This window comes from Pristis pectinata, chromosome 1, assembly GCF_009764475.1.
Source record: "Pristis pectinata isolate sPriPec2 chromosome 1, sPriPec2.1.pri, whole genome shotgun sequence".
NCBI lineage: Eukaryota > Metazoa > Chordata > Chondrichthyes > Rhinopristiformes > Pristidae > Pristis > Pristis pectinata.
This window is the reverse complement of record NC_067405.1, coordinates 55,607,139-55,751,317: the sequence shown is the minus strand read 5'-3', so window position 1 is coordinate 55,751,317 and position 144,179 is coordinate 55,607,139. Positions and strand designations below refer to the sequence as shown.

General features: G+C 41.0%; 2 protein-coding genes across 2 annotated transcripts; both read left to right on the top strand.

Annotated features, from left to right (window-relative positions):
* The first annotated feature begins 62,268 nt into the window (after positions 1 to 62,268).
* tmeff2a (transmembrane protein with EGF-like and two follistatin-like domains 2a) lies at positions 62,269 to 127,036 on the top strand. The gene is made up of 9 exons (XM_052030301.1): positions 62,269 to 62,344; positions 62,517 to 62,648; positions 63,128 to 63,154; positions 107,343 to 107,439; positions 118,298 to 118,446; positions 122,064 to 122,123; positions 124,375 to 124,501; positions 124,591 to 124,749; positions 125,972 to 127,036. The coding sequence occupies exons 1-9, from the start codon at positions 62,269 to 62,271 to the stop codon at positions 126,066 to 126,068; spliced, it is 924 nt and encodes a 307-aa protein (XP_051886261.1). The 3' UTR covers positions 126,069 to 127,036.
* Positions 127,037 to 134,355: 7,319 nt separating this feature from the next.
* Positions 134,356 to 138,703, top strand: LOC127571089 (caveolae-associated protein 2-like). Its single transcript, XM_052017148.1, has 2 exons — positions 134,356 to 135,334; positions 137,123 to 138,703. Exons 1-2 carry the CDS (start codon positions 134,852 to 134,854, stop codon positions 137,921 to 137,923), a joined length of 1,284 nt encoding a protein of 427 aa, XP_051873108.1. The 5' UTR covers positions 134,356 to 134,851; the 3' UTR covers positions 137,924 to 138,703.
* The last annotated feature ends 5,476 nt before the right edge of the window (positions 138,704 to 144,179 follow it).

The window sequence follows — 144,179 nt, the reverse complement described above, 5'->3', positions numbered from 1 at the left end:
AGGTGCAAGGGAGGGGAGGAGGAAAAAGGGTGGGGAGGAGGAAAGAGGATTGAGGGGGAAGGAGGGGAGGGGACCAAGGGAGGATGATGAGAGAGGAACAAGGGAGAGGGAGGAGGAAAGAGGAGCGACGGAGGGGAGGAAGAGAGAGGAGTGAGGGGGAGGAGGAGAGAGGAGCAAGGAAGGGGAGGAGCAAGGGAGGGGGAGGAGGAAAGAGGAGCAAAGGAGGAGAGAGGGGAAAGAACAACAGAGGTCAGGATTGAACCAGGCCACTGGAGATGTGGGGTAGCAGCTCTTCTGTCTTCACCACTGTGCTGTTCCTGTTCTATCACCAACAGCAATTCAGACCCTTGCACAGTTATAATTTCAGAGAATCAATGTGGCACAGAAGGAAACCATGCAGCACCTCAAGATATGTGGGCTTTTATAAGAGCAACCAGTCTGTGCTATCATCCAGGTCTTTCTCCACAGCCTTGCAACCGTTTTTTCCTCCCAGTACTTTTCTAACATCATTTTGAAAACAACATTTGAATCTGTTTCTACCACAAGTTCAGGCAGTGGATTCCAGAACAATGAAACTTTTCATCTCGGCAGCTTTGGTTCTTTTGCCCAATCCATGCCCCCTGGTTCTTGCTACTTCTACCATGGGAGTTTGGATCGGGGTGTACCATTTCAAAGATCTCCTTCAAATATCCTCTTTGTTCATTTGTCCAGACAAAGTGAACACTTTCGTCAAAGTGTTCCCTATCCACACATCACCCCGTCATCTCCATTCCCGCCTCACCCATCACCCGATCTCCATTCATTCCACTTCCCTCATCCCTGTGGCAATTCCAGTGAATCCTTCCTGCACGTTCTCTGAGGCCATAATATCCTTCCTGAAGCGTGGATCTCGGATACGGGTATAACCCAGATGCAGCTAAACCAGTGGGGTTTTCTGTGGAGATTCAGCAGGGCTTTCTTGCTTTTGTACTCAGTGCCTCTATTTATAAAGCCGCTGAGTACATCCTGAATGTGTGTTTAAAAACAACACATTTTCAACTTACTCTGCCACCAACAAAATTTTTATGCACATGTATGGCCAGGTCTCAATTCCTGCCCACTTTCTCCTCCTCCCTCTTTCCATTTCCATCCCTTTTCTCCTCTTCACCTCGTTTCATTCTTCCTACCAAAATGTATCACTTTGCACTGCTCTGTGTTAAATTGCACCTCCTACATGTTCACCTATTCCACTTGTCAATCACTATCCTCCTCAATGTCTCACAGCTTCCAAGTTTTATGTAACCTGCAAGTTTGGAAATGGTACATCCAGATCCAAGCACCAACCCCTGGGGAACATCACTCTCTACCTCTCTCTAGCCTGAGAGAAAACATTCACCTCCAGTCTCTGTTTTCACAGTCATGTTGTTGCTGCCCCTTTTAATCTATGGGTTTAAACTTTATGTCGAGTATATTGTTGGCAGGTGATCAAATATCCTTTAAAAGTCTGTATGTCCAATGCCAACCCAGTACATTCACCACCCCACAATAAAAGAATCATTCACTAGTTCGGATGATTTGCCTTTAACAAATTGGTAGTGGTTTGCATTTGTTAATCCACACTTGTTTCAATGAAGTGTAGAAGGATGGCGTGAAGCACTGTGAGGTTAATGGTGAATGGGAGAGCATGGAGTCAAGGTGGAAACTGGTGTTAAGGGGATGAAGAGGGTTGTTGACCAAAACGAAAACATAAAGCAACCACTGAATGAAATTTCCTATATGATAGGATATGGGGATGTTCCTGTGGAAATGCATTACTTCAGCTTTCATCCAGATGTGGATTGGCCAGATGCTCCCACAGCTGGATCTCTTCAGCAGGGTACATAATGCCACAAAACTATTGCTCTCAGACAGGAGGTTCAGAAAATTAGATTCATTCAGTTCAACTACGTTTTATCAAAATTTTTTTACTACATTTTCTATGCCGTGACATTTCAGAAGTTCCATTCAGAAGTGCCACTGACTGTGCAGGTGATAATAGAGTAGAGATTAGCAATAGATGTTTCAAAGGGGATATGGAATAAAGGTGACATAAGTTTTAAGTTCAAGTGGCAAGGGAGTATCCCGTGAGTTGAGACTCCACAAAGAATAAAGAAAAGAACTTACAATTGGCCTGCTTAACAGAAGATGAAACGAAAACTTGTAACCAAAATTACCTGGAATAAACAAAATGAGCATTGGTCAGAGAGGGATTCTGCAGAGTTTACAGGCTGGACGCAAAGTCTTCCAGATTTACATGGGCAAACGGCATTGGCCCAGATTTTGCAGTCATTATTGAAGCAATGGCTGACCCGGAAGAAAACCTCCCATAGATATCTCTTGTGGTGTGAGGTTCCCCTGTTCTTGACGTCAGTTACTGCTCAGTGAGTGCCTTTGTTGCCTGTAGCTATCTTTGTTATTAGGATGGCTGAGCAGCCAATCATATTCAAGAATTCCCTCATATACCAAACAAGGAAAAAAGCCTTAGTTGTTAAATGATATTTTACATTGCTCCAAATAAACATTGGAATATATGTGTATAATTAAGGTAGGTGCTAAATTATAAATAAATTTAACTTTTAATTTAAAAGTCTATATACTTTGAAATATTTACAAGAAGATTACAATCCACATGCATACATTTAGTCTTTTTTGGAGCGTAGGATGGTAATTGGTAATTAGTTTATTATTGTTACATGCATTGAGATACAGTGAAAAGCTCTGTTTTGCAAGCCATGGAGACGGATAATTCCAAACGTAAGTACATCAAGGTAGTACAAAATGAAAAACAATAACAGAATGCAAAATATAGCGCTACAGTTACAGAGAAAGTGTAGAGCAAGTAGACAGTTAAGGTTCAAGGACCATGACAAGGTAGATTGAGAGATGAAGAGTTCATCTTTTTCATACAAGAGGTCCATTCAAGAATCTTTCTGTACAGTAATGATGGCTTGATATGTCATTTAAAATGCACTTGGACCATATGCAAATGAGTAATTGGTCATTGGTTTCTTATTGTACAGTGAAAAACTTTGTTTTGCATGCCATCTATACAGATCATTTCACAACATTAGTACATCGAGGTAGTACAAGGGAAAAACAAAAACAGAATGCAGAATATAGTGTTACAGTTACAGAGAAAGTGCAGTGCAGGCAGACAATAAGGTGCAAGGCCACGACGAGGTAGATTGCAAAGTCAAGAGTCCATCTTATCGTACAAGGGGTCCGTTTATAGTCTTATAACAGCAGGATAGAAGCTGTCCTTGAGCCTGGTGGTATGTGCTCTCAGGCTTTTGTATCGTCTACCCGATAGGATGGGGGAGAAGAGAGAATGTCCGGGATGGGTGGGGTCTTTGATGATGTTGGCTGTTTTTCAGAGGCAACAAGAAATATAGACATGGAGTCCATGGAGGTCGGGTGGGGGGGGGGGGGGGGTGGGGGGTAGTAAACGGGAACTGGTTTTCATGATGTGCTGAGCAGTTTCTTGCGGTCACGGGCAGATCAGTTGCCATACCAAACCATGATGCATCCGGATAAGATGCTTTCTATGGTCCATCTGTAAAAATTGGTGAGAGTCAACAGGAACATGCTAAATTCTTTTAGCCTCCAAAGGACATGCTGAATTTCCTTAGCCTCCTGAATAGTATTATTTTGTATACCTTACACTGTCATAAGTATCTGAAGATTTTATCAATTCACTGATTTTCCTTGATTTTGGGACAGAAGACTGTGAAACAGCACAGCTTGTGGAAGAGGACTGAATCACTGACAGCAGCTTCAGAACTTCCATGTTAAACAATGCACACTTGGCAATCCTGCAATCGTAGCCAGTTTCATATTCTAATGACAGCAAATGCCAATACTTTCTCTGTCATTATAGCCACAGAATCCGGGCTATAATAAAAATGGACTTGAAAAATGGAGTAAAATAAATCAAAAATGTGACAGTCGGAAGTTGAGTGGTGCCAAGAGTAAATATAGCAGAAGAAAGATCCTTAATAATGTAACAGATATTGATGATTAATATAGCCCATATCAGTTCAGTCCTGTCCTCCAATTTCCACAATACCAAAGAAGAAGGATGAGGAGAAGTCTCATTGAAACTTACAAAATTCTTGAAGAGTTTGACACGATAGAAACAGGGAGAATATTTCCCCTGACTGAGGAGTCAAGGAGCAGGGTACACAGTTTGACTGCAACAGGTAGGCTGTTGAGGACTGAGATGTGGAGAAATTTCTTCACTCACTGGGAATTCTTTACCCCAGATGGCTGTGGTAGCTGAGTCATTATTTTCTTTCAAAACAAAGATCAATAGATTTCTGGTCATTAAGGGGATTGAGGGATATGGAGGATAGTGCTGGAAAATGGCACCATGAAAGTTCACCCGTAACCTTGATAAATGGTGGAGCAGGCTAACAGGGCCCTTATCCTAATCCTTCTCCTTTTTCTTATGCTGTTATAATATTATTTAAAGGATCCACTTCACCATTCATTCTCCTATTGGTTGCTCACAATGGAGGAACAGTTTCTGACATATATTACACCACCTTTTCCATGTTGTGCTTCATTGTCAACTACAAAATTTGCCTTTAAACTTAATAGTGAGAATTGAGGCAAGGCGATTTCACCCCTGGCAATTCTTTCCTGCAGTGCATTCCCTTTTTCAACAAGTAATTTCTATAACCTTCACTTCTATGAATGGTATTTTTAATATCCCAGCATATCCCAACAATAATATGATTAAATGATTAAAAATATTTTCCTTTGTGTCTACTTTTACCGCACTGTTACCCCAACTTATCCAAGTGGCATTTATGTCTTTGAGGATGTTGTCTATTGGCACCATGTCCACCCATTCAGTAAGAAAGAAGCACTTGCCATTTCAGTTTGCATTTGTGCAGCTGTTACCTTAAATCAGCCTGTTTATGAGTGCTAGTGATCTGCAGGAAGTGTTTAACGCATGGGAAGTAGTTTAGAGAGGGTTTATTAGATTAATACCTGGAAATGGGTGGGCTGTTTTATGAGGAAAGGTTGGATGGGCCAGGCTTGTATAAACTGGAATTTAAAAGAGCAAAAGAGGATTTGATTGAAACATTCAAGATTCTGAGGGGTCTTAACAGGGTGGATATGGAGAGGATATTTCCTTTCATGGGAGAATCTAGAATAGGATTAACTGCTTAAAAATAAGGTGTTGCCCATTTAAGAGAGGGACAATTTTGTTTTCTCTCAGGGTCATGTGCCCTTAGATCTCTCTGCCTCAATGGATGGTGAAAGCAGAGCCGCTGAACATTCTTAAAGGCAGAAAGATAGATTCTTGATAAGCCAGGGGTGAAATATTACTGCAGGTAAGTGGGAAATGTGGAGTTGAGTCTACAATCAAATCAGCTGTGGTCTCATTAAATCATGAAGCAAGCTTGAAGGGCCAAGTGGCCGACTCCTGCTCCTGATCCAAATGTGTTTATTGTTCTCAAACACATTTCAGCCACTTGCCTCTAGAAATTCAACATTTGTGCTGGATGAGCAGCTCTTCAGCTGCCTGTCCTTACAGGTGCACTCCAGTTAGCCACAGCTATTTACTTTGCTGTAAACAGTATTGCACTCTCAGGAATTGAACAATTGAAAAAACAGGCTCACCCCTGATTTTGAAAGACCTCCAATTCGGACAAAGTACAGAGAACCACAATATCCTGCAGATTTCTCTATGCTAGCAAATACAATCTGGAAATGACATGGAGTAAGAATGTTATGGGCAAAACAATGACCAAAGTTACACAATAGGAAAATACTGTGGATGGTGGGAATCTGAAATACATTACGAAAATTCTTGGCAATGTTCTTCTCCTGAAATTGTTGAACTCGATGTGGAGCCCAGAAGGCTGTACTGTGCTTTGGCAGAAGATGAGGTGATAATCCTCCAGCCAAGGCTGAGTGTTGATGGGACAGGTGTAGGAGGCAGAGGACAAAGAGGTCAGAGTGGGCAAGAGAAGGACAATCAAAGTGACAGGGTGACCGGACTCTCTAGGGCACACTTACAAATTGCAAGGGGACTAATATCCAATCTATGTTTGGTCTCCCTAGTGTCCACTAGACTCTATTGTGAGCAACAAATGCAGTATATTAAATTCGAAGTAAATCACTCTTTCACCTGAAAAGAATGTTTGGGTCCCAGGATGCTGGAATAGAGGTACTATCTGTCCAGGGGAAGAGATCTATTTGAAGTAATTATAAAGGATTTAATACAGTAGATAAAGGAATCAGACATATGCAGGCATAATTTTAAAATGTGAGCTTGACTATTGGAAGCAAATTCAGCAAGCATTGTTCCATCGGCCATTTAATTTTGTTAAATGATACCAGGGATATATATACATATTTGTGTCTCAGATACACATTTGATCAGTTTGAATGACAATATAAGATGGAATGGGGAGGAATAGCTTTCTAATATTTCTAATGTCCCAGTAACAGAGATTATATTGCAAGAATAATTAATCAAGTGCAAAATATCAGGACAACAAGGGGGGTCCGGTAAGACTCTGTAGGGTTGAACTTGAGGGCTCTCTACCTTTTCTAAGTGGGGCAGCAGCAGTTTTAAAATAGCATTGGTTCACCCAACACTTCATTTAAGCTGGCATGGTGGCCACTGTCATCTTGAGGAGGATCCTTTGATGAAAAGCCAAAGCCCCTCAGATGATTGGAATTCCCTGGTTTCATGTGGGGCCCTGAAAATGCATCTTCATTTGCATTTATCTTTCAATCAAGATCTCTAAGAAATTGATTCTCTGGATATTCTCTCATTGCTCCCTGTGGGAGGTTGCCATGTTCACAGCATTACAGCACCCCAAAGGTTTCCATTGGCTACAAAGCCCTTTTGAGATGTCCTGAGGTTATGAAGGATATACATGCAAATTTTTCTTTGGTTTCGCTTGATGATAATTTGGAGATGTGGAGGTACAAACAAGCAGAGCACATTCTCTTGATTCATTCCAGGCACAGAGCAGCCTAACCAAGTCTTAAAGATACTGCTCAGCAAACAAGAAACAGCAGGAATTTAAAATTCTTATTGTTGCTGGGCCAGGAGAAGTTCTTTTGGGACCTAAAGTATCTCCGGTCCACTGTTGCCCTGTGTGAAGACTTTCCCTCCCCCCCACTGTTTGCCTTCACCCCTCTTGTTTCTCCATCTATCCCTCTCTTAACACAACCAAAAAGCCACAAGTCTGCACCAATTTGGCTCCCACAACTCACCTTTGGTATGTCAATAGGACCCCAGGCTCAAAGCAATTCAAGCCTCAAGGCTGTAATAGTAGAAGTGTGTTGCTCGGACTCTGCTCACTGCCCGTCCATTGCGCATCCCAACTTTATTTTTCCCCACTACCAGAAACAATTTGGTGAAGTATTGAATAGTCGAAGTGCCTGCAATGTTCATTTTCTGGGTTGCCAAAGTCCTTGAAAATGCAGCAAGAAAACTGCTGCTGATGGAAAGATTAGTCAACATAAACTTACAGATGGGCGTGATGTTAAACCACAATAAGGTGACAACTTTGCTTGCAGAAACGAATTATGCAAGTCTCTCCGTCTGGCAAGATGCCTTGTTCCCGAGAAACTCACAACAGAAGCTCAAGCAAATACTGCTGACAATTTCCAATTTGCACTGCTGGCCAGCAAGGAAATGCAATGACTATGAAAACTCGCCCAATTACCCCTTGTATCTTTGTACACTGATAGATATATAAGTGAATGAGTATAGCAGAAAACACCAGAAAAAAAGAAAGGTTTGCGTCCTTCAAATCCTCAGTGCTCAACTGTCTGTGCACTTCACAGCTGCTGAGCTCCAGCAGCTCAACTTCAATACTGACCTCAGGTGCTGTCAGTGTGGAGTTTGCACATTCTCCCTGTGAATTCATGCATTTGTCCCAGGTGTTCTGGTTTCCTCCCAGGTCCCAGAGATGTATGGGTTGGTAGGTTCATTGGTCACTGTAAATTGCCCCTTAGGTGTAGGTGTGTGGTAGAATCTGGGGGGAATTGACGGGAACGTGGGAAGAATAACAATGGGATTCTTAATAAATGGATGCTTACTGGTCGGTGCATACCCAGTGGGCTGATGGGTCTGTTTTTGTGCCGTATGACCCTATGGTTCTACCAACGTAATATCTTCAGGACATTGATTCCATGATGACACTGATAAAAAGCCCTCCTGCTCTTCCCCAAAATAACCCCAAAGGAGTTTTCATATACACCCAAGAGAGTAGACAGGACCTCTTTTTAACATTTCATCTCAAAACCAACACCTTCAGCACTCCACCACTGGACCATCAGCCTAGATTTTGAGCCCAACCTCCAGCCTCATGATTTTGAGATGAATACTTCCAGCCGAGCTTTGGCTGAGAATTACCATGATGCTATTTTTCGTACCTGTTTCTTTGACCTTTTCAAAATGAGATTGCAAAGTCTGATGGACAGTGAAAATGTATGTAAAATGGAAGTAGGTATGCATTATGCAATCTTCGATCATTACCAGAGAGCTCATGGAAAAAGTTGACTTAAAAGATGAATCTGCGTTCTCTGACTTTTCTTCTTTTAAAATGTAACTTGATTTATTGGGGTTAGAGGTCAGAAATTAATTTATTGATTTAAATGCAAGGACAACTTTTTATGATTAATGATCAAAAATTTCCTTTTAGAACTCCCGTTCACATTGAGAATATTCATTGATGTAGCTGCAATCTTTGAAGGCCCTGTCAAGAATATGCCTCATTTTCCTTCAAACTCAAAAAAAGCTTAGCGCGCAATGAAAAATGATAGATAATGTAGAGCCCCTCTAAAGAATCAGCAACGCCAGCTTTCTTGGAGCTTGCCATTACTGAAATGTGCCTGCCAAATTCGATCACAGCAGACAAAATCTGCCCTGAGCCAACATGTCAATTATCTCACAAGAGAAACATCCCTTTAAACAGGAGTTAACTCTGATGCTCACAGATGTAAGCTCAGAGACTGACAGCCTAAACTGTATCATCTCTAAGGCAGCAGCAGATGTCTGGGTGGAGGAAAAAAGGAGTACAATATTGTTGACCGTTTACCAGGCATCTTACCAAGGCAATATACCTCTTGTATGGAGACTAGCAAATTACTGAATGTGTTGATCTAAATAAAGATGACTAGAGGAAAATATTTTGGGATTTTGCAAGCTATCATTCAAACAAAGCATAAATCAAATCAACAGAATTCTCCAAAAAATCATTGTGTCATTTATTTAACAGTTAGATGAAGGGGACTGACCTTAAATTTTAAATAAAGTGTTGAGATTGGCATATGGTTGCAGGTTAAAAAAATAAAGATTCAATTACTCAGCACTGGAATGAGAAAAGATGTGATGATTGCTGATGATGGTTCATCAGAGAATTAAACAGTAAATCACTAAGGTGCTGGAAACATTAACTTCAGTTCATTTGGTTCTCCAAGAAAAACTGTTTCCTTTGAAACTAAAATAATGATAGGGGAAAAAAGGTTCTGCAAAAAAAATTCTGAGGGATTAATATCTGGTACGGATTATAAAGTTACTGGCATTGGAACACATTTATTAGTCTTTTACGTTTGGTTGGGATCTATAACTTCAAATTTCTAGAAGATGCATTTTCACTTTTCACAGTCTTAAAATGAGCCATGTCTGTGTTGAAGCAGATTATTTATAAAAGTAACTAAAGAACATATACTTTAGTAGCTTGAATTATATATAAACTTAATGTACTTACCTTCTCTCAGGCAGTCACTTGGGATCAGGGATGACTTGCTTCCATTCCATTTCTATGGCTTCTGTGATGACTGATGAGGCCAATGTGGAATTGACAGACTCTGCCACAGTTGTAGCAGGACTTGCTCGATAGGGAAGTTGGGTGAATAGTATTGGAGGTGGTATGCTCCTTCTGCCCTTTTATCTTGGTTTCCACAACCTCCCAGTGAAGAAACCCAAGTCCCTCTGTGCCTTCCCAGATGCTCCTTCTCCATTTTGTTCATTCACAGGATGGCTATTCCCAAGAGTTGGTGAAATCGATTTGCATTCTGAAGGAGGTTTCTCCTCTGTTTCTCCTGGTAATCACTTGCCACAAGAGAGCTCAGAGTAGAGATTTGTTGTGGTGTCAGGGATGTAGACCTTGTGCCAACCTAATGAGTGTAATTAGAGCTTCAATACAGGGAATGTTGGCCTGGGAAAGTATGCAGAGATCAGTTTAATGGATTTGGATGTGGTTGCAGATTATTATCTATTATACATGACAACATTCATTGACACATTTTGTTGAAAGCACATTGCAGGTGAAGTGCAATATGTATAACCGAAGTAGGTACTACAAGGATAAGTATGTCCAAAGTTAACTGTACCATATTGTGTGATGTACAGGCACCATTATTTTATAGTGGAAGCTTGAATTTATCTATGCAGCCAGCAGGTTTCCATAATTCACACAAACTGCTTTCTAGAAAGAAATTGAAGCACCAGTTTCCTATCAGTAACTGAAATTTCCAAATTCAAAATATAACTTTAAATAAAATATAAATGCACATTCCACAATAACCTTTCCAGTTGGCTATTGACTTTACCTTTTTCATCTGTGAATGCTTCCATTGCATTTACCAGTTGAAGAATAAGGGAGTGGAGGAGCACAAGTGATCAATGGATGGAATGGAGACTGGGATCCACATTACGTTACTGCAGATGTAGTTTCCTTCCATTAGAAGTCCATTTCAATGCCAGACCACCTAGCCCAAAGAAGGAAAATAAATCAGAGAGAAAAGCAAAAGGAAAACCAATAGCAGAGATGACTCAGAGAGAAGCAGAAACACCAGGAGTGACAGCAAGAAGGAACACTACAAAGGAATCAGAGACAAGTGCCACGGGCAATGTGGAAGACTGACTAATAACCATAAATCTTCAGAACTGTTCTTTTACAAATATTTTCATCTTGAAGTGATATCATTGTACTGATAAAATTTATGCTATGAAGCATCAGTATTTAGCTATGTCTGAAAGCTTTCCATATGCTGCTTAATTATTACCAATGTAAGGAAGAGGATAAAAGGCAATACATTATAAATCAAATGCAATTGATAAATGAATGGGTTGTCTTTCATTTCTGTCTTTCAGATGGTATGATTTTGAAACCCAGCTTTTCAGCATTAATTTCACAAAAAGAAAAAAGACGTGCATTTAAAAAGCAACTTTCATGTTCCTTTCAGGTGTCCCAAAGCTTCTTCGGCAAATTAAGCATCTTGGAAGTGCAGCTACTGTGGTAATATATTAATTTTTAGTCGTTTCATAAAAGGGGTGATATCAGATCAGTTGCCCGTCTGATATTCCTTTCCATTGACTTAATGCCTCAAATTCATAAGCATTTCAGTAGCCCAACATCACAATTATGCTAAAAACCATGAACAAATCCATGTGAGACCTGCAGCATTGTTAATAGTTTTCAATCTCATAAGCAATCTCATGTCAAGACATCAAACAAAAGGCAGCCTGGTTTCTTATGATTTGGAACTGGGAATTTCTAAGCAGCTGCCAATTTACAAGTATCCCTCACCAACAGCAATTAACCTCTCATAGACCTCAGGATATCAGGAGGCCTTAAAAGGGCCTTAAAAACAACAAGTCAAATTAAATACAGCTGTGCCTTAGCAACAGAATAATGCATTTTGTGTTCTGTGGTGCTGTTCTCCTGTTATAAAGCAGCACATCATCAACTTACAATGAGCAATATTAAAGAAGAAAAACCAATGTTGTTACACTTTCAGACAGTTGTCTAACAGAGTTGAGTGGTTAAAAAAATTGAAAGAAACTTATTTTGCAGCTGAAACTATTAAATTTAGAGAGCAAATAAAACACAGTGAAGGAAAAGGATCATTGACTTTGCTGCTGGAGGTTTAGAGGGAACACCATATACAACTGAGTCAGACAGAAGAAACATTTTGTGAATAAAAAAAATTTTTTAAAAAAGAATTTTTATGTGTATTAACAAGAGAAAATGCTTAATAAGGTGACTTACTTCAACCAAATACTAAATTTTATATGGTACTATTTTAAGTAGCTATGACCAGTAGCTATATGTCTCTTGTGTATCAACCTTAGTAGACCAGTCAATTTACTCTGCAAACTCTCATCCTTATATCTATTAACAATTCCATAGTAAATGACTTTACTACCTCTATTTGCAAAAATAATGCTGTGATCTTACATTTATTTATATCTCTGATAAACATTCTAGTCTGTTATAATTAAGTATGAAAAAGCCAGAAATGTTCTTTTAAAATTAAAAATCAAAGTATTGATGCTAAGTCAGGAATTTTTCCAAAATACTTATATTTATCAATAACCTATTGAACTTCTAAATGTCTATATTCATAAAAGGAAGCAATGATGGGTTTGAACATCTTTAAAAAAACTCACACAGTGCTGTGGATTCATGTTACTTATGTGTGAAAAGTGTTGTAAAAGTTAAAAGCATTTATCTTCTTATGCATGTTTGTGCATATTTCTCCTTTTTTCCTCAAACGTCCTATCTCTTTTAAAAACTTTTCACAGTTGAATTGTTGAATGCCTTAATGGAGAAATACATCAATTTTACTCGAGAAAGTGGAAGTGAGAGTAGTCATTGTTACTTGTTTGCCAGTTTGGGTATAAATTCAGGGGTAAGTACCAAATCATTAGATGGCTAGTTTTGCACATTTGCCTTTTTTGTCATGTGTAGAGGTCACTAAGAGCTTGGACCTTGAGCTAGCATTATATACTTTTGAGATCAAAGACAGTGATTACTTAATCCATGGAAAGTGTTGCACACAATACAACAGATTGATTACTGTGAAGGGAATTCTAAACAGGAAGGAGATTTTGTTTATAGCTTCTTCCTTGAGACTCACAAAGTAACCAAGTACGTGAGAGTTTGCATTCCTCCGGGTGCTCCGGTTTCCTCCCACATTCCAAAGACATACGGGTTAGGAAGTTGTGTGCATGCGCACCGGAAGTGTGGTGACACTTGCGGGCTGCCCCCAAAACACTCTACGCAAAAGATGTATTTCACTGTGTGTTTCGATGTACATGTGACTATTAAAGAAATCTTAGAAATCTTATATTGGAGTACACAAGCTTAACTAACAATACAGGAGCACGTTTGTGTTATAATGATCACCGAATAACTTAGTGACAATAGAAATGCAGGTCAGGCAGAAATGTAAAAAGAAAAAGAAGTTAAAATTTCAGGCCAAGTCTTTCACCAGGACTCACTGAGTCCTGATGAAAGGGTTAGCCTGAAATTTTAACTTCTGATGCCCTTCATGAATAGTTAAAACTTATATTGTTTTATGCCATCATCATAATTGTGATTTTATACATATGAAATTTAGTGTTTATAAATTATTGGAATAGATGTAGTTTGAATTGACATTATTTAAAGTGTATTTTAGTAAATACTTTGCCTTGATTATTTTTTTCTCAGCAGGGCATCAACTTAATCTAGCATTAAATCCAAACATTTTTTTCCCCATCAGGTTGCCATGTGTGAGCTAATAACATCACAGTGACAGAATTTGGTCTTCTGGTACTTGATGGAGCAGGTTGAAGAACTGAAATTAGTAAAGTAGAAGCATAAGTTAGGGAGAGTGAAATTAATTTAAGATTAAGGACAGTAAGAGAAATAAGGAAATGATTCGATTGAGAGAAAGTAAAGAGGGCGAGGAATTATTTTCTGGCATTTTTAAAGCCTTTAGCAACATCTAAGACTAGGGAATGAGACACTGCTCGGAATAAGTAATTGTCAATAACTACAACACATCATTCAAATGTTACTTAGACTGGAATGGATGTGACTTGCAGTTGAGGGTTTAGCTTGAAACCATCTTAAGAATAGAGCAACTTAATACCATTTGTGCTTTGTGACAATGAGGCAAGATGGCAAGATGAAGTTTTCATGAAACTCAAAAAGAACCTCATAAACTGCCCCATTTTCAGGATATTTTACAAGACTAGTTAATAAATAACTTAATGAAAATACCAAAACTGATATCAGTTTCATGGTGTAATAAAGTGCATTTCTGAGCCTTGGGAATTGCTAATGCGAGTGCTCAGAGGTTAGTGGAAAAGAAAGAGAGGAAAAGATACAGACATCATGGTTGAAGAGGCAAAAGGAACAAGAAATGGGTGCAGTGCAGGAAGGTACGTTTTCTCCTGCCAACTGCGGCATCTTTGATCCAAAATAAAATTCAGACTTTGATATCAGAATAAAGACTTTTGATAGCAGAATAAAGAACTTTGAGATTTGACCACCACCTTGTCTTTAATTCATTTTTTAAAAATTGCTGAAATGTAAATTAAAACATCTCAGCAGTACAGATGACAGTGGAATTAAAGCACCATGTGACATTATGAATAACTTATAGTTTATTTGGATACAAATCTAGGCCACAGCATCAACAGCCAAAGTTTAAAAAAATAAGGAATGCACACAAACAACTTATTAACTAAAGCTAATTATGCTTTTGTGACATGGATGGGTATGTGTGTTGGGGGAAGAAATTTAGTGTTTGGCAGCCACCATAAATATATGGGAGATCATTATGCTTATCTCTCATATTTGGCTTCACTTCGGTGGAAGTGATCCTGCAGAAGTAAGTACAACCACTGAACAATTTGCTCAAACATGTTTGGTGTTAGAAACTAATGACACAATTCTTCCGCAAGTAAATTTGGCATTGCTTTTACAATTTAGAGGTTAGTGGCAAAAGGAAATTCTACCAATAGTGGCCAGGTTGTTCACTGAAAAGTTTGCATACATGGTGGTGCTATAGGCTTTTAACCAAAAAAATTGACATAAAAATATTGCAACAATATGACAAGTGCAAATCAGATCAGAACATGCTAAACCACGAACTCAACAAGTCAACAACTCAACAAAACGAGACAGCAGAAGTGACGCAACAACATTTCAAGTGTTGCCCTTTATCAGGATCAAATAACATTACAAATGAAGAGCTGACAAAGAAGGAACTGAGTGGGGAAAAGCAGAATTGGGAAACTTTGACAGAAGAAGATAGTTGGAGAAGAGGGGATGGTAAGCTGGCAGGAATAGTGAGACTAAAGGGGAAAAGATTGGAGGAACTGGAGTGATAAAAACTGGGGTGCCAGGTGTGCCTCAATTAGTGGTACGCTTGCCCCTGAATCAAAAGGTCAAGGAATGAATGTACAGCCCAGAGACCTAAGAACAAAAATCCAAGATGATCCAGAGCAGAACTGAGAGAGTGTTGAACTGTTGGGGTGCGGTTTTTTTGGATGAGACATTAAACTGAGCTTCAACTATTCTCCCAAGTGGACATAAAAGATCACATGGGTACTGTTTTGAAAGAGGACAGGGCAGTTATCTCCAACATACTGGCCAATATTTCTCCCACAGTCACTAAAAAATTAGATTATTTAATCATTATCACATTGATATTTGTAGGAGTTTGTTGCGCACAGGTCGGCTGCAGCACTTTCCACATTGAAACAATAACTACTTCATTGCTGTAAGCTACATCAGGACAGTGTGAACGGCGCTACACAAATTTAAGTCTTTCCTTTTTATATGAGATCTAGAGACAGTGTGAATGGTTAAGGCAGGTTTGTTAAACTGCAGAGAGAAAGAGAACAGAGGAACTGCCAGTGGTAGGGTCAGCAAAGTCTGATGCAACAGCAGGGATGTATACAGTGCACTATCAGAGGACCAATGGTGAGTGACCACCACAAGCACCCACCTGTGGCCTCCTCCATTCCTGAGGATGATGCTCTAGCAATTCCATTATATCTGATGCCAGAGGAGAAGCTAGTGCATCGACATCAAAGCCAGAGAGTTGCAAAGATAGAAAGACAAGGTCCTTGTCCTTGCATTCATTGAAACAGAGTACCGCAGTGGCAAGGAGCAGAGGACTCTGTTTGACTGAATGGAAATTTTCAGCAAAGCAATTGCCTGGCCTGTTTTTCATTTCCCCTATTTAAAGGTTAAATTGGGAGGACCAACCACAATAAAAATGATGTACATCACAGATGTAGGGAAAGAGTAACAAAAAAAACAGAACACTGGAAAAACTCAGAGGGTCAAGCAGCAACTGTGGAGGCAAAGGTGTAAGTTTCGGGCCAAGACTCTGCATCAGGACTGGGAGGGAAGAGGAAAGATTGCCAGTTTATAGCAGTACTGGGGAGGTGGGATGGACGCTGGTAGGCGATAGGTGGAACCAGAGGGGAAGGGGACGATGTGAAAATGGGGACCAGGTGGGGGAGGGGGGGAAGGGAGAGGTGAACAAAGGGAGAAGAAAACTAGGTGGACAGGTGAGTGTGTGTGGGAGGAGTACACGGGGATATGTGGGTTACCTGAAACTGGAAAATTCTATATTGAAATCACTGGGTTGTAAGCTACCCAAGTGGAATATAAGCTGTTGTTCTTCCAAATTGTGTTTGGCCTCACTGTAGCAATGGGAAAGGCCACGGGCAGACAGGTCAGTGTGGGAGTAGGAAAGAGAGTTAAAATGATGTGCAATCAGAAATGCAAGATGGCCATCACAGATAACATGTTTTGCAAAACGAGAGAAACAAAGGACTGCAAATGCTGGAATCTAGATGAAAAAAACAACAAGATGCTGGAGGAACTCAGCAGGTCAGGCAAGGTTCAGAGGCTGTCCCACGAGGAAAGCAAGCAGGGAGAGTGGCAACCAGGCTCCTCAGTGGCACATCTGGAGTCCTTGCCCCCAGTGCCATCCTGAAGGCTTTGATAGCTCATGGTATCAAAGAGCTGTTTCACATTTTATAAATGGTTCTGATTATCGGGGACATTTAAAATAGCTGAAATTAATTTTTTTGAACTATTTAAAACATAATTAAAAATAAACATTAAACTGTTAATTAGAAACATAATTATACGATGAAACAGAGATAAATAAACAAAAAAGGTTGATCTTACTTTTTTAACGAGGTCAGCAACCCCATCAAAAGAATGGGAGGCTGCTAGATATGCTACACCTTGGCACCTCAGTAGCTGAAGTCATGGCCACCAATGGTGGTATGACTGAAACAAGGGATACATGAGAGGCCAGAATCGGAGGAGTACAGAGATCTCTGACGGTTTTAAGATCAGAGGAGGTTATAGAAATAAGGAGGGGCTAAGTCATTGAACTCGTGGTTGGTGTAGGTCAATGAGCACAGGGATGATGGATGAAAAGGAATTTGGTGTGAATTTGACAATGAGTGCAGCTTTCAATAGCCTAAGTTTTATGGAGGGTAGAAGAACAGCCAGCCAGCAGTGTGATCAGATGGTCATGTCCCAAGATGAGAACATCATTTTCTGAGGGTGACAGCAACAGAAGGGAGGAAGTTAGGCAATGTTATGAAGGTGATACTAGAATTTCTTAGTACAAGCACCACTTAATGTTCCAAAGCTCATCTCAGAGACAAACATAATACTAAGACTGTGAACAGACTCGTTCCTGCTTAGAAAGTAACAGCTGGGACACGGATTTTATGAGTGGCCTAAAGAGACTAGCTTCATAATATTTAGTCGGAGGAAATTTCTGCTCATTCATTGGAAACATCTGACAAGCAGTACACAAATTTAGAAACAGCAGAGCGGTGGGGAACAGAAGAGAGAAATGACCATTCTGGTGGCAAGGAAAAGTCTCCCAAGCAGATTGCACTAGCTGTTTGCTTTGTGTCAAGGACTGACCTGGAAATATATTTTTAATGTTTAAACTTCTAAACATTCCTGGTATTTGAGTGGTCTTGTAATGTAATCGTGAGGTTTATTCGCCTGACACAGTGTGTGAGCAGAAAACAAATAAGTTGACCAAGAAAGAGATCATGTCATCCTCAACCAGGCAGTATTCTAATGGTTAAAATAATAAAATATGAAAGGTTTTGGCAAAAGGTAGCCAAAAGTATGTTTCCAGAATGGAGTCGGTTGCAAAAATATTACAATCTAAGTCCCATGGTTTTTTATAAAGAATTTTTTACACCACACCATCATTCTAAGAGCTCATAAAGTGCAACCTCCTGTATAATAGACAAACAAGTTGCACTTATTTTCCTCGTAAATCTTTTCAATTGCTTTCAAAAGCTTTCAGTATTGGCTTCCTATAGAGAAGCAGTATTTGCAGAATGTGTCACGAAGGCAGCAATCAGCAGCTCCTGTTAACATAATGGAAAGTTACTTTATATGTGTTTAGAAACACTACACAGGGGTACAATTAAAGCTTTTAGTCAGTACTGCATCAAAATTGCACTTTGTAATATTATTAATGAAGGTGTCTGAAATTTCTTTGTCTGCTGTTTTAATTAAGCTGTTAACTCAATGGATTCAACATTAAGTGTGACATTCTTGCCTCTGAGTCAGTAGATCATAATTTAAGTCTGGTTCCAGGGACTTAGACACTGTAGTCCAGAATTTTCTGTCAAAATGCGATGAGACTCTTGCCATTCATGGATATTTCTGCATGGATAGTACACAAATTCAGGGGCAGATGGACAATTAAAGCTAAGATATGCTGTGTTAGTAGTGCTACTCCACTGTTAAGTTCACAAGAACAGGACCTCACAGACCATGACACCATTAAAAGCATTGAAAGACACAAGGGTCCTGCATTGGCATAATATAAACTAAAATTGTCACAATAGATTAAGAGGTCTTCATTCAAGTCTAATTATCCTTTTAATAACATGACAAGATTAATACCTGCCAATCTTTTCACCTTCTAAAAATCTGAATGACGTGTCAGCAACCTTAAAGAAGAAACTTTTTTTTTCCCCTCCATGGATGTTGACTGACCTTCTGACTATCTTAAGCACTTTGCGCTTTGTCTGATCCATCGTGAAGTGATGGTACAGTGGGCATGCTGCACTATGTGAGATAACATCGTTTGCCTGAAATAATAAACTCCCTTCTCAGGCAAACAAAGAGCCCAAGCTGAGATGTAAAGAAGAGCATGGGATCTCCTGAAAATATGAAGTTTAAATATTGGTCAGGGTATCAATGAAATCTTATAATTTATAACAATGCTATGTGTGAAAATTCACCATGTGCAAATCGGTTGCAACTTTTGCCTATTTTACACCCCTAACTATACTTTTAAAGTACTTTGTTCTGTTAGGACATCCTAAGGAGCTGAAAATTGTTATACAAGTATAGTTCTCACTTTCTTAAACATTCCAACAATAGGCTGAAGAATTTCAAGTGAACATTTTAGTGAGTTTGCTTCTAGTATTGTACAATGTGATTTTTGATATGTCTCTCACAATATTGCGTGCATGTTTGATATTTAATACACCTCCACACTTATAGCTGTCAGCTGTAGCTCACTGGAAGAATCCCCCCCTCTGAATCTGGAGAGTTTGGCTTCAAGTTCTGCTCCAGACACTTCAGTACTAAATCTCAGCTGACAGTCTGGTACAGTCCTGAAGGAGTGCTACACCAACAGAGGTGCTTCCTTTCAGATGAGACGGTAACCTGAAGCCTCATCTGACTTGCCAGGTGGATAAAAGGATCTCGTGGTAGAATGTTTCTTCAGTAATCTTGCCAATATTTATCCCTCAACCAACCTAAAGGAGATGCACAAACATCAGGTGATTGTCACTTTGTATTTTGTCAGACTTTGCCAAGCACAAATTGGCTGCCATATTTCCTACGTTCCAACATTTCAAACGTACTTAGTTAATGGAGGATCACCCTGCTGTCGTAAAAGATTAGGTTGTGTCTGTAAAATTACTTGTGACCATGTTATTTAATTGAATTATTATTCACCATTTTATCATTTGTTCTTCTATGGTTTTCTTGTACCAAATTGTTTGACTGCTGCGCTGATCCATGGCTAGGAATTAAACTATATCTGTGCATTGAATATTATTCAAAACCAAGTTCCCAAATCTTCGGACAATTTTGTGGAGCATCTTATTATGCATTTTTAATTTTCATAATTAAGAAACTCATCATTATAAGGCATTTACTTTAGATGCATAAAAGTGTGAAACACCCAGGGAGATAGGCCAAGTGTCATTACCTTTGTATAAAAAAAATCATACTTGGACTATTATAAACCTATCAAAAATACCCTGCAGTGTCTAACTTCAGAGAGCAGCTTTCATTGCCCTCTGCTTGTTAGACATCACATTTCATTTAGACATGGGCATAGAGAAAGCAGAAATACAAGTGCGATTTTTCTACGGATGTAATGCAAATACTAATTATTACTCATTGATCTGGAGTCACTCGATGAATTGTTTAGAAAGGTGTAAAAGTGCGAGTAGAAATAACTACTAACTGTGAGGGTGGCCCTGGCAACCATAAATTGCCGCTTCTTGTTAGCAGATGTATTTTCAATTATTTGAAACAACATTGAAGTAGTCTTATGCTTTTGTCAGACCACACCACGATAACTTTAAATTAAATACCTCAGAACAGTACTGTGAATATAAACAGGAGAATAACAATGAGCGCCGGGGGAGAAAGATCTATTATCTTGTGTTTACCCAGCTTTGTTTTGATAGAAAGTCAAGCAACCGTTTTTTAGGGAATGAGGGAGAATGTGAATGGATATAATTTAGGCTGTGAAGTGGTAAATTTGTAACCTAAGGCAGAGATATCCAGATAGCCTTTTTATTTGAATAAACCTATTTACAAGGATATCATTCTAATAAACACAGTGGAAATGCTAATGAAAGTAATTGCACACAGTTACAACCAAAATAAAAGCAGGGGTTATGGAAAGATACAGTTGATCAGTCACAGTTCAGTTATTCCATCTAAACTGTTTATCCCTAGCACCCAGTTGAAATGTTTACTCTTCTTATGTCCGATGTTGATTGCCTTGCTGCGCATTCCCAACAGTTTTGTTTTAATTGCCACTGTGGCTCAGTTGTCTTTGAGTCAGGAGGTCGCAGGTTCAAGCCTCACTCTACAGAATGGAAAGAAAAATTTCTTTGGCAGAGAGTCCTTGCATCCCTCCGCCCCCTCCCGACAACCCCTTCTCACATCTCCAAAACCCACCTTCTTCTTGAACACCCCCTTCTGGCTTTTTACCCTGTCTTGACCTTTTCATTTCCAATTGCTGACGTGAGGTCAACTGCTTTGACTTGTCCACTCCCCTCACACACTCCAACCTCACCCACTCCGAATGTGCAGCACTCCACTTACTTCACACCAGTTCTGACCAGGTCATCAAACCCGCAGACAAGGGCAGTGCTGTTATGGTCTGTCAGACCAACTTCCACCTTGCAGAGACCAGACAGCAGCTCTTGTTCTCATCAAGAACAAAAATCCAGGTTGACTCTCCAGTGCAGTATTGAGAAAGGACTGTGGAGCTGGAGATGTTGTCTTTCAAGTGAGATGCCCCTCTGCTCTCTCAGTGGAAGCAAAGAATCCTAATGAAAGTATTTCAAACTAGAGGAAGGCAAGTTATCCTTCATCTCTTGGCCAACGTTTATCCTTTAAACAACATTGCTGAAACAGATCATATGGTCATCGTCTCACTGCTGTTTCGGGAAGCTTGCTGTGTTTTTCAAAAAGTACTTTGTTGTTTACAAAGTGCTTCAGGATGTCAACGAAAGATGCATTATAAATCCAAGTCTTTCCTTTTTGCAACTACAGTTTTTACTGCAGACCAGGAAAACAAATAAAACTGCAGATGTTGAAATCTGAAACAAAGGAGTGAGGTGGAAGACAAAAAAACTTTATGTAGATTGGTTAAGACTGATTGGGTTGTAAATACTGACCATTCTTCCAATCCAATCTACTGGACTTGGTTTTCACAATATGGCCTCCTCTACAGTGGGCAAACCAAATGCAGATTGGGTGATGGCTTTGTGGAGCACCTGCACTCAATCCATGGGGATGACCCTAAACTTCCTCTTTAATTCTCAATCCCACTCCTCTTTTGACCTGAAGCCCCCTCCACTGCCATAGTGAGGCCTAACGTAAACTAGAACAACAATATCTTATCTTCCTTCCAGGCACTTTGCAACCCTCTGGAAATGAACATTGAATTTTCCACATTCAGGTCCTTTTCTTACTGCATTTCTTTAAAATGCCTTGATAACAGTCTCTACTCATGCTTCTTATCACCTGATCAGGAAGCTCTCACAATGTGATAAAGGCAAACATTTAATATTTTATTGAAGTAAAGAATGCTGGAAGCATTCAGAAGATCAAGCAGCTTCTGTGGGGAGAGAAATAGAGTCAGTGTTTCAGGGCAAGGACACTTCAAATATTTCACCAATGTTGATTAAGGAACAAATATAGCCCGGAATATAGGGGATAACTTTGCATGAGTCTCCAAAATCCAACTTTAGAGAGCAAAATGTTTCCTGGTTTAATCTCTCATCTGAAATACAGGATCCCCGACAGAACAGCATTCCCACAGCACTCCACTGGGGAGTCAGTTTAGATTTTTGGACTCAAGTATTAGACAAAATAAAGAACGGATTCGGGAAGAGAGTCATTCTTCGTTACTAGCACGAATATTTGAATGTATCAGCCACTGGTTGTGCTCACATTCCTGATATTTGGCATTTTTATTTCAGTGTTACACATTTTAGTTGTGAAGTACAATGGGCGTTTGCTAATTTATATGCATGATTCTACTCAATTAATCTTTATTTTTCTTTGGATTTCTATCCATAGATTGCAATGTATAAGCAATTCCAAATTTGGCTGAACTACACAACTTGGCCAACCCTCGGTGGTAACATTAAACCCATTGCAGAAATGAAACACAATCAACTTCAAATGCAAAAGCATTCAAAACCTAGAACAGGAAATTGTTAGGAGAAGAAACCCTGCTGAGTTTGACCTTCCAGAATGTTCAGTCTCAAAGCACTGCCATGGCATTTAGAAGTAAATCATGATTTTTTTTAATAGTTAGAATTGGCAGACTGATCCCCGAAGACCAGGCAGTACATGTTATGAATTCCACAGTCACGTATTCTTTTGTCACTTCTTCTTATGTGCAGTATCCATGCTGTGCAGGGCTGCAATATGTACTGCTGTTAATAGATTTCATTAATTCAATGTATAATAATTTTATAGCCGTTTGCTCTACTAGTTTATTACTTGGCACATGTTTAATACCAACTGCGTAAATAAGCATACAGTCAGCTTGAGTATTCCAGAGAAACATTTCATCTCCACATGTAATATGTAACAACAATTTTACATAGTATGTAAACCCATTAAATGTGACTTTATTGCAGTGAAAAATCTAAATGATAAAAACATTTTGACTGAAGAGTTGTCTTTAGTGCACAGACTACATACGGTATGCATAAATAAGCAATATAAATGAGACAGTGTTATTAAAATTATCTTTATAGGGTCTACTAGCTGCATAGGTTAATGAAGCTTAGTGATTCGTATTATTGCAATGTACCTTTCATTATATTGTTAATAGCAATTGCGTAACTTAAATTAGTAGCATTAATATACAAGGGTCACTTCTACATTGGGCTGAAGATTAAGATGTATCCATTTTCTATGCACAAGCTGCACAAGGTGGGATCCCTGCACCTGAAAGGAATTCTGGAGGCGTCTTAAGCTTCACTCCATTCAAATGTCAATGAAGATCAGGTCCCTGCTGGTCCCAGGCAAGTGAAGCCTGAATCAAGGGGGATAGGAGGCTGAGAGCAATTGGAGAGTAGCAGGCCGGGTTCTTTAAAACTGAGGCTGGGAGTTGCATTGCGGCTCCTCATGGTTACATCACTCATATTAAATAAATTTTCCTTTCTGGGAGGTCACATTGAACCTGTATGAAATACTCAGGTTTGATAGTGGCCCAGCAGGCTAGACTAGCAATCCAGAGCCCCAAGTTCAAGTCTCACCATGACAAATTTTAAATTTTGATCCAGTTAATAATTCAGAAAACAATAACTATTGGTAATGATAACCACAAAAAAAGGAGGATTATTGTAAAAAAAAATCTAGTTCACGAACGACCTCGAGGGGAGGAAATCTCCCATCCTTACCCATCTGGCCTGTATGATGACTCATCTCACATGATTGACTCTGATATGTTCTCCAAAAGGGTCAAGCAAGCCACTCATTTCAAGGACAACTAAAGATGGGCAATAAATGCTTTCTGGTGACACCCAGATCGTAAACAATGAATAAACAGCAGGCTATTCTGACCACCTCATTTTAGGAAAGAAGAGAGGATCCAAGAAGGGGCTCAGATAAAAGTTACTGGAATGATTCCAAAGAGGGATTTCAACTACAAGTCAGACTGGAGAAATTATAGAGTCATGGAGTCATACAGCATAGAAACAGGCCCTTCAGCCCAACTGGTCCATGCTGACCAAGATGTCCATCCAAGCTAGTCCCATTTGCCCGTGTTTGGCCCATATCCCTCTAAACCTTTCCTATCTATGTACCTGTCCTACTGAAAGAGGTTGTTGGGGTTGTTCTCCTCAGAGCAAAGCAAGCTGAGAGCAGATTTAGTACAGATGTACAAGGTCATGACTGGTTTACATAAGATAGATAGAGGGAAGTTGCTCCAATAGAAAGTGGGCTAGAGAGCACATCTTGGGCAAAAAGGTACAAGACTGAAGTCGATAAAAGCACTTGTAAAAAAGCACTTGCATCCTCAAATTACTATTACACTCCTCACTCACATGTGTAAAAAGCCAAACACAAGTTTCAGATATGTGTACTGTTCGATGACTTTTGCTTGTCCCTTCACAATAGGACAGGTTGCACATTTCTGGCCGAACACCTATGCACTTACTCCCCACCTTACTGAAAAATTTCATTGGCTGATTACAGCCCAAGAATTGGAGGCTGCATGACTAAATGTATGCCTTTTTGTCCAGATGAAACTACAGTTATTTCTGGAATTCAGACTGCACCAAAAATAATAAATTCATTAGCTTCAAGCCAGCTTTTGTTGTGGCAAGAAACTCGAAGTAAAAATTATTGGAAGATCTTTGATCATATGTCTGCTGGCACTGATTAGATGGTACATTAATAAGCAATCATGTGGGTTCTTGGACTGCTGCTTATCACATATAGCACAGAGTTACTCTGAAGTAAGTAAAGGAAAGCCATTAAAGTGGAGTTGGTGGTTTATTTGCAAAACTGTAATGGCTGAATAACAAAGATCAATAAAATCAAAGAATGAACAGCAGAGGCAAAATCCCTTTCTTTCTATAAATACATTACCATTTACTTTGAAACTATTAACAAAGCATTATCCACTAATGAGGAAATTACAGTTTAGTGAATGGAAACAATGGGCCCTGATGCCCAACAAATAGATGGAGTTTCTTACCATGAGAGCAGATGGCTGATAGACAATTGTAACACAGATGAGTGAGGTGACAGTGGTTGAATGCTGCAACTCAACCGCCCCTTGATCAAAGGGTGGTTTAAATAACCCAGTTGCAATTGGCTACTGATGAAGCACCTTGATTGCAATGCTGCAATGCAGCAACTGGGGCAGAGTTTGCACAAATACAAAATGGAAATCAAAATAAAAACTGCAGATGCTGGAAATCTGAAATGAAAACAGAAAATGCTGGAAACATTCGGCAGGTCAGGCAGCATCTGTGGAAAGAGAAATAGTTAACATTTCAGGTCCTAGAAATTGATGAAGGTGTTTATTCATCCACATGCTACAGTGAAGAGCTGGTCGGGGTCCAGAACTAGAAACAGTGTGGGCTATTGGAAGGCACTCTGCTGGCTTTGTGTCTGTGATGTGACACCCACCACAAGTAAAGCAACGTACAGCCTCCAGCACCTTCTGTGACATGGGCCACATTTCCTGGTAACACTGGGCTGAGAAGAGGCTGATCTGTTCCTGCCCTCACTTTGCTGCACACCAACAACTTCTGATGTGGGCAAGGGAGTAACCCACCATGTACTTCCTCCCCCACCCCCCCCCCCCCACCCCACCATTAGCACCAACACCCCTCTATCACAGTGTCTTATTTGTAGGGCAGATCTAGGAAGTTACATATGCACTGTCACATCCATTGAGCTGAAGACCTGTAAAATGCAGGCAGATTTGCCAAAAGGCGTTAGCTGTGTTTTCAGTTGCCAATTGATCCAAGAGGAATCTGAGTCTTGTATTCAAAGAGCAGCAGAAAAAAAAATGTCAGAGCTCTTCAGGTGGACCAACCTTGACCCACCTTACACAGAGTATCAGTGGCAGCCCCAACACCACTGAAGGAACAGAGGTTATGTATCTTGATGATGCCCCCATTGACACAGGTACATTTTCTTAATATTCCAGTATCCAAATCTCCAGGAGGTGGAGCAGCATTGCAGAGGAGAGAGCTGTAGTCAAATTTCATCTCACCCTACTTCTCACCGTGAAATTTTTATGATCTTCTATTGAATTCTGTTTTGCTCAGTTAAGTAACCTCAACTGCAATACCATGTAAAAGTTTACTTATCTCTGATGTTGAGGGTTACAACCCAACTCCAGGTTATGAGCACATGATAGAGGATAATGTTTTGATGCAATACTGAAAGAGGGCTGAAATGTCAGAGTGCTGTCTTTTGGATACCACTTTTAACTAGGGCCTTGTCACCTGCTGAATAGGGTCCTGTAAAACTAATGGAAGGACAGGAATTCCATCACGAAATAACACGACCAAACAAGTTGTCTGATCATCCTATTTCATTTGCTTCAGGCAGGGCTTTGCAATATTCAGGTCAGCTGCAGCAACATTTCAAAAGAAAACCCTTCTAGTTACTTGCACATGCAGAGGTTGGCTGGGAACGGAAATAGGCTTGCTAGTGGAAATTCTGGATCCTTGAATCTACACTACACAATCAGTCAGGGTTGGAGGGCATCTGTAGCTTTGGAACCCCATTATCACATCCTCAGGGAGGGGAGGAGAGGAGAGAAAAATCAAGAGAGAAAACTAAGAAAACAAAATAGTTTATGCATGAACACAGGATGATTGTGGCTAATTTTAAAGCTCAAATGCAAATTGTATTCCAGCAAGCCAGACTAGAAGGTAACATGGAGAGCATGACATGCGGATGGCAGAAAATTCAATTATTTAGTCAACGGAAACATCGATGTTAATTATGTTTGAAATTCACAATTGAATTTTTAGGTGGAACTAAGCCTCATCACCTGTTTCTTATGCTTTGCCATTTAATCACTGAACACAATCTCCTTGTTTAAATTTGCAATCCCTAATATAATGACATATTCATATTAAACATGCACTGACATGGATTATGTGAAAAGATTGCTCTTCAGTAGGGCTGTGTGTTTTTTCCCCGTATGAGTTTACTCTTTCCTGGTGAATTAGCAGCTCCAATAAATTGGTTGCAGGATTCTAAGTTCCTTCTTCAGTGGAAAACCTCAGAGTTCCAAAAATGCAGATGCAATACTGTGCCATAGGAAGGTAACCTATTGCTTGCTATGAGTACACACGAGCTCTTCTTTTTACACCAAATGCTTTGTCATGGCCCAAGCCTTTTCGTTGATCCTATATTGGTGTCACTCGAGTTAGTCTCTCACCTAATAGTTGGAGCAAGATTTTCAAACAGCATAAATTATTGTTTCAACATTATCAATTGTGTTAAATAATATTTGCACAGAGAAATATTGAAGCATCACTTCTTTCAAGGCTGGTGACCAGGGTAAAAAGGATTTGGAAGATTATAATGGAAATGCTCGTTCTGTAACATTGAAGGAAAGCTTAATATTCTCGATGATTATAATCATGACCTCACAGAGGGCACATGGAAATGTTCCAACCGATTTATCTTACTCCATCTCACAGTTGCTGGCTTACTAGGTGTGACTGCATTGTATTTCCCTGTGAACTCATTTCACTCACATCAGTAGGATCCAAAAAGAATGCCAGCCAGCCATGTCAGTGGATAAAAAGCCTACTTTAGATTGCTTATATTGTCTCTTCTATAAATAAACCAGCATAATTTGTTTGGGACTTGTAAACATAAAAAGCTTGTAATCTGAATCCCTGACTGCTTAGCAACGAAGTGAAGCCATAAACAAATAATTAACTAATTAAAAACCAAAAGAATTTAGAAATCACTATCATCTACATTTCATCAAGTCAGACCTGATCTCATGCATGCTGATGGATTACAACTTATGATTAATTGCTTATAGATGCTCATTTGTGGTAACACATATACTTTTCCCAATGGCGAAGTAGTTCCAGATGGCACGGCCTATTGGTGGAAACTGCACTGGTGTGATGAACAGAAGTTTGGATTCAACTGTGATCGAAGCTCCTTCCCCATCCCAAAAGGGTTGTCTGTCAGCACACACCTTCCAAGCTAATACATGAAAAATAGCAACTAAAGGACTGCTGGCACCTGTGAGAGCATTTCTCAGCATTCATCCGCACATCCACAATGGTATTTCGATAGGCATGTCATCTTTCAGATGAGACATGAAGCAAGATGTCCCTCATCAATGCCTTTGGTATCTTTAGCTGTGACTGTTCCAGAGCTCTCCTTGCTGTTCTCCCACCTTCCACCCCACATAAATGCGCTCATCCACAAAATGGGTGCAATGTTTGGTAACAACGCCTTAGCGACAAGACTTCGAAGGAATGTAATCTCCAATGAAATGTTTTACAATGTCTTGAGGATGTGAATGGCATAAATAAATCAGGAAGTTATATCTTTCATAAATGTCGAAAAAATTGTGTTAACAGTTTTCTATAAGGAGGCAGTCGGAAGGTTGCAGTTGGAACACAATGAAGTTACAAATGGAACATCAGATATTGTGAAATAAGTGACAAATTTCAATACATGTTATTAAGGGAACACTTAAGTTTCCTGGTAAACACCTATAGTTTGTCAGACAAGAAAACAGCATTGATTATATCACAATAATTATTCACTGTCATGCCTCAACTTCAAAAGAATCATATTCTCAAGTGACCACAGTCAATGGGTAGCCTATCAACTTACTTCACTTCATTGCTTTAATTGCCTTTAGGCCTCCTTTCTCGGACCTCCTTTCTTGGGTAGTGCATGTGATTGTTAAGGAATTCAGCACTGCTCCCTCAACATGTTTTTCTTTGTAAGTCATTTAAATGATCTAAAACAAACTATAGAAAATTACTGGCCCAAACTTGTAAGAGATGGAATTCATATGGTCTGCAGAATTTCGTTACATGCCAGGTGTTTAATTCCATCATAATCAAAGAAATCATAAACCACAAATTAAACATATAGACACATGCAGAAAATGTCCTCTTATTGATTAAAGGGACATCGCATTCATGAATAAACAGTTGGCAAAATGGTTTTAAGCAGGAAGAATAGCAAAAGTTGATATTATGTATCTTTTAATGTATTTGCAAAGAGGCAAATAAATATTTGTCCCATCAAATATTAAGGGCCTGTGCCAGAAGCATATGGTTCAGAAATTGGCTAACAGGTGGACTGTCAGTGTGAACGGAGCACAGGGAATAATCACTATATTGGCAGGCACTGTAGTGTAGCGGTTAGCATAACGCTTTACAGCACCAGCGACCCGGGTTCAATTCCGGCCGCTGTCTGTAAGGAGTTTGTACGTTCTCCCCGTGTCTGTGTGGGTTTCCTCCGGGTGCTCCAGTTTCCTCCCACATTCCAAAGACGTACAAGTTAGGAAGTTGTGGGCATGCTATGTTGGCACTGGAAGCGTGACGACACTTGCGGGCTGCCCCCAGAATATTCCACGCAAGAAAGATGCATTTCACTGTGTGTTTCAATATACGTGTAAATAATAAAGAAATCTTATCTGATCTTATATCAGGCAGGAGTGAGGAGGACCATTTTACATTGGCTGCTAGCGGCTGTCCACTTAAGGGCCACTGACCATACCATAGATAGACCTCAATTTCCTGATTATAGCCAAACCAGAGCTGGTTTCATTCTGACCAAACCAATTTGGTAAAGCAGCATCAAACTGGCAGGAGGCTCCCTATTGCCAGATGCAAAGGAGTAGCACCTGTTGCAGATCCAGGCTTGGGCACCTCTATTAAAGCATCCATAAGCCTGGCAGGTGGGGCAGTTGCAGCTCAGAATGTGCATGCTCACTTACAACCACCATATTTACACACACACAAAGGTGGCTTAAGTGATATCGAATTTCCTGGCCTATAACGTTTTGATATTTGCTATCATCAGGTCATTGTGTCACAGGTTTACATTATTGTCAGAATCCAACAAACGCTCTTAAGATCACTAATGCAAAGCCACTGCCTTCCTTCACTCAGAATCTGAATATTTATCTATAAGTCCAATAAAATTAGAGCAGTTTAATATGATTAACAGAATAATAGCTTCATTGGCACAAGTGATGTGCAAATTTAACATTAATTGCTCAGTTAATAGGGGTTAATGCAAATAAATCAGAGGCACTAGAAATTCTGTCAGTCCTCTCTAGCTATTTGTTCTTCCATGTGAACAGTTCAAAGCTTTCCATCATTCCTGTGGATATCCATTTCCATTGTGTTCACTGTTCTCTTGAGGGCCCTATTCTAAGCATCTGTTTCGACCAAACAGCTCAGAATTTTAACTCCTGCAGGCATGGTAGGGCAGGCATGATAGAGGGCAGGCACGGTAGTGTAGCGGTTAGCATAATGCTCTTACAGCGCCAGCGAGCCGGGTTCAATTCCAGCTGCTGTCTGTAAGGAGTTTGTACGTTCACCCCGTGTTTGTGTGGGTTTCCTCCGGGTGCTCCAGTTTCCTCCCATATTCCAAAGACGTACGGGTTAGGAAGTTGTGGGCATGCTATGTTGGTGCCGGAAGCATGGCAACACTTGCAGGCTGCCCCCAGAACACTCTTTGCAAAAGATGTACAGTGGCATGCTAAAGTTTGGGCACCCCTGGTCAAAATTTCTGTTACTGCGAATAGCTAAGCGAGTAAAAGATGACCTGATTTCCAAAAGGCATAAAGTTAAAGATGACACATTTCTTTAATATTTTAAGCAAGATTACTTTATTTATTTCTATCTTTGACAGTTTCAAAATAACAAAAATGGAAAAGGGCCCAAAGCAAAAGTTTGGGCACCCTGCATGTTCAGTACTTAGTAACACCCCCTTTGGCAAGTATCGCAGCTTGTAGATGCTTTCTGTAGCCAGCTTAGAGTCTTTCAATTCTTGTTTGGGGGATTTTCACCCATTCTTCCTTGAAAAAGGCTTCTAGTTCTGTGAGGTTCTTGGACTGTCTTGCATGCACTGCTCTTTTGAGGTCTATCCACAGATTTTCGATGATGTTTAGGTCAGGGGACTGTGAGGGCCATAGCAAAACCTTCAGGTTGAGCCTCTTGAGGTAGTCTATTGTGGATTTTGAGGTGCGTTTAGGATCATTATCCTGTTGTAGAAGCGATCCTCTTTTCATCTTCAGCTTTTTTACAGGTGGTGTGATGTTTGCTTCCAGAATTTGCTGGTATTTAATTGAATTCATTCTTCCCTCTGCCAGTGAAATGTTTCCCGTGCCACTGGCTGAAACACAAGCCCAAAGCATGATCAATCCACCCCCGTGCTTAACAGTTGGAAAGGTGTTCTTTTCATGAAATTCTGCACCCTTTTTTCTCCAAACATACCTTTGCTTATTGCGGCCAAAAAGTTCTATTTTAATTTTATCAATCCACAGGACTTGTTTCCAAAATGCATCAGGCTTGTTTAGATGTTCTTTTGCAAACTTCTGACGCTGAATCTTGTGGTGAGGACGCAGGAAAGTTTGGAGAAAAAAGGGTGCAGAATTTTATGAAAAGAACACCTCTCCAACAGTTAAGCACGGGGGTGGATCAACCATGCTTTGGGCTTGTGTTGCAGCCAGTGGCACGGGAAACATTTCACTGGCAGAGGGAAGAATGAATTCAATTAAATACCAGCAAATTCTGGAAGCAAACATCACACCGTCTGTAAAAAAGCTGAAGATAAAAAGAGGATGGCTTCTACAACAGGATAACGATCCTAAACGTACCTCAAAATCCACAATGGACTACCTCAAGAGGCACAAGCTGAAGGTTTTGCCATGGCCTTCACAGTCCCCCGACCTAAACATCATTGAAAATCTGTGGATAGACCTCACAAGAGCAGTGCATGCAAGACGGCCCAAGAATCTCACAGAACTAGAAGCCTTTTGCAAGGAAGAATGGGCGAAAATCCCCCAAACAAGAATTGAAAGACTCTTAGCTGGCTACAGAAAGCATCTACAAGCTGCGATACTTGCCAAAGGGGGTGTTACTAAGTACTGACCATGCAGGGTGCCCAAACTTTTGCTTCGGGCCCTTTTCCTTTTTTGTTATTTTGAAACTGTAAAAGATGGAAATAAAAAAGTAATCTTGCTAAAAATATTAAAGAAATATGTCATCTTGAATTTTATGCCTTTTGGAAGTCAAGTCATCTTTTACTCGCTCAGCTATTCACAGTAACAGAAATTCTGACCGGGGTGCCCAAACTTTTGCATGCCACTGTATTTCACTGTGTGTTTCGATGTACATGTGACTAATAAAGATATCTTATCCTACTAAACTCAGGATACAGATCTGATGGATCTTGCACAAAGACTTTTGTGGACAGCAAGTGTCATGTTGTGAACATGAAGTCAGCATTTTTGTTGGAACAAAAAAGAACTACAGACACTGGAAATCCAAAACATAAATAGAAAATGTCGGATGCACTCAGCAGGTCAGGCGAGATCAGCAGCAAAAGAAGGAGGCTGTGTTTGAGGCCAAGAACCCAACGTCAGAACAGGAAAGATGAGAAAACTAGCCTGGTTTGTTGCAGAGAAGGGTGGCGAGAACAGAGGAAACATCTGAAATAGGGTGCAGGCCAAAGTTGTCAAGGTCATAAAAAGTGGAAGGGGCAGAGGCAGAGGCAAAAAAGAAAGAAACAGATTGAAATGGAAAAGTAGAGCTCTACCTCTGGAAAGAGGAAAAAAAGATGGTGACACAAGAGACTGCCGATGCTGGAATCTGAAGCAAGAACCTGCTACAGGGGAAAAAACTGTCGGAAAAACTCAGTGGGTCAGGTAGCATCTGTGAGGGGAAAGGGATGGTCGACATGTCGGGTCGAGACCCTGCATCAGGACTGAGCATGTAGGGGGGAGGTAGCCGGCATGAAGAGGTGAGAGGGAGAGGTGAGACAGGGGTTGGTAGGTGATAGGCGGAACCAGGTAAGGTGGGGGATGATGTGCAGATGGAGGGAGTGGAGTTTAGAGACAGAAGCTGGTGAGTGATAGGTGGAAATAGATAAGGGAAAAAAAATTAGGCAGATGAGATCCAGGTTGGGGGGAAGGCGGGGGGTGCAGGGGGCAGTAGAGAGAAGGTAGAGACAGATCCTGTTGGTTGCTAAGTCCAGTATTAAGTCCGATGTTAACCCTGTCATTTCAGAGATAATAGTTGCTGGGATAACTGCTGCCAATGAGAACTAACATTGAAATTAAGCAGCTTTGGTGATCAGCATCTCCATTCTCACATTTGTAGCGGTTAGTGTAACGCTATTACAGCACCAGCGACACGGGTTCATTTCCCGCCGCTATCTGTAAGGAGTTTGTATGTTCTCCCCATGTCTGCGTGGGTTTCCTCTGGGTGCTCCAGTTTCCTCCCACATTTCAAGGACTACAGGTTAGGAAGTTGTGGGCATGCTATGTTGGCGCCGGAAGCGTGGCGACACTTGCGGGCTGCCCCCAGAACACTCAATGCAAAAGATGCATCTCATTGTGTGTTTCGATGTACATGTGACTAATAAAGAAATCTTATATCTTATAAAATATCTCGATATAAAACAACATAATCAAGAACGGAAGGAATGGTGTGCACATGCCCCAAACAGCCTGTTCAGTTACCATTTCTACGCACAATGATGATTCTGCCCAAAGTGCTGGCCTAAATTGCACACTTCTGTATGTTAAGGCACAGTTATGCAACCAACCTTGGAGCAAGAGAGGCAGAAATGGAGAATACAGCATACAGCTGTGTAGTATGAAAGGCCAGGGGTCAGATGACAGTGACAACACTACTGACCCCCATGGTCGGATGATAGCATTGCCTATCAAGTCGGAAGCTATACCACTGTCAATCAGGGGCTCAGCTCCGCCCCATTAGGTAAACACCTTTGTTTTGCTGGACCACTCAGACTGGTCTGTGCGAGCACCTTTGTTCCTGGCCACATCTACTATTGGCCCGTTTAAAACACCTTTGTCCTTGCTGGGCTACCCAGCTCCCCAGCAGCCTAAAAGTACAGCATATTTGGTTGTTCTTTCTCTTTCTGTCTCCAAGGATGTTGAGGTAAGCTGTGCACTACTCTAGGGCAGTTAGTTAAGGACTCCCCAGACCAAAGAGCCAATGTTTGTCCAGAATCAGGGTGTCCAAACATTGTATTGTTTATTCCTTGATCATTTGTACCCAGTTATTGTGTGTGTGTGTGTGTGTGTGTGTGTGTGTGTGTATTTGTGTGTGTGTTTGTGTGCGTGCGCGCACCTCACCCTCTGTAGCAATTTTCCTCCACATTCATGATCTCCTGCTTGAGAGTGTGTGAGTGTGCATCTGTCCCCGTTCATTCTGTCCCCACATTTGTCTTTGTTTAATAAACCATTTTTAAATTACAAAGACTGTGTGTCCAGACCTTTATGTTTAAGATACCAAAAGAACCTTTCTCACAACAAGCTGGTAAGGGCATCCAGGATAACAGCTTGTTAACTCGGGAGCAGAGCATCGCCATTCAGGGTTCTCAATCCATGTTTTTCTTTACATAAGGATTTAGAAATTGAGTTATGTGTTGTGTTATGTTTTAAAACAAAGAGGCTTAAAATTAGACACAAGCTTCAGGCAGGGTAAAAGTGTAATGAAACCAGAGGGGCCAGTTTGTCAAAGCCTGCTGTCCACTCCAATCTGATTCAATGGGAGTCAATGGTCTCATCCAAAACCGATTAACAAGGATGGCTGCATTCATTTTGATAGTGGTAACATATTTTTAAAACCTACACTTCTTTTGGGACTGGTGAAAGGTAGCTAGATCTATACTGCCAAGTCACTTACAGGTGGAATTTAGCGGCATAGTCCCTACACTGACTAGGTGAAGGAGAGAAGGAAAACCCGGAGAGCAAGAGTGGGGTTTCGAACTGACGTCCTTGAGTTATGTACAAAGCCGACCTGAACAGAATTTGGATTTAAAAAGGTAATGCAAAATAAAAACAAATAATTCAGCCCATGAGAAACAAAGGACTGCAGATGCTGGAATCTAGATGAAAAACTCGATGAGGCTGGAGGAACTCAGCGGGCCAGGCAGCATCCAAGGAGAAAAGCAGGTGGTCAACGTTTTGGGTCAGGACCCTTCTGAAGAAGGGTCTGCTGAGAAGGGTCTGAAGAAGGGTCTCCTGGCCTGCTGAGTTCCTCCAGCATCATCATGTTTTTCAATTCAGCCCATGAAATGTGAAGGTCACATGGTTTATTACCTTTCCACACATTTTTGCAGAGAGAGAAAAGTGACTCATTAGAATGTGCTTTGACTGTCACCCTGCATGTTTACCCATCGCAAGAAAAATAAAACACCTTAAAGTGGTATTCCAAAACATTCACTTGTGGTGACTCACCAGTATCGAACAGCTCCCGAGATCGCGAGCGTCATCGGCGGCCCCAACCCAAGATGGCACGGGGCCCTCTTTCTTCTCCATCGTTGGGCTAGGAAAGCCCATGCGTGGGAAGGTCAGGTGACCTGCACATGACGTCAGTGTGGGAACTGAAGCGCGGGAAGAATTTCAGTATTAAAAGGCGCACCGCCCCCTGTCGAGCAATCAACTTCTGACTCCAAGCAACAGACTTCGTGTCTTTATTCTATAGTAGTGTAGCTAGCCGCTACATCGGTGACCCCGACGGGCCCAAACGTTTTTGGACCCACGATGTCTGCGCAACAAGAGGTACAGGCAGTAGCCCTTAAACTGCCCACCTTTTGGACCCTCCGGCCATGTGTCTGGTTTGACCAGACCAAGGCCCGGTTCCAGATTCGCCAGATCACCAGGGACAACACCAAGTACTACTATGTGGTGAGCGCCCTCAACCAAGACACCGCAGCCCAGGTCGAGGACTTCATCCAGTCGCCCCCGGAGGTGGAGAAGTATGATAAGTTCAAGACCTTCCTTCTTGAGATTTTCAGCCTTTCCTGACGTGAACGGGCCTCCCGCCTCCCCCACCTCAATGGGTTGGGTGACAGACTCCCCTCTGCGCTCATGAACGAGATGTTAGCCCTGGCAGACGGCCACAAACCTTGCCTGATGTTCGAGCAGGCCTTTCTGGAGCAGTTACCCAACGACATCCACCTGCTCCTGGCGGATGCCGACTTCAACGACCCCCAGAAGGTGGCCGCCCGTGCTGATGTCCTTTGGCGGGCAAAGAAGGAGAGCGGGGCGTCTGTCAAGCACATTGCCACACCACGTTCCCAGTGGCCCAGCAGGCCAGACCCGGCAATCGACCGCACCCCACCCGCCACCGGGTCTGAGACACCGACCGACCAATGGTGTTTCTACCACCAGTGGTGGGGCGCAGACGCTCGCAGGTGCCGGCCACCATGCAGGTTTCTGGGAAACGCCAGGGCCAGCCGCCGCTGATGGCTACGGCAGCTGGCCACCCGGATAGCCTCTTGGATGTGTGGGACAGGCATTCCAGCCGTCATTTCCTGGTAGATGCCGGGGCCGAGGTCAGCGCCATGTCTCCCAACAGCCACGAGACTCGCAACCGCATACCAGGACCCACCCTCAGAGCCGCCAACGGCAGTGCCATCCAGACATTTGGCACCCGTTCAGTGCAACTCCAGTTCGGCACCATCAACTTTACCTGGAAATTCACCCTGGCCGCCGTTGCACAACCACTCCTCGGGGCAGACTTCCTTAGTGCCAACAGTCTGCTGGTTGACCTGTGGGGTAAGCATTTGGTACATGCCAGGACCTTCCAAACGTTCTCGTTGGGTGAGGCCAAGCTACTGACCCCACACCTCGACTCCGTCACCATGTCGACCAACGAGTTTGCCAGGGTCCTGGCAGAGTTCCCATCTGTACTAATGCCCCAGTCCTCCACCAACCTTGCCCAAGCACGGCGTCCAGCATCACATCCCCACCCAGGGCCCACCCCTCCATGCCCGCACCCGACAGCTACCCCCGGACAAGCTCCACCTCGCGAAGGAGGAATTCAAGAAGATGGAGGAGTTGGGGATCATCCGCAGGTCGGACAGCCCATGGGCCTCTCTGCTGCACATGGTCCCCAAGGCAGCCGGAGGCTGGCGACCCTGCGGCGATTACCAATGCCTCAACGACATAACTACCCCGGACCGGTACCCCATGCCGCATATTCAGGACTTCGCTGCCAACCTGCACGGGCGGTCCATTTTTTCCAAGGTCATCCTCATCTGCAGCTATCACCACATCCCAGTGCATCCGGATGACATTCCAAAGACGGCGCTGATCACACCTTTTGGCCTCTTTGAATTTGTCCGAGTGCCCTTTGGCCTCAAGAACGCAGCTCAGTCCTTCCAACGACTGATGGACACGGTCAGGCACGACCTTGACTTCGTCTTCATATACCTCGATGACATCTTGATCGCCAGCAGCAGCCGCCAGGAACATCTCACGCACCTCCGCCAACTCCGTTCTCGCCTGAGGGATTTCGGCCTGACCATCAACCCAGCCAAATGCCAGTTCGGGCTCGAGACAATCGACATCCTGGGCCATCGGATCGACAAACACAGCGCCTCGCCCCTGCCTGCAAAGGTCGACGCCATCAGCCGCTTCACCAGACCCACCTCCATCAAGGGCCTGCAGGAATTTCTCGGTATGGTAAACTTTTATCACCGGTTCATACCATCTGCAGCCCGCCTCATGCGCCCATTGTTTGCTCTCCCGTTGGGCGGAAGCAAGGACATTGTTTGGTCAGAGGAGGCCGACACCGTGTTTGTCAAGACCAAGCAGGCCTTGGCAGATGCGGTCATGTTGGTGCATCCTCATACGGACGTCCCAACTGCCCTCACGGTCGACGCCTCCAGCACAGCGGTCGGAGGCGTTCTAGAGCAGCTCATTGAAGGGTGTTGGCAACTGCTGGCATTCTTCAGCAGACACTTTCGACCACCAGAGGTCAAATATAGCGCCTTTGACCATGAGCTGTTGGCGTTGTACCTGGCCATCAGACACTTCCGATACTTCTTAGAGGGCAGGCCGTTTACAGCTTTCACCGACCACAAGCCGTTGACCTTCGCTTTCAACAAGGTCTCAGATCCCTGGTCAGCACGGCAGCAGCGGCACTTGTCGTACATCTCAGAGTACACCACTGACGTCCGCCATCTGTCCGGGAAAAAGAATGTGGTCGCGGATGCACTTTCATGTTCCACCATCTAAGTTTTATCCCAGGGGGTGGATTTCAGCGCCTTGGCGGATGCACAACAAACGGACATGGAGATGCCCAGCTATTGCACCGCAGCCTCGGGCCTGCAACTGCAAGAACCACTGGTAGGCACCGGTGAGCACACCCTGCTCTGCAATATCTCCACCGGTAAACCCTGCCCCATCATTCCAGCTGCCTGGTGTCGCCGGGTGTTTGATTCCATCCACGGCCTGGCACACCCATCCATCTGGACTACTGTCTGGATGGTGTCCGACAAGTTCGTCTGGCATGGCCTGTGTAAACAGGTTTCCGAATAGCCCGGTCCTGCACACACTGCCAAACCTCGAAAGTACAGCAGCGTGTCAAGGCCCCTCTGCAGGACTTTCAACCTACCTGCCGGAGGTTCGACCACATCCATGTCGACCTTGTCGGTCCCCTCCCAGTCTCCCAAGGAGCGCAGTACCACCTCGCGACTGTCAACCGCTTTACCCGCTGGCCCAAAACCATTCCCCTCACGGACACCTCCACCCACTCCTGCGCACGGGCCCTTTTGTCAGCTTGGGTGGCTCGGTGTCCCGGCCCATATCACCTCAGACAGGGGAGCTCAATTCACCTCCGGCCTGTGGTCTGCCGTCGCCGACTTGCGGGGTTCCCAGATCCACCTCACCACCGCCTATCATCCTCAATCCAATGGGCTGGTGGAGAGGTTCCATCGACACCTGAAGTCGGCACCCATGGCCCGCCTTAAGGAGCCCAACTGGGTGGACGAACTCCCCTGGGTCCTGCTGGGGATACGTACCACGCCAAAAGAGGACCTGTATGCCTCGTCCACGGAGATGGTCTACGGAATGCCCTTGGTCATCCTGGGCAAGTTCCTCCCAGCACCTTGGGGTCCAGAGGAAGAACCTGCTGCGACATTTGACCAGCTGCGCGAGCGGCTTGGCAACCTGGCCCCAATACCCACCTCGCAACACAGACAGGCCCCGACCCGTGTGCCGATGTCCCTCCAAGACTGTAAGTTTGTCTTTGTCAGGAGGGGCACGCACCAAACACCGCTGCAGCGGCCGTACGAAGGGCCTTTCCGGGTCATCGAGAACAATGGGTCTACGTTTGTGCTGGACATTGGGGCGCGCGAGGAAGTTTTTACAATTGACCGGCTGAAGCTGGCTCATTTAGACCTGGAGTAACTGGTAGTTGTCCAGCGAGCGCGACGCAGGGGCAGGCCACCCAAGTCATAGTTTATTTAATTCTGGCTTTCGCGACGGTATCACTGGTTGGGGGGGGGGAATTATGTGGCAACTCACCTTACCGGTATCGAACCGGCTCCCGAGATCATGAACGTCGTCAGAGGCCCTGACCCAAGATAGCACGGGGCCCTCTTTCTTCTCCATCATTGGGCTAGGAAAGCCCTCGGCAGGAAGGTCAGGTGACCCACGTGTGATGTCAGCGCGGGAACTGAAGCGCGGGAAGAGTTTCGGTATTAAAAGGTGCACTGCGCCCCTGTCAAGCAATCGACTTCTGACTCCAAGCAACAGACTCCGTGTCTTTATTCTATAGCAGTGGAGCTAGCCGCTACACACTTATATTTTCTTCTTAGGCAGTCCCTCGGAGTCGAGGATGACTTGCTTCCTCTCCAGTTCTGTGATAGTTGATGAGACCAATATAGGACCCACAGAGTCTGCCACTGAAGGTGTTTGGTGAGGCAAGTGGTGGGTAGTTTGGGAGGTGATGCGCTCCTTCCATATTTCACCATTCCACTCATCAGGGTTCTGCATGCTCCCAAAATGGAACTCTGTTCTCCATGCCTTCCAAGTTGCTCCTTCTCTATTTTGAGCACTCATAGGCCAGGGGTCCTCAGGAATCAATTAAGATGTTATGGGTTTTTCTTGAGAACATTCTTGAATTTTTTTTTTAGTGTCCTCCTGGTAATTTTTGTCATGACAGAGCTCAGAGGTGAGTGTCTGTTTTTGGGAGTCTGGTGTTTGGGCATGTGAACAATGTGGCCTACCCAAAAGAGCCAGTTAAGTGTAATTAGTGCCTCATTGCCTGGGATCTTGACCTTGGAGAAGATGCTGACATCATTTCACTTCTGCCAGTGGATTTGGAGGATTTTGTGGAGGTGGTGTTGATTGTATCTCTCCAGTGCTTTGAGATGCCTGCTGTAGGTAGCCCATGATTCTGAAGCATACAAGAGGACAGGGATCACTGTTTCCTAGCAGGCCATGAACTTAGTGCTGGGTTCAAAGTCTTGATCTTCAAATGTTTATATGTGCTTTTCACAATACTGAGATGCTCAAAAGCATTTGCAATCAATGAAGCATTTTTAGTGTGGTCACTATTGTAATGTGGCAACAAGGACAGCTACTATATGCGTAGTAAGGTCCCAAAACAGCCAAGCAATAAGGACCAAATAAACTTAATGGTTCCTGTTCAGATGTTTCAGTCTGGCTTGAAACAATTGGTGTCGTATGTGGGTCAGAGAAGGTCCGTGACAGCAGTTTAATTCTGGCTCATGGTGAAGCAGCAGCTCATGTTGTAATAGTGGATTTAGTTTTTAATTTGTGCCAATAGAAAGGAAAATTAGTTATGATGCAAAAAGATGCTGCTGGTTTGTCAAGATTTATGTAATATTCAGTTCAGATCACAAGATACTTCTAATGTTGAACTGGTAGTTATACTATCATATCCAGTAAAACACTCATAATCCAGCATTTGGTTCACTTGTTAGTCTGGAATGTGAGCCAGGGGTTCAGAGTGTAAGCAGGGTGTACTGCCAGAGCAAGGTGTGTGGAATACAACTGGAGCTAGGATTGGGGTCTGGGACATCAGGGCTCAGGAATGTCAGTAGGTTTGTGGCCAGAACCAATGTCCAAATGCTTGTGTTTTTCCTGCTCCCTTCAAACTCACTGGGTTCAATGGAAAATGTATCATACTACTGTGGAATGTGTAAAAAAGGTGAAATAGAAGTGTTTTGGGATATTAATAGGAGTAACATCCAATAACACGGAAAATCTGCTTGTCCAGCACTACCAAAGTCCTAAAGATGCTGATTATTGTAGTTGTCTGTAGTTAGATAGTGGGGAGTACTGTAACTTCTCTAAAATGTGAGGTACTTAGACCACTTACGGAATTGGCTGCCACTGCAGCACCCAAGAACTAACCAAGGTACAGCCTAAACTTGTTCCATTGCCCATATCTATTCTCCACAAAATGTTATGTAAATTTTTAATCAAGATTCCCAGTTCAAGTTCCCAAATCAACCACTATATCAGGCACAATTCTAAATTTAATTTGATAAAAATATAATTTTAAATGCCTGGAATATATTAATTCAGGGTAGGGTTACTGCTTTGAGTTCAGTTGGCAATCTGGATGCAAACTGTGCACAAAATTACACATTAACCAACATGAATTTTTTTCCTTAAGTTTCTGCTCCAACTCATTTGCAGAGGGCCATATGTAAAATCATCCATGACCTAGCACAATCAGGCAGCATTTTGGAACGTATTTCTTGTTTATCTTGCATTTAAAATATTTTTAATATGTTTAACAATGGTGCTATTTGGTTAACACAAAAAGGTAAGTATCTTTAATCAGAGTGCCTAACCTTGCTCTGTTAGATAACCTAATATTGATAAACAGAAAATGGTCTTAAAAATAATACAGAAATATTTATTGATGCAAGGTAGTCAGTTTCTTGGCAAATTAAATAATTTTCAATACTTCAAAGGCTGCCAGTTAGTTTCCTTAGATCTAAAAAGGTTGATTTTGAGATTTTCTATAAAAGTCCTCAAGTAGTAGCGTAAGCAGCCCCATTATCACTCACTTAAAAGAGCTCCCAGGAGTGGGGGACTTTGAAAAGAGGACACAAAATGGATCACATTTCAAAGATGGAAAATGATGCAAAAACAAAACTATAGACTGCGCATGGACTAACAATCAATAAAACAAAGTTACATTAATTATTTCAGTAATCTCTTATTGAAGCTGTCCAAAGTTAAAGAAAGCTAGTTTTTGCCAAGAAGTTCAACAGGTAAAACAAGTAACTGAAATTGCAGAGTTCATTGAAGCTGGGAAAAGAATCATATGCATCTGTCTCCTGAATTACATTGACTTGTCTTCTGCTCAACCCTTCTTCTCTTTATCTTTGTCCTGATATCCATGCCTTACTGCTGTTCCTTACTTAGTAAAGCCTTTGTCTGTGGAATCAGGATACACCATGAATCATACCAGTGTAATTGTCTGACCTTTGCTGAGGCATTTTTACACGCTCCAAGCTTTATCACCTTAATGTTTGTTCAGTCTTCACCTCTATTAAAAAGATCCCACAGCATTACTCAAAAGAGGTGTCCTCGCCAACACATCCCTCAAGTAATATCATTAAATAAACAAATTATCCAGATATTCTCACAGTGTTATTTATGGCACCTTGTTTTGTGCAACTTTATTTCTTCATTACAACAGTGACTATACTTCAGAAACTATTCACTCAGTGTAAACTGCTTTGGCGCATCTTGAGTTTGTGAAAGGTACAATGGTCTTTCCTTCTTTCCTGAAGCAAAATGCTGCTGATGCTGAAATTCTGAAATAAAGCAGAAAATACAGGAAATACTCAGAAGGTCAGGCTGCCTTCATGGAGAGGGAACTGAACAAATGTTTCAAGTCAATGACTTTTCATAGAAATGGTCTTGTTTGAGAAAAAGCAGCAAAGAAAGAGGTGAGGGAGTAGGTCTGAGTAGATTGAAACAGGAATGTTTCAAATATCCCATTAAGAGACAGGCATAGCTTGAATCCAAACAAGTTCCCAAACCTACACCATCTATTCAAAGGAAATCAGTGAGTTTAAGGAGAAGTTGTTCAATATATGAACACGTTCAGCCAAATGAAGGAGGGTAGTGGGGGTTGGGATTAGAGGCTGGTTGGGCCACTGCGCAAGGAAGAAGCAAAAATCTCACAGGCTACATGGTTTGGGATGGAGATATAAAGGGACTGGACATCCATGGTGTAAAGTAACCAGTGGGTACCAGGCAACTGGGGATTGTTAAAGAGACAGAAGACATCAGAAGTGTCATGGATGAAGGTCCAAAGAGGCTGGGTGAGAAGTGTAAGAGTAGAGTCAAAGTAAGAAGTAGTAATTTTCGTGGGACAAGAATGGACTGAAATGATGGGTCTAGTGGGACAGTTCTGCTTGTGGACTTTAGAGAGAAAGTAAAGCTGGTTCTATATGGTTGATGGACCATGAGGTTGGAGACTGTGGAGAGAAGATCTTCTCAGGAAATTAGATCAACAACTGTGTGGGAATCAATAGCCTGATGTTCAGTTGTGAGGTCATGATCCAAAGAGAGGTATGAGGATGTACCAGAGAGTCCCTATGAGGTAGAGACCACGGTATGCCATATAATAACAGCACTGCCCCTGTCAGCAGGTTTGGTGACAATGTTGGGGTTAGACTGCCATAGGTTTGGAGGGAAATAGATTAGAATGAGAAAGCGAAGGGGAAAAATAGAGATGGAACACTCATCTCCCAGGAAGTAGGAGACTAGGAGGGACCCAGGTAGACTGAGAACACTGAAGACAAAAGAAAAAGTCCATAGTCTGGGGTGAAGATACCTGGCCAAGAAATGGACAAGCAGGACAGGGCAGCAAAAGAAAGCTCAATATAATGTCAGCATTGGAATTCATTGAGATGGGGACATAAGGGGATGGATACCCTTTTCCTTTCTTTCAATGTAATCCTTAGTAGTAGCTGCTCTTTGTTGAGGCTTGTGGTTATGAAGATTTGTCATCTACAGTGGTTGCACCACGTAGCCCTTATCTCCAGAGGGTCTACCATCTGTCATTCTTTCTCCTTCAAAGAATCATGTCATGTTTGATTACCTCAAACTAAATTACCTGCGAAGCAGGTGTTGATGCATATTATTTTCTGGTGGATGCTGAATACAATTTGTATGTTGAAGGAATAAGGTACTGCTTTATCCATACAAATATTCAATGTATTTTCGGTTTGTCAAAGAAACACTTTAGAAGTAAAGGGAAGGTTATATTCCTAAGTCAGTGAATCACAGTTTCTTGAAATCACCAATAAAGGTAAACCTTAATTACTTCTATTCTTCATTGTAGGTAACGAAGGATGAAGGCAATTAAGGTTTACCTGTATTGGTGACTTCACAAAACAGTGCATAACTGACTTAGGAATATGATATGATGTGAATACATAAAATATCTTTAACAACATACATGGGGGCTTAAAGAGAAAAAAGTTGTGGGTTACGGTACTGTTCACAGCCAGCTCTAGTGCAGTGTGAATATGTGTTTGTGAATAAGCCAGTCAGTATATCTCAGTCAATCATCTCTGCTAAGCCGAAGCTTCATTGTTTATTGACCCTCCATCACAACTGATTAGAAAATTCCAGTGAAGTCGATCTGTTTCTTCAGTATTTTTGTCTGCAATTAGTCATTCTCCTGTGCCTTCTGCTCTCCTGGGACCTGCGACTTCCATCTTCTATCTACTGCGTTACGAATCACCTGCCCATGTTCTTATAGCATTAACACAGTTCTTAAAGCACAGTGCCAAACTATTAAATTCTCGCCTTTGATTTTATATGTCTTGGCCTCATTTGGGATGGGAATAATTGTTCTTTGGTCACATCTCTCCTCCTGTGGAATCCCACACAATTTTTCCAGCTGGCCTTACACCTTATATCACACCCAGGAAAAGCGGTTAGTGGTGTTAATACAGGCAAACTCAACAATCCCTCTCCATGACCAGCAAACTAGCTTCTCCAGGCTCCAACTGGCATTGATGGCAATAATGAACCTCTCTCCTCACTCTGCCCTCTACACTACCATGATCCTCAGCACAGCCCTTGACAGCAAGTTTGATAACAATGTTGGGGTTAGTCCTCAATGAGTAGACAGGACAGTCTCAGAGATCCTGGGAACTTGCCTGCGACTTTTACTGATGCAGATACCACCACAAAGCCAGAAATTCAGCCAGAATAGAATGCAACTTTGACTCAATGGGTGAATATCTCACTGTAGGTGGACCATTGGTTAGTCTACTAGGCACTGGACTCTGGTAATAAGCAGGTATCTCCGATGATTTGTGAATCTGTTTATAATAATCTTACACTGAAGCCTAAGAATTAAAATACCTGTCTTCTGGTGCATAGGGTGTGTTTTTTTCAGCCTGATTGATTTTTAGGGATTAGGAAATAAACGCTGGCCTTACCAGCAATGTCCAGGTCCCGGGAAATGATAAATAAACAAAAATCACCTCAAGTTAAAATAAGACCCCAAGGTCTTTAGTAAATGAAATGCTGATAGCCTGGATGTCACCATCATTATTTGAATTCCCAAAATTATGAATGATCTCCATGTCCTTCATATTTAAAGCTTGAAGAAAATATGCTTGTTTGTTCATACAACTGAGTAAGTTGTGTCAGGGATTCAATGTCACCTAACATTACCTATAATGTGTTTGTGTTGTCATTTATTGTTTGGTGACAGCTGTCTGCTGAAGACCCACTTCAGGTGGCTATATATGATTTTAAATGTTTCATTGAAAGAGAATGGAAGATTTACCATTAAAGTACAGTATTCAGAAATGTAAATGGACAATAGGCTCCTGCAATAATATGTTGAATGATTTAATATTTGCAACTACATTGAGATCAACTTTCACTGAATGTTGCGAGGGAATGTTGTGATATTTTCATAGATAGCTTTTGATATTATAATGTTAACAAGGGGACTATCAGTATATAATACTGGACACTGGCATTGTGGCCATGGGTTTCATTGCTAGGTTAAGATTTTTATCAGACTAAATAGAACATTTGCACTTTTTTGATCAACCCACTCAACTCTCTTGCATTCTCTGACACAAAAAGGAGAACTTGCAGGAAGTTTACCACCCACTAGAATATCACCTGCAGTTCGGTGAGGAACTATATGTGGGGAGATTGGCTTTACCAGTGAGGTGTCACAGAGTTCCATCATCTGCTATAACAGCAGTTGTGGCCCAGTGCCAGATCACACTAGTCTTTGCCTGTGGCCCTGGAAATTTATTTTTTAAGTCATTCTGTGCAGTGGAAGGTAGAATTAGTTACATTAGTCAACCTGTGGTGCATCTTTACATCAAGCAGGTGCTTAACATGCTTCTCATCAAAGCCAATGACTTTGGCATATTCCTCAGGGAGTGTATGGAACAGAAGGGAAGGGATCAAGACCATCACCAGATCACAGGCTTTAACCACATGCAGACCATTATCTATTGCACACACCTTAGGTGCTCCAACACAGGAAACCAGCCAGTCTGTCTATAAATATAAGAACATAAGAAATGGGAGCAGGCCATTTGGCTCCTTGTGCCTGCTCTGCCACTCAGTAAGATCATGACTGACCTTTCACTTCAATACCATTTTCCTGTACTGCTAACCCCATATCCCTATGTACTTTTCATACTGCTCTAATCTGGAAGCTGGTTAGCAATGTCACCAAAGTTACTGTATTTACACCATCTATGAGTTGACCCTAAGCAAATTAATCTTTATTATAAGTGTCTTTACTTTATCCTTTGTATCCGCCTTGATGATAACAGATTTGAAACTGAATGTATTTTCTTTTCCACCTGCAGCAGCCTTCCCTTATACATTGACAGCAGTCTCCACCAGCATCTGCAGCACCCACTCACTATATTTGCAGCTGTGTAACTAATAGCTGTATCTGCAGAAGCCTTTCTGGTTATCTGCAGCAGCCTCATCTGTATGGGCACTCCCCCCCCCCCCCCCCACCATTCCATAACTCCAGCAGCCCCTTATAGTATCTTCAGTAGTCTCCCACATGGACAGAACCACCTCCCTAATAATTCTCACAAAAGCTCCCATGTGTCTCCAGCAACATGTCTGTCATAGCCATTCCAGTGTCTCTGGCAAGCTCCTCTTGTATCTATCCCATTCTAGTATTTGTCTGCCAGTTTTCTCCATTATGGTCATGTTCCCATTTTTAATTATGTTTTAGTGTCTGGATTCTCTGATCAAATAATAAATACAAAGCATGTTTGAATCTTCCCAATCAAATTTTGGCCCCGCCACAACATTAAATCTCTGACAAAGTCAGAAATTACATCCTGTATTTCTGCAACCTTTTGTTTCCCCTTTGATTTCTTACCAACATTTCTTCACCCTCATCCAGGTTAGTGGGACAATCTCATTTGGTTTCCTTCATATCGATGAAAACACAGCTCAAAATCTCCACCAAAACATACCCTTCCTGTCCACATATAACATACATGTGGACTCTCCAAGGAACTTAGACTACTCCAATTTCTCATCTACATGGAACTCCTTGGAGATGTAACCAGAAACCAAGAAGTCAGATTAATGCCAATAACATGCAACAAACAATCTGCTGGAGGAATTCGGCAGATCGAGCAGCATCTGTGGGTGGAAAGGAATTGTCGACATTTTGGGTCGAAACCCTGTATCAGGACTGAGAGTGTAGTTGCATTGTTTGTTTCTCCAGATTCCAGCATCTGTAGTGTTTTGTGTCTCCAATAACATGCAGATTTATCCCTCCACCATCCCTCTCATTTCTTTTACTATCTCTGTTCTGTCAAGCTGCAGTATCATCCAGTGTTATTTTCTGACCAATGGTAATGTAACAGTGCTCACCATTGACCGGAAAGAAAGATGCCCATAGAGAGTTGGCTTCTCTACAGCAATGACTTCAGTTTCCACCAGGCATGAGTCCAAGGAAGATCCCTGACATCCAGCCATCCTGCAACAATAAAAGCATAACAGATTGCTGATGCTGTAATCTGAAGCAAAAAACAAACTGCCAGAGGAACTCAGGGGGTCCAGCAGCATTTGTGGAGGCAATACAATGATCTATGTTTCAGATGAAGACCCTGAAGCATGACTGAGAGTATAGCAAGAAGATAGCCCATGCAAAGAGGTGAGAGGGAGAAGTGAGACAGGGGCTGGTGGGTGTCAGGTGGATCCAGGTGAAGTGGGGGATGACGGGCAGATGGAGCCAGGTGGGGGAAGGGTGGAGCTGGCAGACAGAATCCAGTGGAATTCAGGTGGAAGCAAACAAGGGAAAAAAGCAGATGGAGCCAGGTGGTGGGAGGGGAAGGTAAGGGAGACAGCTGCTAGAGGGTGATAAGTGGGGACACAAAGGCTACCAGTGCTGGAATCTGATAAGAAGCTGATAATGGGAATTATTAAGTGAGAGATGAAGGGCAGATGGAAGCAGATGGGACAGGGGATCCAGTGGGTGAAATGTGTGGGTAGAAGGTGGAGGGGTTAGGGTTAGGGACAAATGGGAGATGGGGGGGGGGGCATGTAATTATAATGTCCAGTAATAATGTTGTCATTGAGCTGGCTTGGCAGTCAATTGCGATAAAGACAGCAAGCCAATAAGTAAAAAGCAAACCACTAACAGTCTTTTAATAAGATATATAGTGTGAAATAAAGATAAGGGCATATGTGCATGATATTAATGTAAAAGCTGAAATATCATGAACAAGTTTTATAACAATAACAACACATTTTATTTTCGAATCCATTTTAGATTGAAATATTAATTTGAAAAAATTGCAGTCCAAAAAATTTATAATTACCTTGCATCTAAATATATATTTTGAGGTTCAGAAAAGTTGTTAACCAGTATGAATGACTTAGATCGCCTTTAAAAACTTGCTTACACTTCGTGCTCCTAAATGTAACACTTCGAGGTAAATTTACAAAAAAGAATACTTTGCAAACACCTGAAGCTTTCACCAATTCACCGATTCCGTTATGTATGAGGTTGCAAAACAGCGCACCCAGTGGGGAAACGGGGAGCACCCAAAATAGCTTTTTGTGCATTTTCCAGAAGATACTGTCTGTTTCATAGTGCAAACAATTAGTACTGACAGCTTTACGGTTATTACAACCACCAAATCTGATGCATTGTCTTCAGCCCAAGCGAAAAATAATGCATCGCCCAGAACTCACCATTGCCCCAACTTTGTCCTCTTGTGCTTTCTCTCCCTTCATTTCAGCTGAATCTTCAGTAGCCAAAGAATCTCCTCCTTCTCCATTTTTTCTTTAGCACTCTTCTTTGAACTAACTTTTATTCAAACTTCCTGACATCTCCATCTGTGACACTGCCGCCATGATATGAAAACATCCCTGAGGATGAACTTTGGAATATTTACTCTGTAAGTAATGATGCATTAATACGGGTTGATGTTCGGCCTACGAGATCAAGATCCAAGGAAATGGATTGGAATATGCATAATCCAGGAGAACATACTATTCCTTCCTTCGCAGGAACCTTCAACGAATAACCTTAAATGATTTCCCACGGTCTTGATTCTGATTTTTCTTGCATATATTACATGAAAATTTCATCAAAAGACTTGTATTTACATTGCACCTTTCATGACCTCAACCTAGATGCCCCAAAGTGCTTTGGAGCCGATGAAATTGTAACGTAGAAGAGGAAAGAAAAAGCAAGGAACAAGAATTACTAAAATTTAGTTGCCCAAGGAATCATTGTGGACAAGAATATGACTTAGGAGACACCAGAGACTGCAGTGTGACTTAGGTCTCCGTGGATATGGCACGGCATGAAAGAAACTGCACCCTTTATTAGCCACATGGAAAACCTCAATCCTGAAAAATATCATTGGTTTAAATTTGTCAATCCAGGCTGGCGTTTCCGTACAGTCCGGAGTGGGTGCTGCGGTGACAATGCGTAAAGTCCTCCAGACGTGCATCGGAAATGTTAATAATTCTACGATATTTTTAGTGGGAAAAAAAAACCGGAGGACTTCTAGATGTCTTGAGCAGCACTTAACTTGAAGTCGCATCGCTGAAACAGATTAGCTACTCATTCGTTTCATTGTTGTTTATGGGATCTTGCTGTGCAGATTTGATCTGCCTTTCCCTAGGATTGGAACAGTATCAAAGCTTCAACGGTGCTTAGTGGTTTGTAAAGCATTCTGATGCGTCTTGAGTTCATGAACGCCCTGTAAAAGTCCTCTCTTTTATTATAACTTCTGCTTTAGTTTATGGCTGATGTATTCAGCTTTTAAAAAAATATATCACAAGCACACAACTTCGGAGATATTTTAAAGTTTGTACATTATAACCCATTACTTTGCGAAATAGATGCAGTAACCCTTTCCCCCCTGAGATCTGCCTGTCAATTTCGGGTCAATTTCATCTCCTCTAAACTTAGCCTTGCTGCTATCGGCCTGCGCCGATATTTGAAGCAGTACTATGAAAAAAAAGATCACGGCAATAAAACTTAATTTTTTTTGTTAATGATCAGAGAGACGTGCGTAATGGAAACTTAAAAATGAAACATCCATTGTCCTTTTGTCGCTGGCTGGAAAAAACGATATCCTGGACATGATTAGAATCCTCCTTCAAGCAAAGTTGTCCTACCGCGTTTATACTGCTCGCTGTACAAGTATGCACCTCACAGCAACCGGTGGCCCAAATCGAATACAGGCCTCATCACTTTAAAGACTTTTATCTTGCTTCATCCCTCCTGCACCCTTGATCACCGCATCAGAAGTCTGCGAGCCAGGTAGCGCGGGATAACGGGGGTGCTCAGTACATGCAAACGGTGAAGTAGACCTGGTTCTTCATTCAAAGGTGTTTTCACCATCGGCGCAACACCTTCAATCAAAACCGACGCGAATTTAGTAACTGAACAGTATTTGCTGAACAGATGCAAACGAGTGACCAACTGTCAAAGAACATATTCTGAATTTCCTCTTACGTACACATACACCCATATATATTTTTATTCTCTAGGCCATAATTATATATATATGTGTGTGTGTGTGTGTGTGTGTGTGTGTGTGTGTGTGTGTGTGTGTGTGTGTGTGTGTGTGTGTGTGTGTGTGTGTGTGAACCACACTATCCAACACATGCTACACCACGATACTGAAACCTCTTAACCTCTTAGATTACCGATTAACAATACTTTTTGGAGTTTAATGAGTGTGATATGCTTTGCTGGCCAGTTTAACATCACTTAATGCACACGTCATTTGACGTTTAGACCTGTTAATCTTGTAAGAAATTTCCATCGTGAACAGCTTGCACCGCGGGGTCTAGCCCAAGGTCTGCGGTCATATAATTTCCTCAGCAGACACATCAAAGCTCTGTTCGGATTTAGGGTTCACAATGTGTAGTTCCTACCATTGAAATGCTCGGCTTCACAATTTCCAAAGATGTGTTCGGATACCGAACAAAGATGACATGAAATATAAAATGCTGTTTTCGTGTACTGGCGAGAAAGGGGTTGTGCGTCGAAATAACGCCTGTAGAACTTCAAAGACAACTGCAGGAAAAGTTAATTTTGTCATAAAAATTAAACACATCTGTATCGCTTTATTGTTGCCGGTCTTTTTCTGTAGTTGGATATGTTTCAAAGTGTCATAGTACTGGAAACAAAGCTCATTTGCTGCACATATGGTCAATGAATGCCTTGGAGCATTGAAACTGAATGTTAAAGGAAGTTGTTGACTTTTTTTTCAGAGGCTGGGAGCAGATCTAGTGGTTGAGTCTTTTCAATTAGCAGATTTGCCATAGGCTGGCGAAAATAACTGCTGTCTTTCGGGGAATGGCTGAGTAGGTGACGTGCATGTAATTATGTCCTTCGAAAGTGAATGGCTGTGACTCACCCCTATTTGTTCATTGGGCCGTCAAAATCAGGGCTATAAAGGGGTTTAACACTCACATCCCGAGCTTTTTCACCGAATTTATCTGCCCCACATATAAAACTCTTAAAACTAAAAAAAATCACCTATTTTGACCTATTTGGCACTCCAGAATTCGATTAATATTTTGAAACTTGTGTTAAACCAAAGAAATGTTTTTTAGCTCCGGCTCAGTGATTGCACCGTCGCCTCTGAGTAATAAGGTGTTGGGTTCAAGTGTCGCTTCAAATACTGAAACACACCTCTGGGAGGGTACTTCAGTGCAGATATGAGGTGGCGCAACACTGCCAGAGGTTAAATTGACGTGTCATCTCACTCATTAATATTTCTGAGTCTACTCTAATAATGAAAGAGCAGTGGTTGGGAATGTATTTCTAAGTGCCTCAAAAACACTTCGACATTTCTTATGTTCCTGGGATCCCTCAGTCAATGATTGCCATCTCCGGTGCCATGTCTGTACAATGTCCCTTTCGTTTCTCCTGTATTATAATACTATATTGTAAAAAAATAAAAATGTAAAACACTGTGGGATGTTCTGAAATGTAAAAGGCTTAATATAAATGGAAGACTTTCCTTTACTAGTCACTTGTGTGTTTTGTGGTTGTTAAAAGTTATCTGGTTCTTGCTGGTAGCTTTTATGGTTGACGTTGTGTAACGGTGCACTTTGCTGAAATGTTGACTTTCACAATTCCCTTCAGAGCAGTAATGATCTTTTTCCCAATTATAACCGACAACAGTCCTAAAATACTATATTTCATCTGGGTGTTTAAATATTTAATGTTTCTAATTTTTAAGTATGGCCTACATGATACATTTATTCTGCGATTTATGTCGTGTAAAGATAAACGTTTTGTAATGATGAATGTTTTCGTTTCTACAGATTCTGTCTGACCTGCTATTTCCAGCAATTTTTGTCTTTTTATTTCAAATTTCCAAAATACGCTGTGTTTGTTATTTTTTTCTCATACTGTTTTCGTCTCATTAGATAAATGTACCTGATCTGAAACGTCCTTGACACGTTGTGGTAAGAAAATCGTATCCGATAATTCTGACTTGATATTCTCTGTCACATCTGCACTGTAGCTTTTCCTCAACAGTGAGATGAAACACTGTGTGGTCTTCATACAAACACTCGAGGGTCTGAATGAAATAAATTGTCTGTTACCCGATATCTCTTCTTGGCAATGAAATGAACAAGTATCAGATTTCCCTTGCTCTCATTCTGACGTTGTTCACACCAATGAGATGACAAAAGATTACCTCTGGCGTGGTTTCTCATCCAGCCCATTCATTTTCCTCCCCAATAACACTGCATGGCCCTTGAAATCCATACTCATTCTCTTGCGGTGGCATGGAACTGGACCCATCCCCTCAACAGTCACAGGGGGATAATCCCACTACTTCCCAACAAACCTTACCATTGTTTCATTCCTTTATTACATCGTGTTTATTATCATGAGAAGAGCTTTAATGCATGTGAATGTGGATGAGTGTAAGGTTTATCAATAGCAAGTAGTACTCCTTTGTACCATACCCCTGCATTACAGCAAGAAACAGTTCTACTTTGTAGCTGTTGTGGGATGAGACAAATCCCAGTTTCAGAGAAGGTGGAGATAACAAGAGGGGAATTATGTCAAATCTCTCCTTGTAGTGAGACTATTTAGAACAGTGAAAATAGCAGAAGGGAAGTGTTGACTGCCTGGTTAAGTGCTTGTGATTTTTCATTAGAACTGTAACTAGACATTTAAATGTATTTCATTTTTCAGGATCTGGCTGTCACTGCTCATTCCCAAATTCTCCCAAACTGAGTAGCGTCCTCTGCCATTTAAGAGCCAAACACTTTGGTGGGTGTGGAGTTACTTATGAGCTGGTCAGGTAAAGGGGGCTGATTTCATCCCCTGAAGTTTATTAGTAACCAAATGGGTTTTCATGATAATCCAGTAGTTTTGTGGCCCACATTACTAATGAGTGGTTCACTTTTAAAATCAGGATTATTAACTGAATTTAAATTCTACAGCAAATATGGTGTGATTTGAACTCAGATCTCAGGAGTGTTGGTCAAGGCCTCTGCATTATTAATCCAGTAATTTAACTGCTGCACTACCACCCTACTTTTTTGGCTGCAAAAGGTTTTGTGACACCACAAAACTGGACATGAAAGATGCAGTGAAAATGCAGGCCTGTCTCTGTTTTTTTAAATATAGTTAATGGTGAAGTCCATGTAAAGATGTTGCCACCAAAATTAATCATGCTTGGATCATCCAATAATTCAAAACAAATTCTAATCTTGCAGTAATAATCCAAGCCATGACTAAAATGCTGTATGCAATTTTAGTTACAATGACTTCCTGATAAGAGAAGATGCTCCCACTGAAATTTGTAAAGATGACTGAGATCATCTTGATCAGATAATGTGGCATTGTTTTAGCTATACACATGCCACAGTAATATTATGGCAATGGATGTGATGTGAAGCTTGCAGTTCGTCAAAGGCTCCAGCTATGAGCATTTTACATTTCATTCTTATACCGTTTCATGTTAATAAGGAGCCAGCTGTCCTAGGGTATAATGCTGAACCCTTGGCATAACTTAGATCTGCCGGCTCTATTTTGCTTGAAGCAATCTTGAGCTGACACTTGTAGTGCAACAATTCCATATGTGTTAGAACTCTAAGTTAAATTGAGGTATGTTATTTATAGTTAGAGTTGACAAGATGTGTGAGCAGGCTTGATTCAGGTTTATAACTGTTATGTGCTAAAGGATAATGTACATGCAAACAGATTATTCAACTTGGAATATGGATTCAGAACAATTCAAAATACAAGGCTAGCAAACCTTAAGACTCAAATAGAAGAAAAAGGATAAGAATAGATGTGGATAAGCCTAGTTGAATCAGTATGTTTGGAAGAGACTTGATGGGTATGCAACAAAAAGGATTTGGAAGAAAGAATTGCAGTGTCTGGGCAAAGTGCTATAAAGATTTCTCCGCCAGTGAATTAATAAAGGAACATGCTGTAGACATCTGTGTATGAAAGGTACAAGTAACAATATACACCTTGAGGGACTTGCTTATGTAATGATGTGCAAAGCTGTGGAGGGATTTGAAGAGTGAATGAGAATTTTGACATTATTGCAATGAGGAAAAAGAAGTCATTTTAAGGGTGATATCTGAATCGAACAGTGCAGAACCAGAAATATTTGACAATAAATTATCACACCGAAAGAGGTTGTTCAGCCCATTTTATCTGTGCCTGCTTATCACAAAAACAATCAAAAACAAATCTTTCTATATAGCCTTGTGCCTTTCTCATTATAAAATATTTATACATTTTCCCTTAAATTAGATAATAGTCTCTGTGTGAACCATTCAGTTTTCAGAAGAATTCAATATTATAACAATCCATTTTGTAAAGAGTTTCTCTTCATTTTTATATATAATTTTATAACATTTGCTGAAATACTAAATGAAATGGATTTTTGTAGGTTGGTGTCTGGAAAACAAATTATTAAGTGATTAGGAAGCATAATTATAAAAGTGTTATGGATTATGGATTCATTGTTACTAAAGTTGGGTAGGAAGAGTAGTCGGTAATAATTTGGAAGTGGTGATGAATTTGCTGAAGGACTTAGAGCTCAACAAAGGCAGAGCAATATACCATAATTAATTGGTAAACAATTTAGTTGAGCTTGAGCAAGTGTCAACAAAAGAGGATAGGAATAGGATATAAAGTACAATTTATGAACAAAGCTTCAGTATTGATATCGTTAAGTTGTTCAGTATTTGTTCTTGACCCCAATGTGATACTACATGGTGGAAATAATGGAGTTAAGTTCAATGAAGGAGACGAGCATTATACATGCACAGATGAACCTATGCTTGTATATAAAGTCACAGAAAGCAACATATGGGATGAATAGGTGTGGCCAGGGATTGACCTAACCAGAGGGACAATTGAGGAAAAACCATTGTAGAAAATGTGCTGCCTTTGTCAAGATCGAACTGGAACCATGTCATAAACCATAGCCAGGTCAAAGTGGCATAAACACCAAGTTTTAGTCACAGGTTTCAATACTGTGAACAGAGAAGAAGCCAGACAGAAGAGATTTATATAGGAAATGGCGGCCTAGATGGCTATGGGTTATGTAGTGATATAACAATTCAAAACTTTAGCAAAAAATGGGATTACAGAATGATCAATATTTAAAGAGCTAGAAGACATTGTATATGGTTTGAAAAGGGAGGATGAAAGACTGAGAAAGAGAAGCAGTTGTTATGGAATAGTGTTGAGCAGAGGAGGAGTAGTTTAGTGAGCAAGTGCCAAGTTGGAAGCTAGATAGTGGTACTGGGATAATGGTGGAAATGGGGCTAGGTGGTATTGCATGCCAGGGAAATGTTGATCTCATAATGAAAATGAATAATATGAGTACTGAGTAGAATTAAGAGCAGTATATGCATAAAATACTGCATTTAGCAGCCTATTGCAGGGGATTTTTAGAAGCATAGAACTATAGAAAATAGGAGCAGGAGTAGGACATTGGGCCCTTGAGGATTGCTCCACAATTCAACATGATCATGGCTGATGAGCTATTTAGTGCCCTGTTCCTGTCTTCTCCCCATATCCCTTGATTCCTTTAGCATTTATATATATATGGAGATGAAGTCACTAAATATATTGAAGGAGGTGTATTATATATAAATACACACACACACACTTCCTTCAATATATTTAATGATTTGGTCTCCATTGCCTTCTTTGGTAGCGAATTCTACAGGTCCACAACCCTCTGATGAAGAAATTTCTCCTGATCTTGGTTCTAAGTAGCATACCCTGTATCCTGACGCTGTGACTCCCTGTTCTTGACTCTCCAGCCATTGGAAACATCCTCCTTTTATCTAGTTTGTCTAGTTCTGTTACAATATTAATTGACAGAAAATCATTAAGTTCAATACTTGGCTATGTCTCTGATACACTATACCAGAAAGTAAAAATGCACATCATAAGAACAAACATTTAAAAAATCCTATTGTGGAATTTGAGATTATGTGAAGGCTGAATTGGGATATTAGAAAAATAAGTAATGGTGGAACATTAAGACAGTTAAAGAGGAAGCCTCCACTTTGGCACTAAAGAAATTCTTTAGCTTCTCAGAATCAGTGCACAAGTAAGGATTGTGGATCAGGGCATTTGACAGTGGTTCATCGTGGAGATATTTATCTTGCATTCCTTTAGTCCTCCAGAATGATACCCATTAGAAAGTGAATTTAGGTTTATGATGTTACATATACTGTAGGTTTGATTTGGCTCAGTTGGTTGCACACTTAGCTCTTAATTAGAAGTTCATGGTTGAAATTTCACTTGAGGACCCAAGCACAAACTTAGATTAACTGTTTCAGTGGAAGGAAGAGTGAGTGTTGCATGTTCAGTGGTGATCAGATGAAGTATTAACTCAAGGGTCGGACTGGCTGTTCAAATGGATGCTCACGTTCTCGTGGCAACGCTGAACAAAAAGCACCAAAAATCGGGTCATTCGTCTCATTGGCTGTATGTAGAACCTTGTGATGTGCTAATTGACTGTTGTCTAAGTAGTACCTCAAAGGTAATTAATCAAGGTGAAAGATACTGGAATCATTACTGAAAGATCAGAAAACAAAACTTTTGGAGATGAATTATATTTAAAAATGTGAGTTTCTAAAAGCAAGGTCGTACAGAAAAAATTACAGGACGGGTTTGCAAGAGCAAGTCAGTTCATGTAGCATATAAAAACTTTCACAAAGCAACATGTGAGATATACTAGCATGTAATAGAGAATTATGCAGCTGCTTAAATAAAATAAATATTTTAAAATATGTCAAGGATAGACAATTAAATGGAAAATTAAATTCAAAATCGTAATATGTTATTTAAGTCCTGGAAACTTATATAAATTGATAATACAAGATGGATTTCCCAACATTTTATTTGATTAATGTTGGTACAGAGAGAAAAGGATTGCAAAACCTTTCATCAAGGGATAAACTTGGTTGAGCAGAATCCTAAATTATGACTGGTCTCTGGGAAGGACAAACTAATGACTCAAAATGTGTTCTTTTGTCCATGGTTTCTGAATTAGGCGAATCCCAGAATGAATTATCCCCTGATGTCCAATCACATGCGTTTAAGAATTAGCTGTCCCCGTTCCTTATATTCAGAAGTAACTGTTTCCTGTAATGCAAGTTCCTCGTCCTCAGAATTTATTGCTTTTTAATCCAATCGGATGTCCCTTGAATGTCCTGTATCTTTGCATTTGGTTATATAGTCTGCGATTTTATGCTAACTACATAAAACGTCCTTAGAATCCTCCCTGTATCTAATCCTATGTCCTCGGAATGCATTGTCCCCAGTATCTAGTTCTATTTCCTCAGAATTTACTGCTCACCGGTATCTGATCCCATGTACTTTGAATTTACTGTCTCCTGGCATCCGGCCTCAATTCTTCAGAATTTACTGTTCACTTGGTATCTGATCCCATGTCCCCAGAACTTGCTCTCCTTTGGTTTATAGTGCCATGTCTTCAGAATTTACAGTCCCCTGTTATCCAGTTCCATGTCCTCAGAATTACTGTTGGCTGGTATCTGATCCGATGGCCTCGAAATTTACAGTTTCTTGGTGTCCAATGCCGCATTCTAAGAATTTACTGTCCTCTTGTTCTAATCCTTTGTTTTTTGGTGTCCGTAATGATCTTCCAGCCTTTGCATGGAACAGTTAGCAGAGTTGTCACTGTTCCTTCGTTGCTAATCTAACGTCCTCAGTGTTTTCGGTGCCCAGGACCCCATCCCGTGTGCGTCTCGGTGGCTGCACCGACGACAGGTTCCTGGTCATCTAATGCAATTTCCTCAGCACTCAGCGGTCATTAAACATTGGCATCCAGTTTCCCGGGTAGCTGGAGAAAAAGGCAGTGCAGATTTGATGCATTTTACCCCCTCAACGGGGAACTGTAACTGTACGATTTTAACTCGGTCCCTCGGTGGGAGCGAGATTGGGCGTGCTTTTATTACATCTGTCTTTTCGCCAGTGAAATGGAAATAAAAGGCATAATTTGTTGTAACTTCTGATAATGAAAATGGAAACGTGACAGTGCTTGGAGTTTCAACTGGGAGATTTCATCTAATCCGATGTAATCTGTGGCAATTCGGTGCAATGTGATGGGTACAGTTCCTCAGACCCTGAGCCGGCGGATAGGAGAAGCTTGGGTCTGCTGCCATTCCTTTTGGCAGCGAGTTGAGATGAAACCGGAGCTGCGGGCAGTTCTTGAGAACCAATCCCGCTCCCCTCAGCAGCCTCCCTCCCCACCCCCGCTCGCACCCATTCAGTCCCGTATCCTGTATTGGGATCCGCGCCCCCGACCCCCAGCTCTCAGCCCCTGACAAACCGAACCGACTTGGGACGGATGCTAGTGTTGGATTCTCCCGTGCCGAGCAACCCCACAGCCCCAAGCCGAACCAGGATGGATCCTGGTGTTGGAATCTTGCGTCCTGTCCGGACTGCAAACCCCGAGCCGAACCCGGATCGCCGCTGGCGTTGGGATCTTCCGATCCGTCCCCAAGCTTTGAGCTGAGCTGAGTTGAGCCTAGATTCAAGCTCATGTTGAAACCGTCCTGTCCCGTCCCAAAGCCTGAGCTGAACCGAGCACTGCTGCTGTTGGGGTTCTTCCGTGCTTTCCTGCCCACCCCTAAACTGAGCTGAGCCCGATCAGTGTTCCTGCAGGGATTAATCAGCCTGATCCCAAACCAAGCAATGACAAGAATCGCTGCTGCTGCTGCTGCTGGGACATCCCGCCCTGTCCCGGTCCCAGGCCTCCAGCCCTGAGCTGGGCTCAGCCGAGCCGAGCCGAGCCGAGCCGAGCCCATCCCGACTCGGTGCTGATGCTGGTCCCTCGGAACCCAACCTCTGCTTCTCCTGGCCGCTCGGTCTGCGTCCCAGCCGCCAATATCGCGCCGGGCCAATCAGAGGCGGGTCCCGCGCGCCCACGTGACGGAGCGGAACCCCCCCCCACCCCCCCCTCCCTCCCCCCCCCTCCCCCCCTCCCGCCGCTCCAATCGCAGCCGAGGGATGGATCAGAAAAAGCCGGCGCGCGCCGGGCGCCTCGTCAATAACAAGTTTGTCCCCCGCGCGAGAGGGCGGGCGAGCGAGCCGCCCGGGTTCCACCGCCGGCGGGAGAGGTGCCCGGCGCGAGGGAGTCCGGCCCGGCGCGCGCGCCAGTGCGAGCGAGCGAGCGGGCGGGCGGCGGCTGCAGGAGCGCCCAGCCCTGCCAGCGCGAGAGAGGGGACGGGCGAGCCGCCGCGGCTGCCAGTGCGGCGCGCGCGCGAGGCTGAGGGGGAAGACTGCGGAGCGCCCAGCCCGGCCGGTGCGAGAGAGGGGACGGGCGAGCAGAACCCGCCCGCCCGCTGTACGACAGAGGGCTGCAGGCAGCGAGCGAGACAGCCAGCCCGGGAGAGGTAGAGCGGGGTTACTGCTGCTGCTGCTGGACTCGGGAGCTCACGGAGGTCACATGTGGCGGCGTTGCTGCGCGCAGGATGCGTGATGTGCCCTGTGTAAGATGGTGGGGTCGGAGAACCTGGGATTGAGCCGAGGTCCGCGATCCGCCGCCTGTCGTCATGGTGGAGTCCCACCCGCCAGGCTGGACACTTGCGCTTCCTCTGCACTTTCTGCTGGCGATGCTGGACTCTCTGCACACTACCTGTAATCTATCAGCTACCCCTACCTCCCTGATGTGACGCCAGACTCCCACCGGCTGGAACTGCTCGGGTAAGGCAAGAGTCCGAACTACGAGAGAGGGGTGTGTGATGAGAACAGAGAGGATGCGAAACTGGGTGGGAGGTTGGATTACGGACGGCAGAAGGTCTTCCCTTTAACTTACAGTGGCAATTGAATATTGACACTCGTGCTAAAAGTTGGCGGTGATGGGTCCAGGTGTAACGTTGCAAAGATGTTGCAGATGGGCACTTTAAAAATCGGGAGGGTGAATTTCCGCCCGCTTTTGGGAAAAGTGCATCGTGTTTCTCCATCAGTGTTGCCTGAGCTGTTTTCAGCGTTTTGTGTTTTTAACATTTGCGCTCAGAGTCAATTTGATTTATTCTCTGAGGATGGGATGGGGCGGAGGTGCAAATGTCTGCCGCAGCCTTGCACGCTCTTTCTCCGTTTGCTGGACCGTCATCCCGGAGTTGTAGAGGGTGCAAGAAAAAAAACCCACCCTGCCTCGGCATTCCCCTCGAAAGTATCCGAGCTCTTAGCGGGCTTGTGCTCTTTTAGCGGATCTTCAGCCCCCCGGCAGCCACCGTGCCGTGGAGGAAGACGGAGACTTGGAATAGAGGGCGGGGTGGCGGGGCTACCCCTGCGGTTGCAATAACAAAATGAAAGCACCCCCTTCCCTCCCTCTCTCCCCTCCTTCCTTTTCCATGTCGCAATCCCACATAAAATTGCAGCCAAAAAAGAAACCACATACAAAGCCGGGGGCTGCCTGCAATTTCTGTCTGCGGGTTTAGACTTGCGATTAACCTCGGCTCCAGCAGAAAGATTCAGGGCATCAATCTTCACTAGAAGGAAGACAGGCTCGCACCTAAAATGCAGCTCCTTATTTCCGTTGCAACTTCATGTCATTCACCCAAGTTGCTGACCGTGAATCTATTTTTTCTATATTTTATTTACTTATAAATATGTATAAGTCCGTGTGCACATACGCGCATGCAGGGGGACGTTTAATCTATATATAGAATGTAGATGTGTGTATATTTTAAATGTATGCCTGTTAAAAGAACGACGAAAGGTGCAGAGCAGATGTGCAATAGCGAAATTTCATTTAAAGGGAGAGCGTGGGGCTTTGCATGAAGTAGAGCAAGGCTGAGCGAGCTCTCTTTTTGCAAGGTTGCTTGGTGATTTCTTTTTGCAACACTTGTCCTCGGAGTCAGGGTGCTGAAGTGACCACGGCTGTGCCCGAGCAGGGGGCCCCCGATCTCCACACGTGCCCAGCCTTTTCGCAATATCTGACCAGCTTGCTTTGGGCACGGGAGCAGCTAATCGCCAGCAAGTTCTCTCTCTTATTTGCCCCTCTGTTTTTTCCTTCTCCCCCCCCCCCCCCCCCCCCCCCCCCCCCCCCCCCCCCACAATGGTTTCGACGACAGAGGAGCACGACTTGTTTCTGTGCGATGTCAATACCTGTCAGTTCGGCGGGGAGTGCTTGCGAATCGGGGGAGACGATAACGTGCGACTGCCAGCTGAATGGTAAGCCGCGCACCGCCCGGGCAGCTATTTTCTTTCTCGCTGGGGCTCTGGTGGATCCCAAACTGGGTCAGGCTGCTGGCTGTGGTTGCTTGGGATACGCGCAGTGTGAAGGGATCTTGCAGAAAGTCTGGCGTGTCTGCCGGATCTTAACGATGATTCTGTTTCTTTTTAGTGCAGCCACCGACTATTTGCCAGTGTGCGGCTCCAACGGCAATACCCTACCAGAATGAGTGTTACCTGCTGCAGGCTGCGTGCAAGCAGCAAAGCGAAATAAAGGTGCTGGGAGAAGGATCTTGTTCGAACGGTATGAACACAACAATATGTTCTGCAATTGAGAGGGATGTGTGTGTGTGAGAGAGAGAGAAAGCGCCTTTAAGCCCTATCGCAACATAAAATAAAACTGAGAACTCTTCTGGTGAGAGTCTGTGTGCAAGGGTTTATAGCCAAGCCAGCCTCAGACAACAGGCACTGCTCGTTATCACGTTTCAAAGCTATTATTGAAGCATATTGAACGGAAATGGGAACTGCGAGCACCCTATACTGGACACTTAATCACTATTTCCAGCCATAATAAAAATACGTTCGTGCTACGTAAGTGTCATCGGTACTACTTGCCACATTTGTTCAATCAGCCTGAGTGTCTCCTTGGACATAACGGAGACTGTATCAATAGATATTAGCAATAGGACCACAACCAGTGTTGAGAAGATGACAAGTTTTTTTTAAAAAAGAAATCACTCTTTATGCTATTGTGCTTTCTAATGAGATCTTCTCTCTCTACAGATATGGGATCAGGTTCTGGAGATGGAGGTAAGTGCCTTTTGCAAAGTATTTTTAATCTAATCATAGTACTGTGGTTATAGAAGCTGCCATGTCATCTGCAGATGATGTATTTTATGACTATAGGCATCTCAAGTTGTTTTTCCTCTACACAATCTTCTCTTTATTTTCCTACAGATTCTATTTGTTTCTTGGCAGTTCTCATTTAGCTGTTGGGCATAAAACATTTTGGACTGCATGTTTTCTCTGCAACAATGGTGCTGTATGTAATGTGTGGGTAGGAATGGACTCAGATGGCAGAGGTTTGCTTCCTTCCCTTCAATGCTTGGGTGTCAAGCACCCAAAATAAAGTGGAGGAAGGATGTGTGCATGATAAAGGGTAATCTCCAATGACAGCACCACACTGGAGCTTTAACCCCTCGGCTCTCTGGTGAGAGGAAGTGACTCTACCAATCGTGTTACTCTCCAGCTAAATTGCTTTCATTAAATAAGTGGACAAGATCTGATAAAACTGTTCTTACTGAATATGGTAAATTGTAGGATTTTCTGATTTAACTGGTGGTTTTTGTTTGCTAGAGTAATCTGCTCTATTTCCAGTACTTTGCATATTGCCATGATGATATGAGAATGCCATCATGGAACTATACAGCATAGAAGAAAGCAATTTTGGTCCATTATTTCTTTGCTGGTTTTTAGCAATTCAATTAACCCTATCTCCCTGAAAGAATGATAATACCCAACATATGAAAACAGGATAAGCAGTGTGAGCATTGACTGACATTGAACATACCTAATGTTTCTTTTGATTTTTATTTAATGAAGTGTAAAGCATAATTATGACAAACTACACTTGCCCTAAGACACTTAAAATCTTTTGGCATCTTATAGGCTTAAGTATTGATGGAACTCTTTGGTTTTTCATTAACACTGTGAACTTTGAGCATCTGATTGTGGGCAGATATACATGCATTTTGAAGCTGATAAGACAAATGAGAAATGAATCTCTAAGCTCATTTATAAAGGTACGGACTAGAAGACATCCACAAACAAATTCCAGCTCAAACACATTCATATTAAAGGTCAGTGGAGAATTGACTCAAGCCTTTGTACAAGCATTCTCAGTTACAGCACAAGCTTAATCTATTTGGCTTCTGAGACATACGTTGGTCATATTTCCTTTTTCCTTACACAAAGGGCCAGTAATTTTTAAAGGTTTCATGTGATTTTTAATTTTTTTTTTCTTATATGGTTCAGATTGTAATCTAATAGTTATATTCATGGTTTCTGATATAATAGATGTAGAGAAAAGTTTACTTTGCAAGTGAAATCAAAGCTAGGGGTTAGAAATGGAAGATAATAACTAATAAATAGGGATTCAGTGGATACCACTTTTGCCCAAAGAGTGGTTAAAATGTGGATCATGCTACTGTATGAAGCCATTGAGGTAAATGCATTCATGGGGTAACTAATAAAGTGTATAAGGATAAAGGATTAATAGTTATATGGAAAGACAGAGTTTGGCCAGGTTTTGCCTGGAACACAGTGGTTAGCAGACACAGTTAAGATAACTAGTCTGTTTCTGTGCTGTTAATACCATGTAAAATGAATACATATTGGAATTTACTTAAAATTAAAACTAAACTTCATTTCATTAGTGGAAACAGTAAAATTGCAGAAGCCAATTGTAATAATCTTTTAACAGTTCTCAAGCAGCTGTTGAAGCACAGTCATCATTAAGTGTTTAAAAATGGTTAATAACTCAGTTGTGAAATAGCTGAATAAATTAGGTGATAAGTTCCTATCCCAGGATACAAGCCTTATGCTTTGCATAATCGAAAAAAAATGTAGTGCGTTAGTGGGACTGGATAACCCCCTGAAATACAAAAAGGTAGATGCAAGAAATGATTTATAGCACATTTATGAACACATTTACATTGTAGCTTGTGAAGTTCATTACTTGCTTTATTCTGCAGCTTTTCCCATTTGCACCTTTTGAAGTCTGCCACCAGTCTTGTACAGGCTATCCTACCCAGAAAATGGCCAGGTGTTGATCACTTTTTGCATAAAGAATTTGTTCTTGATAACAGTTCCAAGTTATCATTTTCACCAGTTAGTTAGCCTACATTCCCCTTGTTGATATCCTGATACACACAGACACTCTGCCACCATCTGACACTCTGGATTGTGCCCTTATAACTTTGAATCACCATAAGGGTTGATCAGTAGACTGAAATCTGTGGCTTATTGACCTCAAACTGTGTGGGTACACAGAGTTTTAGAGGCTCTCTTTGCCAGTGAAGAGTTCATAAAGCATGAATAATACTGATCTGAATGTTGGTAGGATGGCTTTTCACCCACACGACAAGAAATAGTCAGGCTTGCCTTAATTCATTTGGTACCTTAACAAGATTTTTTTTAAAAAAGCATCTGTATGTGCACTTGAATCACCAAGTTATTGAAGGCTGTGGACCAAGTACTAGTAAACATAAGTATTTGATGGTCGGCATAGATGTGGTGGTTGAAGAGCTTGTTCCTATGCTATATGGCTCTGACTCCGAAATCAGACAGGTGTTCACTGTATGATGTGAGGTAGGAACATCAGTGTTTGTTAGTTCTGGGCCATCACTTAGTCTTTCAAAGATGAAAAAATTCAGTTTTAGTGAGAGACTAAAGCCTAAAGTATTTTTGGGGATTTAAAAAAAAACTGGCAAGAAGAAGGGGGTATTTTGTATTGTAAGTTATTACCTTTTCATTCCTGAAATTCAATAATAACTTTCAAAGGGGCCTTGGATAAATACTCTAATTAGAGGGCTGTAAAGGTAAGGTAGACAGAAGAGTGGATGAATTGGCAACTTTTTCAGGGAATTAATATGGACGTTCTCCTTCTTCCCACAATGATTCTATGATTCAATGTAACTGTCTCAAACAGTGGGATCAGGGCACTGCTAGGAATGTCCTAAAATAGGGATATTAGGATTAATTGTATATGACATTATTCCATTGCAGCTCACTGGAAGATTTGAGTAGCCATGTACACCCTGGGAAAAAAAACACAATTAATTTACCACACAAACACTTTGTATTGTATCACCAAATAAAACAAATTAAATGTCTTGCAACATATCATTCCTTTATTTCTTAGAAAAGAGAATACTAATACCAAGGAGTAATGAGACAAATTCACATAGATCATTTTTGGTGTTCACTACCCACATTTTGTTTTTATCCATGTTTTCCTTTTTCCTGCGGATTTTTTTTTCTTCTTGAGACCATTTAAATCGGTCGTGGAATACTGTAAAGTAGAAAAAGGTCAATTGGCCCCATCGTGTCTGTGACAGCTCTTTTGAAATAGCTGTCTAATTTGTCCAACTAGTACATTTTCTCCATAATTCTCCATTTTCTTCCTTTCAAATTATATGCATACAATTTCCTTTTTGTAAGTTGCTATTGGATCCGCTGTCACCACCCTCTTAGGTTGTGTGTTCCAGGTATTAATAATTTATTGCACTGAAAGAATACTCTCTCTCCCCTGCTTCTGTTGATTATCTTAAATCCTTGGATTCTTTGGTTACCTCCTGACAGTACAAGTTATTTCTCCATTTTTTATTTGTAATTTTGATCCTGTCTCTGATTCTTTAGTTTTTTTTACAACTGCAATCCTTCATTCTTGATATCATTCTGGTAAATTCCCCCCTGCACCTTCCCCAGGTCCTTGCCCTTCTTAAAGTGTGATTCAGGAATTAAACACAATTCTCTAGTCAAGACCTTGCCAGTCATTTTATAAATACTTAAAAACCAAAGAGATTTATTATGGTGTAATTTTAACAACTTTATTAATGTCCTACCATATCAATATTTGTGCATGTGAGTTCTCAGGTCTTTGTTCCTACACCCCTTAAAGTTGAACTGTCTGGTCATATAGCCACTTCTCATTCTACATCTAAAAAGTGCATCACTTCACCCATCTCTGCATTAAATTTCATCTACACATGTCTGCCCGTCTCACCAGCTTGAATGTGTTTTCCTGAAATCTGTTACTTACCTGGTCACTATTTCCAAGTTTTCAATTCTGCCGCAGGACCTAAGATCATTAATATAATCATGTTGGGTACTGTGGCACACCGACCATGAATATAAATCAAAAAGTGGGGTGAGCCTAATACCTTAGGGAAACTGTTTCCTTCCAGAATGAAACAGAAGTGTTCGCCACAATTTGTTTTGTCTCTGAACCAATTTTGTATCCATAGTGCCATTGCCTCTTTTAACCCATAGATTCCAATTTTGATATCAAGCACCTTTCGAAAGTATATGCACAACACTCATCAATCCTTTCCATTATCACATCAAAGTACTTGTGCAGGATTTTGGACCTGGCTTGTTTTAACACAACCATGTTAGCTGCCATTAATCCAAATGAATATATTTTTCTCTCTAACACTAGTATTAGGCAAACTGAGCTCCAGTTCACCCCTCTCCCCTTTCTCAAACAGGAGTGTAACATGTGCAACCCTCCAGCCTTTTGCACCACTCCCATGTACATTCAAGTAGGATTGAAGAATTGTGGCCAGATCCACCCTTGCTTACCTCAAAATCCTAGGATGCATCCCATCTGGACCAGGTGACTTTTTTTTCAACTTTTAAACAGTGCCAACGTTTTAAGTATATCCTCTATCTACTTGTTTCCTATTGTTTTCTTTTTAACCTCTCCTCTTTCATTTTGACATAATCACATTGTTTGTAGAATCAGATACTTGGGTATTCCTTCACTACCTGACCCGTATCCACAAAAATATTGTTTTCTATATTTTGACTTGCACTTTTTGGGTTATGTTTTAATTTCCCGGGGCACAGACTATCTTGAGGAGAGGATGGAGGTGTGAATTGCTAGTCAACAGCGGATCTGAAATTTTTTATAGCATATTTTGTTTAGAGCCACTTTATTCTGGTCAATTATGACTCATTTCTTGGCACTCTTGCCTCTGCATCTGAAGGTAGTGTGTTCAAGTCCCACTTCAGCAACTTAAGCACAAACATTGAGGTTGGCACTCCAGTACAGTGCCAAATGAGTGCTGCATTGAACCAAAACCATGTCTGCTGCAGCAGGTGGACATACAATATGGTGCTATTTTGGAGAAGAGCAGAGGAGGTTTCCTGGCCAATATTTACCTCTCACTCAATATCACAAAAACAGATTATCTGGTCATTATCACCTTGCTATTTGTGGGAGCTTGCTGTGTGCAAATTAGTTGTTACATTTCCTTTATTACTAGAGTGACTGCTCTTCAAAAGTCCAAAAAGAACAATAAAGGCATTTTGAGTGTAAGTGCTTTTCCTCTTTAATTTAAAGCATGAATCTGTTTCTGGGTTTCTTGGCCAAACAGGCAGAGCAGGCATGATGGCAATACACACAACTCAATTTCAGCTTTACTGTTTAATGGCACATTGGAAGCATGACATTTAATAGAATTTGGAGTTGTCTACACAATGCAAAGAAGACAGAAAATGTACCTAAAGAGAATAAGGTGCAGAAACCTTAAACATTCTCATCTGGACAGTTTTAATTCATGTCTATAATTTTGTACAGGGCCTTCACCCTGCATAAAGGGCATCCAGCAAGACAATGTGACTCCTCTTCAAAGGAGGAGGTCACTCATTTTGAGGATGTTTTGCAGAACTTGTGCCTACCCTGTTCTGGCTTGCCTGCTTGAAGTGATCATTGATGTTTCACCTTCTGAATATTTGGTTCCTTGTATATCACAAATAAGCAAGGGCAGATGGTGGAGACAGGAACAGGTGTAGAAAGTATGCTTTGGAGGGCTTAACAGTTTGAGATTTTCTTGGCTAGCTGTAGATGCTCCTAGTGGGCATAGTCTTGCTGACGAACAGGAAACCTCTGGACCAGCAAGTAAGGATGTCATGGCAGAAAAATAAAGGACTGCAGATGCTGGAATCTGGATGAAAAACACGATGCTGGAGGAACTCAGCAGGCCAGGCAGCATCCGTGGAGAAAAGCAGGCAATCAATGTTTCGGGATATTATGGTACCAGGTTTCACGGCTGCGCTGTGGATGTTTGGAATGATCAGAGCAATTTCTCTTGGTGTGAGTCGCATAATGTTTCAGGCTTTTGCAATGGCACTTCATCCATGAAGAGTGACAATTAATGGGAAGTACTTTGTGAGACCAGCAAATGTGTGCAGGTAGATTCTCAGTGAGGGTTTGCATTCAATGAATGCCATTTTGAATATAATAAATACTGCCCTTCCCTTGGCTCTTCAGAAGTTCCACTGATTTGCAGCAAGATGTTCAGCATGTTGCTTGCAGGAAAATATGAGGATCTGCCCATGCACAGGTACAATCAGAATGGTCTAGGTCAGGCCCTCGGAATCAAAGCTCAGAGGAATTCAGTCAAGAGCCTCTCTTCCATCAAATCAATTGGACCAATAAGCTTCTACCTCTGCTGAAATCGCACGGAAGTGCCAGGAAGAAAAGTAAAGATTTGTTCTTGCACAGGGATGTTTTATGTGCATGGGTGTTTTACATAATGTTAGGAATTTCAAGATTGTTAAGATTATTCTTTAGCCGCTCAAAAATATTTGTTGACACCACTTTCTCGTCTTGCAAATTTTAATTTGTGTGTAATGATGGGGATATAGAACAGGGCTGAACTTTATAGGGTAGACAAGGTATGAGTAGATGTTTGCAGGACTAGTTTGTCTTGGTGGAAGGAGGAAGAGGAGCATTTGGATGTAAGAGGGATGGATTGATGGAGCTTATGTGGGGTATGCATCAGAAAGGGCATCCCAGGCTGCAATGTGCCTGCTTCTCTTTTATTGCCTGCATCAACTCTCTAGCTCCCTCCTTGTCTGAAGAGGATCTGTCCTCTTCAGTTTGTCTACTATATGTCTAACCCCTGCTATGCACTTTGTTATGCACAGTACAGCATGCCGCTACTGTTTTGAAGCCCATGACAATTGCAGACTAAGGAGCCTCCAAATCTGTCAAAGGTTCTGTAGCACCTCAACAGCATGTCAGTGGATTATATAGTAAAACAGGTTATATAACTGTTGTACAGGTTTGATTGTTTATTGGTTGGACTACTCGCTGGTATCCTTGATCATGCTGTAAGGTGTATCACTTTTCTCCAATCAACCAGCGGCTTTTCAATTTGGAGGGGTGAAAAGATTTGGAAAGTGGACAGCTGTAAGAGAAACATGAGATTCTGCAGATGCTGGAATCTGGAGAAACACACACAAAATGTTGGAGGAAGGGTCTCAATCCGAAACATCAATTGTTTATTTCCCTCCATAGATGCTGCCTGACCTGCTGAGTTCCTCCAGCATTTTGTGTGTGTAACTATAAGAGAAATGCTTCATGAGCACTGCCCATGTTCACATCTGTACATTTATGGAGTGGGATCTCTTGCAAGTAATAGAATTCTCATGGGTCATCTGGAGGTGGCTTGATTGTCACACGCTGATGACACCCTGCCCTTGTGGCAACCCAGAGCTACAGATCTAAGCCCACATCCTACCTGTCCTCAATACAAACATGGCTGATGTAATTGTTGGACTGGCAAATGCTCCATCAAATACCTGCCATGTGCATTAGTGCATGGGTGACACCAGGATCCTACGTCTGTTCCTAGCAGAGCCTTGGAAGGATGCTGAGGCAAAGAAGTTAAGGGTGTTGGGCATTTTAAAGAGTGGCCACTAGGACCAACAGGCAGCAAGTCATAGAGTCATACCGCACAGCAACAGGCCCTTCAGCCCAACATGGCCATGCTGACCAAGATGCCCATCTAATGTGCTAATGTCATGTTCTAATGTGCTGCAAATATCACTTTGATGTGGCACACTGAGACGGTGTTCAGACATGTCAAGAAGGTTATTCCTAAGTTTGTACAACCCGTGAGACAGATATAACCTCTGGTGAGCTCCACCTCTCCATTGATCTCCTCTCTCCCTGTGCAGATTAATCTATGCGAGCAGTAGTTTGCTGCTGTTTTGGAGGCTCTTTGTGTTGTTTATGGTGGTCCTCCTGTGGGTGCACCTAAGAGCACCCAAGCTCATGTGGCTGTTGAGAATTCAAAACCAATAGACTAGGAGAGCATCTTCTAGGTTAGCAAAGTTTACAAAGTTGACCCTAAATTAAGTGACCATTTTTCAGGTTTCCTGGGCAGGCACGGTAGTGTAGCGGTTAGCGTAACGCTATTACAGTGCCAGCGACCTGGGTTCAATTCTGGCCACTGTCTGTAAGGACCTTGTACATTCTTCTTGTGTCTGCATGGGTTTCCTCCGGGTGCTCCGGTTTCCTCCCACATTCCAAAGACGTACAGGTTAGGAAGTTGTGGGCATGGTATGTTGGCACTGGAAGCATGGCGACACTTGCAGGCTGCCCCCAGAACACTCTACACAAAAGATGCATTTCACTGTGTGTTTTGATGTACGTGTGACTAGTAAATATATCTGATGTGAACAATTTCCAAATACAACATCTGTGTTTAATGCCTTTCACAGCTCAACACAAAAAGTGGTTGTGAGGGTGGGGTATTTATTGACAGGTTTTCTATCCTTCCCAGCCCGACCGCTTTCACCTTTATTTTGCCAGCGAGTTCCAGAGTACTCTGGCAACCTGTGTGTACACAGGTAATTTCCCATACTCACATGAATATTGCTTGTAATGAGCAATGACTGTTTTGAAAGCAGCTGCCCACCTCTCCCATGCAGGCTTCTTAAACACAGCCTGACATTTAAATGCAGAACGTTGATTGACTTTAGTTTTCCAACCTGGTATCACTTTCAATGTATTTTATCTTCCACCCACTCACTGAAATTAAAATTGCCCCTGATATGTTTATAAAAGATTTCTGGTGTTCGTTTTTGTTATCCACTAATCTAATCTCATACATTCTATGTGCTTCTCATTTTCTTTACAGTTTGCTTTGGCAGTTTTGCTTCCCTCAATTCTCAACTGTATGTGAATCTCACATTTATCATGAGCTTCCTCTTTTAATGTTTAATTTTAAGCTCAATTTCTTTACTCGTACAGAGAGCTGTAGCTTTGGATGCCCTTCATTTCTTCCTCAAGGAATGTTTTCGGTGTGTACCTGATCTATCATCTTGAAGTCCTCCCATTGCTCATTTACTGTTTGACTTGTCAATCATTCAAAGAAATATAAGCCTCTTTCATTTGAGTGCCTTCACATTTGTTCTTTGTCCCTTTCCATAACCACTCCAAACTTAATGATATTGTGATCAGTTGTAAACAAAGATGAATGATGCATTCACGTTTTAAATTGGTATTGCAGCACTGTTTGAACATGTACATAAAAATCAGCAAATCGACATAAATATAGCCCAAAAAGGCAATAACATTAGTCTATGCAGAACTGATTTATTTATTTATTTATTTATTTATTTATATTATAATAGAGTCAACAATGCAAACATAATTCATTCACACTGATGCATAGTAAAGGGTCACTGTGCTCATGCCTTTGATTTTTTTGGTCCTGGGCCCATTCCAGTAAAGTTCAACTGTGCATGAAGCCCAAGGAGCTGCTGAAAAACCCGTACACACTTCATTCATTGCAGACATATGAAGGAAAGTCTTGGGTAAGCCGAGGAGCTGAAATAGGGGATGGGAGAGGGGTTATGGGAGAGAGACAATTGGGGATCAGAAGTTTCATCAGGGTATGGAGGGTGGAATAGATTGGGCCCTGGATTGCAATCTAGCGATTTGGTGGTGTCAGCTGATTGCCATCTTGGGAAGGGGAAGTGTTACATTGGGGGATGTTAGGTGGTGAGGGTTAGAGTGCAACAGGTGTGCTCAGAATGATCTGACCTAATTTTTCAAGTAACACTCCTAAGGAGATTTGCTTAGGGAATGACATCATTCTATACATGGTGGATATCATAGATCATATCATTGACACAAATGATTCATGACTATTTGTGGCTAATTGAATGTATGGAGTGGTTCATTTCAGTCTGGAATTGGATACAGCCATATTCCATTCTGGGGGAAGGATTACTTCCATTCATATAGCTCTGAATAAAACAATGCTGTGTGACTGAATTTTAGGTCAGTATATTGTTAATTATGAATAAATGTTTATCAGGTCATGAAAAGAAAAGCAAAGATGTAAAACAAAGAACACACAATCAGTATACTGATACCAAATGATTATGCTCCTGATTAGTTATTCCCATAATTGTATTCATTAGAAGATAAGTAGTCAGGAAGCTCATCAGTTTGGGTTCTGTGAGAGACATGAACTGCATCATTATGGCCACTTATAAAAAGTCTGGCTTACTGCTTCAGAAAATAATAATGACTAATTTCTCCTTGGATTGCATAATTATTTTACAGTTACTAAACAAGTTAATCCAGTATTGTATCATTTGTGATCCTGCTTGTAGAACATGTAGTTTCATTTTGAGTCCAATCAATGTGAAAATTTATGTTTTGAGAAAATGCTTCCAGACATGTATTGACGTCTTTTCAAAAGCAAAGAGAATGGTGGGAAATCCATGAGTTGCAAAGAGTTCCACAATTTGAACATGATGTCAAAGCTATAGATTTCCTCAATTCCCCTTCAGGAAGTAGTTCTAAAGATGGGTGGCATTTCATTGGTAGTGACAAAAGATTATTTTGGGTTTTTTTTCACCCTTTTGATACAGTGATTTTGGAGCAGTGACGCACAATCTGTTTGTGGGAAAGGAGAAAATTGATAATCTGAATCTCTTCCAAAGGGTAGTGGCCTGAAACAGGTTTAGTTTTACTCATACATAAACAGATGCTGATTTTTAGTTACCTACATAAATATTCAAATGCCTGAGTTTGTTAATCGAGTTTTTGTTTAGATTTTCTGACTGGAGCTACTCCACTGATAAGACAGCACAGTGCAGCAGTTCTTGGCGAGGCTGCAATTATCTTTGGCTGCTTACACAAGACTTGTAACCTTGCCATAAATTCCACTCTCTGTGACCATTGTCTCAAACTAAACGTGATCCTTCATGGCCTTGGCGTCTTCTTTAATTCACAGCTAAGCTTCATAAGAAAGACTGTGCTGAAAATAGCCAGTGTCTTCCATCCCTTAGACCTTTTACTATTTGTAGTTAGATCATGGTTACCTGTATCTCAGCTCCATTTACCAGACTTGGATTTGCAATCTTTCATAGCCAGACCTAAGAAAAATTTAGGCACAGATGGGCTGAGATGGGGTAGAGGCAGCATTTTGTGTTTGACATTTTCAGACTCTACTCTTCCAGTGGTCACTGCTGACCTCCCATTCTTTTCCCTCCATAGCTGAGGCTCAGAAACAGCCTTGATTGAAGACGTAATCAGGCTACAGCTTTCTAGTGTTGGGTTGAATTATTCCAAATTCTGCATGGGATTCCAGGATCATCACAATATTGTACAAACACATTTCAGTTTTGCAGCCTTTTCCGTAGGAAAGAAAACGTAACATCCATGTCTGAAATATGATAGCAACTGCTTGTATTCAATACAGTTGGACATGCGTTTGCTGTAGCTTAAACTATAGGAACTTGATCGAAATGCATCTTTTAAAAATCAAGGGCAAAATGAGATACGGCAAAGATCATTTTCAGATTAGTGAGTCTGTAAATTGGTGATGTGGAAAATGAAGGAAAAAGGTATAGTTCTGTGGGGAGTCCTGGGAGCAGACCAAATCCACAAAGGATTGGAAGTCAACAAGGCTTGGAATATATCTGTAAGCACATAGCTATTTAATGGTTCTCCTGCCCATTGAGTAACTAAGGTGACGAGTTCAAATGTCTCCTTCATGAATTTCAAAATGCCATTAATGCATTTCAAAGTAAAATCACATCCATGCACAACAATTTACTTTGTGTTTAGGTGCTTTCTACTGGTTCTGAGAGTTGCAATGAAGTGCTGAGTAAATACATGTCTTTGCATCCTGTTAATTCTTTAGATGCAGACAGCAGCCTTCCTTTGTTTCTCTGTCCACATAAAATTTCCCATCAGTGATTAAAATCAGGTACTCTGAGTGGCAGGCTAGCCTCAGTCTATCTCCAAGACCTGAATGCTTGCTATTAAAAGGCTTCATCCAAATTAAAGGCAGCAATTTCCACTCCAGACTCCACACACCTTTTACTTCATTTTATTTATTTATTGGTAACTTATAGTAATTTTTATGTCTTGCACTGTACTGCTGCTGCAAAACAAATTTCACAATGTATGTCAGTGATAATAAACCTGAATCTGATTCTGAATTGCTTCTTGACATTTTTTTTGCAAAAGTGGCTTCTAGAATGTGTTGCCAATGAATTTCTTTTTAGGATGTTAACTTTTAGGCAGGGATCAGCTCCATTTTTCAGCAAATTGAAAATGGATGGATTTCCTAATATCAACTTCATTCTTGGTTTCACAAAAACAAGAACATTCTGTACCCAATTGCTTTGATACTTCTTAATCAAACGTGGGACACAATACACCATTGAAAAATGCAAGTGATTTTATCTTCGAACAAAAAGCTGTGGGTGCCCACAGTGAGAGCTTCTAGCAAGTGCTGACAAAACACATGCTTTCACACATCTGCCAGTATCCATTTAACCCATTTCATTTCTCCAGTGATCATACATCCTTTCCAGAAGTGGGCCGGATGGAATCATCACAAGATGTGATGTTGCGTACCACAGTTTAAAGAGTATACACACATTCAGATAGATGGAAGAGGAGGGGACCACGGATCAACTGCTGACATACTGGTGTAGAAGGACGTATGAAGAAAGCCACAGGGGAACAATGTAAAAGGTGGATGGTGGGAGAAGATGCTGGAGGAGAGTGGAATTACAATCCAATCTAATCATGAAAAGAATGGTTGAAAGGTCAGATTGCATCTGTAATGGAAGGTTTTGTGATTTTTTTTTTGACTATTTAACCTTGGTGCTGTTGTTACAATAAAAACGGTGTTACATTAAGATTTAGCAGGGCCTGGAGCAAACAGAAGTGGAGTCCTCCTTGTGAGGCAGGTTGCTGTGGCCTTGTTGTGAGCACTAAGTGTAAGCTGTCTCTTGTGAAAGAATCAACTGGGGAAAAATATAATTCAAGATCTTCCAGTTATTTATTCCAGAGATTTAGCCAATTTTGTGTTTTTGCAAGTACCACCCTTGGGTGGATGTCAAGTTAGAGTTTCAAATAAAGAATAGTGGTAAAATTGCAATCAACAACTGATTCCAGAACTTGAAAGGAAATGAAGTTGGAAGATGGAATCATGGAATTAAGGGTGGGCTATCTGAGATGGCTGCCGATTGCAGTCTACAAAAGACGTACACTGTGCCAGAGGCAAAAACTAGGATGATGTAAAATGTGGATGCTGTTAAGGGAATGCATTGAATACTGTCAGTACAGTAGATAGGAAAAAAACACTGTAAATCAATAGTATACACATTGCACATTATCCATTGAAAGTGACAGAAAGATAGTTAAAAGAATGGGTGACAGTTTAGAATTTAGTGAATGGACAGTCAGACAGTTGCTGACTGGATCAATGTAAGCCACCCACAGTTGCTGAGAAATTATCTGGGATGTATTGAAATTAATAACTTTTAAAAGGCAGACATTTGAAGTAGCATTTCCAACAATTTCAATTGCATGTCAAGATTACCTCAATTATGTTCTTTTGGTAAACTCAATCAATTTCTTTGTGAAACTGCACTGAATTAGCGAAAATTCCTTTTATGAAAAGTTATTAGTCATCTGTTTAATTCGAGCTGATGAAAAGCTAACTATTACCCATGTACATGTTCTGTACACATGTTCAGTTTTTCTGCACAAAATAGAATAATGATATGATTTAAATAAAAACAGAATGCTGGAAATACTCAGTTTCTCTTTCCACAGCTGCTAATGAAAGACCACCAACGTCCTTCCACAAATTCTGTCTGATTTGAGTATTTCCAGCATTTTCAGACTTCCAGTACCTGCACTAGTTTGCTGTTGGAATGATTGAGTGATATTTTCCATAACAAACAGCTGGAGTAACTCTTTGTAGAATATGCTGACATCCCATAGGTCCTTTGTATGCTTAGTAGATTGACATTCCTGTGGATTGTGAGGCAAGTAACATGGAGAACAGTAAGTGTCAACTTAATCTGTGCGTGTTAATCTAAATGACAAAACCCGAGACTGATATTTGTTGTTTCATGTTACTTTATTAGGTGAGCAAAGTGAATCTGTACATTGCTTATTCAGGGTGTTTGTACATTTTTCTGGTGAATATATTTAAGCAGCTTGTTAATAATGTTAATTAATATTAATTTATTGTGGTGTGACAAGGAAAATTGAGGAAGAGTTAAACATTTGAACTGTGGAGTCCCAAAGGGAACAGTTATAGATTGCCAATAAAAGATGTTCGAGAAGCACATCATTCTAACTGTTAAGAAGTAAACATCTCAAGTCGTTAGCAAGCAGGAAATTTGCACGGAAACAGGAAGAAGTTATTAAAAATAATGTTTTACCTGTAATAAAATTGAAGACGCACTCTCTTGAGAGATTTTCTACATTTAAAGATGCTTTAGAAAATGTAAAGAAAATGTTTGGAATTTATGTTGGGAAGGGAGGATATCTGGAAGATTCTTGAATCATACTTGTTGGCGTGCTGCCTTGGGCTAGTTATGTGTGGGGTGGATTGTGCATATTAATGTACAAAATCAATTATCTGTGACTGTGGTGAAGGTGCTGCATTTATCTGCCAATATTGTACAGTGCAGTTTCATTGCAGTGAAGTATTTCAACTTGATTTAATATATGTTTATAAACAAGCAAAAAAGATTATTGAACACTTTTGAAAATACAGTGAAAATTTAATGGCATGTTTTAGAATGCTATTAACACAGTCTAATGTATGCTTCAAGATATATCAGCTAATTTAGACAGTGACAAATAAAATTCCAGAGCTTTCACAATTTATTGATTAATTTGCTATACAATTATTTGTCCATAATTACTTGGTAGTTAGCTGTGTTAAATAATTATTAATTTGCCCCAATCTCTAAATTTAATTAGAATTTAGTGCATTCAACACCAGAATTATAATTAGCTCTACTGAGAGGAACAAAATCACAACTTTAAAGCTCTTGTTATACTTTAAACTTGGACCTTGGAAACAATGAATTAAACCTGAAACAATGGGTTCATTAAAGATGTGTGAGGTAGATTTTGTTTACTGTTATTTTGAAGCAGACATCACTTAAATTTAAAAAAAATCTGAGTTTTTCCTCAAAGGCTAACTTATCCCTCCTGCCTTTTCTCCTGTTAAAGTAATCCTTGAAATCCACATTATTACCAACCTCTGGGTCAAGTGCTACCTGAATATTTCCTTTAAGAAACTCTGTGTCACTTTCTTGTTTCATAATGTGTCTGTGTAGTTGATTTGAGATATTTCTGCTCTGTTAAGGATGCTATGTAAATGGATGACGTTGCTGTAATTTGAATAAACCCTTTTATTTTATAGCTGTCAGATTTGTTAGTGTTGATCCTTGTGTATGATCACTTTGTATATAAAATGCTTATTCATGTCTATTTATTGTTATTTTCTCATCATGCCAGTCAAACATAAGTATTTGACACTGGATCTATAATACGTAATGGAATAAAGTGCTTAGTGGCATTCACTACAGATGGGCAAAATTTATTCTGCAAATGTTCATTATGACTTTTAATTTGAACTAACTCAGTTGGACTAGAGATCTGTAATTCCAATCTTCCAGAGATGATGAAGAGTAACCCAACATAATAGAAATCCCACAAAACTAGGGATATGATATTTCAGCTTAGTTTGTGGAAAATGTGACCGATCTTGGACAAAATTGTTGTGAGCATTAGCATGAGGAGGTGAGGTTCTTTCTCCTGTCAGTATTATGTAGGTGGTGAGGAATGGATTTTGTGAGTATGTTTTTAGATTTTCTTGTGATTCCTGTATGTATACAGTTCTGCAGGCACTGGCATCTGAATACATTTCACTCATTGAGTTATTCCATCTTTATATTGGGGGGGGGGGGGCGCGGCTTTATATTTGTTGGGTATTTATCCCCATTATAGGTGCTCTCAAAGTTGTACTTGAATTTGTTCTTGTCCGAGTTGACACTGCATGCACTTGCTTTTAAAACAAGCACTGAAAGGAGCAGAAATCCTTATTCTCCTCTTCAGACCAGTGACACTAGCAAACAGGAACTGATATGGGATCAGTCGTTCACTGGTCTTGTCATTAGGTGATGCACAAAGTAATTATTCTGATACGATTGTACTCTGGAGGATTGTCAGATTTTTGAAGAGCTATCAATCAGCATAGTTTTAGGGTTTATGGGCCTAATAGAAGACACTTTGAACAATGGCAATAGCAGGCAGGAAATGGATAAGAGGGTAAATGGATTGTGTCAATTTTCATCAAACATTAAACAAATATAATTTTTTTATGAAAACAGAATTTCATAATCCAAAGGAAGACAAACCAATTTAATAACCCTGGCAGGATATGAACTGACTAGATACAATGTAAACTTTGAGTTTATATTTGGAATATTAAAAAGTAGTTGAGCAAAAACATACTGTGATGTTGCTCAATTCTGTTGGGCATGAGATATTTAATGTGAAGTGCACCAAATACAAGGGTTTATCAACTACAGGTCAATTGATAACCGAATAAAGAATCAATTCAAAAGGGAAAATTTATCACCATAGTTTATAATCTAGGAATTACATTTGGTGCAGCAACATAATTAATGGATTTATTGTTTCATTGCCTCCTTTGTATTAGCTCTTGCAAATCTTAGTGGATTTTGCTTTAATTTTAAGTGTGAATTGGAATAATTTTCATGCACAAGATTCCGTGTTACCTTAAAATCTTATTATCTGTAACAGTGTTAATAAAAAGTGATGTATTAAAGATTAGGTGTGAGATTGTAACTCAGTTCAATTTAATTACTAGTTGGAGCCCTATAGTTTGTAATGAATTGAAACTGACAACCAAGTTGCTTATAAGTAGACCTGCAAACAATAAATAGCCAGCTGCACTAGCACTGATCATGAGAATTGTCTGTCCATTTATTTAAGGAAATTGGATTTGATCAATTTACTTTGAATGCACAATTGATAGCAGCTCTACTGAAGTATTTTATGCTATAAAGTATTTTCTGTTATTTTGTACATTCAAAAATATATTTGTAAAAGTTCTATTGGATCATCATCGGGTTTCATGGTCTAGATAAGTTGAAAGCAGTAATTACTTAAATTATCATTTTAATTGATAATACCAGTTTTCCCATAAACTATAATTATCTCCTACGTCAAACTATTTTTGATAGAATTTTAGGAGGAATTGGCATGAAGAGCTGATCTTTTTTTTACATCGGTCCAATATAAGATCACTTGATTTTCAAAGCTACAAAATGGAATTACGAAAAGAAATAGTGTTTGGTATCAACTGTCAACACATGATCCTTCAATACTGGTCTTCTGAATTCATTCAAGTGAATGAGTGGTTATAATTTGGCACCAGGTATTAATGTTGTTGAATCTATATTTTGTAGACTGGCAGCATAGTCATAAACTCTATTCAAACTACCAGGAGGAATTGATATTCCTCCTGGAATTGAGGAATTGATAAACAAGTCCAGATATTGGACTTGTTTGTATGATGGGCTATTGAAATAGTCAAATGGTGGCTCATTGTGTAACATTGAGAACACAACAGCTCTTCATAGACATTCAGTTACTATACTGCACCAATAATTTTCCATAGATAAATAGTTTCTGATTTTATGAACCAAGAATGCCACATCTTATAGTGTGGTATTGTAACAGCATAATTTAGCAATTTTAATGGATTAATTATTTAATGGATTAATTATGAAGTATAACCCATAAATGCAGAGCTAGGTCTGGTTATACCCCTGCAATTCCAATGATTTTTAAGGACAATTAATCTAATTTTAGCAGAAAAACTATTTGACAAATGGGGTCATTTATATGTTTGTCATTTCATAAAGTCAAATCAATGGCATAGATCTCTCTTGAACACAGCATATCACTTTCAAAAGCTATTAAAGATGGCCAATTTTTTCTGGCATCTAGTGGTTGCTTAAAAGACAGCATTTATTGCCCATTCATAAATGCTTTCGAGAAGGTAAGGTGAACTACCTTCTTAAATGGCTGCTGTCCTTCTGGTGAAGCTAATCCCTCAGTGATATTGGTGTTGGAGTTTCACGATTTGGAGCCAGTGATGATAAAAGAAGTGGAATATATTCTCAAGTCAGGATTCTGTGTGACTTGGAGGAGAACAGGTGATGGTGTTCCCATGCACTTGAAATTCCTGTCCTTCCTGGTAGTGGGGATGCTGTTGGAGTAGCCAAGGTGAGTGAGTACAGTGCATTCTGTAGATGGTGCACTGTGGATGAAGTGAATGATTAGGGTGATGGATGGAATACCAATCAAGAGGACTGCTTTGATCTAGATAGTGCAAGCTCCTTGTATATTATTGGAAATGCATGTATTCAGATGTAGACACAAGAGACTGCTGATGCTGGAATCTGGAGTAACAAACAATCTGCTGGAGGAACTCAGCAGATTAAGCAGCATCTGTGGGAGGAAAGAAATTGTCGACGTTTCAGTTGAAACCCTGTAGCAGGACTATTCAGATCATACTCCTACTTCGTGCTTTGTAGGTAGTGGAAAGGTTCAGGAGTATTCAGCAGATGAGTCCATCATCACACCACCTATCCTCTGACCTGTTCTTGTAGCACAGTATTTTAGTGGCTCGTACAGTTGAGTTTCTGGCGGTAATAGCAATGGTAATGCTGTTGAATGTCAAGGGTAGGTGGTTAGACTCTAATGTGGGAGATGGTCATTGCCTCACACTTCTATGACACAAATCTTATTTGCCACTTATCAGCCCATGCCTGACTGTTGTCTCAGTCTTGCTACATATCGACGTGGACCACTTTATTTGCTAAGGATCTGCAAATGGAATTGAACCTTGAGCAATCATTGGTGAACATTCCTACTTCTGACCTTTGGAAGGAAGGAAGGTCATTGAAGCAGCTGTAGATGTTGGACCTAAAATATTGCTGTGAGGAATTCCTATAGAGATGTTCTGGATCCTGATTGATTTTTAATATTGAACTGAAAATATTTTGCTGATCAAAATACAACTGGTGGAAGGAAGAATGACAACATATCTACCTCTTGAAACAGCAGCAAAAAATAGTTCCATTTTTTCCATCCCTGTTGCTTCCCTTCTGCCTAGTATTAGTGGTAAAGTAGGTTTCTGGTGCTTTAATCAACTCAAATGAACTAATTATAATAAAAAAGAAGAATGTTGGACATGGTCAGGAGGTCAGGTGCCATCTGTAGAAAGAGAGTTAATGTTTCTAGTCCCAAGACCCTTCATCAAAGATTGCTGAGCAGCTAAGTGTTTCCAGTATTTTCTGGTTTTATTTCTTGACTCCAACTTTAGTAAGACCAAATAAAGCAGAGGACCCTTCAATATAAATAGCGTCTCATGACGGCATCTTATCGTGCCCATCCAGAGAACTGCATTAATATCCAGCTAAGCCATGGTCCCAGAATTGATCAGTTCTCAAAACTCACTAACAATTTGTATATTTGAATGCCTCTAACATTCACAGAAATTCAAAAGCAATGAACAATTAATTATTAAAAATGGTGAATTATTACACTTTTATTACAAAATTAGAACAGTTAAACAATTAAAATTAGTAAATACATTTAAGTTAATTCAATTAATTTAAAATTGTAAATTATCTGAAACTTGGCCATGTTGCTTGTGGCCATTCCTTTCCATTGATGTGAATGAAGTTGCTGATCATTTGCCAGGTCCAATGTGATGCTAATTCAGCAGCTGATTTCTCGGTTTAATTGCTGGGAAAGTTTGTGTTCTGCCACTAGAGTCCATAGGCATCCAGAGGATGCCATGCCAGGGAATACCCGACAGCAACTTTATAACTTGTGTTTGGGCATAATTCTGCCGGAGTCCTGATCTTAACGCAGAGAGAGAGATGCTACCAGTTCCACAAACAAGTTCTGGCATATTTCAAAAAAAAAAGTTCAGACCATGGTTAATGTTTGAAGTCAATGAACTTTTATCAGAACTAATTAAATTAGCAAATTTATAATCCTTCAGAAATGGATTAATAAACAAGGGAAATCTAGGGTTGCATTAAAGCAAAACATTTAAGATTTCACAATTTTTTAATGGGAGGGATAAACATAGTAATTTAGCTCCAGGTTAGAACTGCTTCTAGTGAGCTAAACATAGAGAATTCTAATCCCACTGCATTCCTGACCCAGTATTTTAACATACCTGAATTCAAGCTTTGCAAAGACTGCTACCCCAGAGGGGCAGAGACCTAATTTCAATGGCAAGGTCATGTTCTGATAATTTGTCACACCTGTTCATCACCCAACAGTGAATGAATAAAACCTGAATGTTCTCCAAAATGCTTGTGAGAGCTTGCATAATTCAAGAATATGTAATGTGATTTTGTTTTATATAGTTAGGAGAAATAATTCACATTGGGTCTCCTCTTCTTCAGGCCTCTGAAATTCCTGACTGTCCAACCATTCCCAACAATATTTATTAACTTTGGCAGAAGTTGCTTTATGGGCCCAGTACATAGATGCAATCATAGACAAAGCATGCCAGCAACTTTACCTAGGAGGTTAAGGAGGTTCAGCTTGTCAGTGAATAACGAACTTCCACAGATGTACAGTTGAAAGTATCCTGACTAGTTGCATCGTAGTCTAGTATGGCAATTTGAATGCATAGGAACATAAGAAGCTGCAGAGAGTTGTGGACTCTCCCCAGTACGTCACAGGCACATCCCTCCCCACCATCGTTTGTATCTACAGGAGGTGCTGCCTCAGGAAGGCAACATCATCAGCAAAGATCCCCACCATCCAGGCCATGCCATCTTTTAGCAGCTACCATCGGGCAGGAGGTACAGAAGCCTGAAGCCCCACGTTCAAGAACAGCTACTTCCCTTCAACCATTCAGTTCTTGAACCAACTGGCAAAACCCTAATCGTCACTACAGTTTAGCAACACTGTAACCACTCAATCACTTTGCACTAAAATGAACTTCCTGTTTTTTTTGTTGTAATTGGGTTTTTTTCTTGTAAAAGTTGTATACGATTTATGTTTTTCTTGTGAATGCTGCTTATATGATGCTATGTACCTGTGATGCTGCTGCAGGTAAGTTTTCATAGCACCTGTGCATACATGTACTTGTGCATATGACAATAAACTTGACTTTGACCGGATATCTATTAAAAATTTGACTCCTACTCACCAGCTATGATACTGCTTCCATTGTCTTTGGCTAGGAGTCAGTTTGGGGGCAAGGAAGTCTTGAGGATTAAAATATTAAACTATATTTGACAAAATTGTTTCCAAAAAGAAAAGGTATCCACATTTTAGATTGATCAGTGGAGATAAAACCACTGGAAGTATTTGAGAAACAATCAGTTGGGTGGGGGTAGGGAATTGATAAATTCTGATTGGTTGGATGAACCAAAGTGGATACAATTGCATTCTACAGATAGACGCACAAGAAATTTGTAGACGTACACTAAATAGATTGAGTGAAATTTCAGCTATTAATAAAGCAAAACCATTTACTATCTAAATTTTTATCTTCAGTGTAAAAGTATAAGTTATTTAGGAAATGAATGCTTCCTGGTAGCAGTAAGGAAATACAATAACAATGTCTATGGGGGGTAGGGGGGGAGGAAGAAGCAGAGACAAATTATATAGATCTGCGAAGGAACATAATAGGCATAGTGGGCTAAATGGTTCCTTCTGTCTCATATCAACCCATGATGCTATGTATTGGCAAGAACAGTAAGAGCTCTGTGATATTTTACAAGTAGAAGAGAAAGCATTCAACTGGCACAAATGATGGAGATCTGATGAACCAGTGCCCCTCTATGTTGAACAACACTGGGATGAAGCATTGAAAGTAGCAAGAGCACAGAATCTGCTCAGGGTGGAGGACTAATGTCCATTACCCTGAAGGATATTGCTGCCAGATTGGTTTGGTGACGGGCATTGAGCAATGCAAGGGAGAAACCTGCTTGGCCTTGTCCATAAGAGTATAATTGTCAGAAATGCATATATCCACATTAACATTGGTAGAAGTGGCTATTGCATTGTCCTTGTAGGGGCAAAATCCTAACTTCATACCGAGGTTACCCTCCACTGTGTTGCATGACTCTACAATCATTCTAAGTGTGAAAGACTCAGAACAGATCTGGCACATCAAAGTGGGCATCTGTGAGGTGCCAAGGATCATCAACAGTAGTAGCAGACCCTTACGCAGTCCCTTTGGATTGAGGATGATTTGTTTCTACTCAGGTTTTGTGGGTTCTAAGGTGGCTAATGAGGCCAGTGAGGGAACTAAAATCACCTCCACAAATGGGACACGAGGTGGCTGACAGGGTAGGGAGGTGGGTAGTTTGTGAGCTCCTATGTAGGGCCTTGAGGTTCTTAATCCCATGCCAAATACTTGTTCTCCACTTTGAATCTTTTTCTCTGTCCACTTGGTAATCTGCTCCCTAAACAAAACTCAGAATAGAATGTCTGTTTCAGGAATGTTGTGTGGGGCATGCTGAATGTAACCCAATTGGGAGTAAAGAGGGCCTTGGTATTGGGAATGATGGCTCACTTATCCTTCCAGTGAAGACTGTATTTAAATCACTTGCAACCACATTCAGCCAGAAATGCCAAGTGGACAATCTGTCTCTGCTTCCTCCTGAGATCACAAAAGTCAGTGTTCAGCCAATTCAATTCACTAAATGTAAAATCAAAATATGGCTGAGAACATTGAAATCAGAAAGGCTATAGGATCAGACAACACCCCAGCTGTGGTAATGAAGACCTGTATTCCAGAACTAGCTATGCCTCTGGCTGAGTTGCTTCAGCACAGTTAACCACTGGCATCTAGCCGACATTGTGGAACATTGTCCAGTTATCTCCTGTTCACAATCTGGCAATTTACTGCTGCATCAGTATGATCCCAATTATTAGCAAAGTAATGGAAGGTGCCAATAAAAGTACTATCAAGTGGCACTTTTTCTCCATTGCCCAGTTTGGGTTTCACCAAGATCACTCAGCCTCTGCTCTCTTCACAGCCATGGTCTGCTAAATTCCAGTGCAAAAGGCTGACCTTGATGCGGTTAGTGTAACGCTTTACAGCGCCAGCGACCCGGATTCAATTCCAGCCGCTGTCTGTAAGGAGTTTGTACATTCTCCCTGTGTCTGTGTGGGTTTCCTCCGGGTGCTCCGGTTTTGTCCCACATTCCAAAGACGTACAGGTTAGGAAGTTGTGGGCATGCTATGTTGGCACTGGAAGCATAGCGACATTTGCGGGCTGCCCCCAGAACACTCTACGCAAAAGATGCATTTCATTATGTGTTTCAATGTACATGTGACTAATGAAGATATCTTATCTTAAAGGCAGCATTTGACAATGTGGTATCAAGTAGTCCTGGTAATATTGAAATGATGGACCATCTAGGGAAAAACATTCCAGTGTCTGAAGTTGGATATAGGTGATGGCTTTTCCAGCAATGCCCACATCCCAGAAGATGAATAAAGAGTTCATAATTTTGGAGAAAAGTGCTGCATAAAGTAGAGAGATTTAGTAACTGGACCTAAAATATTCCTCTTTTCCTTTCACAGAGTTATGAAAACTTAGTTTTGAACATTCTCCTGAACACAAGGAAAAAAGTAGGTTAGTCAGCTCTCAGGCCTGTTAGATGAGATCTTATCTATATCATAAACTCTATGTAACTCCTATTGTTAAGACTTCTGTTATACCCTTAGCTAACAAAAGTATTTTGATTTCAGCTATACATTTTAATTAACTGAGCAACCCAAGCTTTTTGGAGAACTTCTTTAGTTCTCCAACAATCCTTTGTATAAAAGTGCTTGCTGGCTTTGTTCCAAACTTGTTTAGCTCTAAGCCTCACTGTTTGGACTCCTCCACCAGAGGGAATAGGCCTTAAGTAATCTTCTGGGATCAAGGGTGACGTGTTTCCCTTCCAGTTCTCTGGGTTCTGAAATCACCGAAGATTGCATTGCAGGGTCCACAGATTTTACCAGGTTCACTTGATTGATTACTGGGATGGTGGGATTGTTGTATGAAGAGGTTAAACAGAATAGGCCTGTCTTGAGTTTAGAAAAATAAAAGGTTATCTCATAGAGGGATAACCTGTTCAGGGCTTGACAAGGTCAATGGTGAGTTGATACTTCCCCTGGTGTTTAGAATCAGGACAGATCCAAGAAGAAAGTTCTTAACCCAGAGGTTGGTAACTCTTTGAAATTCACTGCCCAAGCGGCTGGTGAAGACTCATTTGCTGAATATATTCAAAACCAAGGTCAACAGATAGATCTTTAGATATTAAGGGAATCTAGGGACATGGGGTTTAGTGCAGGAAAGCGGTGCTGAGATAAAAGATGGTCATGATCTTAGTCAGTGGTGCAGCAGGCATGAGAGGCCAACCCCTGCTTCTAATTCTTATGTCCTTATAAGCAGGTTCAAAAGGTTGGCTTTGGGTCAAATCAAAGGGAAAGGTATGTGCTGTGGTTCAGGAGTGGGGTGGGGATGGTAGCACAGGAACCCAGTATGTGGTGATGACCAAATCTAATAGCTTCAGTCTTCATAATTTTTAATTGGAGAAAATGTCGGCTCATCGATTAGTAGATTTTATTCATGCATTCTAATACCACAAAGATACAATGGATCAAGTTAGGTGATGGTAGGTTTTGTCCATTATATCTGACTACACTACCTCGGTAATTACTTAGCTGTGAAGTACTTTATGAAATGCTGAATTTGTGAAAATGTCTTTTATTTGATCAGATATATTTCCTTTCACAGTATTACTCCCCTTTGGACCAATTGGCGGCACAGCTTTAGCCAATGCACCTTGCTTTCAACTAGTGAAATGAATACTATTACCTTATTTTTTTTGAAAAACTTGCTATTGCATATGTATCAAAGACTCACTGCACAATGCAAAATGAGATTGTGCTGACAATGTTCTAGGTTTGATCTGCTGTCTTATGTCGAGTGAGTCTCATCTGGGGATTACTAGAAATATTGGTGAACCAAGGGAGAATGAGTAGTGGAAAAGTCAGCAATTGGTCCTTTTCCTGATTCATATATATTGACCTCCATTGAGCATGGTTGTGGGTGTTAGATGACTTAAAATAGTATTAGCGATGAGGCATTCTGTGATGAAATAACTTGCCGACTGGCAAACCTTATGAAGAATAGTGACTTGGGTAAATTACTTGAGAAACTGTACCTCAATATCTCTCAAGGAAATGAAGAAAGACCCTTTTATATAGCACTTTTCAGACAACCCCAAATTACTTTCCTGCCAATGAACTAGTAGCTGTTGTAATGTAAAAATCATGGCAGCCAATTTGCAGACAGCAAGTTCCCATGGGTAGCAATGTGATAGTTTTAGAAATGCTGATTTACATTTAAGTATTGACCAAGAAACCAGGGGATAACGTCCCTGCTCCTCTTTTGAAAGAGGATTCTTTTTTTAAATGTTCACTTCAAAGAGTGCATCTCATCTGAAAGACATCACTTATAACAAAGCAACACTTCCTCATTATTGCCTTAAAATATCAGCCTAGTTTTTCTGCATAAATTTCTAAGGCAGAATCCACAATCATCTTATTCAGAAGCAGGAACACTTAGCAACCAAGCCCACAGCTGACAGTAGTTTGAAGAAAGGCCTGGAGGAAAAATAGAGGAATAGAACTTTAAATATCAATTTATATAAAAGACCACACTTCGTACTTAGCAATATTTTAATTTATAAATCTGGATATAAATCTAGAACATTTTCTTCCCACACAGATTTAGAGTGCTTGATTTCAGCATCTCTGATGAATTCACATTTCATTTTTTAATACTTCACATCATCCACAAGGACAAAATATCAACAAATCCCAGCTGTCAGAATTCAAACAGGATTTAAAATTTTACAATCATATTTGTGATTTTTTGTGCAAATATTACAATAGTACAAACATGAAAGATCCCCGAAAATGTGTACAATATTACAACTAGTTTCAGTGACTTGACTGTATATTGAGACAATATTGTATATCATTTTAATGAGGATCATTATCTGAGGGATGAAAAGAAACTGCCTTAAGGAAAAAATACAAGCATCATTGTTATTGTGACACTGGAGTCATGAAATTTTACATGGTAGAAGAGAACATTAAATATTTATAATCTAGAATTCTTTTCTTCTACTCATTCCATTTATAGTGGTTTTATCAATAGCTAGCCAAACAGTTTTCAATCATTTCTGCTTGGATGATTCACTGTAAAACAGGGTTGTTCACTACTCTGTTCTGCTAACAGTGATAGCCTTTCTATGGCACAGATTAACAGAATTAAGATTTGATGGATTTTCATTGAAAAATAAAGAACTGTCTTGCACATTTAATTAAAATAATCTCATCTGTACAAAGTACTGTTGTAAAGTTCTGCCTAGGGGTGGGCATTGATAACCTTTTCCATCAGGCTGTCTTGCAGATATATGCAAGAGCTTTGTATCTCTTCCATGGAGAATACTGGATTAAAAGGAAGCCATCAAATTTTTCTGGATGCTTTCAGCCACAAAATGCTGTATGTCACTGAGCATGAAGTTTTATTTTTGAAAAAACGGACAAATTGAGATAAAGTGTCGAGGAAAGAAATGCAAGAAATTAAACACCCAGCTGCACTGATCATTTCCATTTGTAATTAACGACATAATGATATTGCTGCACAGGATGGGAAAAGTTGTGCACAGCTACACCACTACAACAGCAAAATGACTAGAACCACTTCATAAGAGTTATGACGTTGTCTATGATCATCTTAACCTTTACATGTAAATTATCACTGTTTTGTGAAACATAAAATGTTTTGTTTCTAGTCTTGAATGAAGGAGATGGAGAAAACCAAATTCTGATATATAATGTGACTTTAGAATGTGTCTCTTGAAGTGAATCATCATTATTTTCGTTGACCTTTTAAAGGCACTGACTTTGAACGCTTTAAGGCATGAAAAGAACATGAATCCTATATCAGTGCTGATTATGTTTACCAGTTCTGCAAGGAAAGAAGTAGTTTGTAGCTGTTGTATGCAAGCTGTGTATTGTTGACAGAGACAGTCAAACACAAAAGAAGCATAGACACTCAGAACAAAGGCTAAAAGTGTAATCAGCACAGAGTCAAAATCATTACTCTGTGCTTCTGTGATTGATATTGTTTCCTGTTTCCAGCACTGAGGGATTCTTTATTGCATGCTTCAGGCCAACCCTCTTCATAATGTATATTTGTACCTGTTTGTATTCCAACATATCTTTTAATTTCTAACCTCTTAAATTTATTTTATAGCACACTGAGAAAAGCAGAACAGACTTGTAGAATTAATTAGCTGCTGATAATCTGCAAAATAAGATTGAACTTTTATCCCTTTTTGATCTACATCTGTTGAAGCTGATAGATACAATGCTCAAATCCCTCCAAATACTTCTCCCTGTCTCTATAGCATCTTCCACCCCTATAATTCATCAAGAATTCCATATTCGCTCCATTCTGACCTTTTCTATATTCCAGATGATCTTTGTCTACCATTAGACAAGCCTTAAATTTTGGCAAATCCTTCCTAAGCTTAACTGGCTTTACACCTTTTACAGGCTCCGCTGGCTAGAACTTGGACACATCTGCATGCATGTTTAATGTGTAAGTCATTAATAAAGTGTATTTTGCTCCTATTTTGAAGTATTTGCACCCATTTCCTATTTGCGCACCTCAATGATGCGTGTGCAGCCCACTGCTCTATTCTCCCTACACTCATGACTGTGTGGCTAGGCACAGCTCAAACAGCATCTATAAATTCGTCGATGACACGACAATTGTTGGCAGAATCTCAGCTGGCGATGAAGAGGCATACAGGAGTGAGATAGATCGGCTGGTTGAGTGGTGTCGCAACAACAACCTCGCACTCAAGACCAAGGAATTGATTGTGGACTTCAGGAAGGGGAGGTCAGGAGAACACACACCAGTATTCATTGAGGGTTCAGCGGTGGAAAGGGTGAGCAGCTTCAAGTTCCTGGGCATCAACATCTCAGAGGATCTATCTTGGACCCAACACATTGCATGAAGAAGGCACGCCAGAGGCTGTACTTCATTAGGAGTTTGAGGAGATCTGGTATGTCACCAAAGACTCTTGCAAATTTCTACAGATGTATGATGGAGACCATTCTGACTGCTTACATCACCGCCTGGTATGGAGGCTGTAATGAGCAGCATCGAAAGAGGTTGCAGAGGGTTGTAGACTTAGCCAGCTCCATCACAGGCACAACCCTCCCCGCCATGAGGACATCTTCAGGAGGAGGTGCCTCAAGAAGGCAGGATCCATCATTAACCCTCACCATCCAGGATATGCCCTCTTCTCATTACCACCATCAGGGAAGAGGTACAGGAGCCTGAAGACCCTCACTCAATGTTTCAGGAACAGCTTCTTCCCCTCCACCATCAGATTTCTGAATGGTCCATGAACCCTACCTCATTATTCCTCTTTTGCACTACTTATTTATTTTTGTAACTAAAAGTAATTTTTAAGTCTTGCACTGTACTGTTGCCGCAAAACAACAAATTTCACGACATATGTCAGTGATAATAAACCTGATTCTGATTGAAGGCATGCCCATTGGAAAATTGGTACCTCATGTTACAATTTGTCCTAACTCAGGTTTCATTTCCTCTTATTTCCTGCATGTGATAATTTTATCATAATATGTGACCTGCTTCAGTTAATAATTTGAAATTGAATTAAGAAGTCATGACTTATGATCATTGTAAATAAGTTGTAACCTCTTGTGAAAACCTAGGTGAACAGTGCATCATGCTGGAAGTGGTAGATTAAAGTGACCGCTGAGATGTTGTTTTATGTCTGCAAAAAGCATCCCTTGTAATTTCTATTGAATAAGATTACTGGCAGCACAGCAGCTCTTTTTAAAGATCGAAGGCTCGAATAACTGCAACTTGTGGATCCTTAAACTGTAAGCCCAATGTTGGCACTGACTACAAGAAAACAGGGCCATCCACAACCACAGCAAGTTTAGTCTGCTCCATTTGTCAAGAGAGATCCATGAACCATTACTCCTCCCACCCCTGTTTTCCCACTCCTCCCCATTTTCCACAAATTCCTCCATATTCTCTCTCCTATCCATGGCCAAGATTGCCAGGGCAAGATCTCTGTAAAAGCACTGACATACTTCCCATAGGTCAGTGCATGAATGACATTGGAAAGCAGCCATGTAAGTGAAACCAACAAGGGTTTCTTAAAGCAAGGCTGTCCAAATATCATGATTTTGCTTGTATGGTGGCACTATAAACAGCACCTGTTAAGCACACAAAAGGTGCCGAGAGTCTTACTTCTAAACACTTATCAAAAATGCACCTCCTTTATCAAGCTTTTTTTTTGATCACTGGTCTTATCATTTTGGCTCATATCAATTTTATTTTGTCTGTTTACACAACTCAAAAATGCCTTGGGATGTTTTGCTATGTTAAAGATGCTTTATAAGTGCAAGTTATTGTTGTTGAAGGTGAAATCCATCAGTTGAAATACAATAATTAAAAGGCTAATGATGTGTTGTCCTTAATTCCAAGAGCTACAAAGGGGTGGAGGTTATGGTATAACTATTGAGATTATCTTGTTAGACATTATCTGGAGTTACTTTATTTGGTTCTGGGCTCCACATTGCAGGAAGGATGTACAGACAGTCCCCGGGTTACATAAGGGTTCCATTCCTGGGAACTGTCGTGAAGTCAATTTCTCCGTGTCCAAAATGTCCATCTTCTATAGTAACTCATCTCGTATCACTATACATACACTTCTTATAATTCTTTCATTTCATTCAATAATCACCCTAACACTACCCGTACTTAAACAAATGGAATATATACCATATCCGGTCACTCATAAATACCATGAAACATTTCATTATTATTACTACTAGCTTGCAAAATGTAAGGGAGAATATGCATAAAGTTGGCTTTCTGTAAGTCAGGTCATTCATAACCTGGGGAGCCCCTATCTTGACGTTGGACAGATTGCAGTGCAAATTCAAAAGGTTCTGATACTGAAGGACTAAATAATAAGGACAGATTCCATAAACTAGGTCAGCATTCCCAGGAATGTAGCAAGATAAAGATTGAGCTCATTTGTGGTATTCGAGATGATCAAAGGAATAGACAGAGTATATGGAGAATAGAACCAAGGGGCATACATTAAAATTAGAGCTGGACTCTCCTGGAGTGATATCAGAAAACATATGTTGGTTGAAATCTGAAACTATCCCCATTAAAATCTGTTGAGTTTGGGTCAAATGAAAGTGTCAAACTGAAACTTGGAGATCTTTGTTAGCAATGGCAATGATAACAAGCACAGTCGGGTATTTGGTTATAGATAAACCATAATGTGATTGAGTTGCAGAACAGACTTGGAAGGTTCAAAGGCCTACTCTTTTTCCTTCCTATAGCTGTCATGAACAATTATGGCTAACATTTAAATTTTAATTCCTCTCTCTGTTTTTATCTTTCTATTTAATATTCTGCTTTAAAACTTTTAAGTTTAAAAATTGCAAATTTTCTGTGCTGCATTAAAAAACAACCAGAAGAGCCAAAGAAAACATCTTTGGTTTAAGATTGTTCTTTCAGTTTTAGAATTTCCATAAGGATTCTCCAATTGTCTGTCATAAATTCAGGGGATGGCAGAATCCACAGAAAAATTCTACTCCATTTTGAGTGACATTTATAGTAGCCAAAGTAAATTAAAGTAAATTTTAATGACCCCTTATCAAATAACCTGGCTTGAGAAGTTATTGAGCTTGATGATGATGTGAATAACCTGAATTAATATACCCAGTTTAAACAACAATCTCCCTTACTGGTTCAATCTCTAGAGCAATCTCAAAGCATTATTACAATCCTGATATGCCATCATCTCCTGATGTGCAAGTCCAGCATATTCAAATGACAAAGTCAAAAGTGAACTTGTCAGTCTTTACATTTTACCAAATCGGATGATTTGGTCATTATCAAATTCTTGTTCATCCGACCTTGCTGTGCAGTAATTAGGTACTACGTTTCCTACATTAAAGCGACAAGTATTTCATAAGACAGTTAAATGCTTTGGCAGTTCCTGAAAGGAATGTGAAAGGGATTGCATAAGTGCATTTTTTTTTTCTTCAATTCAGTTGATAATATAAGATACTATTCTTCTTATTTTCTCTACCTGCACCAATATTTCTGCCTTACATAGTACAGTACAGGGCCTTTGGCCCACGATGTTGTGCCGACCTATGCAAACCTTAGCCACATTCTATCTATCCCCCTTTCCACCTCCCATAACCCCCTATTTTTCTTTCATCCATGTGCCAATCTAAGGGTCTCTTAAATGACCCTATCGTATCAGCCCCTCCCACCCCCTCTCCCCCCAGCAGTGCATTCCAGGCACCCACCACTCTCTATGTAACAAACCGACCTCTGACATCCCCCCCCCCCCCCCGAACTTTCCTCCATGCACCCTAAACGGGTGACCTCTAGTATTGGCCATTACCACCCTGGGGAAAAGATGCTTGCTGTCCACTCTGTCTATGCCTCTCATAATCTTATGTACCTCTGTCAAGTCTCCTTTCATCCTCCGTCTCTCCAAGGAGAAAAGCCCTACCTTGCTCAGCCTCTCCTCATAAGACTGGTAGGTAAGTGACTGAAACTAGTGACAGAAACTGAAACGGGAGGATCCGGTACGGAGAGTCATGCAGTGCTGGTCTGAGGAAGCAGATGAGCTCCTACGTGACTGCTTTGAGACAGTGGACTGGTCCATGTTCAAAGACTCATCTGCCAGCCTTGATGAATATGCCATCTCCATCACAGACTTTATCAGCAAGTGTGTGGAGGACTGTGTACCAAAGAAGACAATATGGGTGTTCCCAAACAGGAAGCCATGGATGAACCAGGAGATCCACTCCCTGCTGAAGGAGAGGGCTGCTGCACGCAAATCTGGTGATCCTGATCTGTACAAGAAATCGAGATATGACCTTTGGAAAGCTATCAGGGATGCCAAGGGGCAATACCAGCTCAAAATAGAGTCCCTGACCAGCCGCCAGTTATGGCAGGGCTTACCTGCCATAACAGGCTACAAGACAAAGTCGAGCTGCATAGCTAACAACAGTGCATCCCCTCCTGATGAACTTAACACATTCTATGCACGTTTTGAACAAAAGGCAAGTGGATTGTCACCACCCACCCTGACAGCCACCAACGCAGCTGAACCTGTGATCACAGTGGAGGACGTAAGATCAGTCTTCCGGAGAGTGAACACGAGGAAAACACCTGGCCCAGATGGTGTCCCGGGCCGCGTGCTCAGATCTTGTGCTGATCAGCTGGCAGAAGTATTTGCGGACATATTCAACCCCTCCCTGCTTCAATCTCAGGTTCCCTCCTGTTTTAAGAAGACCACTGTCATCCTGGTACCAAAGATAAGCAAGGTAACATGCCTCAATGACTACTGACCAGTGGCTCTAACATCCACCATCAATTAAGTGCTTTGAGAGGTTGGTCATGGCATGCATCAACTCCAGCCTACCAGAAAACCTGGACCCATTGCAATTCGCCTGTCAGCGAAACAAGTCTAAAGTGGATGCCATCTCCCTGGCCCTTCATTCAGCTCTGGAGTATCTGGACAGTAAAGACACTTACGTTAGACTATTGTTTATTGACTACAGCTCTGCCTTCAATACAATAATTCCAAGCAAGCTTGTCACCAAAATCTGAGACCTAGGACTCAACACCTCCCTCTGTAACTGGATCCTTGACTTTCTAACAAACAGACTGCAATCAGTGAGGATAGGCAGCAAAACCTCCGGCACGATTATTCTCAACACTGCTGCCCCACAAGGCTGCGTCCTCAGCCCTCTACTCTACTCCCTATACACTCACGACTGTGTGGCCAGATTCTGCTCTAAGTCCATCTACAAGTTTGCAGATGATACCACCGTTGTAGGCCATATCTCAAACAGCGATGAGTCGAAGTACAGGAAGGAGATAGAGAGCTTAGTGGAATGGTGTCATGATAACAACCTTTCCCTCAATGTCAACAAAACTAAAGAGCTGGTCATTGACTTCAGGAAAGGGGGCAGTATACATGCACCTGTCTACATCAATGGTGCTGAGGTTGAGAGGGTTGAGAGCTTCAAGTTCCTGGGAGTGAACATCACCAACAGCCTGACCTGGTCAAATCATGTAGATACCACAGCCAAGAAAGCTCACCAGTGCCTCTACTTCCTCAGGAGGCTAAAGAAATTTGGTTTGTCCCCTTTGACTCCCACCAACTTTTACCGATGCAGCATAGAAAGCATCCTGTCTGGATGTATCAAGGCTTGGTATGGCAACTGCTCCACCCAGGACCACAAGGAGCTGCAGAGAGTTGTGGACACAGCCCAGCGCATCACGGACACCAGCCTCCCCTCCTTGGACTCTGTCTTTACCTCTCGTTGTCTTGGTGTAGCAGCCAGCATAATCAAAGACCCCACCCACCCGGGACATTCTCTCTTCTCTCCTCTTCCATCGCGTAGAAGATACAGGAGCCTGCAGGCACGTACCACCAGACTTAAGGACAGCTTCTACCCCACTGTGATAAGACTATTGAACGGTTCCCTTATACAATGAGATGGACTATGACCTCATGATCCACCTTGTTGTGACCTTGCACCTTATTGCACTGCACTTTCTCTGTAGCTGTGACACTTTACTCTGTACTGTTATTGTTTTTACCTGTACTACTTCAATGCACTCTGTACTAACTCAATGTAACTGCACTGTGTAATGAATTGACCTGTACGATCTGTTTGTAAGACAAGCTTTTCACTGTACCTCGGTACAAGTGACAATAATAAACCAATACCAATATCAATGTTGTCCAATCCAAGCAGCGTTCTTGCAAATCTCCTCTGCATCCTCTCCAGTGCTTCCACATCCTTCCTATAGTGTGGTGACCAGAACTGAACAGAATATTCCAGATGGGCCTTAATGCGTTGAGGCAGTTCAATGCACCACTGTTCTTGCTTCATGATGTCACCTTTTGTTATAACATGAGCAGTACATTAATCACAGTCAATGTGCATGGCTAATGCAAAGGCAAATTAATGCAGTTAAAAAAATTGGCCCAGATATTCTGGTCATTCGTAAGCCATCTGTGTAAAGTTTGTTAATAACAGCTCATTAAAAAATAGGTTTGGGTAAGTTATTTTTTAACGTTAATATGATGGGATGTGATTTCTCTGGGGATTGAAGTTATAACAAGATACAAAAATGCAGGAACAAAATAGACAGATTTGACAGCCAGCTAAAACCTATCAGAAACATTCAAATTATTTAAAAAAGAGCAAAATCATTAAAAGCATCTAAAAAATAAAAAGATCAATTAAAATCATTTACCATAATCAATTGATTCAAAAACTATATTGGCATTCTATTGATTAAAATTGTGATGAATTCATAATTAATATTTCAATCATTCAACAGCCTCAGTTATAATACAAGCACTTATGATGTGCTGGACCAACTCAGCATCTGTCCCTGGGCCTTGTTCTGATTTTTTCTAATGTGATTATTTTTTTCATGAAAGAAAAGGGAACTAATCATTATCCAAATGGGGTGTTTGTAATCCTGTTGGAGGTGCCCAGTTTGGTAAATGGACTTCACCAGTAGCAGTCAGAGTGGACAATTGCTGGGCAGATGGTAATGATCAGAAGCAAATCTCCAGATTTTACTAGCTCCATATTGTAAGACCCTGACCTCTGTTGCATGTGACTGTACAACATGTGGTGGAATTCAGTGATGCAAAGGGATGAGTGCTACAAGTTTCATGTTGCTTCTTTTTTAATTAATCTTGTTTTTTTACCTTTTCCTCTGAGGAAGCCTTGGCTCACTGTTAGTCTAATGGGTCCAAGCTATGCAAATAACTACTTTTCAACAGTGGTCCCTTGTTTAGGTATTAGCAGGCCAATTCAATTGGAGGATCCCCAATGACTGAAATCAAACCTGTCCTCTGTTGATTTTAATGTATGTACTTCAAACATGTATCTGTCTACCTCTTCAAGAGCACTGAGGTGTATATAGTTTTTAATTCATTCTAGGGATGTGGGCTTCAAAGGCTGAGCCAACATTTAATTGCCCATCCCTAATTGCCTTTGAGAAAGTGGTGGTGAGCTGGCTTGAACGGCTGCAGTCCTTGAGGAGTGGGTGTACCCACAATGCTGTAAGTGAGAGAGTTCCAGGATTTTGACCCAGCTATGGTGAAGGAACGGCGATATATTTGCAAGTCAAGATGGGGTGTGGCTTGGAGGGCAACTTCCAGGTAATAGTGTTCCCATGCATTTGCATTTGCTGCCCTTGTCCTTTCAGCTGGTAGAGGTCATGCGTTTGGAAGGTGCCGTCGAAGAAGTCTTGGAGAATTGCTGCAGTGTATCCTGTAGATGGTATATACTGTTGTTACCGTGCATCAGTGGTGGAGTGAGTGAATGGTGGTGGATGGGGTGCCTCTCAAACTGGTTGCTATGTCCTATATGCTGCCCAGCTTCTTGAGTGTTGTTGAAGCTGCACTCATCCAGGCAAGTATATCCACTGTTAGTGTGTCTTATCCCCGATAACCTAACACTGATGTGGATTCAGGCCTACGATCTTCTCTGTCTTTGTGGCTTACTGCATAAAACTACTGAATTATTATAAAATACTGAATCACTCCAAACTTTCTTTTTGCCTTTTTTGTAATTGGGATAGTGATGGAAAAATTGTACAATAAGATGATACATTGTTTATTAAATCTGAAAGGCATTGTTATAATTTGAAGGAATGAGATTCCACATCTTCAGAATTAATAACCATGGGTCTAGAGGAGTGTATCATTTATTCCACTATTTTAAAAGCTGGCCAACTCCAGAAAGCAAAAGCCTTAGGACTTTCAGGTGTTTTAGTCTGAAACAAGGGGTCAAGTGTACCAAGCTCACTTCATTGCTGCCATTTTAATGACCAAGTCAATTATTCAGAAGTATAACAGTGCACACTCTGGAAAAGCAAGGTACCTCTTTGAGTAACTCTAGGATTTCTGTGTTTATCTGCACATTTATTTGCATCAGAAATTGCTGTTAGCCTTACTTTGCAATGATGCAGTGGACTGTAATCCTTTTAAGTATTATGAAAAAATCTGAGCTAGCATTAAACCTATTCTTGGTTGACATTTTAGAAATCTTGAATCCTGCAAGCGCTCTTATCTCCAGGTCAATTAGTCTTGTTGGTCTCCAGTGTCAATTAGGGCAGACACTTAGAATCCATATTAATCAACATTAAATTAGTGATCATTTGAAAATGTTCGGGGAGAATCAGCATTTATATACCCTCTGTACATCATCATAATTAGCCATTGAGCTTCAGAACTAATGAATTACCTTTTTTTTCTGTGTCTTTGTCAAAGTCTGCAATGCTGACACTTGTATGGTATGTTCTTGTCATAAGTGGCAGACTCGAAGTTCTGCTGCTACATAGAATGAGTAATTCTAAAGTATCTTTGATGTTTATGTGCAGGAAAATGGATTTTTCATTCAGTGTAGCCAGGAGTTCAAAGCCAAAGTGATTGCAGGGTTCAGAGGTAGCTATTTTTTCCCCTTAAAAATATTAACCATCCTGATTTTGGGAGTGGGTGGTTGGAGGCAGAGTGTTTTTTTTTGCACATCGAATGGATAGCTTATAAATCAGTGTTGCCAGCAGAACTTAGGATTTCCAATATGCCCTGGGCAGTGCTTACAAGCACTTGCACTCAGCCAACAAAGAAGGATTTAAGAAACATGTTAAAAAAAAACAAAGACAAATTTGATTCAGATTTTGATCTAAGTTCCCACAGAGAGCAAAGCTTGTAAATATTGAGCACAAGATAGTTTTACACTTGCAATCAGGTTGCAGTTTTCAAGACATTTCCTAAACCACTGAGAAAGGTAAACTCAAGGACTCAGTAACGGGAGTGGAAAAGATAGAATACAGCCATTTAACTTTATTTGCAAAAGCTAACAAAGGCTAACAAAATTAAGAACCGACAAATAACAGTTGAACAAATGTTAGCTTAGATATCTAATACTTACTAGGTCTTTAACAAAATTGTCTCTGGGTTCACTATGTATGAGCCATGCTAACCAAATGCATTGGGAGGCAACCAGACAAGCACAATGGTGTCCAATGGCTTGTGACACATACTTGGACATCACTTCATGAAATTGAGTGCTTGGCCTGTGGACAATCCCCCCCCACATTAAGATGAATGTTCAACGAGTCTTGTGTTAGACAGAGAACCTGCTTGAGCACATCCCAGGCTATGGAACCCAATTCTTGGAGCAGGTTGCAGCCCTTTAAGAAATGATTCCTTGCTCTGGGCCTCTCTTCAGGTTTGCACCATCATATCCCAAGCCCATCCGCTGCCCACGCCAACCTCACCATCACCATGTTCTTGACTTGGTTTAACCTCTCCTATTCCACCATCTCCACAACTACCACTCAATCATGACACTAACCAACTTGCAACAACCAGTTGTGACCCCCTTTTCCCCTGATGCCCCAACTGAACCCATAATGCCTTTGGCCTTGTGCAGAATTTTGCAGTCATGGTTTCTCACGTAAAATGTAGGTTTAGCCTATTGTGCACCAGTCATTTAGCCTATCTTTTTCAGTACAGAACAATTTCTAGCCTGTTTCTCGTTCTTTGGGAGTTTATCTTGAGGCTCACATGAAACATGTAATTCTTTTGTGGCTTGGCAGGGCCAATACATGGATGATATTTCCCCTGAATGGAGTGTCTGGAACAAAGTCAACAGTATCACAATAATGGATAAACCATTCAGAACTGGGGTAGGAAATTTCTTCACCTGGAAGGTAGAGATTCTGTCAAAGCTCCGTCGTTAAATGTATTCAAGACACAAAATGAAAGATTTTTGGATATTAAGGTAATCAAGGATGGTAGGATAGGATGGTACATGAAAGTGGAACTAAGATAACAGATCAGCTATGATCTTGTGCAATGGTAGAGCAAGTCTGAGGGGCAAAATGGCCAACTTTCTGTTTCTTTTTTCTGGTTTGAATGTTGTGATCAAGGGATTAGGAATGATTGACTCCTGGGAATGTCAAGTTCATGGGAACTCAAAATGGAGAGGAACAATCAGGATGGCAGTGAGAACCTCAAGGCCCGCATCAGGGGCACACCGAAGCCCTGCATGAAAAGCAGACCATCTCACAAATTATCCACCCTCTCACCCTGTCAGCCAACACCTGCCCTATCTGTGATTAAAATCTGCACTTCCCACACTGGCCTCTTAGCCATCTCAGAACCCACAAAATCAGAATGGAAGTGAGGGATTACCTAAGAAGCAAGAAGAATGCTGACCATCACTCAGAACCTTTTGGGCATGATTCTGGGCAGTGAGTGATCTTGCATAACATCCTCACACAAGATAGTAATCAAGGGTGGGAGTCTAGGCTGCTTTACTTTTTTTTTCTTCTTTTTTTCCTATTTCTTAGTTCGAGCTGATCAGATCAGTTGTCGTGATTGTGCCTCTCCTTCACTAAGAAACAAAGTTTGGCATCATGGGTACCAGTCTTGTGTTGGAACAATGCAAAACTAATCCAAACTACCCAGTCAACAGTAGCCCTTCATCCCCTCTGCTTCATGTGTTTATCTGTTCATCCTTTCAAAGATGCAATGGTTTTCTGTCTTAACTATTCCCTGTGGCAATAATGCCATGCTCTGACAACTTACCTTTAAAGAAATTTCTCCTAAGTGCTTTACTCACTCTCTTACTAATTCCCCAACCAATAAAAGTATCATTTCTCTATTCACTCTGTTAAATCCCTTCATAAATATCACTTTACAAAAAAGACCTTTATCGTGTTAACCTTTATTCCATGGGAAATAGTTTCAAAAGAGTAAATTTCTCTTCATGATTACAGTTTTCCCAAGCTTGTTGTCATTCTGTTCAAGATGCACTTTTTCTTCCAACATTATGAAAGTAAAATGGATTTTTAATGTAGTGAATTACATTTCTGGGTCAATTAACTAGAAGTTTGATTGAGAGTTTCCTGGCATGAGTCAGCCATGCCACTAAACTCATCTTCCATGCCAGATGTGTGCAGGATGCTGCAATTCCCTATGCAATGTAGCTTTGGAGCATTGCAAAGGAACCTGGACCATGTTGATCTGGGGGCACCTAATTTTGGGCATTTCTGGGTCAATGTCATTTTACCCCACATGCCAGACTGGGACACCTGGCAGATGTGCGACTTTTCTCTCCATCCTTAGGGTGGTGGGGAACTTCTGCACTGTACCAACTGTCCCCCACTGCCCACCCAATCTCTAGCCACAATCTCACCCCACAATATCCCAAACCCAACATGCCACGTCCTGGTCCATCCTAGGACCTTTTCTCTCTCCCTCTGGCCCTTCCCCTTAGACAGTGCTGGTACGTCTGTTTTTAGCCAAATGATCAAAATGACCATTGTATCCTGCTGCTAAGACTTTGACTGAAGTATCTTTGACCTGACTCGTGTCTTTTCTAAAAGGGAGCATCACAAACTCATAACATCGTAGAATGGCATAGTAGAATGCCATTTGCCTCACCCGGTTCACTCCAAACTCTCTACAAGAACAACTCACGAGTTCCATTCCCCAGTCCCCTCTCTAATTGTGCAATTTTTTTTCCTTACCATATATTTATCCAATTCCCTCTTGAAGGACACAATGCAACCTGCCTCCTCCACATCTGCAGACAATACATTACATATACAATACAACCATACGCTGCAGTTAAATATATTTTTTTTCTCATGTCACTATTAATTCTTTTCCCCTTTGTTTAATACCTCAGTCCCCCCGTCCACTATCCACTCTGTCCAGATCCCTCATCATTTTATCTACTTCTATTGGATCTCTTTTCAGCCTTCTCTTCTCCAAAGAAAACAGCCCCAATCTCTGCATTCTATCTCCATTACTGTCCTCAAACAGGAACCATTCTCATAAATCTCCTCCGGACCCTCTCCAGCATCTCCATATCCTCCTACAACGAGCCAACCTGAAGTGAACACAATACTCCAGCTGATGCTGAACCAGTGGTTTATAATGGTCAATATGGCTTCCCTGCATTTGAACTGTGCCTACATTGATTATTGCCTAGAATTGTGTATGCCTTGTTGACTGCTTTCTCAGCCTGCCCTGTCACCTTCAATGAGTTCTTCACACATACTCCCAGGTCCCACTGCTCCTGCACCCCTTTTCGAGCAGTATCCTTTAGTTTATATCGCCTCTCATCCTTCTGCCAAAATGTTGCATTTCTCTGCATTAAGTAATTTCTGCCACATGTCTGACCATTCTATGGGCCTTTTTAATATCCTGCTGCAATTTATCACTATTCCTTTCTCAGTTCACAATACAGTAAAACTCTGTTAATCCAACTCACTTGGGACTTTGGAGCCCGATTATCCAATTTTCTGGACTGTTGGATGTGGGTTCATGTGTTTTTTAGATGTTACACAGTTTGTTAATGAATTTTCCAGTGAACCAGGCAAATGGAAAGGGAGCATGAGAAGAGGGACCCAAGTGAATGAAAAGGGATTGCGGGAACTGTGATCCAGGAAAGTGCAAAAGGACCACAGGAATTGGAGCCCCGTTAAGTGGAAAGAGAGCGCAGCAAACATTACGTGATGAGCCAGATGCCAATCATCCAGATTTCCAAATAGTCAGATAGCAAACTATTGGAGTTTTACTACACTGCCAAGTTTTATGCCATCTGTAAATTTGTAAATTGTGGTTTGCATCGCCCAAAATCTAGGTTATTAATTTAAATTAAAAAAAACAAGGCCCTAACACCAGTCCCTGGAGAACTCCACTATTCAATTTTCTCCAGTCAGAAAAATAATCATTCACCACTACCTTCTGTTGCCAGTTACTTAAACAACTTTGTATCTGTGCTATCAATACCTTTTTTTTATGCCATGTGCTTCATCTTTGCTGATAAGCCTATTATGTGGCACCCCATCGAAAGCCTTCTTGAAGTTTGTTTACACCACATCGACTACATTACCCTCATCAACTCTATCCGTTACCTCATCAAGAAATTCTATCAGGTTGTTCAAAGTCTGAGCTGGCTAGCCTTCATCCATTCTCCTCCAGGTAATTATTAATCCTATCCTGGATCGACGTTTCTAAAAGCTTTCCCACCACTGAAGTTATAACTATATTGACTCAACCTTCTATCACCAACTATCATCTTCTACAAATGATTGTTTCAACGTAGTCTCTGCCTTTTATTTTATAAAACCCAAATACAATTAACCCACAAGTGTGGGCCCCAAATGGAACCATTCCATGCAGCCCCAACAAGCCAAACTCTGTTTCTGATTGAATCAAAAGTTCATAGGCTGAAACCCACTGTGGATCAAAAGTATATAATCATCTGATATTCTGTGTTGTACAGAGAAAGTGCGGTAGTTGTAAAGGTGCTTTGCTTTAGGTAAATTGCCTTGTTCTCCCAAGTGGCATAAAGAAACTCATCGTACTATTCAGAGCACAGAGAAGCTTTCTCAGTGTTCTCTGCTACACTTATCCCTCAATCAGCACGCTAAAAGAAAAACAGATTTATTGTCACTTACTGCTGTGTGTTGGGGCTTGCATAGATTGAAATTAGCTATCATTTTTTTTTGTGTAACAACAGCGACTACATTTCAGAAAAAGTTTATGGGACTGTGAAGTATTCTAGGTATCCTGAGGATGTACAATATAAATGCAAGTTATCTCTTCAACTGATATTAGACAAATTACTGTATATTTTCTTAAATAATGGTTTCAGTGTCTACCTGTAAGTCCAAGTACAATTTGCATATCCAAGTAAATTGACTAGCTAGTCACAGACAGAAATGTGACCTTGGATCTTCCAGATCTGAACTGCTCATTTCCATAGTAGTGCAAAGAACAATAGAGTCATCAAAACTGCCTCGATTTTGTATATGTTTAAGTTAATTCAGAACATAACCTTGGGTATTAAAGAATAGGAACACCCAAGCAACCTCTGCCCCGCTGCATATAAAGTACTAGTGATGTTATAATACATGGTATATTCACACAGTAATAGCATATGTTGGAACAGATTAGATCAGCAATGTATCATCCAAGGTGCAGTTATATAGTTAAAGTCTCCAACACCCATTTTGAACTTGATTATTACAAATTAAATCTTGGCTTTACCTTATTTTACAATGCATATTTTTGACAAAGAGCAGTATTTCTGGGTGGAATAATCAGCTTAGTTTAAAAGATTTCCATTTTAAGTTCTCTTTCACACAGTTCTAAATTACATATTCCTCCCTGGCCCTTCAATTGCTGTAATATACTGCAGTGCGGTGCATTCATTCTGTCTCCAGGTAATTACTGTGACTGCTACTCAGCTGTTTCTTATTCTTGTCAGATTATTCTTTGCTCACAGATTTAGGAGTTTCTATTGCTGCAGAGGATTGTTGGAATATTTTGCAACTACCAGAAGCTGCTTTGTTTGAAATTATCTTCATTATTTAAATGAAAATAACATACAGGAGGAAACGGTTTAAGCGGTTTTGAACTATGCAATCAGATTGTGTAGAAAGAAGACAAAAACAATGGCCTATGACTATGTTCTGGCCAGGGAATAAGATACGAATGACTATGAAACATTTATAGCCATTAAATGGACCAAGGTTTCACCACTGAAGTTTAATTCCTGATTCGTGTCCAACACAAACTGATTAGAAATAACAGTTTTAGGCCTGGAAATTGCTGCATATAATTTCGTTTTTTGGTGTTAAAGCAGCATTGTGAGTCATCCTAAACTATTTGCAAAAGTTATGTAAAGGTTGAGAACTTCGAAAGCAAGGTTCACAGAACAGCATTGTTGGGTTTCCTTGTGTGATGCTGCACTGACACTGGCATATTCCCTGTTGATGTACTTACTGCGAGTTCTCAGTTGTTTAAACGTAACACAGAAGGTGCAATCTTTCTATAAAGCTCTTAAAGGGAAATATACTGGGGATGTTGCCAATGAGTGAATGCATGCTGCAGTTATGGGAGGATGGGTGGCAGAGGGCTCCCAAGGGGGTCAGTGGAACCTGGACAGGCCAGTGAAGATCACTGCTCACAAGAACTGCGCTCTGTCTGCGAGGATGAGAATGAGGGTCACAGAGACCCTCCAAAGCCACATCTAAGTGCTTCTGACAGGATGTTGCCAGCAGCTCTCTGAAAGGACAAGCATGCAATCTCTGAATGCTTTGTCCTTCAGGGAAGTGTGCAATGCAGGCAAGTACCAGTGCCTGATCTGCCTGCTCTCCCTGCGTGAGTGGGCTGAAAGAATATAGAGTTTGGGTGAACTCCCCAATGCAGCAGTGAGCAGCAAACTATGAGATGTGGCTGGAATAAGCAGCAACACACTGGAATGATCCTAAAGCCAGGAAGCTGAGTGATCGTGACATTGACCTGCAAGGGCAAACCATGGGAAGTCAGAGATCTCAGAGAGGACAAAGAATACAGCTTGAGAGTTTAAATAGCTGTTTCAGGGGAAACAACATGAGTAAAGCCTGGTTGTTCTGTGAGTAAATAAGATTTGTCATTTTTGGACCAGTGAGATTCAGAATCTCACTGCAGATGAATTTTGCATGATGCACTACCACTGATATCATTTGGAGCAGTTTTACACTGGAAAAATAGTGTTAGGTAAAATAAAATTCCTGTGAAAATTGAAGAGATGTGGCTCCTAACTGCTGCTAATGCACGCAGCAATGTGCAAGAAACAATGTACTCTGTACTAACCCAATTTCCAACTGCAAAAAAAATCATATTTCGGGGTTTTATGAATGGATTTATGGGTTATAATTTCTTGTTCAAATGATGTGGCAGAATTTTTTTAAATCTCCGTTACTTGCTTCTGATGTCTGTATGAAAATAGAAATACAGTATCCCTGGCAGCATTTTGCATGATTTTTATTTCTGATTCGTTCACCTGCAGGGAATGAAGGTTCCGGAGAAACTACTTTGAAGAAAACCTCTTCATGCGATATCTGCCAGTTTGGAGCAGAATGCGATGAAGATGCAGAAGATGTATGGTAAATGTTCTAGTGTTAATTAATAACAAGTGTTATTTCTCACTACTTTTCACTTAAATTGTAAATGTAACTTCTTAATTGAAACAATGAATTAAGTTAGAAGCCCTTGCACATTTTTTAGCTTACGGGCATCTCTGGCAAAACTAGCAGTTATTGCCTTTTTCAAAATGCTCTTCAAAAGATGCTGGCAAGCTGACTTCTTGAACCAGTGCAGCCCTTCTGGTGAAGGTACTCCCATAACATTGTTGGGTAGAAATTTCTTTGATTTAGAAACAGTGTAATATTCGTAAGTCAGGACGCTGTGTGACCTAGGAGGGACCCTGCAGTCTTCTTATGATGTTTGCAGCTCCTGAAGCCCTTGTGCTTCTTGGAGATAGGGGATGCAGGATTGGGAGATGCTGTAGTGGTAGCCTGGGTGAAATACTTCATTGAATTCTAAAGTTGGTTCACCAATGATGGGGGGAAATTAATATAGGGAATTGGGTGTCAGTCAAATGAGCTGTTTTGTGCTGGATGATGTTGAGCTTCTTGAGTCTTGTTGGTGCTACAGTCACCAGGGAGGTACCGAGTATTTGATAACATTCTTGATTTATGCCATGTAGATAGCGGGGAAAAAAAAGCTTCAGGGTGTCAGGTGGTGGGTCATTCCCCAAATACCCAACCTCTGCCCAAATATTGTAGCCATAGTAATTATGTGGTTCATTCAGTGAATCTCTGGTCAATGCTACCCTAGAAAGTTGACAGAGGACTTGGCAGTAATAATGGCATTGAATAGATTGTTTGGCTATCCTGTAGATGATGGTCATTAACTGGCATTTATTTGGCACAATTGTTATTTGACTTTCATCAACACATGCTGAATCTTGTCTGCGTCATGATGCATGCAGGTATGACCTGCCTCATGTTCTGAGGAGTTGCCGATGGATTTGAATAGTATGCACTCATTAGTGAACAGCCTGATACTGACCTTATTCTGGAAGGCAGACCATTAATGAAACAGTTGAAAATGATTGGGCCTAGGACTCTGCCCGGAGGAATTCTGCTGTGATGTCCTAGAGCTGAGATGATTGACCTCCAACAACCACAACTATCTTCCTCTGTGGGAGGTACAACTCCAACCACTTGAATGTTGATGTCCACTGTCGTCAGTTTTCCCAGAACCCTCAACGTCAAGAGCAGTCACTCTTCATTCCTGGAGTTCTACTCTTTGGTCCATGTTTGACCCAAAGCTGTTAGGAGGTCTGGAGCCAAATGATCCGAATGAAACTTAAACTGAGTATCAATGATCTTGTTATTTGGTGAGTAAATGCTATTTGAAGGCATGTCAACAACACTTTCCATCACCCTTCTGATAATTGAGACTCGATTGATTGGGTGGCTTTTAACTGGATTGGATTTGTCCTGCATTTTATGTCCAGAGCATACTGGAGCAATTTGCCACTTTGTTGGGTCAATGCCAGTGCTGCAACTTGTTCTGGGGTGGAAGTCTTTGTGTTATATCTTAAATCTTGTTTGGACCCCTTGCCTTTGCTATATTGATTGCTTTCAGCTGCTGCTTGAGATAAAATTGGTTGAAAGCAGGTTTCAGTGATGGAGATCTTGGGAGGAAACTGAGGTGAATTAACCCCTAGTGACTTTAGGCTGAATGCAGCTGCACATATTCTGCTTTTGACTCTCAATAGCTGGACCCCTGTTATCATTGGGGGTGGGGAAGTTCTTGGAGCCACCTGCTCCAAATACCATTTCTTAACTGTCAACCTCTACTCCCAGCTGGATGTGACAGGAATGCAGATCTTTAATTTGATCAGAGACACAAGAGACTGCAGATGCTGGAATCTGGAGTAACAAACAATCTGCTGGAAGAACTGACTCTGCTCAGTGGGTCGAGCAGCATCTGTGGGGTATGTGTGTTGGGGTGGGGGTGGGGGGAGTCCTGATGCAAGGTTTCAACCCAAAATATCGACAATTCCTTTCCCCCAACAAATGCTGCTCGACCCACTGAGTTCCTCCAGCAAATTGTTTGGTGCTCTGTGATTTGATCCATTTGTTGTGAGATCATAGCTCTGCCTATTGCACGCTATGTTTGTTGTCTGCATGTAAATCTGTGAAGCTTCACCAGTCTAGGACCTCGTTTTCAGGTGTGGCTGTTGCTGCCCTGGCATGCCATTTATTAAAAAGAAATTATGAGAGCTTTTAACTTCAGGGCAATATAAATCCAGCCCAGTCTGTTGGTATTTTTCTCCTTCTGTCCTTCCACCAAAGTCACGGTTTCCTGTGTTGGTCAACACAATGATATTGGTTTGCTAAGTGAATGCTGATAGCAAGATTGGCAATCAGAAGGACTGCCAGAGTTGCAGTATGGATGCTCCCTTCTGTCCAACTCAAAGACCTGACAGGAAATTTGAGGTAGCTTAGAGTCGTACAGTGCAGAACCGGGCCCTTCAGCCCAAAGTCCTGGCCGATGATCAACCACCAAATTTGCACTAACCCCAACTTTTGCACTAATCCCATTTTTTTATTCTCCCCATATTCTCATGAACTTCCCCCTGCACCCTCCACACCCCCCCTGCCCCAGATTCCACCTCTCACCTATACACTAGGGACAAAATTCAATGGCCAGTTGCCAGCTAACCTACCAACCTGCACACCTTTGGGATATGAGAGGAAACTGGAGCTCCCAGAGGAAACTTACACTGTCAGAGGGAGAACATGCGAACTCCATACAGACAGGACCCAGGTCTCTGGTGCTGAGGTAGCAGCTCTACAAGCTGCACCACTGTGCTGCAGATTGGACAGATTCTTCACAGGAGTTTTAAGTCAACTCAAAAGTGAATCTCAAGTTGCATCGTAGTTCATTTAACCATAATTTGAAAGAATACATATAGGAAATGGAAATATAGTTTTGGTATTTAAAGATGAATTATAGAGAGGCCGAGTGGAGATTTCACCCTGCTTCTATCCTGATATGCACTTGACCAAAGGGTATTTATTGCAGAAATTTTATTGTAGAGTTATTTTTCTTTCTGAGTATCAACATGTATTGCCTTGATCAGTGACACGTTGATCAAGAATTAAATCCTAGCATGTTCTTACAGCAAGCTGCTACCAATGTGAGATGGTGTTCAGTATTGAAGCTGATTAGTGAGTTCGCTCTAATCTTATTGAAAATTTGCATAAAGCGAACTGTCGTGTGCTTCCTACTGCCGGTTTGATATGGTTCTAGTCGCAAAGGTTGTTGCTATAGCTTTGTGCAGTAAGGTCAAAGTGAACTGCACCAATGGTAGAAAGGAAATAATGTTTCTGACTACAATAAGCTGGAGATTCATAAGAATATAAGAAATAGGAGCAGCAGTAGGCCATCTGGCCCATTCAGCCTGCTCTGCCATTCAATAAGATCATGGCTGATCTGACCATAGACTCAGATCCACCCACCTGCCTTTTCCCCATAACCCTTAATTCCCCTACTATGCAAAAATCTATCTAACTGTGTCTTAAATATATTTAATTTTTTTTTAATTTTTAAAAAAGTTTTATTTACAGCGTGGTAACAGGCCCTTACGGCCCAACGAGTCTGCGCTGCCCATTTTAAACCCCCATATTAACCTACCGATACGTCTTTAGAATGAGGTAGCCTCTACTGCTTTCCTGGGCAGAGAATTCCACAGATTCACTGATCTCTGGGAAAAGCTGTTTCTCCTCATCTCCATCATAAATCTCTTCTCTTGAATCTTGAGGCTATGTCCCCTAGTTCTAGTCTCACCGACCAGTGGAAACAGCCTTCCTGCCTCTATCTTATCTATCCCTTTCATAATTTTATATGTTTCTATAAGGTTTCCTCTCTTTCTTCTGAATTCCAGCGAGTGTAGTCTCAGGCAACTCAATCTTTCCTCATAGGCTAACCCCCTCATCTCCAGATCAACCTGGTGAACCTCCTCTGCACACCCTCCAAAGCCAGTATATCCTCCCTAAAGTAAGGAGACCAGAACTGACACAGTACTCCAGGTGCAGCCTCACCAGCACACTGCACAGTTGCAGCAATGAAGGGCAACATCCCATTTGCCTTCTTGGTAACCTGTTGGAACTGCAAATGCAAACTAACCTTTTGCAATTCATGCACAAGCACTCCCAAGTCCTCTGGACAACAGCTTGCTGCAATTTTTCACCATAATTTGATATAATAATTTGATCTTCTATTTTTCCTTCCAAAGTGGATGACCTTGCATTTACCAAAATGTAGCCCATCTGCGAGTCCCTTGCCCACTCACTTAAGCTATCTTTTTCTCTCTGCAGACTCTCTGCATCCTCTGGACAATTTGCTTTTCCACTCAATTTAGTGTCATCAGCAAACTTAGATACGCTACACTTGGTCCCCTCTTCCAAATTGTTAATGTATATCATGAACAGTTGCAGGCCCAGGACTGATCCTTGTGGTACCCCGCTCACCTGTGAATGCCAACCAGAGAAACACCAATTATCCCAACTCTCTGCCTTCTGTTGGTTAACCAATCCTCTATCCATACTAATATATTACCCCAACTCCATGCATCCTTTTCTTATGGGTAAGTCTTTTACGCAGCATCTTATCAAACGCTTTCTGGAAATCCAAGTGTATAACATCCACCTGTTACCCTCTATCCACTGCGCTCATTATATCTTCAAAGAACTCCAGTAAGTTTGTCAAACAGGACCTGCCCTTCCTGAATCCATGCTGTGTCTGCCTGATGGAACCACTTCTATCCAGATGTCTAGCTATTTCTTCCTTAATGATAGCTTCAAGTATTTTCCTGACTACAGACGTTAAGCTAACTGGCCTATAGTTACCTGCCTTTTGCCTACATTCTTTTTTAAACAGTGGCGTGACATTTGCTGTCTTGAACTCTGCTGGGACCTGCCCAGAGTTCAGAGAATTTTGGTAAATTATCACAAACACCTCTACTATAACCTCTGCCATTTCTTTCAGTACCCTGGGACCAGGGGACTTGTCTACCTTTTAAGCCCACTTCTTTAGTGACAGCAATTGTATCAAGGTCCTCACCCCCCCCCCCCAACGCATCCATAACGTCTCTCTTTGCCATGTCAGATGTGTCCTCCACCATGAAGGCCTACGCAGAATAGTCATTCAAGGCCCCCTTCTCATCTTCCAAGGGACCTACGTTCACTTTAGCCACCTTTTTCCACTTTATATAATTATAAAAACTTTTACTATCTGTTCTTTTATTTTGTGCTAGTTTACTTTCATAATCTACCTTACCTTTCCTTATTGCTTGCTTAGTGGTCCTTTGTCGCTTTTTAGTTTTCCCAATCTTCCAGTTTCCCACAACCATTGGTGACTATGTATGCATGAGCTTTTAGCTTGATGCATTGTTTTATTTCCTTAGTTATCCAAGGCTGGCACTCCCCACCCTACTGTCCTTGCTTTTAACTGGAATATACTTTTGTTGAGCACTGTGAAAAATCTCTTTGAAAGTCTTCCACTGTTCCTCAACTGTCCCACTATATAGCCTGTGTTTCCAGTCTTGTTTTAGATCTAACTGGCTTTAGATCAAACTATTGCACCCTCCATTTGTATGAGAAATTCAATCATACTATAATCACTCTTTCCAAGAGGATCCCTAACTACAAGTTCATTAATTTTACCTGTCTCACAGGACCAGATCTAAGATAGCATTTTCCCTTGTAGGTTCACTAATGTGCTGTTCCTGAAAGCTGTCACAAGTGCATTCTGTGAAGTCCTCCTCAACCAAACTGATTTGCCCAATCTATGTGGAAGTTAAAGTCCCCCATGACAACTGCCGTTCCATTCTTACATACATCAAATATTTCTTTGTTTATTGCCTGTGCCACTGTAATGTTATTATTCGGTGGCCTATAGACAACTCCCACCAGTGATTTTTTTTTTCCCTTTACTATTCCTAATCTCTACCCAGATAGACTCAACATTCTGCTCCTTAGATCTTACATCGTCTCTCACTATCGCCCAGATCTCATTCTTACTTAAGAGCGCTACCCCACCTCCCTCACCTTCCTGCCTATCCTTCCATATTACCTGATACCCCTGGATATTTAATTCCCACTCATCTCCACCCTGCAACCAAGTTTTTGTAATGGCCACTAAATCACACCCCTTTGTACTGATTTGTGCCACAGCTTCACTGACCTTGTTTTGAATACCACAGATATTCAGATAAAGTGCCCTTACACTCATTGTCCTTTTAGAATCTAGTAACCTTTGCATCCTTTACATTTGACTTTTCTGTACTCCACTCTTTTTTCTAACTTTTGCTCTGGTCTCTGCTTTCTTTCCCTCTGTCTTTCTGCATAGATTCACATCCCCCCTGCCATATTAGTTTAAACCCTCCCCAACAGCACCAGCAAACAATCCCCCTAGGACATTGATCCCAGTCCTGCCCGGGTGTAGACCATCCAGTTAGTACTGGTCCCACCTCCCCGAGAACCAGTTCCAATGCCCCAGGAATCTGAAACCGTCCCTCCTGCACCACTGCTCAAGCCACATATTCATCCTAACTATGCTGCTATTCCTACTCTCACTAGCACATGGCACAGGTAGAGATCCTGAGATTATTACCTTTGAGGTCCTACTTTTTAATCTATCTCCTAGCTCCCTAAGTTTGGTTTATAGGACCTTATCTTGCTTTTTTCCTATATCTTTGGTACCTACATGCACCATGACAACTGGCTGTTCACCCTCCCCTTCCAGAATGCCCTGCAGCCACTCCAAGACATCCCTGACCCTTGCACCCGAGAGGCAACACACCAACCGGGAGTCCCATTTGCGGCCACAGAAGCTCCTGTCTATTACCCTTACCATGGATCCCCTACCACTGATCTCTGCCACTCTTTTTCCCGCCCTCCTGTAAAATGTTTTCAACTTAATGGTTTTAAATCAGCAGCATTTAAAAATCCATTTGAAGCAAAATTATTGAAACATTAGTATTTGAAAAATAATTCCTTTAAGACAATAGATAAAGGAATTTTCATTTGAATGCAAAATCGCACAGTGAAACCAATTTCTACATCACAGGCTTGTATAAAACCTGTATGAGTATTGACATCCAATATTTTCAGTCGAAGTTTACCCTCAAAGCACTTGAAACTGGTAATGTGATTAGCCTAGCTGACCAAAAGGATGTGCATTTAGAAACGTCTTAATATGCCCTGACTTGATCCAACCACTCTGTAACTATAAATAATCACTCCAATGCATCGCGCACACCAGTACCTGTTCTACACAATTACAAAACTGATCAAGATCACAACATTTAACAAAGGCTTTTAGATTCACATGAGGGATAGTAAATGCAGACTGTGGAGATTAACTGTTGTAAAATATAGCATCAATGAAAGTAATTTTAACTCCTCCCTCACCCCACCCACCAATCCTCCACTCTCCAGAGCAAGCAGGATTAAATGATTCTTTATAAAGGGCAATTTGCTTCCATCCCACCCACCTCCAGTTTCAGCAGAAGTAGATCTCAAGCAAATGACTAATCCACTGTAGGAAAACATGTTACACAAATTAAAAAGACTGGTTCCTCCATTTTAAAGTAATTTTTATTGTTAAAATCTGTCCTTTGGGATTCCAGGACTTGAGAAAGCCAAAAGATGAAGAGAGATAAAGGGCAGGTAAATGCCTTTACTGCACTGCTTTCTGGCCAGAGCAGGAAGGAGATCAGAACCTCTGAATTTGCCGTCCTTGAATCCCACCTTTCCCCTCTCACCTACCTGTTATTTCTGTGACAAACGTGCATAACTTTGATCGTCAGCACCATTTTGTTCTGCATGAATAGCAATCTCATCAATGGGCGACGGTTTTAGAAGATGTAAAAGTACTTTGTTCCTTGGACTTGGGATGAGTCAGTCTTAACCATGCAATTTCATTCTTGAGAATGCAAATCAATTATTCCATCTCAGCTATTGGCTCCTGAATCACACAAATATTTTCCACATTAAGTTTGTGAACTCCATCAAGATATGCTTAGTGTTGTTTACTGCATTTATATTTAAGACCTCAAATTTGAAAACATACAACTGCATATTTTCCTTGACTGAATCATTCCATCTGAACAAATGCTTAAAATGAATGACCTCACCAGACCTATCTTTATTCAACAGTTTTCCTCTATTAGCAGTTATAATTCATTTGAATAATAATTTAATCATGCAAATATCCATGTACACCAATGTGATATTCATCACTACTGCATATGTACATACATAGCCAGATTATTTGTGAAAATATGTGGACACGAGTTTAATCATTTACATTTTCTAGCGTTCTCATCTCTCATGTAGAAATGTTGTCCTCTGCAGTAAGCTAACTGAAATCTTGATAGCTTATTTAAATCTGATGAAGTTCAAATTTCCTAAATTCACATTTACCTAAAGAATCACAAGTATTATTTATGACAATTTAATCATTGGCATACAGGGTCAACAAGCATTTATCTCCATTTAAAAGATTACTTATGCTGTTATTGCATAAATAAATGGAGTGACCTTGGTTTTTATTTTCCAGTGGTATCTGTGCCTGAAAATGGAAAGTTATCCTGTTAGCCAGCCTACCTGAGTTTGCCCAAGTAAGTTTAGGTGAAGTTTTGAAATACATAAGCCATCTGAGAAGTTGCCTAGTGCCAGTAAGGACATGTAAAAATGGTGGTGAATGGCAAGCCAGGATTACAGTGGCGAGAGGCTGAGTGGCAGTGGGTTGCAGTGGTTGGGATGTCAAAGGCTGGGACAACAGGCTGGGAGGCTGCAGTTAGCTGCTAGATGTGGGTGAGACATTACCCTGATGACTTGTGTATAGGGGATGGCTTGCAGATTGGTGGGTGTGTGCCACACTGGAGAACAGTGAGGGGATTAGGCTACAGTTCAGAAACTAAGGGAAGGTGGTCTAGAGATTGATGAAGGGGAGTCAGATGAACCACTAGCAGGAGTTCCTGGAGGATGTTGGCCTAAAGAAGTAGTGGGTTGGTCAAGGGTCAAAGATCAGCCCATGAAGGAGAGAGGATCATTGTCCTTCTCTGCAATGGGTAATTTTTTTTTCTGCACAATTCCTACCACAGGCATGTTCCCAAAAGCAAATTCCATGACCTGTCACCTGTCAGTAGGTCATGTTTAAGTTGCAGAAACATGCTTCACAAGTACTCTAGACTTTTTCATGAGTGGATCAAAATCATAGAATTAGCATCCAGGCATGCCCTGCATGCCGTTGGATACCACATCTCCATGAGTTAGCATGCCAAACAATTGGGCGATCTGCACTTGGTGGAACATACATTAAGAGCACAAAGTTTGTTCCTTGATTGTGCAGTCCAATTTCCAGGTCTTTGTTCCCTACGGTATTGCACTCTAGCAATTATATGACTGGGCTTTTTAAGCCTGTTCTTCACCAACAGGGTTGGTAGATTTGTGCTTGTCATGTTTTAAGGCTTACCTGTGTAGTCTACCTGCCTTTCAGGTACTGATCCTGTCGCAATCTTGGGCTGTTTTGCTCTTAAGGAAAAATAAGGCAACAGAATATCAAGGCATTGCTTTTGAGTTACATACAGGAAGTGAAAAGAATTATTAGCCTGGCAGTAATTTAATATATACAGAAGTATTCCAATGGACATGACAAGTAAAGCCATAACCTCAGGCACCCTTGGATCTCCCTGCCATTACCCCCTCTATCTCCATAAGACTAGGCAAACATCCCTGACTTCAGACTTGAAATGATGACCTTCAGTTGAATCTCACCAGCAAGATTTTCTAAAGTCTGTCAGGAAGCTGACACTAACTCTGGCACAGGAGTTTCACCTGAATTTAAAATCAGCCCTGTGATAATTGCATTGTGCAGATACCGACCACTGCGTAACATTTTCAATTCATACCATTCCAAATAATAGCTTTCTTAATGTGTGAAAGCTCGTTGTGATTTTCTTACCTTAATACTTTCAGTTGAAAACAACTGCAATTGGCAATTTTTTTTTGTTCCTCTGCAGTTGGGTGCTTTGTATCTGGAGCTCATTGGTTAAGGATAATTTTAGAACATGGAACAGTACAGCACAGGAACAGGCCCTTTGGCCCACGATGTCTGCACCAAACACGATACCAAATTAAACTAAATCTCTTCTGCCCGAACGTGATCCATACCCCTCCATTCCCTGCATATTCATGTGTCTAACAGTCTCTGAAGCACCACTATCATATCTGCTTCCACCACTCCCCCCATCAGCTTATTCCAGTTAATTTTGTTAATTAATTTAATTTTTTAACTTGTAGTAATTTGTATGTCTTTATGTTTTGTACTGTACTGCTGCCATAAAATAATAAATTTCACGACATATGTCAGTGATAATCTGATTCTGATTCAGGCACCTACCAACTGTGTAAAAAAAAGAGCTTGCCCCACATATCTCCTTTTAAACTTGCCCCTTCTTGCATGTTGTGTAGTACTTGACACTTCTCCCCAGGATAAAGATTCTGACTGTCTTCCCTATCTATGCCTCTCATAATCTTATAGACTTTTATCAGGTCTCCCCTCAGCCTTCGACGCTCCAGAGAAAACAACCCAAGCTTGTTCAACCTCTCCTTATAGCTCATACCCTCTAATCCAGACAGTATCCTGGTAAACCTCTTCTGCACCCTTTCAAAAGCCCCCGCATCCTTCCTGCAATGGGGCGACTAGCATTGCACACAATTTTCTGATTCTGATCTCTATTGTAGGATCATGTTGGTAGAAAATGCAGGCCAGAGTAGGGCCAAAAGTATTTTAATGTCAATTTATCTACCTACCTTCCCTGTTAACCCAGCTCAGGTTAATGGTACCTTGAATAATGCCCATTTTTATCTTGCCTAGGTGTGTATGCAACATTGACTGTTCCCGCATCAGTTTCAACCCTGTGTGTGCTTCTGATGGTAAATCCTATGATAACCCTTGTCAGGTTAAAGAGGCATCCTGCCAGAATCAAGAATTCATAGAAGTAACATATTTGGGAAGATGTCCAGGTAACTTGAACAGATTTACTGCTCCTCCGGGCATTGAAACTGTGTAATTTTGGTCATGATTTTATTTCTACAATACTATAAATATTCTGTCAGAATTTATGTTGTTTTAATGGCTCATGAGGGCATATTCACTGATCCTACAAAAAATTGTTTGAGCAGAACGTGGGTTGGAGGATCAGGGTCACAGTGTCACAGTTTTATCTATAATCCTCACTGACTTAAATTGTAAGTTCAGTAAATTTACATGCTAATTACTTGACTCCTGCCTTTGCAACACTTCAATTTTATTCTAGTGAACCTGATGTTTAAACCTTGTGATCATTGCTCCATAATCAGTTTATATCTGTACCTAATATATATATCTATTTAGCAGTCAAGAAGTACTATTTTTCTGAACAGCTTTCTAAATCAAAATTAATCAATGAGAGACCACAAAAATCAGAGGTAGCCAACAGTGCATATAGTTTTGCTGTATTTATTTGTATCATTCCATGCACTTTATCTCACCTAGACTCTAGTAAATAGGAAGCCACAGAGACTTTACCACCAAACCACAGACATTCAGCACGCTATCAACTATTCAGCAAAAACCAGAGAGAAATTGCCATTGCTGATTTAAGATAAAATAAATCATGCTACCTATTCTTTCAATTAAATGGTACCATGTGATGGGCCCTTGAATACTGAGGATAACACACAAAGCATAGACAAAGATGAAACTGAGGAATAAACAACATGGCTTTTTAACAAGCATGGACAAAAATCACAGAAGCACAATGATACCAGAGAATGAATGAATGCATCATTCAAAATTTAGTAGTTTCTAATATATTGAATAGGAAATAGTGCACCTGGTGAAAAGAGATAGGAAATGGAAGAACAGAATGAAACTGAAGAGCATAAAGGAAATAATGAACAGAAAGCAAGGAGAGAAACAATGAGAAGGAAGAATGCACAACAAAGAAGTAAAATGAAAGTAAAGTAGCAAGAAGCAACAAGCGAAAGCAGGAAAGGGAGAATAAAAGGGTTGAGAGGGAGAATAAGAAATTTAAGAAATAGAGAGCAGAATAAGTGAGTAAGAGGAGTTCAGGGAAAAGATGGAATGAGAGTGGAAAGGTAAAATAAAACAAAGAAAATCACATTGAGCAAATAGTTGGAAGCTAAGCATATTTTAACAGCCACATTGATGGAATAGGTTTCAAAATATCTTCTGTTATTTACTTTTGTAACAGTGAGAATATTACCAAGCATAGTGTCATACACAATCAGATTGATTCCACACTCCCAACAGGGGCTGATGCTGACAGGGAGTGAATGGAGTGAAATTGTAGAGGCACAGCTTGTGATTTTCTATTCTTTTATTTTAATGGGTGAAAAATAATGGGCTAGATGCACAAATTCCCCACTGTGTGCTACTCACAAGTGCCACTTCTCAATGGTAGCATTGATGTATATAGTTCTCAATTCTATTCAAAACTTGTAGGTCCTTGTCAACACAATTTATTTTAAACAGTTGACCATCCATGACTTTGCCTTCTCTTCTACATCAGCTGCTAAGTTCATACAAAGACTAGTAATACAGCACCGGTTATTCCGTAATGTAATTAACTCTTACTATCGAGTGATTCTAACATGAGCAGCATGTTCAATGAGCAGAACTAAATCTTGGGCTCTAATATCATCTTAAGCTGAAAGAGCTATGTAGTTTATTGGAAGTCATGGATTGTGCTAAAAAGATGGATATGGATCCAATTCAAAACTTCGTGAAATGCAAGGATCAGTGAACATCATAAACCACAAAGATGCTTAAAATTGATCTGTACCCAGAAATTATGATACACAGAGGCTCTGAGTTTGTGCTGTGATTTCCCAATTTCTGAAATAACTCAGTTCAACTTTATTGTTGATACATTTCATTCCTTTTTTTCTCCCTATTTGCTTGGCTTTGCAATACATTTCCACGTTGTAACAGGAAGTTTATAAACTGAAGTTATTATAGCAGTCAGTTTTGTTTATGTTTTTCCAAACCAGAAAATATAGTGTGCGGTCTTCTCATCTGACAGGAAGAGAAAATGTAGTCTGTTTGTTAAATTATGGAACAACTGAAGAGCTTACAGTTTTACATCAGCCTTGCAGCATGCTAACGTATACAGATGTTACCATGTTGGTAAATTTAACTCAAATTTTATCACAACATAAATAACAATGGTAAAGTCCATAATGTTGGACAAGTGTGTGTGAGAATGTGCAATTGTTGAATGTGTATGTTGTCAGCAGTAGCTTAGTTAGTAACTCTTTTACTTCTGAGTTAGAAAGCAATGAGTTTAAGTCCCATTTCAGAGACTGTGTGTTTTGAGATCATTATGTTAAAGAGCACACAGGAGATGCAAAATACTTAAGTTGTAGGATTATTTCCTGTTGCAAAGCTTATGACTTTACCACTACTGGTTGGAAGATCCAAGTATCTCACTAGGTTTAGGCTGGAAATGATTTCCTGCTCGGACTACAGGATGTTTTCTCTTTCACGTCGCCTTCTACTAACTAAATTGAGGAGCATATTGATACTATTCTTTGTGATGTTATCTGTCAACCAACAGGGATGCTAAGGATTTGAGGGACTTACTTCAGCAGAAGAGAAAAAAATGATCACTACTGAATTTCAGGCACTCTCAAACTTATCAATCCTGACAATATTCAGTACAGTAACAATTGTTAAATTGACAAATGTAAATTGAATATATGAAATTAGGAAATAATAATAATGTAATTGTTTAATTTAAAAGGTAATACATATAGATTTTTCACAATAACAAAATCATATATTATCTGTAACATTTTCTTGAGTGAATCCCAGGAGGAATTTAGACAGAATATACATAGTGTAGCTTAGTGAATCAATTAAGCCTTCTCACCACAATGCGGTGCATCGCAATGCATGACATTTTAAACAAATGGAAACAAGCAACAATATCTGTATTGTTTACTGAAAAGAAAAAGCAGTTACTTCAAAAGAAATGCAATTGACGTAAAGTTTCTGTGGGTGTTAGCATCATTTATCTTTGTGACGTTGCTTGAAATAGCGAGCAAAAGACCTGGCTTCCTGATGGATCTGTCATGTCCCTAGACTCAATACTTTTTTCCCAAGCAGCAAAGAATAACCTGAAACTGACCTGCAAATAAAATAAATAACAACTTTTACCAATGCTTATTTTATGAAACACTGCAAGCCTCCAAACTTGCACAACATCTTTTATTTGCAGTTAATGACACATCATTATCAAGGAAAGGTGTCCTGGAAAATTACCCACCATAAACCATCAACTCTACCGTTACTGATATGCACCTAACCCAGAGGGCAGTGCATTGAATGTCAGAGTAATTAGTTTAGGAATAAGGCCTTGAATAATATGCCTTAATTAACATATGGAGTTAAATGCTGATCATGCGTGGTTGATTTAAACAGGGTGAACATTAGTTTGTTTTCCAATTGTTTACTTTTGGAAAGAACTATGGAATGGTCCAGCACAGAAGTGTATTATTTTATAATACAGGTGGCATTTCTTGGTCAGGAGAAACTGTATGGTTGCTAAATCAAATTTCTAACTTTCTTCAAATAGAGAATGTGACCGTGGGTACAAAAGCAGAAGATGGGCTTTTTGCAAGAACTGATTATACAGGTATGGAATTCATTTCCAAACATTTCTGAGAGCTCTGCTTGCTTTTTCCAGCAACATACTATTGACAGAAAGTTTTAAGTTTGAGGGTTTTTTTTAATAGGAACAAGAAACATCTGAGTTAGCTACATTTCTTCAACTCATCGTCTCTAGCATGAAAAATATTACAGGTTGTCAAATTTATTGCTATTTTTTCATGGTTCAGCATTTTGTAGTGTCAGTCATGTTATTCAAGAGAATTTTTTTTACCATTATAACCTGCAACGGACAGGTTTATTTTGTGAAGTTAAGATTTTCTTAATGCTAAGTTGCTGCACTTGATCAAAATGGTAAATAGAGCATTACAATTAGCCACAATGTGCTCCCATAGTGGAGAATTCTCTTTCTAAAAGTGATACAGACATCTGCTTGGAGGATTGAGGCTTAAGTGGACTTTGATGTAATGCCCTATCACAGGTGAACATCTGCTAATGCTCATGAGGTTGACACATTAAGATTAGCCTTTTGGATGAATTACTGGAAGGAAAACTCAAACTGTTGATGCTAGAAATTGGAAAATTAGGAACAAGAACATAAAATGCTACAAACACTCAGCAGGTCAGACAGCATCTAAGGAAATAGAAACACAGTTTCAGATTGGAGACCTTTCATCAGAAAGACAAAAAAGTTTAAAATTGCAGAGAAGGTGGGGGAGGAATGGATAGGATAATGGGCCAGGGTTGCTGTGACAGTGAGTTGCTTGTGGGCCAATTGAAGGTGATAAAGAAGTGTGATGTGTTCAAAAGAGCAGATCAAGGTGTGCTCATGGAGAGGGTGAAAATTACTGAGGTAAAATCATAAGTGAAGAACTTGCAGCAAAGATTGCCACTTCTGATATAGATAGAGAAAATGAGTTGGATTTGATCAAAAGTTGGAGAATTTGATACAGAATCCAGAAGGCTGCAACACGCCCCGATGGAAGATAAGGCCCAGTTGCTCAAGCTTGCATCGAGTTTGTTATAACACTGCAGGAAGCTGCAGATGGGTTAGAGTGGGAGTGCAAATGGGAATTAATGTAGACGGCAATTGGAAGCTCGGGGTCGTTCCTGCAGAGTACTCCACAAAGCAGTCACCCAATCTGCATTTGGTCTCTCCAATGTAGAAGAGATCACATTATGAACATTGAAAGCTGTACACTAGATTGGCAAAAGTGCAAGGGAATTGCTGTCTCATGTCAAAGGAATGTTTGGGTCCCTGGATGGTTAAAGTGAAGAGGTGGCAGGACAGCTGCTGCAGCCTCTGTGGTTACATGGGAAGGTCCCAAAGGCCAGGGAGTGGATAGTGGGAAGGAAGAGTGGTCAAAGGAGCCGCAAAGAAAACTACCTTCAAAATCAGTAGCGTAGGGGCGGCACAGTAGCGTAGCGGTTAGTGCGACGCTATTACAGTGCCAGTGATCGGGGTTCGATTCCTGTCGCTGTCTGTAAGGAGTTTGTACATTGTCCCGTGTCTGTGTGGGTTTCCTCTGGGTGCTCCGGTTTCTTCCCACATTCCAAAGACAGACGGGTGGGTTAATTTGGGTTTAAAATGGGCGGCGCGGACTCGTTGGGCCGGAAGGACCTGTTACCACGCTGTAAATAAAATTTTAAAAAATTTTAAAAAATGCTAAAAGGGGTAGGTGTGTCTGCTGGTGGAATCATGTTGGAGCTGGCAGAAGTTGTGAAGGATGATCCTTTGAATGTGGAGGATGGTGGGGTGGAAGGTGAAAACCAGGTAAACTTTACCCATCCTCTAGTAAGAAGGAAAGAGGGTGAGAACAGAGGTGCAGGAAGTAGATGAAATGAAGTTAAGGGCTCTATCCACTATAGTGCAGGGAGGCCACAGTTCAGGAAGAAAGAAGATGCTTCAGAGGTACTGAAGGGCATCTGCAGAGAGAGTATGATTTAGCACCTCAAAAAAGCAGAAAAGTTTTAGGGTGGAAATTAGAGCAACTACACACATCAATAGAAACAGTAAATGAGTTAGTCGGTCACTGCTACTGCAGAAATCCAAAAACAACAAAGCTGGATTGCCTGTCTGATCCTCAGGTTTTAGAGTAGTTCTGTCTTGCTCTGATACTTTCATTGCAACTTACTCCACTTACGCTCTGATTATTCCAGTCTTGATCTGACCCATTTAAATGTGAGAATTCAAACAAAACACATTCTTGACTGGACATATGCAGTCCAGTCCAACATTTGTTTTTATTTATCTCCATTTTTTACATTTTGTATTACAGAAAAAAATGCCAATAAATTAGAAAAACCAGCTCGAGGATTATTTATCCCATGTCCCAATCTCTTTGATAATCATTGTCTACATGGCAAATGTGAATTCTTGATTAATAAACAGGAACCATCTTGCAGGTAACACCTGAACAATAACATTTTATGATCTCTTCATAAATATCCCTTGCATCAATTAATTTCTCTGTCCATTTTTTTTCTTTTTACAGCTGCGAAGCGGGTTTTAAAGGACCACGCTGTGAACAAAAGGAGTTTAATGTTTTGTATGTAGTTCCTGGAGCTGGGAAACTTCAGTACGTCTTAATAGCATCCATCATCGGAGCTGTGCAGGTGGCCATCATTTTGATTGTAGTTCTTTGCATAACAAGGTAATGTTAATCAAACAATGTCACCAGTGTACTTAATAGGCATTTCTCTGATTTCTACTGTATCATCCTGGACTGTCTATGTGGGAAATGTCAGTCTTTGAATGAAAGTGCCTCATTTCAGACACCTGGGATCAGCATCAAGCATTCTCACAGGCCCTGGCTCACAGAGAGGGCAAGTGCTCTGTCGTGTTGAGCTTAATTTGAGATAGGATGAGTTTGGCATGTAGGCTCCTTAATTGAGGATGCTGTATGAGTAAGAGTGGCAGCAATGGGTAAGACAAGGCCCTAGGGGAGTTATCAGTGCTTTGGCAGCAGTGTTTGCATATGTTAAAATCATGCAATTTCCCTTGCTTTCGTAAAGCACTGGAAACTTAAAATACTGATTTGATAGTAAGAAAAAACTACCAGTTTGGAAGTCTTGTCACATGGCCTGATTATTCTCAGTTCACTTATTAAAATTGGAACTTTATTCAGGTTTGCTCCTAAAATTAACCAAAATGGTTGAAAAGTCAGATGTCACTTAACGATACTTAAATTCAACCAGAAGTGTGCGTTGAAGCAATTTGCAAAACAATGGGAACTGGTGATGATTCGGTCCAAGAAGCATGTGGCAAGACCAGTCTTCTCTGTCTCCTATTTTTAACTCGAGCCATATTGAAAAAGGCCATTGTTTAATTTGAATGTGTACTTGCCGGTTGATATAACACACTCACAGTAGAAAGTAATTACATGGGGTTTGTACTTCTGATCACCATTCTGTGATTGCTGCTGGAAAATATATATTTCTGTATGGATAATAAGAGACCTGGCCTTACTAGTGTCAATTAGCTTGTCTAACACTCGACATTGATGCTTACGTGTAAAGGGTCAAAACTTGCATGTGCTCCAGAGGATTATGGATGTCTACAAAGCTAAATAATGGTATCCTACATTTATGGCTCTTGATTCTTCGCTTGGGTTTCAATTATTCAATTCATGAATTTAGCTGAACAGATATGTCCCTTGCATTGTTTGTTTAAACCATGCCCATTGGATTGGAAAGATTGAAAATCTATAGCACTGAGCATCAGGTATGTGTTTAAAATATTAAAATTGTCTCCAAAATACACAATGTCACTTAACCATTTATTCTCAATTGAAAATGTTGCAATAATGTATAAACTGCTTCAAAGTAAAAGATAATTCTCCCATGAATTAGTAATATTTTTATTTTAATCTGCAGAAAATGTCCTAGGGGCAACAGAATTCAAAGACAGAAGCAAAATGCAACACACTACAGTTCTGACAACACAACAAGAGCATCAACAAGATTAATTTAAAGCAAGCATGATTGTACAGCTGCAAAAATAATTACACAAAGCTTGGACTATTGATTATCATACAAAATGGAACAACACATGTTGCCTTGCATTTGTGTTATACTACACCAATGAATACATATACTACAGTTATATTTGATTATGTCTGGATATATTTCAAATAGTATATAATGTCTTGATGTGTTTTTCTGTAATAAATAAATGGTTAACAATTTATATCACTTGATTTAGTTTGCACATGAAGTACTATAAAGCTGGACTAATGAAAAATAAATACTTCTGTGATGTTTCTTAATTTTTTAAAGATGAAATGTGCTATTGATTTTTTTTTAAAAAGCAAGCAGTTTGTATTGTTCGGTCAGGTTTTGCCTTTGTTAACTAGAGAAAATGAGGATCTACGATGCTGTTAATTGATAATTAATTTTGGGAAGCTATGAGTTAAAGACCAGAGGTTTGACCTTAATTTTTTACATGCTTGTTATTGAAGGCCAGTGAGCTTGAAAACCTTCCATTATACTATAATGACAGTGCTGTTTATTTGGATTCAGTAGTAATGTATACATGACAGTATAATACACCATTTAAAAAAACTGTCAACAAGGCTCTCTCGGTTTAAACAGATAACCTCCATAAGTGTCATTAGTGAAGTATCCTATTTTATATTGTGTGTGTGCTTATGCACTTGCATAACTCAATGTACCTTTTACATGAATACAAGAACATACATTATGAACAACTTTTATCGCTTGGTTATAGGTCACCTAGCCTGGTTAGTAAAAAAAATGGTTTAAATGTGATGCATTGACCAAAGTGGTAGAAATTAGAGGATCACACACATACTTTTTGATAATGCAAAGGATAGTTAGAGCGTTGTTTTGCTCTGCTGAGGATCCTCATTTGAAATATACATTTCCAGTGCTAACGTTTCATAATAAGATGACAAAAATAAAAATATTACAGCAGCAATAGTTCTGAATTGTTTGTCTCTGTTTACTATCATTCCAGTCTGGAAATTGGAACCATTTGTACACAACTTTCATTCATTAGGCACACATCTGAGTGTTTTTCTGTGGCTAGGTAGTGCTAGCAGTCATTACTGGGTGAAATTGGGCCCATCAGGAAATTGGCCTGGATATTTATGTGTACAGTTCACTTTATTGTGTCTGACAAGTCTATAGTGTCATGACATAAACTGAAGCTTTGGGGTGCAAGCTACAATCATTGTTGATCACTCCCAATAAGCAAGAAGCAACACACAGGGATTGGGAATGAAATATCAATGGAAGGGTCTCTGCTATCTTGCACACAGCAATCTGCCTTTTTAAGATGGTCAGCACTTATAGAAACTGCATCAGTGGTGCTCCCCTCTGCTCACTTCCATACAAATCAAATCTGCAATCTCTGATCCCCTGACCATTCTGCACCTCACAGGAGCTTGTGGCTACTCACGCCACAAAGGTCATTTGGGCCAGACTCCATTACATGGAAGCTGCCTTGTTACCCCTTGCCCTCCCCCTCCCTCATATTTTCCCTCGCCTCAATGGGATGGTGGTGAAAGCTCTAATGTGCTTCCCACACTGATCAGCATGGTGGTGATGCATCGGGTTCTGTTTTAGTGCATGATTCTGCCTGCAAAAATGTCAGGCACTATTTTTAACGTGCAGTATTTTGAATCAATTCCATGAATTATTACAGCAGCTCCACATTGATGCTATCCACAAATATTTATCTTGCCAGAGGAGTGTGAAATCTAGGTACCTATGTCCTGAACTATGCTTTACCTCACTCTGGGTTTGGTCTGAGCTACAGGGCAGGCTTATAAACCAGAAACATGTATCACACACTCTGGATTGCAGATCATTACTGAATTGATAAGTAGACTGGGCTGTAACCCTGGGATGGTATGATCAGAATTTAACCACAAGTACCACATGCTGTGGCATATTCCTAATAATCCTTCCATATCACTGATGGCATAATCACAAGCCATTGTGGGTCAGATCACTTTCTTTTCTCTAACAATGGGACCCAAACAATATATATACCTCACGTGAGTTCTCTGGAGGAAAGCAAGATAATTACACTGGTTTCTGCTGATCATATTGCAGGCTTTTTGACTTTCAAGAGATGCATCTTATACACAGTGAATAAAAAATAATTTTGCTTGTCCAAATTAACTGCAAAACCTTTGGCCTGGATTTTGCTGCAAGCGACAATCATTGTGCTCACTGATATTAGTTTAAATTAAACAGCAATTTCCAGGATCCAAATATAAATAGTTCAACACAGAAGTAGAAAATTGTTGTCCAAATACTCTGCTCCTCCAGTGGCTTTGCCATTGCAATATCCCATCAAGAGACAGCTTTCAGAAGCTGCTGTACTGAGTGATAGAAACAATAAACTCACTGAAAGAAGTTAGGGGTCGTCTCGCTATGTATAATTTAATGGTGCAATGTTTTCATTGCTGCCAGACAACTTCTTTGGGACTGAAAATCAACTTTAATAGGTGTGGAGTTTCATTCTTTACTGTTTCTCATATCTCTCAATACCATCTTCTCTTTCCTTCACTAGTGCTGCCCCAGAATGACTTTCTAATCAGAGTAGTTTTCAGAACAAAATTTCTAAGAATATCTATGAGCAACCGACAGGGTAATAAACAGCAAGTGCTGTTAGTTTGCCACAGAGAGCAAAATCCTGCCCATTAAGTCAGCTGTTATTTGTACTGTTTCTAACTATTCTAACATTACCAAAATGTTTAAAATGGGCGGCGCAGACTCGTTGGGCCAGAAGGGCCTGTTACCACGCTGTAAATAAAATTTTAAAAATTTAAATTTAAACAAATCCTAATTTACATAGTTCACTTATCACAAGCAATTTGATATTTCCACTGATCTATTCATTTTAAAGGTATAACAAAATTCACCAGAGAATTTGTTCTGCAAAATTTTGCACAAACAGTTTGTTTATTATTCACAACAAGTGGTTCTGATTTGATAATTTTTATAGCTGATGCACGTTTATCACAGAGCTTATGGTGTTGCAGGGCAATGGGGTATTAGAAAATATGCATGCAGTGTGGTTTTCATTATAATGATTTGCATTGTTGCATCTGTAATTGTATTAAGTAACTGAGATTGAAAACATAACATGGTATAAGTCAATGAAAGGATCTTTGAGGTATCACTGCTCTACTATTGTTGATCCCCTCAATCAAGGGGGAGGAGGAGAGTATTTTTGCTTTTGAGCACTTCCTTTGGCTATTGTTGGAAAGCAGATATCAAAGGACAACAGATGAACACGTCAGTTGGCTCATTAGTGTTTCATCTTACCTCTGATCAAATGAACTGCCAGCCCTCACTCCCTAAACTCATGGATGATGAACAGCCATTCAAAGGAATACCAGACTGCAAATGATGCTCATGGAATTGTTTCCTTGTGTTAGTTGTATTTCAGTTGAAAAAGAAACTGCAATCCCAAATGTCATCTGGATTTTTTAAATAATCTCCAACTTTCTCCCTTGCTCTATTGAAGCCACTGGCTAATTCAGAGGTGCAGGTGCATAGGTGTCAGTTGCCAACAAAAGGTTGATAGGAACAGGCAGACATATGATCAACAGTGGAGGTGATGACTGGTACACACAGTCAGGGACTGACAGACAGACTCATACCCACACACATGCACACAGACACTGTGAACAACAGGCAGACGTGCACATATACACAATCAATGGCAGCAGCAGGCAGAGATGCAATTAATGATGGAGAGACAAGCAGAGAACAGCCAATAAAGAGAAGACATATAGACAAACAATAAAGAGAACACAAAACAACGAACAGAGAGAGGAGACACATTCACTCATGCACACGCAATAATGAATCAAAGGTACAGATATACACATGTGCAGCCACAAATAAACATGCACAATGAATGACAAGAATATGCAGACATATAATCAAGGATACACAAGTGAATATGAGGGAAAGACAAACACAATCAATCAGTGACATAGAAACAGACGCACAATTGGAGGATTAGGCGGGTATACACACAATTAGACAGACAAGCATTGGAATGAAGGAAAACGCACATGTACATAAAAACAATGAATGACCAGGTGAAAAAGGCAGAGGAGTAGATATGCACAGTACCAGGACAGAGGCAGAAACACACAAAATCAATGACATTGTCAAAAAGGTAGATACTCACATACACATGGACATACATACCATGTGCAGCTGTGCAGCTGTAGAATTTAAATTCAAGTGAAGTAATTCTGGAATTTAAAAATATATCTAGTCTCAGTACCAATAAACATGAAACTACTGGATCGTCATTAAAAATAATCTGATTCACTAATGTCCATCAGCAAAGGAAATCTGCCATCCTTTCCCAATCTAACCTACACATGACGCCAGACCCACCAATGATGTTGAGTCTTCACTTCCTCCTCTATTTAGGGAATATTAGGGATGGTCCATAAATGCTGGCATTGACGGCAATGTCCATATCCTGTGAAGGAATAAATCAGAGGATTGACAGACTATGCAGGCAACACATGCAATCAATGGCAAAGATGGACAGATACACATTTCCTGTCAGGAAGTACAGCCAAACAAAACACACAATGACATTGACAGACAGGATGGTACTCAGGCATGAACAATTATTGAGTGAGGCAGACAAGCAGACACATAATGGAAGGGACAAAGAGGTAAACATATGTACACAAACACTGGCGCAGATAGGCAAACACACACACAAACACTCAAGCAATCAGTGACCGGATGATAGAAAGAATATAAATTATATTAGTAGGAACAGCTTTCACTCATTTGTTGGTTGGTGCTGGTATTAATACCTCAATGTTGCTTTAAACAAGAAATGATGAGACCTGTCAAATCACTTTAGAAGAGCAACATCATTGTTAAAATATCATGTGCTTCAAAAAAAATTGTTTATGCAGCTCAAACAAAACTGTCAAGAACAATTGGTCACATATAGTTAACTGCAGTGTTGTGCCAATGAAATGATTAACCAGCCAACCACAAACATTGCTGATGAAGAAAAATTTGCTCACTGTTTATCTAACAGCTGATAACTATGATACTTGGAAGCCAACAGGGTATTCATAGACAAGTACATTTCTTACATGTTTGTATGTGTAGAAGGTCAGGAGGGCGGGTAATATGGATGTTTCTTCTTATCGTATTGCAGTTGTAGAAATCTTTCACTGCTGTCTAGTTTTTGAAGCCAAGTTATGGCAGCTGGTGTTACTGTGTGAATATCAGCCTCGTGCCATGGCAAAGGTTGGAGGGGACGGTTTTTGGGGAAATGTTCACGGTAGTGTAGCAGTTAGCGTAAAGATATTGCAGCGCCAGCAACCTGGGTTCAATTCCCACCGCTGTCTGTAAGGAGTTTGTACATTCTCCCCATGTCTGCGTGGGTTTCCTCCGGGTGCTCTGGTTTCCTCCCACATTCCAAAGACGTACGGGTTAGGAAGTTGTGGGCATGCTATGTTGGCACTGGAAGCATGGCAACACTTGCAGGCTGCGCCCAGAACACTCTACGCAAAAGATGCATTTCACTGTGTGTTTCAATGTACATGTGACTAATAAAGATATCTTATCTTGTTTGATTTCTATGGCTGTAGTCACTACTAGGGATTTGTTTGAGTTTGCAATGGTCATAGCGAACCCTATGTATTTAGTATGTGTAAATTTGCCCATGTCAGGAAAGTTGTTCACATAAGTGTTGAAGAGTGAAGGGGCCAAGAAAGATCCCTGTGCGAATGCATCCTTAACTATGGACTTAGTTTGCCAGTATTCCAAGGTGGACACAGATTCAGTTGGAAATGATTAGTGAGATGAGGTGCAGAAAGCTTCAGCATCAGGCAGCCCACAGGATTACAAACATCAATCCCTTTCCCCATCCTATATCCTACGTGGAAGAAAGGTCAAGGGCGAGCCCTCAGCAATCAGACCATTCGTCCCCAAATACAAAGGAGAAAATAGCAGTGACACTTGCTGCCACCAAAGGAAAGCCACAGGATTAGAAGGGATTTCTAGCAAATTTTTGAAGAACGTTGGGATAAGAATACTCACCTGGGCTGCCGAGCTTTCCGTGACTGTACTAATGCACAAGCATCATCTACGTACTTTTGGTCAATGACAGCGCTAAAGTGAGTTGATTTCTGGAGTGCAGGCCACAAAGATTGAACAGTTTCCGGCTCCGCCTGAAGATTAAGACCATTCCAGCAGGGAGTTTCTTGGAGGTGAGGTGACGTATTGCAATGAAGAAAATTGAGAAGAGGGCTGGGCTAATGACATCGTCTTGCTTGAGCCCAATCTGCGCTGGGACTGGGTCTGCAGTGGATCCGTTGATGAGGATCACAGCTCACAGCTCACAAGGCTAAGGAAATTCAGCATGTCCCCAATAACTCCCACCAATTTTTACAGATGCACCACAGAAAGCATCCTATCTGGATGCATCACAGCTTGGTATGGCAACTGCTCTGCTCAAGACTGCACGAAATTGCGGAGAGTTGTGAACACAGCTCAATCCATCATGCAAAGCAGCCTCCCCTCCACTGACTCCGTTTACGCTTCCCGCTGCCTTGGGAAAGCAGCCAATGTAATCAAGGACCCCTTCCACCTTGGTCATTCTTTCTTTTTCCTTCTCACAGAAGATACAAAAGCTTAAGAGCACGTACCACCAGGATCAAGGACAGCTTCTATCCTGCTGTTATCAGAGTCTTGAATGGAGCTTTCATATCCTAAAAGATGAACTCTTGATCTCCCAGTCCACCTTGTTGTGGCACTTGCACTTTATTTGTGTACCTGCACTGCTTTTTTCTCTGTAACTGTATTCTGCATTCTGTTTTCCTTTTTACTACCTCAATGTACTTATGAATGGAGTGATCTGTCTGGATGGAATTGGAATTGGTTTATTATTGTCACGTACCGAGGTACAGTGAAAAACTTGTCTTGCATACTGTTCATACAGATCGATTCATTACACAGTGCATTGAGGCAGTACAAGGTAAAATAATACAGAATGCAGAATAAAGTTTCACAGCTACAGAGAAAGTGCAGTGCAGGTAGATAGTAAGAATGGCATGCAAACAAAACCTTTTCACTGTATTTTGATACATGAGAATAATAAACCAATACCAATACGTATCATCATGAAGCATATGGAGGATAGTAACAAGTGCACACTAGGCATCAAGGAAACAGGCCAGGCAAGTAAATCCATTGATTTTTCTATTTCTTGACTTGTTTCGTGTGGTTTCCTGAATGGTAAAAACAAAGAATTAATCCTGTCCCTAAGGGGCAACTAACCCATTAATCAAAATTAGTGTCTTAATTTATAAACGTCAGTCACGTGCCATAACGGCAAATAATTTCACAGAATGAGCAGAATCATCTTCATTAAAACTAACACCTAATTAACAAGTGCAGCATTTGCAACATGCTTGTCTTTCGACGGGGACAGTCAATAAGTAGCTACGCTCAGATTTTTATCTCCGGTCTGTTATACCCATTCCGCGAAATGGCAATTTCAGAGCATTGCGCGCTGCATCCGAAATTTAATCCATTGAACGAATTTCTGTAGCAGCGTGCAGCCTGCTGAATCTCCCCACAGCAGGTTTCTAGCGCCACGGTCTGGGGACATGTTTGCAGACAGAAGCTCGCATTGGGCCCCCGAGATCTTGAGGTTTACGCTGGAACACGGTGAACCAGGGACAGCGCAGGAGAATGCGAGCACTAAATTCTGGATCTAACTTCACGATGTGTATTTGCCAGCTCCAGAGGTTGCTGCCAGGTTCCCTCCGTGGTGATGGTGTGAGCTCTTCTAGTCTCATCGCCGCAAGTCCCGGGCCAATTTAAACGCCTGGGAGAACACAAATGGACTGTGTTAAACTCCGAAAGCCACAAGTACTTCAATCAACTATTCCGATCAGATTACATCAGGGGCAAAATATGCCCCGGCGCGCCTCCCTCTTTCCATATTTGCTTCCACAAGAAGTGTGCTGCCACCTGGAGGAGACCTCTAGATACAATTGTTTGATCTGGGTCCCGATAAATAACAGCTCATATCTTTGGGGGGAAGATTTATTTCTTCGCGAAAGGCTTTTTTTTAAAAAAAGCTGTAAAAGTGTATATGTTTCTCTATTGCAACCAGTGTACATGTTTCTCTGTTGGAAGGTTTGTATTGCAGTGAAGTAGTGCGTTTATAAAGGTCTCTGGGGTGTGTGTGCTGTGTGTCTGCCCTGTGAGTGGGTCTCAGGTACTTTCGCTTAATTGAAGGAGCGAGGGTGTGGGAAAGGCGTCCGGGGAAGTGAGAGCGTCACATCGGTGCTCCCTCACTTTCCATCTCCGCAGCCAATGGCAGCAATGGGACAGGGGCCAGACTGCCTGTGATTTGCTTTTGCAAGATTCCAACGCGATTTGCAAAAATATTCTAACATTTATGGAAAAAATAACCTCCCGGAGGGAAGCCCGGCCCCACTAGTACCACCCACCCCGGGCTGGAGCGAGGAGTTTCCCTTAACTAGGTCGCTGGGAGGCGGCTGTGAAAGTTCCAATAAACAGACCCCGGGGGAAGGAGGGAGTCGAGCTGAGCCGATCTAATCCGAACCGAAAGAGAGAGGGAGGGAGGGGTGCAAAATTGTAGTCTTTGCATTTTGCACTCGCTGGCAGTTTGCAACTCTCTCTCTCTCTCCCAAGCCTAGAAGTTGCAAGGGGTTGGAGAAGGCGAAAAGTTTGTGAAGCTCGCCCGAGATGGGAGAAGACGGAGTGCAAGCGGAAAAAAGCACCGAGGCCGTACAGGGAGGCCCGGAGCCCAGCCCGCCGTCCAGCCCGAGCCAGGGCTCCAGCGTGTCTCCGAGCCCGGCTCCCGGCTCTGTGCCGGCTGAGGCGCTGCGGGAAGGCTCGCAGGTTAACGCCATCACCGTGCTGGCGCTGCTAGACAAACTGGTCAACATGTTGGACACGGTGCAGGACAACCAGAGGAAGATGGAGCAGAGGCAGATCGGAGTGGAGAGTTCGGTGCGGGGCATCCAGAGCGACCTGACCAAGCTGTCCAAGAGTCACAGTACCACCAGCAACACGGTGAACAAGTTGCTGGACAAGTCGCGCAAAGTGAGCGCCAATGTCAAAGAGATGCGGGAGCGCCTGGACAAGCAGACGGGGCAGGTGAAGAAGTTGGAGAACAACCAGGCGCAGCTCCTGAAGAAGAACAACTTCCGAGTGCTGATCTTCCAGGTAATGGGTGGGAGGGTTGATGGACCCCTGCCTCCTCGCCTCGCCCACCCACCCACCCACCACTATTGTTTCAGCCCCCCGGAGTGAGCCACAGACTGCGCCCAGACCTGAACCGATCAATGTCAGAAATTAGCCCGTTCTAAAGTTGTGGGTTGTTTTCAGTCCAGCTGGAAGCGGGAATAATTTTTTAAGGATTATCAAGTGATAAACAGCAATATTATGCTTATTTGCAACTTTAACCTGCTTTTATATGAAGGCTGCAAAATAGTGTTGCTTTGCATGGTTTTTGCTTTGCAAGGATAGTGGATTCAGTTTATTTTCCCTCGCGTTTAAAAACCATGGCGATCCCCTTCCCTAACACTGGTTGGCATGCTTCTGTTGTCGTTATTGCCGCGGACTGATCTCTACCGCTGTGTTGTGAGCAGGTACAGGGTGCGGTGTGTGGAGTGAAAACATCCCATAGGTTTGCAAAGCAGGGGAGTGGGAGTGCTGCGCTTCTGTGGAGCAGTGTCTGTGTGGCGCTGTGCACCTCTCTGACCCGGGAGCAATCCTCTCGTCTTTTTTTCGGTTAGGGTGGGACGGAATAGGAATGCAAAGCACCAGAGCGTGCAACCACCCTGGCTGAAACAGTACGCTGCAAAACAGCTTCGAAAATACACTCTTCAGTACGTGGCGATAGTTTGGTGTCTGTGAAACCAGTTGTAAATTTTCATACTGTTCTTGGCCCGCGATTGTAGACGAATGAGTCACCACCCCGGTATTTTTTCCGACATTAATAATTGTAGGGCGACGTTTATTTAATCTCAGATGCCTAAAACCCTCTTTATTATGCTTTTAACTTCTTGGAGTTTGCGTGTTTCATGAAGGTTTCAGATCTGAGTTTGAAGAAGAGGTGTATTAAAGTACCATATGTCAGGACAACAATTACCAACCAGCATGCGCTGTGGATTGTACTTGCTTTTCAAGGGTAGCCTTTTAATCACCAGGGTTTTAAATCATAAATGAAATGATGTGTTTAGACCTGAAGGTAAATAAAACATCAGGGTTTAGGTTAATGTATAGCATTAACCTGAAAGGAGAGTGCCTGCAAATAAGGGAGAGAAGAGGGTCACGATATTCGAAGTCAATACTACAAAAGTAAACTGTAAATGAAGACTAATTACAACAAATGACAGTTAATTTTATCTTTCAGTATTGGCGGTCTTCCAACTTCTAATGCTGAAGACTAACTAGGCCTTTAGATTATGCTCAAGCTCTTTAAATCATCGTTTATCAGTGTGAAGTTCAGAAACTGCTCCCGGTTCCACTATAATGTAATTTGCTTTATTTCTGGGGAGGAAATAAAAAGTAGTTCATACAAAGCTGGTTCTGAAATTCTCAAACATTCACAGGGATGGAAAAGCTCACAATTAAAGTGGATTTTACTCAGTCTTACTAACCACCCCCCCCCCCCCCATGCCACGTTAGTGCCATTGGCACGACCAAGCCCTCATTCCCCTTGGAGCTCCCATTTGTAGCTGCAGTCTCTATAGTCCCACAGGGCTGCCGGGAAGGACTGCTACTTAAACCTGCATTTCTCAAGCAGGTTTAAAACTAGTTCAATCGCCATTTTAATACAAATCCTAATAAATATATGCAACTCGTTTTAAAAGAAGCCAAAAAAAAATTCAAATGCTACGAAAGAATAGGTTTATTTCATGAAATGTTTCTTTTCAAAAAGCCATAGTTTTGTTTAAGTTTATGGAGCAGTGAGCAACTGTTGATTTTAAACCTAATGAACCCTTGCAGGATGAAGCGGAGATACCAGCCAGCGTTTTTGAAAAGCCGAAAGTAGACACGGCAGAGGAAGAAGGTGCAGACGAGAACAAAGGTGTGGAAGTTTCGCATCCGTCCCTGGAGCTCTCCTCAGATGAAGACATCCATGACCTGGAGGACAATGAGGAATTGCACGATGAGGAAAAGTCAGAGAAGCTGGAGCAATCCAGGGCTGCAAAAATCAAGAGGTCAAGTCTGAAGAAAGTTGACAGCATCAAGAAGGCATTCTCCCGTGAGAATATTGAGAAAAGGATGAATAAATTTGGCACCAAGATTGTGTCTCCAGAGAGACGAGAGAAGATTAAGAAGTCGCTCAGCCCAAATCAACAGAAGTCCCAGTCGGGTAAGTCCTCCAGCTTTAAAGTAACGCCCATGACTTTCAAGGTCAAAAAGTCTAAGAATGGGGAGACTCCTCCACAAAGCCCCAGCGACGCGGTGGTCACATTGGAAGCAGATGCATCAGGTCCCACTGAAGGCGATCTGCATCCCGAGGTGCACTTAGAAATTTCTCCTGGCACGTTAGCAGAGGACGTTAAAGAGGTGGCGGAGAAGGCAGAAGAGGAAATGAGAGAGGTGGAACTTGAGATGGAAAGCAGTAAGAACCGAGGTGTTGTGATGAAGGCGGAAAGCACAGAGGAGCCTGAGATCCTGTTGGAGACCCTCCCTGATGAAGACCAACAAGAAGGCAGAGCAAGACAACCAGCAATGAATATCGAGCTGCACATTGAGGAACCAGATGAACCTGCTGTTTTGCAAATACAGCAAACAGCTTAAATGTTCCCCGCCTACCTTGCCAATCCCTGGAGCGTTGCCCAATGAACCTCCCTTCATTTACAAATATTGTGCTTGTGATAGTTATTATTAGCTAATGTAACTCCACGGGAAGTTCACAGCTTGGCTAGAGGGACAGGAGGATGTTGAAAGAGGGATGGTGAAAGGTTAAAGATAGAACATTATAGTGGGATATGAAGAAACAGCAGCGGGATATGTTTATAACAGTTGTATAACTGGTGATGATACACAAGTGGCTTTGGAACCCTCACAACATTGATTGTGTTGCTTGGGTTATATATTTTCAGGTATGAATGAAAGCTGTAGAACTTTTATATTAATTATTTGAAATGTATCTGTTTCATACATCCAAATGCTCTTTTTAAATCATTATCTGTAAACTATGTACATGTCAATTCCCTAACAAAAACAAAAGAGTCCATAAAATTAATGAAGGAAACTTTGACTAAAAAGGAAGTGTGCTGCACCTCCACTCCCTGAGCAGATTTAACAGTTCAGCTACGCTGGTGCCAAATGGTATCATTTCACGGCTTTGTAACCAGGATGATTTTTAGCTTCCTTCACCTTTTATTGCTGATTAAGGCAAAGGTTTATGAAATGAATTACCACAATAACTGTACTTTCTAATTATCTTCACATGCAATATATTGCTTGGTGAACACTCTTTTTGTTCTTCTATTTGTATTAAGCAAAATTAAAGCCAAAAAAATGATTATAATTGTAGCCAAGCTTGAAAAGTAAATAAAAAGAATTGAAAGTGGATACTTGCTTATTATTCTTTGCTGTTGCCGTTATGGAGACAGACCGTTAATAACATTGCACCAATGTGTCATTGTTATTTTTCCCAAGCACAGTTACTGGATAAAGGAAATGTTCAAAGGAAAGCATGGGGCTAAGGAAAAAGAATGGGAGGGTGGAACTGACTGGATTGCTCTCGAAAGAGCTGGCCCACGACCAGTGAGTCAAATGGCTTTCTTCTGTGCCGTAGCAACTCTGTTTCTACAATCGTGTCACATTCGTGCTTAGTTCTTTGAGATTGTGCCTGTTACTGAGGTTAATTGACTTTTGTTTTAAGCTTGCTGAGCCTGATAGTGATGATGACGTGGGGAATACATGACGATGATGTGGCCACTGTTCCATATCTTCAAAAGGTGGGAAGTACAATGTTCTAGCCTATATTTCTTTAATAGAAAGGCTGTGTTGACATACAGGCATTGTCAAACCAGAATACCGTTTTCTAGCAGTATCAGGCATTAACAACTACATTGCTGTATCTGGAAAAGCTGACCTCTGATCATAGGTTTCACCGTAAAGCTGCTGGAGCGATACTGCAGTTTCTGAACATTTGGGTGTGTGATTATTAAAAAGCATTACATTTCCCACCCTCTTATATGTAGCATTGTTTTTATGCTGTTACAGATAAAGAAACGAGATTCAATTTTTTTGTGTTGAATTTTCATTTATTTAGAGCTTTTTAGCACAGAAGAAAGGTTGCAGGGTGTTCACAGAGATGTGAGGACAGGGACACAAATAAGAGTGCCTAGTAGGGAGTTCCTGCAGCCACGTGGAAGAGGTAGGTTTTGGGGAAGAGGTATCTGTGCTGGGATGGTGAATTTCTTGGGCTAGAGGGCTAAGGACTAATTAATTGAGGTCACATTTGCATAGTGTTCATTATATGCCCTGCTGGAATCAAACAAAAAAATTTCTGTGCCTTTGTAAAAGGCAGATGTAACAGAACAGAAGCCAAGCCAGACTCCATAGTGCTCCAAATTCTTTATATTAGGTATGAGAAAAATTGTCCAGGATTCTGACTTTGGCTTTCTATATAATGTTTCTGATGCATAGAATATAAGGTTAATCTCACACTGAGATGAGCTTGGATCTAAACTTTGTATCAGCCACCTTTTTCAAATAGAAAACTTTGAACACAAGGAGAAAGTTACCATTCAGTGACTGTAACACTGATCAACTAAGCTGCAAATGACTGCAAATATCTAATTTGATGTAACATTTTAACATGGTAATGAAATTGCTGAGGTGGAGCACTTTGTAAAAATGCTCATTTTAGGTTTCAGCAGGAAGGTGTACTAGGGCAGAATTTAAGAAAGAGGTGGAGATGATTACAGAGTGTGAAACATCAAAGTCCAGCAAGAGACTTATAGCTTGTGAATTTAAAATTGGAGCTCTTGACCAATACAAGAAAGGAATGATAGGTGAGGGGGATTCGGGATGGGGAAAATGGGGACAAACAAGATTGTGACATGAAGATAATGAAGTCTTGCATGTCAATTTGGATTATTATCACCACTTTAAAAGTATAGGATGCAGAGCAATTCATTGCGAACAGACCCTGGTTCCCCAACTTAAACCTGACTAGATGTGGTTACGTGGGCTGGATGTACATTTTGTTCCATACTGTCAGGTTCATGTGGGGGTGGGGGTTGGGCTTGGCTGGCTCAGTATTTCATGAATCAAGACCTAACCAGCCCCACCTCACCCACACCAAACATTATTGAATAGCCTGTCTTCTCTCCCTCTAATACTCTTACAACAAATAGGTAGATGCTCAAAGGAAAATAAAGAACAAACAATACACCCAATCAATAGCACGTCTGAGATTATTTATGGGGACAGTCTGGTTGGGTCAGGTTGAGTCTGACAAAAGTTGTAAGCCCTCAGGCTCAGATTGGCCACGGTCGGGTTGGGTTAAACTGCAGTTGTTACATCACTGTATTTCAAAGGATCAATTACAATTCTCAGGGCAAAGCTCATCTCAAAACCACATACAGAGTAAGTGTGACACCTACTGACAAAGCTACTCATTTCACCATCAATCTCCCAAGACTGTGAGCCAATAGTAATGTTGAAAGCTGCAGGTTTATTTGCAGTTCAACATCCTGTATGGATCATTGTGTTTTATTTATAAAACAACAAATCAGACCAGCAACTTTTCCTTTGATCTTGTAATAATAGGCACTGTTGTGTGGCTGGTTTATTTTAATTTACATTTATTCAGTAATGTAGCGGTTAGTGTAACGCTATTATAGCTCCAGCGACCCGGGTTCAATTCCCGCCACTGTCTGTAAGGAGTTTGTATGTTCTCCCCATGTCTGGGTGGGTTTCCTCCGGGTGCTCCGGTTTCCTCCCACGATCCAAAGATGTGCGGTTAGGAAGTTGTGGGCATGCTTGGTTGGCGCCAGAAGCACGGCAACACTTGAGGGCTGCCTCCAGAACCCACTAAGCAAAAGATGCATTTCACTGTGTATTTTGATGTACATGTGACTAATAAAGCTATCTTATAGGGCAGGCACGGTAGTGTAGTGGTTAGCGTAATGCTATTAGAGCGCCAGTGACCCGGGTTTAATTCCCACCACTGTCTGTAAGGAGTTTGTACATTCTCCCCGTGTGTCTGCATGGGTTTCCTCTGGGTGCTCCGGTTTCCTCCCACAATCCAAAGACGTGCAGTTAGGAAGTTGTGGGCATGCTATGTTGGCACTGGAAGCGTGGCGACACTTGAGGGCTGCCTCCAGAACCTGCTACGCAAAAGATGCATTTCACTGTGTGTTTTGATGTACATGTGACTAATAAATATCTTATTACTTTCAGAAATTTAGTCAGACGGCACTGGAGAACTAACATACATTTGTATAGAATGGAGTAAATCACACCAGCTCCTGCTTTTGTGATCTTAACTTCATCACAATGGGTGAGAAATCTTATCAGGGCTGGAATATTAAGAGTGGAAACTTCCTTGCACCGTCACACACAAATCTCAGACTAAGAGTAAGTTTGGGAAATGTTTGGAAGCAGTACAGTACAGGAAGTTGTTCCATTGCAGTGTCTTAACTCTTTGAAAGAGCTTGCTAGTTGATGCCCCTCCCTTATTCTTTTCCCAAAACCCTGCAGTTATTTTCCAAATATTTATCCCTGTTCTCTTTGGATGAGTCAGCTTCTATCACTCTTTTAGACAGTGCATTCTAGAGCACAACAATGTGCTGTGTTAAATAAAGTTTCTTGATGTCAACTCCGTTTATTGGCAAATCACCTTAAGTCTGTGTCCTATGGTTTAAAAAGCCATATGCCACTGCAAACGATCTCTACCTTTTTACTCTGTCAAACACCTTTGTGATTTTGAACACCGCAATCATGTTATCTGCTATTCAGGAAAGCAACTCCAGCTTCTCTAATCTCTCCATGTCATTGTCAAATTAACCCTGTTACATTTCTTATAAATCTCTTCTGAAAACTCTAAAGCTTTGACATTCTTCTGAGAGTGTCATGCCCAGAAACAAACATTATGCCACAATACTCCAACTGCTGCCCAACCCAGATGCCTAAACTGTGGTAAGCATACACTTAGGGGCACACAGAAGAAATGTACAGTGGCTGATTGTAAGGTTGTGGACATTGTCCATTGAGGGCTGTTGAGGAAGCTGGGACTGTAGAGCTCAGAGGAGTTTAGTTTGCCAGATAGATGATTGGAGAGGATGACATGGTAGATGATCGAGGCAGAAAGTTGGGCTGATGGTGGGGGAAATGGGATATACAGTCAAGTAAATGGCAGACAATTAGGTGGGGAGCATGGATGGTAATGTCAGAGTGATAATAATAATTGGGATTTTGTGGGCTAAAATATAAAACATTTACTGATAGGGTTAGACAAGTGATAGAAAATTTAGAAGAGGCACATAATATCGAAGTTTGGGAACTTCTGGCCCAACCCATATTTTTACTGGGCTAGCATCATTTCCTTGCCCTTGTACCTTGTTTCTTTTAAGAAGGTCAAATATACAATAGGATTAATAACCTTCTCAACTTGCCAGCCACATTTAAAGGTGTGTGTGCATCTACTCCCTGGCCTCCCTCTGTTGCTGCATGCCCTTAAATTTTGTAACACCAAGTTCGTATTGTCTCTCTTCATTCTTCTGACCAAACATATTCTCCACTTCTCTGTGCTATATTTTACTCACCCATTTAATCGGTCGATGTTGTCTTGATGCCATCTTTCCTACAATTCAAGCTCAGTGTCATTTGGAAATTTTGACATTGTGTGACCAAGTCCTGGTCATAGACTCATGGGAGTCATATAGCATGGAAACAGGCCCTTCAGCCCAACTGGTCCATTCCAACCATGATGCTCATGTAAGTCCCATTTGCCTGCATTGGTCCATATCCCTCTAGATCTTTCCTATTCATGTACCTGTCCAAGTGCCTTTTAAATATTTTAATGTACACGCCTTAACCACTTTCTCTGGCAGCTCATTCCATATACAGACCACCCTCTGAGTGAAAAAGTTGCCCATCAGGTTCCTATTAAATCTTTCCCTTCTCACCTTAAACCTATGCCCTCCAGTTCTTGATTCCCCAACTCTGGTCATTAACAGAAAGACAGTGGTTCGCGACACTGACTCTGGGGATCGGTGCTCAATGTTTCACTCCAGTCACCACTACCTCAGCTTTCACCCCCTTAACCAATTTTGTATCTATGCTGCTCCTTGGAGCAGGAAGGAAGTGAAAAGAGACCCCACTTTGGTCTTCCCCACTGTTTCAATGGCTCGTTGCTAGGTTTTATCTAATTGTGGCCTACTCAGCAGAAAGGAATCTCTACTATTCTTGGGGAATCCAGCTGAAGTGTCATTCAAGCCAGAATCAAAATCCAAACATTCCAATGTCTTGTGTTTCATAGCTTAGGAATTAGGTTAGATTGAAAGGTTATGTGTACACATTGAGGGGGCATCAGTGATGATTACTGGCATTTAGAAACAGAACCATGGCATGAATCCAATGTAAATTCCTTTGAAAGTCCTAAAACAGTCAAGGGTATTAAGGTGTGTCCATGCAAAATAGATAGTGGCATCTATATGTAATGTGAGGCGATGCATTTTGAGAGGAGGAAGGGCCAGGATTTACACAATGGATCCCGGGAGAGACCTTGCTATAAATGTCCAAGGCTGTAATGCTGGTAGATAAGGTGGTTAAGAAGACATATGAGATTCTTGCCTCCATTAGCCAGGGCATAAAATAGAAGGATAGGTGGATCATGGTACAGCTTTATAAAATGTTATATAGGCCATATCTGGGGCACTATGTACAGCTCTGGGTGCCGCACTGTAGGAAGGATGTGGTGACCCAGGTAGACAAAGTGGTGAAGAAGCTGTATTGCATGCTTGCCTTAATTGGACGGGGCATTGAGTACAAGAGTTAGGAGTTGCAGGATGTTGGTGAGACCACACCTGGA

Excerpts from the sequence above, each read along its gene's own strand:
- LOC127571089 (XM_052017148.1), top strand. The coding sequence starts at position 134,852 with ATGGGAGAAGACGGAGTGCAAGCGGAAAAAAGCACCGAGGCCGTACAG. Across the intron at positions 135,335-137,122 it reads TCCGAGTGCTGATCTTCCAG|GATGAAGCGGAGATACCAGC; the intron begins GTAATGGGTGGG and ends GAACCCTTGCAG.
- tmeff2a (XM_052030301.1), top strand. The coding sequence starts at position 62,269 with ATGTCAATACCTGTCAGTTCGGCGGGGAGTGCTTGCGAATCGGGGGAG. Across the intron at positions 122,124-124,374 it reads TGCAAGAACTGATTATACAG|AAAAAAATGCCAATAAATTA; the intron begins GTATGGAATTCA and ends TTTGTATTACAG. Across the intron at positions 124,502-124,590 it reads AAACAGGAACCATCTTGCAG|CTGCGAAGCGGGTTTTAAAG; the intron begins GTAACACCTGAA and ends TTCTTTTTACAG.